Below are 144,179 nucleotides of genomic sequence, written 5' to 3' on the forward strand. Positions count from 1 at the left end.
GCCTAAGCTCTGGGTGCTGTTTCTTAGTCCACAGGACTTGTGGGGGTTTCCTGACAGGTAGGAAACGGTGGAGGGGTTGGGAGGGAAGATAGAAGGCCGGATGAGGGGAAGAAGAGAGGTGAGAAGCGAACTCAAGATTCCTTCCAAACTAGTTCACACATTCAGTCAAATTTTGAGATTTGTTTTTTCTGATAGCTCAGTGATATAGACCAGTGATTTTCAACTGTGTGCCGTGTCAGGCACACCGGTGCCCCGCAAGAATTTCTAAAACATGCAATACCCAACTATTCAGTCAGTGGCACTGACCTCTTTTCCTTTAAATTGTCAAATAAAAAAGTGACATAAGCCAACCCAACGATAGCTGTCTGGTGTGCATCAAAATTATACCCTTTTTTGTGGGGGGCAGATTGGCAAAAAAAATTTTGGGGGGTGTGCTGCAGAATTTTAGTAATGTCTCTGGGCGCCACGAGGTGAAAAAGGTTGACAATGGCTGATGCAGAATGTTTTGCCCACACGGTGGCGCTAGCTGTTTGAGAAACAGTCTCGCTCACACCGGAGAGCCTGCTGCGGCACTCCTCAGTTTGTGGGGAATGAGCTGCAGCTGACGTTTAGAGCAATTAATAACGCATTAGAAAATTTACTAACAGGGATAATCAACGTCGAGTTAATTAGAAAGCAATTTGAAGACTGTGGAAGTGGGGCAGGAATGAGCGTGTGGGGATCCTGGCTCTTTACCACCAAGGCGGTGGCAAGTTTGCACGCCGCTGAAGACGCTAATCTAGCAATGACCTGTTCAGGTTCTGCTTCGTGGCCAGCTTGAGTTTCTTTCCAGGCTAAGGGAAGCAAGCTGCTTGGGAAAGAAGGATGCTCTCTTCGCCGTGTGGTGGAAAGGATCTTGTCCTGGGACCAGGGAGGCTGGGTTTGTAACTCCTAATTCCCTCCTGTGACATTGAACAGGGGACTTTGTCCTTCCAGGAGACTGTTTCCTACGAATAAAACACATCCATTGGGTCAGATAACCCCAAAGTTCCCTTCTAGCTCTAGCATTCAATTCGATGTTAGAAGACGAGAGTTTTGCTAGCCGGAGATACAGATACAGGCTTACGTTTGTAATCACAATGTCAGTAAACAGCATCTGCTGGATTATGATAAGAGCACAAAATGCAGTGCTCACGCACTCAGACCACAGCGGCAGGAGTAGATTTTGATTGATATCAGCAACCGGAGCTCCTGGCTGTCTGGGAAGAAATTGAATTTGAAAAGGTCTCTTTACAAGGGTCTGCAGGGAGCCAAGGGGAATAAGGGTAGGCAGCCTGCTAAGGACGATGGAGAGGTGGGTGCAGGGAGGGAGGGTATGTTGGTTGGTGTATGTGCTCAGTGGGAGCTGGCCTGTGTAGGGCCTGCTGGCACTTCCAGGATTAACCACAGCTAAGCGCTCAGCAGGTGGGCTGCGCTCAAGGCTGGAACCTGGCCTTGAGTCGTCCAAACTCTCGTTTGCCCTTTTCATTCTTTCCTGCTTGCTAAATTGGCCAAGACCTGTCAGCAGTGCTTTATTTTTAATTTGCCTGGAGCAACGTGGAATTTCAGGCAGCTCCGACTTGGCCGTTTTCTGATGGAAGTGTAAGTGGGCTCCAGGTGGAATTCGTTACGTGGAAAAGATTTGAAACAAGAAGAGTGTGTGGAGTTTTAGTGGCCAGTGGAGGTCCCATCTCCCAGCAGAGGACAGGTGAGGGCAACAGGATTTCAACGTGGATGGGAGAGCGAGCCCCCAGGTGTCGTGGGGAAGAACAAGAAAGTCTGGCACACCTGCCCTTGCAGAATCTCATGTAAACAAACCCAGATGTTTCTGAAACAAAACAATGAGAAGAGTTTATCTTCACATGCACCCAATGCTTTTTGTCTTGTTTTACATTGTTAACACTTTATTTATTTGTAAATATTGTGCTTTTTATATTTATGAAAGTAATACACGGCTGCTAAAAATTTAAAATACAAAAAAATTCATGGTAAGTATGGTAAGAAAAAGAAAGATCTCCCATGATCTAGTCTGACCCTCATGCCCCTGCTCCCCACAGCCTGGATAATGTTCTTTGATGAGTCTCGTTGAACCATCTGACTTCTGCAAGAACAAGTTGAAGAAGATTCCATCTATGAAGTTTTTGAGCTCAGAACCTTTTCCCGTTCTGGTTTGGGACAGAAGGATGACTGACTGCCTGTGTGGCCTTGGCCTTCAGGGCTAAATATGGGAGAGTCCCGGGCAGGTCAGGCGGTTGGTCACGCTCGTTCCCCTTAACCTTCTAAGTCAGTCTATGACCTAAGTCTGGTCCTGGGAAGCTGGTTTTTGCTCCTTTTTTCCCTATTCTCTAAGATATTACTGTTTCCCTGTTTCCTTCAAGGTAAAGCAAGAGAACCTGCCCCTTCCTTTCTCTTTCTGAGAGGTTAGTGGAGATGGAGTGTTTTGGAGCCTGAGAGGACAGATGGGAAGGACATCTGTCATGTCAGCCACCTTGCAATCCTCTCTATTGACTGCAGTGTACGATATAAAGATGACATTGAGGTTCATCCCAAAGGCCCTACTTCCTGCTGACTCGAACATGTGCCCTGTATTCAGGAAAGAGTCTGTTCCCATCCGCCCAGCCCTACAACGTCATGGGAACCCCAGGCGGAAGTTTCATCCCCTTGGGCACAAAAACACCAAAGCTCCTAGGAGCCACAGGCCCGTTTCCCTCTTTCTCAATATTATTGCGGTGGCTTCTGCTCTGTCTTGAGTTTGCTGAGCAGAGCTGTGTCCCCAGAACTGTTGTGTGGTTGGACAGGCCCGAGTGCAGAGCAGTGGGGATGCAAGAGGAGTATCTAATAAAGGCAGCAGAGCACGGAGAAACCCTAGCCTCTGCCTCTTTGACCGTTCGTGCTGGGGCCCAAGTGAGAGCAGGGTGATCCCTCACATACTAGCTGAACACAGCGGTGCTTAGAGGGTAAAGCTGGTCTGAGAGCTATAAGGGGTTTTGGAACACAGACTGTGCTAGGCACTCGGATCACTAGGTTCATTACTGAGTCATCCTCACACCGTGGCTACGAGTGGCCTTAGGTGCTCCCCTTTTACAAGAGAGTGCAGTGGCGAAGGACACGGGCTCTGGGAGCCCACCCGCCTTCACCGTGTAGAGGCCATGTGACCACTGGCCAGCTCTTCATTGCTCCAAGCTGTTGCTGCTTCTCTTCGGAGAAAAGAATGTCAAATGAGCAGGACTGTTGTGACAAATGGTGTGTAAAGCACTCGGAAGCCCAGCTTTTTGCTCTCAATAATTAGGAGCTCATATTATTAGTCCTAGTTTGTAGATGAGGAAATTGAGGCATCCAAGTCTGTGGACTGGAAAACTGGAGCAGTGTTTAAAGTTAGTGTTGTCACAAGAAGCCCAGCCTCCCCTGAGAACTGACCGGGGCTGGGGAGGATGCTGGGGTGCTTTGGACAGCACTTCTAAATAATAATAAAAAATCATTGTGTAGTTAGTATTTGATGGGTAGCTATTGTACTAAGGGCAGGCACTTTCCTGTAACTCTCACTGTACAACCTCATAAACTCTTGGGAGTATATACTATTAGTATTTACATCATATGGAGGAGGGAACTGAGGCACGGAGCAATAGAATCTTTCCAGAAGCAGAGCTTATGCTGGCAAGACCATTTCCAAACAAACGGGGCTGAACTGGCAGCTTTGGCAATGCTCCAGCACACACCCGTGCGCAGTGCTGCGCTCAGGTCGCCCAGCAAAGCTTCCTGGAGAGCCAGGTGCCAGCTGGAGCTGGGGGCTCCTGGGCCGTGATTGGCTGCCATCGTCTGTGGTTAGCCCTCCGTGGTGGGGGAGGCTGGGAAGGACAGTGGAAGCCGATAAATAATGCAGCCATCTGTTCTGAGGGACAAGAGAGCAAAGAGGGAGAGGAGCGCACGCTTTGCTTTCTTGTTGGTACCCAATAACATCAACCAAATTACAGACATCCCAACACTTTGCCCAGGCAGCCTGCTGAGCAAGGTAACACTCGGACTTTCCCTGCCTTCAGCTATATATTTATGTCCATTTTTATGTTTCTAATCAGAAATACTTGAGCTTTTTTCCTTGCAGGGGATGAAGGGAGGGAGTGAAGGAAACTGACATCAATTTGATTTTGCTCTCTAATGTATGAACATTGGAAAGGAATAAGAAGCCAAGTTTAGGAAGACCCCGTAGGTTCATAGAGAAGGCACGAAATATCGGAGTTCCTACAAATGGATGCGGTTGGCAGGGGCATGGCTGAAGGGGTGCTCCTTGAAGGGATGAGTAAACAAATCAGCAGAAGGAAAGGTGTGAGGTCTCAGGGGGAAAAGCACTGTGCTGGTCCAGGAAAGCAAAAATTATGAGGAGCGAACAGATTCCGGGGGGAAGGGAATGTGTACGTTCTCGGCTATTAGCAGGCCGTGCCAGCAATTCCTTGGACTAAATAGGAGGCCAGTGTTTCCCACTGTGTGGCCAGTGGGCTGCTCATAGCAGGATCCCTGGAATGTTTGTTAAAAAGTACAGTTTCTGGACTGCATCTCAGATGAGCTGAATCAGAATCTCTGGGACCTGATCATTTGCATTGTTACTATTTTTTAAAGCACAAGCTCCCTGATGATTCTGATACATAATAATGTTGAGAATTGCCACTGTGGAAATCCTGCTTTGACGTTATGGCCTTGAGCCAGGATTCCTGTCCAGGGGTTGTGGCAATGAACTTCTCTTTCTGAAGTGGTTCAAGCAGTAAGTTGACTGGAGGAAAGGCAAGGCCCTTGGGGATATTTTGTGGCTGCCTCTAAGGCTTAGAAAAAAGCTTTTGATGCTGTCGGCTTTTGGATGTTGGTGCTGGGCAAATTGTAGAAATTAGTATTGGTGGAGTGAATGAATGCATGAGTGGAACAGGTGTGACAATCAGGGGTCACACCTCGGCATACATGAGTCACTTAGAAATTGTGTGTCGACCAACTGAAATATGTTAAGAGGGGAGACCGAGGGACAAGTACTAGGATGGATATGTGTATGTGTGCAGGGTGAGGAGCTGGACTAGGGTGGGGGGTGGTGCTGCTGCTGTGGCCCAACCTCCTGAAGTAACTGACAGCACTCCCCACCAATGACAGCTTCTGCCTCACCCAAGCCACCCAGACTGGTTTGTACAGATGGCTCTGTGCCCGGTACTGGGGACCGCAGTAGCTGTGTTGGCAGGTGATGGCAAGGCTGAGATGGCAGCATCCAATGGGGATGGCCCTGAGCCAGCGACAGCCACTCTGCATTTTAGATTCTGTGGTTGGTCCACCATGGGGAACTTCTGTTAGTAGAAAGGAGAGCAAGCATTTGCAGGATTCCTGAGTGTGAAAAAATGGCTATAAGATAACTTTTCTAACTTCGTTTTGTCTACAGCTCCATGTTTTAGTCCGCTCTCTACATGCTTACCAGAAAAGAAAGATAAGCTAAGGATGGTGGTCAGATTTGAGGTTTAGCCAGGTCTTAAACTTCTCTGGGGGAAAATGTAGAAAGAAATATGAAAAAGTGACCATGAATATACATGTAGATCTGGTCTTTAAAACATTTTCCCCTAAACTGAATTGATGACAAATTTTTAAAAATAATGTTTGTTGTGAAAAATTCCAGTGATACAAGAATGAACAAAATATAAAATAAAGAGATCTTCTTACCACTGCTAATTTTATTTCCTGGCGAGTAAACATAGTAAAGATTTTAGTGCACACCCTTCCAGAATCTCTGCACCTTCAGGTATATGGAAATATGAACAAATATGCATAAAAGGAGCCCTACTACATTGCTATTGTTGTTCTGTTCTCTGTTTTGACACATGGGCATCTTATTGTATTATCAATGCATATAGAAATTGCATATATACAACAGTGCATATAGAAATTTTAAATTTCTGCACTGTTTTCCATTCTATACTGGACCATAGTTTAATAATGCCCCATTGGTGATTATTTATGCTGCTTCCTATTTTAAAGTAGCAATTTTTAGAACAAATCTTTCTCTCTATCTCCAGATAAGAGGGGATATCCTGTGGAATGTTTATTCCTACAAGAATAACCTTTTGGACTGTTTCTTTTTATTTCTTTTAAGAACTTATTTATTTATTTTAGAGAGGGGAAGGGAGGGAGAAAGAGATGGAGAGAAACATCAATGTGCAGTTGCCTCTCATGCACCCCTTGTTGGGGACCTGGCCTGCAGCTCAGGCTTGTGCCCTGACTGGGAATCAAACTGGTGACCTTGCAGTTCATAGGCTGGTGCTCAATCCACTGAGCCACACCAGCAAGGGCTGGATTGTTTCTATAGAAAACATCCTAAAAGCAGATTTATCATACCAAAGATAAAATATATTTCAGCTTTTTAGAAACATTGCTAAGTTGTCCACTAGAGGTATTATACCAATGTACACTCCTTCCAAAATGTCTTCATTTCCTCATGCTATCATTAAAGCTGAGAAATAGCGATGTTTTTAATCTTTGCTATTTAGATATATTTAAAAAAAACCTCTTTAACTATAGCTCTTAAAAGTTCTGTCTTCTAAAAGTAATACATGGTAATTTGAGAAAAAGTGAAAATCGTAGGTAAGGATAAAAAACTTAAAACACCCCTAGCTTCCACTGATAACTATTATTAGCATTTTGGTGACTATTCCTCCAAAAACAAGAGTAACAGCGCCCCCTCCCGTGCTTCTTGCTTCTAGTTTGAATAAACTTTTAGGAGTTGAGTTGGAAAGCAATCTAACAAATACGTTTGCTTTGTATGTCAATCTTTAATGACCGCTTGGTGATGGCATTCTTGCCGTGAGAGCAGTTACATCAATGCATTTTGGTAGATTCTGATATAACATTACAGACCAGTGGGAGTCAGCGGAGGAGCGGGAGGGGAGGGGAGAGAGTTCTAGGGACCTTTGCAACACGTCTGGTGCTCACTGACTCATTGTGATTAGCTCTGGTGAGGATTGTTGTTATCGCTGAATTCCAGACAACAAGTGCATTCTAAAAGGACTGGAAAGGGAAAGGCTAAAGGAATGAAAAGGCATTTGGGGATGAGTTCAAGCTGGTAGGGCAGGGGAGACATGGAAAGCTTTCACCCCTGACACAGGACGGGATTTAGGAACCTAACTGAACTGTATGTGTCGCTGAGGTGTTTGTTGGGTTGAGCAGGAGGACTCTTGAGGTTAGTGGGACCTTTCAAAAAGTTTGGAATTGGCTTCGTTCTCACATGGTTCTGCATATAGAACAATTTAACAGGATTTTCCCTTTAACCGAGTCTTGGAAATTGGCTTTTCCTTTTTATGGAAAACAGCAATTTCTGAAGCAAAATGCGTGCAAGATGGAACAGACTTCAGGAGTTTGAGGGGATGCCCCCAAAAGAAACGTTGTGAGCCGCAGTCAGGATCAGCCCCTTCGCCCCGCCCCCATCCCATCTGCGGACTCAGTGCGTTCACCCGAGGGCTGGTCTCCCGGACCCCACGATCATTAAAAAAAAAAAGTCACCACTTTGGTTAGCTAATTAATTGATGGGGAAAAGTGTTGCTTGATGTAACTGGCGATTCAAGAGTGTTAGCTCAGGCTAATCTGGGAGAGAAGGCTGAAAACACAAATGCTGTTTTCCCACTCACGTGTGCCAAAGGATCTTGAGAGTAGTGGGCCAACTGGTTCTAGAAAGGACCCAAATGACATTTTCAGACTTTATCCTTCAACACTTACTGAGGTCCACACCACCCCCCAGAATTTTAGGTTTTCCTGGCATACCTAATAGCACTTCTTATTTTTTTGCCAGAAGATGAATATTACTCCCACCTCTTGCTACAAACACTAGAGCCATTGGCCATTGCCCAGGGATGAATTTCAGGATGGCAGCCCCACAAACACTGCAAAGCTGCTTAGGCTTATATGTGAAACGACTTGAATTTTTCATCTTATAAGTCCTTTGGAATCTTTGTATGTGCCCATTATGGTTTAATGCAGGTTTAGAGAGTAATGTATTTTTTGTTTCTAATGTAGACACAGCCTTGTAATTTATAGCAGTGTTCACTAATTAAAATTGCAAACAAAATTACTACCCATGATTCTTATTATTAGCTCGCATTCATAAACCTCAACATTCACTTTATCCTTCAAGTAGTGAGCAATTAGTTTCTTGGGTTAGTAGCTTTATCATCCTTTATGGCCTGTTTGGAAGAAGTAAACAACCTACTTCCCAGACGACTGCTTTAAACAGCTGGAAATATATTGTCCAGCTAGTGCAATGAGGCTAATGCAATGTGAACAATATGACTTTTCTTTGGTTTTAGTAGCTAGTTTTTCCTTGCAGGTACTCAGCGAATAACTACTGAGCACCTGAGTACTAGGAATCTGGGGGAGACAAAGATGACTTACTCAAAGATTCTGTTCTCAAAGACCTGAAGCTTTTGGTGGAAAGGAAATGAGATTGCACACATGTATATACAACAAACACACGTATATAAAGCAAAGCGAAGCACCTGGTGGTGCATGGACTTCCATACACGGTCCAGAGACCACAAGCAGTGCCAGAACAAGGAACTACTCTGTTCTCTGCTGGGTGATCAGCACCCACCATAGTCTATTACAATAGGAGGTTTAATAAGTAACTTTCTGGATGAATTAATGAGTAACTATTTGAACGTATTAATTTGTATCCCTTCCAAGATGCATCAGCGAGATGTTGAAGTCTTTTTCTAATCTGACTTGTTTTCATTGTTCCCAGGCAATTCAGCCAGCATGGCTGTCTCCTTGCCACCCACTCCGGGACTCAGTTCTACTCCGGATGAAATCCAGCACCCACATATTAAATTTTCAGAATGGAAATTTAAGCTGTTCCGGGTGAGATCCTTGGAAAAGGCGCCCGAAGGAGCTCCAATGGAAAAGAAAGATTTTTCTGAGGGGAAACTCTCTCTGGAGCAATCTCCTGCAGCCCTGGACAAGCCTGAGGCTGAGAAGCCGGCCTTGACACAACCAGCATTAAAGCCTCACCCTAAGTTTTTGAAGAAATCCTATGATGACGAAGGGAAGGCAAGAGAAAAAGCAATCCACCAAGCCAACCTTCGGCATCTCTGCCGCATCTGTGGGAATTCTTTTAAAAACATGGAGCACAGTAGGAGATACCCAGTCCACGGGCCCGTGGATGGTAAAACCCAAGTCCTTTTACGAAAGAAGGAAAAGAGAGCCACTTCCTGGCCAGACCTGATTGCCAAGGTTTTCCGGATCGATGTGAAGGCAGATGTTGACTCGATCCACCCCACTGAGTTCTGCCACAACTGCTGGAGGGTCATGCACAGGAAGTTCAGAAGTGCCCCAAGTGAGGTCTACTTCCCGAGGAATGCAGCCATGGAGTGGCAGCCCCACACAGCATCCTGTGACATCTGCCACCATGCCCGTCGGGGACTCAAGAGGAAGAGTCATCAGCCAAACGTGCAGCTCAGCAAAAAACTCAAAATGGTGCTTGACCGAGCAAGACAAGTGCGTCAGCGCAAGAAGAGAGCTCAGGCGAAGATCAGCAGCAAGGAAATGATGAAGCAGATTGCCACCTGCAGTAAGATTCATCTTAGCACCAAGCTCCTCGCAGTGGACTTCCCGGCACACTTTGTGAAATCTATCTCCTGCCAGATCTGTGAGCACATTCTGGCTGACCCAGTGGAGACCACCTGTAAGCATGTGTTTTGCAGGATCTGCATCCTCAGATGCCTCAAAGTCATGGGCAGCTATTGTCCCTCTTGCCGATATCCCTGCTTCCCTACTGACCTGGAGAGTCCGGTGAAGTCCTTTCTGAGCATCTTGAATTCCCTGATGGTGAAATGTCCAGCCAAAGAGTGCAACGAGGAGGTCAGCTTGGAAAAATATAATCACCACGTCTCAACCCACAAGAACTCAAAAGAGACTTTTGTGCATATTAATAAAGGAGGCCGGCCCCGCCAGCACCTCCTGTCACTGACCCGGAGGGCTCAGAAGCACCGTCTGAGGGAGCTCAAGCTGCAGGTGAAGGCCTTTGCTGACAAAGAAGAAGGTGGAGATGTCAAGTCCGTGTGCCTGACCCTGTTCCTGCTGGCACTGAGGGCAAGAAATGAGCACAGACAAGCCGATGAGCTGGAGGCCCTCATGCAGGGACGTGGCTCCGGCCTGCAGCCCGCCGTGTGCTTGGCCATCCGTGTCAACACCTTCCTCAGCTGTAGTCAGTACCACAAGATGTACAGGACAGTGAAAGCCATCACGGGGAGGCAGATTTTCCAGCCTTTGCACGCCCTTCGGAATGCCGAGAAAGTCCTTCTGCCGGGCTACCACCCCTTCGAGTGGCAGCCACCTCTGAAGAACGTGTCTTCTAGCACCGATGTGGGCATTATCGATGGACTGTCTGGACTGTCCTCCTCTGTGGACGATTACCCAGTGGACACCATTGCGAAGCGGTTTCGCTATGATGCAGCGCTGGTGTCTGCCCTGATGGACATGGAAGAAGACATCTTGGGAGGCATGAGAGCCCAAGACCTCGATGACTACCTGAACGGCCCCTTCACTGTGGTGGTGAAGGAGTCGTGTGACGGGATGGGAGATGTGAGTGAGAAGCATGGGAGCGGGCCAGCAGTTCCAGAGAAGGCGGTGCGGTTCTCCTTCACAGTCATGAAAATTACCATAGCACACGGCTCGCAGAGTGTGAAGGTGTTCGAGGAAGCCAAACCTAACTCTGAACTGTGTTGCAAGCCCCTGTGCCTTATGCTGGCAGACGAGTCCGACCATGAGACCCTCACAGCCATCCTCAGCCCTCTCATTGCCGAGAGGGAGGCCATGAAGAACAGCGAACTGATGCTTGAAATGGGAGGCATCCTCCGGACTTTCAAGTTCATCTTCAGGGGTACTGGCTATGATGAGAAACTTGTTCGTGAAGTGGAAGGCCTCGAGGCTTCTGGCTCGGTCTACATCTGCACCCTCTGTGATGCCACCCGCCTGGAAGCTTCTCAGAACCTTGTCCTGCACTCCATAACCAGAAGCCACACGGAGAACCTGGAGCGCTATGAGGTCTGGCGTTCCAACCCGTTCCACGAGTCCGTGGAAGAACTCCGGGATCGGGTGAAAGGGGTCTCAGCCAAGCCCTTCATTGAGACCGTCCCTTCCATAGATGCGCTCCACTGCGACATTGGCAATGCGGCCGAGTTCTACAAGATCTTCCAGCTAGAGATAGGGGAGGTGTATAAGAATCCCAGTGCCTCCAAAGAGGAAAGGAAAAGGTGGCAGGCTACCTTGGACAAGCATCTCCGGAAGAAGATGAACCTGAAACCAATCATGAGGATGAATGGCAACTTTGCCAGGAAGCTCATGACCAAAGAGACGGTGGAAGCCGTGTGTGAACTGATTCCCTCCGAGGAGAGGCACGAGGCCCTGAGGGAGCTGATGGACCTCTATCTGAAGATGAAACCCGTGTGGCGCTCGTCGTGCCCCGCTAAAGAGTGCCCCGAGTCTCTCTGCCAGTACAGTTTCAATTCGCAGCGGTTTGCAGAGCTCCTCTCTACCAAGTTCAAGTATAGATATGAGGGCAAAATCACCAATTACTTTCACAAAACCCTGGCACACGTCCCTGAAATTATTGAGAGGGACGGCTCCATCGGGGCCTGGGCTAGCGAGGGAAACGAGTCAGGCAACAAACTGTTCAGGCGCTTCAGGAAAATGAATGCCAGGCAGTCAAAGTGCTACGAAATGGAAGACGTCTTGAAGCATCACTGGCTGTATACTTCCAAATACCTTCAGAAGTTTATGAATGCTCATAATGCATTAAAAAACTCTGGGTTTTCCGTAAACTCCCAGGGATGTTTAGAAGAGGACCCGTTAGGCCTGGAGGACTCTCTGGAAACTCAAGATTCAATGGAATTTTAAGTAGGACAGCCGCTTATGAGGTGGTTTTGCAAATGAGTTTTCCTTTGGGTTGCATTGAGACCTTCTCCTAGCACCCTTCGCTCTTGTGTGCAGGGGGTCATCCACCAAGCGGTGGTCGGTGGGAGAGGCTGCAGATGCTGAAACCAGTCAGGAATGGATAATGGATGTGCTGATTGCTCGCACCATTTAGGGAGCTCAGAGAAGCAACAGGAGAAATGGGTTATCTGAAAAGCTCAGTAGCTCAGGATAGGAGTAACTGCAGGGGAGCAGAGATGAACACAGATACGTGCATGTGTGAATGAGGGACATGAAAGTCAAAGCCAAGGGTGTCAAAGAGGAATGACCAGAGAGGCCAGGGAAGGAACTTGTCTTGTGGTTTCCATTCCCTCCTCTCCATTTATTATAGTTTTCATTGAGATACAAGTGTTTTCTGTACCAATATTGTAGAATTCTTTGTGTTACAATTTTCACGTATCTCAGCTTACTTTATAAGATCTGCAGAGCTTTCCATAGTTCTCCAGTAATAATAATATCTTACATTTGTGTGGCACAATGGCCCTTACCGTGTTTTCAGCCTGTTTTCTCATTTGATACATTTATACAGGAATACCCTACATCCAAATGATTTTTTTTGGAAAATTAGACCTTTTCTAGGTTTCAATGATGTGTCTACCAAAACCTTAAAAGTTTAGGCAGTCATCTGCTGCCATGGATTTTTCAATAATGAAGCTGGAAGAATACAACCGTTAGCTCCAGTTAGTTACTAAATCATCTAGAGACACATGTTTACTTAGCTATCAGGAGACAGGTGTCATTTTTCTTTGTAACTTTTCATTTCAATTAATTTAGTCTCCAAATGTTTTGTCCTACAATCTCAAAGCCACAGAGACTTTTAAAATCTGGATTTGCTCACTGTATAAAAACAGATTTAATGTCTTGTTGAAAATTTCTGCCAGATTTTCTTTGCCTGATACCTGGGTCAGTTTTACTAAATCCAGGTTTCCTGGAGTATCTCCCTCTGCAGTGGGTTATTCTTTTATTGTGATCAGTTTACTTTCACTGATTTAATATTTTCGTAGCAGGGTTCTTTTTTACTTCTCCCACTTGCTGAGTTTAGGTAAGTCTGCTCATAGTACAGTGGAAGAGTTAAGATTTGTGGAGTGTTTTTATTTTTTGGAACTTTGGAATATTTTCATGTTCATTTTTGCCTCATTTTTCTGTGGGGTAGATGTAGACATTGTTATTAGCCCTATCTGATGGAGGGTTAAATGATTTGTTCAAAGTCACAATGATAATAAGTCTTGGCCTGGAATTTGAACATAGGTATTTAGTGTCTAAATTCCATGTTTTGTATAGTTTAACAGTTAACCTTTTTTTTTTTAATAAGGCAGGATTATATTTGTTTAGGATCCACAGTTAATCCCCACAGTTCATAACCCTGGGATTATGTGTCTTGGGGGCAGGGATGGGGGTATTTAAGTTATTGGCGTGCTTTAGGACTTGTGACATAAGAAAGCAATGCTAAAGCTCCCAAGAGCCCCCAAACTTCTGGTGGCTCCACTTATTTGGAAACTATTGTCTGCATCCTCAGAGATGTGGGAACTGCCAATTGCTGGCATCTTAGAGCAGGCATGGGATTTTATATGCTAGTGAGTCAAAACAATATGTTAGTGTTAATTAGTTTTTTCTTCCTTTGATTCTGTTGACCATAACTGTCATGTTTCATACACGGTATATCAAAGAGCTTTGCAGCTGTCAAACATGCATCAGTGACATTTTTTAAAATGATACGCATTTGGTGTTTTTTTATGGGGATTGAACCCAGTATTTTCCATTTAATAAATACAGCAGTTTTTTCTCTTTTTCTATATAAAATATATATAACTGACAAAGACACATGTAGTTTAGTTATCAAAAACATACGCATATTTCAATTTTATTTTTTCTTCAAAGTGAAAGTTTTGAGTTTTGTAAATGAATAGGCATTTGAATGACCCTTTTTCTTCATTCACCTAATCCTTATAGCGTGTGTCTGCACTAGTAAAACAGCTGACTTCATGTACCCACCCTAGTCCCCGAAGCGTGCTGGCACTGGTTTGTAAATGTTTTCCCATTTCCCCTCTGCTACTTAATTGGTGACACTGTAAATACTTTCCAGTGTTAAATTTCCCCTTTCTAGCATCGTAGGAACTATTTGGCGTGCATGTGACTAACAGCACAATTTACAGCACAGTCATCCCAATAATCCCTCAGTCAGATCACATTTTGATAAACCCCAGGAACATCTGGCCACAGGAATTTCAAAATGTAGAAATGTTGCCTGTGGTTGTTTTTGCCTTCATTGTTGAGATTGCAATATCCCCGACCCTGGTTTTATATTCAAGTTTGATATTTGACAATTGCCCATTGCAAATGCAGTCACTGACTCCAGGAAATTCACCGCAATGAGGGGAGCATTTTTTTTTGAAGCAGAGACAGGAACCTCACAAGTGCAATGCATTTTCCTCCTGTGAAATCTGATTCCACAAGTTTCCCTTACAACCCACCAAGGGGCACTGCAGGGACCAGTGATAATGGCTGATGAGAAGTGATGAATGGTCCGAGTGAGGTCAAAAAGCGCTCTGGGATTCATAAGCTTGCATGGAGAAGTAAGAGCGGGAGGAACAGATGTCTTTTCCTTACAGGCGAACTGGAATTTAGTTTTGCCCCAATTTGTTTTCACAAAATGTAGATGAAGTGAAAGATTTTTTTTTGGTTGTTGAGTGTGTGGGTCTTGCATTGTCAAACAGAGTTCAAACTCCATACAGCTAGGAGTTAGGATTTGTAAGCACCAGTGGTGGTTGGGAGGAACAAACCATCGTTTGGGTGCAAGTGACGTTTGACTGCAGATTTGCATGTGTCTTCAGTGACTGGGTGAGAGAGGGTCTATGCTTTCGATGTCAAGCAATTTTAAATGAGTGCATATTTTGGCCCTATGTTTTTTTTTTCATTTAACTACAGTAACATACCTCAGAGATCATTTTTGGTGAGGTTTTTTTTTGTGGCATTGTACTTCACTTTATTTCCTTACAAATAATCATAAAGTTTGTTTAATGACTACCAAGCATCTTTTATTTTCTTGTTTTAGGGAAAGTTCAGGTACGAGGGCGACGTGGATTTATCTGATGTGGGGAGCCTGGCATACTTCCATGTCAAATGTTTTCAAAGTCAATAAAGTATGTGTTTTAATACTTATTTTTATATTTTAATATTTCTACTCATTAATATTATGTTTACCATTAACGCCTTTCTGTTTAAGTATTTGAAATAAAAGTTTAGAATTTGGAAATTGTGGGTATTGTGATTTATATTCAAGTAGTAATGTTGAGTTCAACACTTAAAAAATGAAGTAACACCTTTTTTTCTTGAGGGAAACACAAAATAAATTTGTTGATCTTTAGAATAAAGGGCAACAGAATAGTGATAATGAGTATAATTTATCTTAATGTAGAAATGAGACAATTTGGTTCTGGATCCTTGAGGTAAATAGTAAGCCTTTGAAAATGTAGGATTTGCAAATCAGTGAGTTTTAACTCCTCTGAGAATCTGATAAAAATTTGGAGCTGTTCCCCAGAACATTCCCATATTCATTTACTCAAAGTTGTGGTCAGAGGGGCTGACGTGCCCAGGACTCTGCAGGTAAAAGCAGAACTGAGCTGGAGCCCAGGCCCCTTTGTTCAGTGCTTTTCCCAGTGATAATGATGACAATAGTAACAATAACAACAACAACAATAACAGTGGCTACCACTCAGCAACCAGCATGGCACGCACTCTGCATGCGGCTTTCCCACTGGGGCCCTTTGGCGTTGATACTACTAGTGTCTTCCTGTTACACACAGGGTCACTGAAGCTCATTTCAGCCAGAAAATGGCAAAGTCACATCTTCACAAGTTCCCCTCTAGTTCTGCCCACCTTCCCTGTGCACTTCCAGTCATCTCTCCATCATCCACAGATTTTCAAGCATCCTAACGCCCCCTTTGCTGGAGACCCCCTAGCTCCCTTCTACTCAGAACTGAATTTCAGCCTGGCCGCCTCTGCACAACCATATGGAATTTCAAAATGTAGAAATGTTGCCTGTGGTTAGGGCACATTTAGGGCACAATCAAAAATCAATTTTGATTTTTGTTGCCTGTGGTTAGGGGCACCATATGGTTTAAAGCATTGGAATATGTTTGTGCTTGTAGGTGAATAGCCTGGGCTCCGAGGCCCCAAGTCCCCTTCCCTATTCTGGCAGCCCTGCCCCATTCTCCAGAAATGCACAGTCCAGCCAGTAACAGGTTAACTCTCAGCATGGCAGGGGCCTTAGGGATCCGGCACTAGGCTGGCATCTTCTTTGACTAATGTTTGTACTAGTCTTATCATTGCCTTTGTTCATTTTTTTCCTTCTTTCTTTGAGGTATAATTGACAAACAAAATTATATGTGTTTAAGGGGTACAACATGATGATTCACTATACATATGCATTGTGAAGTATTTACCACCATCAAGTTAATTAACACATCCTTCACCTCACATAGTTATTGTGTGTGTGTGTGTGTGTGTGTAGAACACTTAAGATCTACTGTCTTAACAAATTTCAAGTTTACAATTCAATATTAGTAACTATAGTCCCCATGCTCTATACTAGTTCCTCAGAACTAAATCCCATGACTGAAAGTTTGTACTCTTTGACCAAGTATTTGAATATTACCTTTGCACTTAAGAATGAAGTTATCTCCTTACCCTTGAAGGCCCAGCTAAGTTCTGTATTGTTTCTGATACTTTTTCTAACTGCTTCAACCTATATTTTACACAAATATTTATAGAACATTTTCTACGAGCAAACAATGGGTGTTTGGCACAGGAGATACAGGAGTGAGCAACACAGATGAGTCCTGCTCATAAAGAGTCAGGGGGAGGTGACCTTAATCAATGATCAGCCTGTAACTGCATGACCACACACTGGAGCAGGCATCATGAAAGAAAAGTACTGGGTGCAGCTGAAATATAGTGATGTTTTCTTTATTTCTGCATATTTTATTGATTACTCTGGTAGAATTGTTCTGATTTTCCCCCCTTTGCCCCCCTCCAACCAGCACCTCCCTTAGTCCCCCAGGCAATTCCCCCACCATTGTTTGTGTTCATGGGTCGTGCGTGTAAGTTCTTTGGCTACTCCATCTCCTGTACTGTACTTTTCATTCCCATGGTTGTTCTGTAACTACGTATTTGTACTATTTGTAGTTCTTAATCCCCTCACCCCTCAACCAGTCCCCCACATCTGCATCCTATCTGGCAATCATCAAAATGTTCTCTGTATCCACGATTCTGTCTCTGTTCTTGTTTGCTTAGTTTGTTTTTAGATTCAATGGTTGATAGATATGTATTTTTGCCATTTTATTGTTCATAGTTTTAATTTTCTTCTTTTTCTTAAATAAGCCCCTTTAACATTTCATATAATAATTGTTTGGTGATGATAAATTCCTTTAGTCCTTTCTTGTCTGGGAAGCTCTTTTCTGCCCTTCCATTCTAAATGAGAGCTTCGCTGGGTAGAGCAGTCTTGGCTGTGGGTTTCTGCTTTTCATGACTTTGAATATTTCTTGCCAATCCCTTCTGGCCTGCAAAATTTCTTTTGAGAAATCAGCTGACAGTCTTATTGGAACTCCCCTGTAGGTAACTAACTTCTTTTCTCTTGTTGCTTTTAAGATTCTCTCTTTATCTCTAACCTTTGGCATTTTAATTATGATGTATCTTGAAGTGGGCCTTTTTGCACCTATCCTATTTGGGACTCTTTGTGCTTCCTGGGCTTGCATGTCTTTTTCCTTCACCAAATTTGGGAAGTTTTCTTTCATTATGTTTTCAAACAGATTTCAATTCCTTGCTCCTTATCTTCTCCTTCTGGCACCTGTATCATGTGAATGTTGGACCTCTTGAAGTTGTCTCAGAGGCTGCTTATACTATCTTCATTTTTTTAAAATTTAAACTGGGGAATCAAAGAAAGCACCTAGGAAGCAGGAACTGTTAGGTGTAGCCTGGTAGAATGACTGGATTGAGGGCAGGTGAGAGGCGATAGACTGGAGAAGACTTAGCCTGTGGGCAGACACTGAGGCAGGACTTTCAGGAACAGAAGAAAATTTCCTCTGGCTGGGGCCCACTGAGCAAAGGCGAGGGAGGGGCTGCACTGGTGTGGAGAATCAGGCAGAGGTCTCATCATGCAGGACCAGGTGGATGGGGTCGACAAACTTTCAGTCCTACCCAAGTGCAAGTGAAAACCATTGAAGTGTTTGAGGCAGGCAACTGATGCAGTCCACGCCCAGCCAGGCATGGGGCACGAATGGACTGTTTTGGAAAGTATTAAGTACACGGGGATTTGTCCCAGAGTGAGAAAGTTTAGGCACATGCATTTAAATGGCAGAGCAGCAGTTTCAAACAAACATTTTTGGCATCAGCTACACACATCCTACTGCACGCGTCTTACTCCCTCTGATGACTGTGTCCAACCAGGAGGAGGTGAAGGGAGGTTCTGCAGGAGCCGCAGTTTGGTGAAGGCAGCATTTCTTCCCTGACTTTTTCCCTTCTGTCTCATGGAAATTTCCTTCCCCCACCTGGCTTTTACATAATCGCCCCCCCCCCCACTCCTGATGGTGACAATGTATCTCTGCCTTCTCAAAATACGTACTGACTTACTTGGAGGCCGAGATCTGTGCATACACTTTTATGCTGAGGTCTGAACAAGGGCTAAGTAAATACCTCGTGCTCCCATAGCCATCTTTCCATTTTTGGCTTCCAGGTCATTGAGAGTTCTTTTTTTTACACCACAGCAACCAGTTCTCCAAAACCAACTGGGTATTCCACAATTAAATTTCTTTCTGACATAAACTATCTGAAGCTGGTCCAGGCTCTGCAGGTGAAGGGTTTAGTTCCATAAGACTGCCCCTACTTCATACACCAGCTGTAAATGGGGTGCACTGACTACCTATACTTCGGCCCGGTCGAATACAAATTTGGAGGGTTTCTATAAATAGAAACCTGCCCCCTAGATTTCAGAACTCACAGGAATGGCTCATAGAACTCAGGAAACCACTTTACTTACATTAACTGGCTCATAAATGATACAAATGAACAGCCAGATACAGAGGTACACAGGGTGAGGTCTGAAAGGGTCCTCAGTGCAGAAGCTTCTGGCCCTGAGGAACTGAGGCGTGCCACCCTAAAATACCTGCTCAGGGTTAGTTGAATGGAGGGCTTATTAAGTAAGCATGGCATTGAATCACTGGCCATTGGGGACTGAACTTGGTCTGTAGCCCTTTTCTTACCCAGAGTTGGGGTTTGGGGAGAGGGCTGAAAGTTCCAAGCTTCTAATCTAGGCTTGATCTTTTTTAGTGACCAGCTCCCATCCTGAAGCTATCTAGGGGCCTGTCAAGAGTCGCCTCATTGGAATAAAAGATACTCACTGCACCCTTATCACTCAGGAAATCCAAGCATTTTGGCAACTTTATGCCAGGAGCCAGGGACGAAGACCAAGTATCTTTCTGTCATGCCACGCTCATACTTTTTCATGGTTTGAAATGGATCATTTAGCCTTTTTTTTTTTTACCTGTATACACAAACCTCTGTTCTTCTGAGTTATCACTATATGTTTTGTATGACACTTCAAAGAGCATTTTCTGCATTTAACAATTACCTTGTCCATATCACTTTGGCAAAGGTCAATCTAACAAAGGAAACTTAGAGATATGTTAGCCCAATCTCTTAATTTTACCAATATATCCAGTTTTAAAAAGTACACTGTTATTGTATGGATACCCAATTTTAAATATGTCACCAGTTGCTTAAAGTATCTATTACTTTATTTTCTATAGCTTTCCTGTATGGGCCCTTTGCCTCATTCTACAGTGGGACTGTAAGTTCCCCAAGGATGGGGCTCATCTTTCATGTGTTTTTTCAGGCCCCATAATATTTTGGTTGATCTTGGATTTTCAATAAATGCTTACTGATGGATACTCCAAAGAGACCATTCAAGGGATCTTTATCCTTCAGCTATAAATAGTAATCTGCTTTTTGAAAGGAGCGTTATTGGTAACTTTCCCTTCTATTCTTACAAAATTATGATTTAAATACATGCACATTTACTAGATTGATATTTGGGGACAGAATGAGGTATTAGTCCTCTTGCATTATGAGTACTTCCTGACAGAATTAGGTCTGGGAAAAGGTGGTGTCATCTATGCTAAATTCCAAGTCAAAAAGCAATATTCTATGCTACAGAGGGATTTGGTGGCATACAAATAATTTGAAATTCTTGTCACTGTGAATTAGAATGGCTGCCTCTTCTATCTAAATTTACCATGATATCTATTCTAAACTCTTTTCTCTGGAAAAGAGAATAATTTAACCCAAGACCTCACCTCATCTCCTGTGCAGTACACTGTAATCTTTGTTTCCAAGTTCTGTGAGATGAGATATTTTGATTGGTAAAGATATTTAGAACACCAGGGATGTATTTCCATATCTCATCCTTCATGTATTAAAGAATCAGAAGGACAGTAAGACAACAACTACAGAAGTGAGTACATTTCAGTCCATATACAGAGAACTTAATTCAAGTCAATGAACATTTATCAAGCAATAACTATAATGTACCAGAAACAGTGTTTGTTAATAAAGATACTATTGTATTTATCATTTCTCAATATATAGGTATATCAAATTATTACATTGTACACCATAAACTTATGCAATGTTATATGTCAATTGTATCTTAGTAAATCTGGAAAAAATAATGTCAATTGTTAGGAGCCAGGAGCAGAAAGCATGTGGGTCTTACTTTCCTGATAGAGCCGGGAAGGCCAGTGACATCTAGAAGCAAGGTAGTGGTCAGCGACCACCTTTAGCCAGAGATAGTCAGGAAGAGGTTCTCTGACTCAGTAAGGTGCAAAGGAAGCTGGAAGTGCCCAAGAGTGGTATAGAAACACACAAGTCTGGGATGGTCTGGCAGAGAGAGCTGTGGCCACTCTGGGAGAGGAAGGGACAGGATAATCTCTGCATTATCATGCAATAATCTCTGCATTATCAGGTCCTGAGCCCACTGGGGACCTGAAAACAGGTGAGAGAGAGAGAGAGAGAGAGAGAGAGAGAGAGAGAGAGAGAGAGAGAGGGAGGGAGAGAGAGAGAGAGATATCTAAGGATGCCTTGTGGTTAAGGCTGTGTTGCAACTCGGAATCATCTTCAAAGCTGGTAACCCCAGGCCAGGTGGGAATTTGGATGCTGTAGCAGAAGCTAGTGAGGAGGGATGATGACCCCAAAGACCAGTGCTTCACCCTCCACTCCTCTCCACTTCTGACAACTTAGCAGTGTATTTTTTTTTGCTGGAAATTGGCTAAAAAATTAGGTGAAGAGGGAAAACCTAAATTTATTGAAATTAAAATTTTGTCATATAGTAAAATTTTGTCACACAACATAATGTGAATTGAGTGATAGAAAAAATAGTTTTGTCTCTTGTACTTCCGAGTATAGAAGCAGAGATTTGTAAGCACTACAGCTGTCAAGGAGGTGATGGAGGTGATGGGGTTCAGAGAAGGCTTCCTGGGGGAGCAGCTGCTCGGACTGGGGTGTGAAGACTAGATAGGAATGGGCCAGGTGGACTAGGGCATTACAGGAGGTATGAAATACAAGAGGGAAGGCATGTCCTGCAGAGGGAATCGGTTGTTCACAGACCCTGAGTAATGAAACAATGAGGAGTGCTCACTAGAAATGCTATCAGTTCAGTATTTCTGGAGACTGAGCCCCAAGTATGTAGGGAACAGTGAAACAGAGGTAAACAGGAGGAGACAGGTCAAAATGATGTGAGTGAAGTTGCACATGATTTTATTTTACCGTTGAAACACCCAGAGCCCTGGCCCCTGCTGATCTCTCCAGGCTCGTGCCGCTCTGCACTCTCCTTGTTTGCTGTGCTTTGGTCAGACTGGCCTCCTGATGACGCGCTTTCGATCCTCAGACATGACACTCTTCACCTCACCCCAGAACTTTTCGACCCAACGATTTCTTTTTAATTACGCTTTCTCTTCTCTTAATATGACAAACTTGAACTTGTAGATGAGTGTAGTCCCTTAAAATAGTCACCTTGGAAAGTCATACACTTTTTATTGATACTATTCTTATGTAAAAAGTTTGGGACTTACCTTAGAAGCTATTTATGAGCCAAATCAGAAAACCCATTTTGTTAGCTTGTACTCTGACTTCCTTTTGACCTGAAGCAGTAATGTAATACTGAGAATTACACCTGTGTTATCTTTGGAGTGACATTTGTCTGTTTCCAGGATCCAGCTCCATCTCCAATGTAGGAACGGCAACAACTGTTAAATATCTTCAAAGGAATGAACCATAGGCTCTGAAGGTGACTGAAATGTAAGCCTAGAAATGTGTTAGGTGAAAACAATTTAACCTTTGGAAGAAACAAGTACTGTTCTAATATGGTTCATTTACATATTTGTACATGCTTAGTAGAGAAGCCTCATTATCTTAAAGTTGTATGTGATGAACTCAATGTGACATTGAAGTGATATGAAAAGATCTATTTTTACTCAAATATATGGTAAGTAAAACCAAAGTACTTACTCCTAAAACACATACCCGTTCCCCCAACACTCACATGCATGCCAATGGTTGCTATGTTGGTAAGATCTCAGTTTAATATGGACCCCATGTCTTGATCTTGCTGGCTACATAACAAGTATGGTGATAGTAATTCTTTAGCCACTCAATCACTGTGGGCAAATTAATGTAGGAGTATGTCTCTACCTCTAGAGAGAATAATTCTTTGGAATTCTGTGAAGGATATTCCAGCTCTAACTTATAGCAGTTTCTACTAACAGCTAAAAAAGAAATTAAAGTGATCCTGAGAAAATTAAGTAGTATACCATTGGCTTAATTGGGTAACTGTAAATGTTAATAATTGGAGTAAATCAATCTGAACAGAAGGCATTTTAATATTTTATTCATTTCATGTAGGTGACAGAGACAACACAGAAAATAAAAACAATGGTACAGCAAATTGTTCTAAAGGAGTACTCATCAAATAACATTACTGAAACAAAGTGACCATGATTTAGTTTATTTAAGTTAATTTTAGTATCTAAGACATGGAACTGTTAGCAGAAGAACTTTCATTCCAGGGTTTTATCTTTTGTATTGTTCATGTTTTTCTAAATTTCGCTATAGTACCTTATACATTGTGGGTTCTCATTGAAGACAGATGAGTAAGAGGCTTAGGCTCTCAGGATAAGGTAAGACACTTTTCTAGAAAAATACTTCAGGAGGAAGATATTTGTTTCTAAGGTCACCTAATTACCAGTTGACGTCTCAGAGCCTCAAAAATTAATAGTCCTTTTAACTTTCACTCTAGAAAGTATTTAATTGAACCTTAGCAAGCTCACTGATTTCATAATTTTCACTGGTAGCAAACCCTATTTATTAACTAGACATATACAGAAATTTATTTTTCCCCATTTGAAATCTTCCACCTGTTAACTCTAGGAAATTTTTAAAACTTTATAAACAATACTATTGTTCTCCATGAGATTTATTAGACTTTTTTTTCAAGCACATGCTCTGACTCATCTTTTGTCAGAGTGGTAAGTATCACTTTTCATTAAACCTCTCCAAGAATTGGGTCAAGTGATTGGTTTTGGTTCATCATTTGTACACCATATGATGGGGAAACTTTGAAGAAAGTACATGCAGATAACTTGATAAAAATGTAATGAACTTGACACAGCTTCCTTTTTTATTTATTCATTTCAATGGAGTCCATCTATCTATGTATCTATCTATCTATCTATCTTATTACTGCTTCTGTATTTATGAATCCTTGGATGGAAAATTCAGGTCAGAAATTTTCATTAAAGACATATCAGTAAAGTATTTCCAAGTATTTACCACTGTATTATAAACACTTTTTACTGGTACTAAATTCATCTAACTAAAAGAAAAACACAGGCATTTTCAACAAATGAAAATAGGAATATAATTTTATCATTGCTATGATTCTTTAAGATAGGTTTAAAAATTTGATGCCCTGGAATCTGGAAGGCTTTTGTGAAACTAATCAAACAACCTTCTAAGAAAGGATTTCTTGGCAGGAGTAAGAACTCTCCCAGAACCTTTTTTGTGGAGGGATTTCAGTGGAGGCTTTTTTAAGGGTACAGCTCGTTTTGGGGTCTGCAATGCTCTTGCTATCTTCACATGCTCATTGCAGTAATACTTGCTGCTTCCTTCTGACAACTGGATGAGTGTGCGTTCTGCCAGATCCATGCACTGGGCGTGGACCCAGTGCCCATCCCCATGAGAGCAATAGATCATGGCAGGTTTGTTTAGCTCAGTTGAATAAAATGGTACCCATGTGTTGATATCCACATCACAGGTAGAGCAGCAAGTAATCCAGTAGCCAGTAACAGACTCATCTTCCTCATCATCTTCGTTATAGGTGTCAAATTCATCATCACCATCAAAATTATTTGCCTCTGCACTGAAGCAAAATTCTTCTGAGTCTTCAAAGGGAGTGGAATCCCCTGGGTCTTCTGTTGATGTCTGACTGTTTGTGAATGTTTTCTGTTCTTCATTCACTTCATCTTCAGCACATTTCAGCATGTAGAAATAGAATGTTTCTGAAGCAGCCTGTTTATTGTCTCCTGGTATGCCAAGGAAAACAGCTCCATTTCCCATGTTGCTTCCAAACCATATCTTGCTGTGCTTAATGTCTGGGGTCCAATCTGGGGTCTCCATCTCACGAATTTCTATCTTGTTGCCCTCAAGAGAGATGATGTTGCAGATCATTCTTTTCTGATTTTCAAGCTGATAGCCACCCACAATAACAAATTCATCACTGTTTGTTTGAGTCAGGATTGCACTGGAGACAGAGATCCCTCCTGGCAAAACCGTGCAATTCACAGCCGGGCTACCCAGCGGGAGATCAACCGTTATTCTGTACAGGTTGGCAGGGCGGATGTTATTGGCAAGTGAATGCCCTCCTAAAATGTAAACGGTATCATTTCTGGCAATGGAGACATGAAAAGATAGCCCATCCTGAAGCTCTGGGAGAATGTATGATGTAGAGCACCCAAATTCAAAATCCACCAAGAAAATGTGGGGCAGGCAGTCAGCCACACTATTCCATTTTTCCGTGGTTCTTTGGGCAGAAGGTATGTACGATCGCCCTCCAAAGACAACACCCATGCTCTTCCCTCGACTGTACACCACATCAATGGTATGACCATATCTGGCTTCAGGGACGTCTCCCACCAAGTCTTTCTCAGTACAGCAAAAAGTAACTTTCTTGTTGTTCTTGCACACAACAGACATGACATAAATCTTATCGGAAAGCTCATTGTTCGGTGTTTTCCCCCCATGGATAATGTACTGTTGCTTTTCAGACTCTAAACCACCTTTGAATGTGCAAGTGGCTGGGTAGCGAAGAGGAGGCAGGTAGCAGGAGTCCTTAGAGAAAACTGCAGGCTTCAGTTTGAGATGGTTATGCTTTACATCAAAGTGGAAAACTCCAGTGGGGCAGGACCTCTTGGGCCAGCCTTTTTGACCAAAGAAGAAAATTTGCCCATCAAAATTCATCAGTGAGAAGCCCGGCTGGATTAAGCCTATGTTATTACTGACTGTAATCATCTGTAGTGACATATTTTTTGATTGTGGGCAGATCTTTTATCTGAAAGAATTACCAAAAAATTAACCTATTATATCTTTAGATAAATCACTGTATTTAGATCCCCTCCCATGTAGAAGGCATGTTTAAAAAAGTTCTCCCACAAGATTGTAGTGGGACTGAATTTGCAAAATCCAGGTAATTAGGTAAGCAAGGAGCCACAGAACCTTCCTTTCTAATACAATTCAAGCAGCTGGGACATGTTTTAGACACGGACAGTCCTCCTTTGGATTTCTGGGAATTGCAGTCCTTTTTTTTTTTTCCCTTAAAGACTCACCACTTACCGTCAGAAAGAACTACATTTCCCAGGAATCAGTTCTCTATGGGCTGTGCGTTTGTTAGTTTTCTTTGCTCCAGGAGGGGAGACTCCTAGGATGTTTCTCTGAATAAGGACGTCAAAAGTGCCCAGTGACTAGATCGGAGCCAAGGCGAAAAACTAGGGAATGGGAGGTGAGATTGGCTAACGCAGACCCAACATCCGGATTATGGGAAGTCTGCGGCACCAGGGGGGCTTCAGGCAGCCCTCTGCTGAGGCGTTCCCGGGGACTTTTTTTTTTTAAAAATTTATTTTAATCATTGTTCAAGTACAGTTTTCGGACTCGTAAACTGGTGACTTAGTAGGACGCACAGTTTCTTCTGGCTTGCGTGGGGTTGCCTGGAAACCAGAGCCTGAAGGACGCCAGGCGGAGGTGTCCTTGCAGACTCCTGCCCGGAAGCTGTGGAGCTCTGCTCAGAACCGCCCCCTTGAGCAAAGTTGCTGGTGCGGGGACCTTGGGGCGGGGGAGGTCAGAAAAGCCGTGACTGTTTGCAGAACTGAAAGACGAGTCTCTGAATACCTGGACCACAGGGGAGAAATTACCTGATAGTGATTTTTACCAGCCCTATATTTAGAGACTTTCGAGTGCCGTGTCAAAGGCCCCATGTTTTAATAAAGTGCTCTCGCTCTGGTTTTCAGGCGTTTAGCGAAGCAGAGATGATTCCTAAGCAACTATCCCTCTTCCTCCCCCTCCCTCCCACGTCTTCCCACTCCCTCTCCCTTTAGGAAGATAGAGTTAGTGGCTGTTATTTCAGACCTCTCTTTGCGGCTCAAGAAATTTGAAGTAATTCTTTAGTAAGTCTGTAGTAAGCAGGCACTGAACATTAAAGAGGTGCCAGAATTTTTCAGGATTTAATAGTTATGTTATAATAATTTAAAAAAAGTCTTTGCTAGACGGAGTAAGCTTAATACATTTTTATTTTTATTATTATCACCTACCTTAGAGAGACGTGATGAGCTTTAATGAGAAACAGCCTTCCCGTTTGCAGAGGAAGTCCTAGGGACCAAAGGATAAAGGAAACAAAATAGTACAGATTCATTGCCTTTTAAGAGTAAATTGCTAACGTACTTCATAAAACAGTGGCTGTGAGTGTGGATTCTGAAAGCTGACTGACTGCGTTAAAATCCTGGCTCTGTCACTGTGTACATGAAGTTGGGCAAGTCGCTTAACCTCTCTCTGCCTCAGTTTCCTCATCTGTAAAATGAGATGACAATTTCACCTGCTTCACACGTTTGATTAAGTTATGATTAGTAAATTAGTACACATAAAGGACTTAGAACAGGGCTTTGCACAAGGTAAGTGATAGTTATTATGATTATGCTGAACTTATCAAAAGTAAGGTTGTCAGTACACAGTTACCTGCCGGGCATGGCAGATGATGTTCACAGTATTGGAGATGATTAGAGGGCTTTAGGATCTGGGAATCCGGTCAGTAGGGATAGACCCATACTTTTTTTTAGACTAATGAGAATTGGATGAGCATATACAATGGAAGTGCTGGTGGCGAGTTCAGTGTAGATACCAGGAAATATTTCATTCTTCTTGGTACCTTTTTCGTAACCTCTCATTGAATATGGAAACTGAAGTTGGACTGTCTTGAGTCCAAGTCTGGGTTTTAAAACTTAGTTGCTCTGTTACCATCTCAGACAAGTTATTTTCTCCTGTTTTTTTTTCTTATCTGTAAAATGGGGACAATACTAATAACTACTCCTTGGGTTGTTTTGAAAAATATGTGGGATAATGTGAATCCCTGTGTATGCAAATCTTATAGCACAGTGGCTGGCACATAATAAGTATTCAATAAATGCTAATACTATATTTTTATCCCCCCTGCAAAGGTTCCTTGGACCAGGTAGTCTCTATGGTCAGTCTAATGAGATGTTGGTGGGGCTTTTTGCCTCGAAACACTTCTGTAGACAGATGTAATTAATTGCTAAATATCTTTTCTACTTACTAATGTTAGTTGGGAGAGTCTTCAAGATAAGATATTTCAATAATCGTCTTATGGGTTATTAAACCAAGTGAGAAATGATTGACGAGTGAGAGGGTCTATTAGTCAAGTTATGAAAGCAAGCCTCTCTCTTCCTCAGACTGTACTGGTTTGTAGGTTTGGCAGCTTGCTCTGTTTTCGAAATACCGTGGGCAAGTGTTTGTATATTCTTTTTCTGTGGCTTGTCCAAGCATGCATAAGAAAAGGCATCTGTGCATCTGAGAAAATGCTTTCCATAGGAACTGAAAAGAAATGTTGTTGACTCTCAATTCAGTAAATGCACACCATAAGGGATATACTCAGCACGCTGTGTGGCGATTGTCAGAGAATCGCCCACTTTTGGGTGGAGGGACTGCCAAAGCCAAAGCCTGTTTGTTTTAGATACAAAGACCATTACTGGGATGTAGAGGAACCCATCCAGGGTGAACGTACACCAAGAACACTGGCTTTTTTCCTTTTTATTGAATTATTGGGGTGACACTGGTTAACAACATTGTGTAGGTTTCAGGTGCACAATCCCAAGGAACACTTGCTTTTAAACAGCAAGCGTTGAAAAAAAATGTTTTCATTGCAGCCTGTTGGCTTCATGGTTAAGGTTGTCACCGGGATATTGGCTTCTCATAAGTGAAAACACGATTATGGCCGATTAAACAGAGGCATGTTGACGGGCAGGGCGTAAGCAGCACTACCCGTGTTTTGTAGCTTAGCTTGGATCCCTAAGGATGTCTGACCTGTTCCCCCGGTGATGCCCTGCTGTTGGCACATCTCAGAATTTCAGGGACCTAAACCAGTGCTAAGGGTTATTACTGTTAAGATGAATTATCTCCTCTTGTAACACAGTTCAAATATTTGTGTACTGAGTTTTTAGGTGACCCGTATTAAACCAGATGACTTATGACTTGTACATTTAAAGAATAAACAGGAACACTGAAAGTGTTTTTACATTATTTTGCAGTGCTTATTTAGTTTTTGAAATGTTGCTCTATTAACTTAAATACGTTTTCACTAAAGGAGAAACTAAATTGTGTATTTTCCATGTTTTCATGATTACATGTCACACCTTTTTTTTTGTAAGAGTTTTTAAAAAGGTTATTCTAGAATTAATATGCTTTCTTTAAATAGGCTCAATAAAAACAGGCAGATTTTGAAAAAGAAGACAGTTCTTCAAGTGAAGGAAGTTTCAAAGTCAATGCATTAAAGATTCTTTTCAAAAGACAGAAATATAGGCTCAATAAATTTATACAATTTCTCCAACCCCATGCTAACATTTCTCAGCGGGAGATTTTCATTTATGCACACTGTGAAGGTAGGGTGTAGTTGAGAATCAAAAGAGCATTAATAGTGTGAGGTCTGGGCTTGTAGTTTCCTGTGTCTGAACTGACTCTTTTTCCTTCCCAGGGAGAGTACTGTACTCCGAAGCATGAAAACTACTGATCAGTGTCGCCTGTGTTTTCCTGACTGCTCCAAAATAGCAGGTAACCTCAGGTAACTGCAGTCATTTAGTGCATGAATTAACCATATCTTGCATGGTTAATCAGGTTTAAGGAATACATTATTTGATTTTTTTTTTTTCCTGGCAGTAAAACAAGACTTAGGTCTTTCCTGGGACACTTAGGCCAGAGAAGCATCCTTGAAGCAGCTTGAAACCAGAAAGCCCCAGCGTTTCCGAATTCTGCATCATCCCTTCCCCGTCTGGACATCTAGTCCTCCTGTTAATCAACACACTGCTGACTGGGTCTTTCCCTTAACGCTGACGAACATAGGCCCCCGTCTTTTAGCTTTGGTAGAAATGAAGGCGTTGGACCTACCTGAATGCCAGAAGGGCTGCTCACCCTCTCTGAATCTTTGCCGCTGAACCAGGTATTAAATGTCAGCAGCACTGGGGGAAGATTCACTGACTGCCCACTCTGACCGTGGCAAGCCGAGGGCCGACGGTAAACAGTGTGTGTGAGTGTGCCTGCAGATGTTCAAGTGAACGCGCGGATCTAACGGGAGTAACCGACTGTGACCTTTTTTTTTTCTTTAGATGGTTGAGGGAGATATCCACTAGGGTGAACCCTCAAGACTTAACTATTTCCTTACTGGCAAAGGATGGAAATGCAGTCCATGTTCATCTGTAAAGACAGAAGAAAAGCCTGGTTGAAACCTTATTTATAGTTTTGTTAATACAGTTTTATTTTAGAAAAGCAGAAGGAAATGAATGTAATTGCCATGATTTAGGGGCATACTATTATGAATCAAATGGGAAATTATTTTTCCTAAAGCAGAGACCACTAATACTGTTGGCAGTCATTTGACTTTGAATTGTTCCCTGACGGTCTCATTTTCTTTAACACAAGGCTCAGAAGGCGTGCTAGCACTTGGAGGTCAGTCACTCACTTGACGTCAGGGAGCTGCTGTGTAATGTTGTACCGTGGGATGATTAAGACAGTGGGCTTTGGAGTCAAGCTGACCTGGTTTTCTCTGACGGCTTGGCCATTTTCCAGGTGGATGCAACTTAATCCCTAAGCCTCATTCCCCTAGTTTCTGAAATAGGGCAAATAGTATATACCTCAAAAGATTGTTGCAAATGATTAAACAGGGCGACACTCTCTAGAGTGCTCAGCCAAGGGAGATACTCCCCAGTGGTGTCGATAACAAAAACTGTGTGGGTGGCCTCTCCTACTCCCACCCCAAAGCTTCATAATCAAAGGAAGAGAAAACCAAAGGTGGTAAGAGTTGACTTGATTTTGAATAGATTTTATTTTTTTAGAGCACTTTTAGATTCACAGCACAATCGAGTGGCAGTTGCAGAGATTTCTCACACCCCTCCTGCACAACTTGTGCACGGCCCCACCACTGTCAGCATCCCCCGCCAGGGCCACATTTGTTATGGTGACGAGCCTCCACCGACACCTCTCCGTCACCCAGAGTCCATAGCGTTTGTCAGGGTTCACTCTTGGTGTTGAATAGTCTCTGCGTTTGGACAACTGTGACATGACTCTTATCTACAATTATAGTATCATATAGAGTAGGTTCACTGCCCTAAAAATATTCCGTACTCCTCCTATGCATCCCTTTCTCCCTTCCCCCTGCCTCTTCTTACCTTTTCCATAGTTTCACCTTTCCCTGAGTGCTACACACAGGCACATCGCAGAGATATTGTGGTTTCAGTTCCAGACCACTGTAATAAGGTGAGTTTCACAATAAAGTCAGTCGTGATCATTTTGCTGGTGGAGGCTCTTGCCTTCAATTTGCAAAAAAAATGAAACATCTGTGAAGCACAATGAAGCGAAGTGCAATGAAACGAGGTATGCCTGTAGTTGAAATCACTCAGTAGGTGGCCTTTTCAGAATAGCTTCCTTCACTTAGTAATATGCATTTAAGGTTACTCTGTGTCTTTTCCTGGCTTGATAGCTCATTTCTTCTTAGTGCTGAGTAGTATTCCATTATCTGGATGGACCACAGTTTATTTATCCACTTTCCTACCGAAGGGCATCATGGTCGCTTCCAGGTTTGGGCAGTTATGAATAAAGCTGCTGCAAACATCCATGTGCAGGTTTTTGTGTGGCTATAAAGTTTTAGCTCCTTTGGGTAAATACCAAGGAGTGTGATTGATGGATCATGGTGAGTATATGTTTCATTTTGTATGAAAATGCCAAACTGTCTTCCAGAGCGGCTGCGTGATTTTGCGTTCCCACCAGCCGTGCATGAGAGTTACTGTTACTACCCGTCCCTGCCCACCATATTCGGTGTTGCCAGTGTTCCGGGCTTTGGCCATTCAAATTGTTGTATAGTGGTATCGCACTGCTGTTGTTTGTTAAGATTTTATTTATTTAATTTTAGAGAAAGGGGAAGGGAGGGACAAAGGGAGGGAGAGAAATATTGATGTGAGAGAGAAATATTGATCAGTAGCCTCTTGTATATCCTCCTACTGGGAACTGAACCCACAACTCACGCCTGTGCCCTGACCGGGAATCTAACTGTCGACCTTCTACTTTGTGGCATGGCGCCCAACCCACTGAGCCACACTGGTCAGGGCTGGTATCTCATTGTTTTCATCCGCCTTTCCCTGATGACATATGAGGTGGAGCATCTTTTCATGTGCTTATTGTCATCTGTTTATCTTCCTTGTTGAGGTGTCTGTTACAGTCTTTAGCCCATTTTTTAAATTGGGTTGTTTTCTTATTTTGAATTTTAAGTGTTCTTTGTATATTTTGGATAATAGTCCTTCATGAGATGTGTCTCTTACAAATATTTTTCCTTTGTGGCTTCTCTTCTCATTCTCTTCACAGTGCCTTTCAACAGAGCAGAAGTTTGTTTTTTTAAAGATTTTGTTTATTTATTTTTAGAGAGAGGGGGAGGGAGGGAGAAAGAGAAGGAAAGTAACATCAATGTATGGTTGCCTCCCACCTGTGCCTCCTACTGTGGACCTGGCCCACAACCCAGGCATGGGCCCTAACTGGGAATCGAACCAGCGACCCTTTGGTTCACAGGCCGGCACTCAATCCACTGAGCCACACCAACCAAGGTGAGAAGTTTTTAATTTTAATGAAGTCAGTCTTATCAGTTATTTCTTTCATGGATCATGTCTTCAGTGCTGTGTCTAAAAAGTTGTGTCACCATACCCAAGGACATCTAGGTTTTCTTCTGTGTTATCTCCTAGGAACTTCGTGGTTCGTGTTTTACGTTTGGCTCTGTGGTCCATTCAGATTTAGTTCTTGTGAAGGGTGTAAGGTCTGTGGTGAGATTAATTCTTTTGCATGTGGATGCCCAGTTCCAGAATTATTTGTTCAAAAGATTATCTATGCTACATTGGATATTGCTTTTGCTCCTTTGTCAAAGATCAATGAACTGTATTTGTGTCAGTCTGTTTCTGAGCTCTCTGTTTTGTTCCATTGACCCATTTGCCTATTCTTTCACCAGTAGCACAGTCTTGATTACTGTTGCTGACATAATTTAAAACCAACTTATTAAAAACAGTTACCTCAAGAAAAATATATACTAGCCCATTAAACCTATCACCTAACCATAAAATTTTTCATTTCTTTGTGCCATATTCTAATGTTTATCCAAATCTATATACATTTTTGCTTCATTATAATGAGAATGCATTTAAATTTTGTTTTAGTGTTTAATAGAACATTATTTTATATAGACAGTGAAGTATATACTTTATTTTTACTTCCATAATTTTAATAAAATTTCATTAAGTAAATGTAACATAATTTATCTGACCACCCACTATTGTTGGCCATTTAATCCGTTCCCACGTGGCTTAGGGGATGGAAGGCAGTGCTCAGAGGCAGACCGGTCTGGACTGGGGTCTCAGTTCTGCTGCTGGGTGACCTTTTTGAAGTTGTTTCCTTATCTCCCAAACAGGGATAGCACCTGCCTTATTGTGAGAATAAATGGATAGTAAGTATCTGGTATAAAGAGATAGTACTCAGATAATCCTGTCTAAATATGATGGTGCTGTAAATTTACTTGTATAAGTGACTATTTTCATTATTTTTGTAAAAATTTTAGGATATATTTTCAGGGTTGATTTTTTTTTTTAAAAATTGATGAGTAGCTCAATTGTTTGGCTGATTCTCATTTGAAATGTTTGTCCATCCTTTAAAAAAGCATCATCATCTTTTCTAATTACTTACAGAATGATTTTTTATGTCTGCAAAAGAATATTGGATTCTTTCCCTAACCTTTCTATGGTGTTATATAATGATTAGGGTAGTCGAATTTCCAGCATCACTGGCAGCTCTCCTAAAGTTGGCATACTGGATATCACCACAGTAAATATAAAATAAGAAATGCAACATAGACACCATGGTAGGTGGTGTGAGTGAGTGTTTTAGCCTTTGCATTTTACCCACATCAGAAGCAGGCACCTTGTGGCTGAACATGTTAGTTGTCTCCTGAAGAAGCTGGAAATTAGCAACACATTTGGCAATGTGTGTGCTAGCTGGTGGGCTGAGGGGAAGCAGGGGAGGACACCCTTCTGTGGATTCACGACAGTGTTTATGGGGAAGTCCCGTTTATACATGGAGAAACAACTTAAATTACATTGTTGCTCAGTGAGTTCATTAGTGTTTGAAGTAAGATCAGAGGCAAGTTTCATAGCATTTGGATAGGCTGACTTTTAAGAAAATAATATGAATAGTATAGGAAAGGGAGACGTTTGGCTGGTTGAGTGGATCCCACAATATAGGAGCCACAACGGACACTGGCAGAGAAGAGAAAGAGGAAGGAAAAGGAAATGTGTGGACAGGAACAATCTACGGTTAGAGTGATGGATTGTCAAGAGAACATGACAAGTGACTTGTCATTTTTTTATTTAAAGCAATTAATTAAATATGGCCACCTAGCCAGGATCACTGGTATTTTTCTGTGTTCTGTGCTCTCTGATTTAAGGTGCAGTCTTTGCTCTGGAGTTAAATGGGGGAAAATTTCAGAAGTGTTTTACAACGTTGTGATAGTAAAAAATTCACTTAAGATTTTTACTTTTAGTGAAGGGAATTTGTGTTTTTGATTTCTACCTTTGAGTATAGAAATCAGGTTAGTGAAAAAAGGTGTGTGTGTGTGTGTTGTGTACATTGAGGCAAAATTGCAAATAAAAATGCTGAGAGTAATTAGGAACTGGGAAACTACTGTATTACTTCTTAAAACCCATTTATAATTTCACATTCTTTTTTTAAAAGATTTTATTTATTTATTTTTTAGAGAGGGGAAGTGAGGGAGAAAGAGAGAGAGAGAAACATCAATGTGTGGTTGCCTCTCACATGGCCCCCACTGGGGACATGGCCTGCAACCCAGGCATGTGCCCTGACTGAGAATGGAACCTGCGATGCTTTGGTTCACAGCTTGCACTCAATCCACTGAGCTACGCCAGCTAGGGCATAATTTCACATTCTTAAGAATTTAGAATTAAAAGTAGTTGGGAAATATTTCTTTAAAATCTCATTTCTTTGAAGATAATGTCAAATGAAAAGGTCGATTTTATTTGCAAGTTATGGCATTTTGAAACACTTAGAAATGAATTCCTGCAAGCTGAGTTGATTTAGTTGGGTTGGTCTACACCTGCTTCTGACTAGCTGTACAGGTTTGCGTTAAGATAGGCTTTCTGGCGCTGTAAAAGTGCTGTGTACTGTGCAGGTGGCTGACAGGCTCAGCAAGCTGGAGGGAAGGGGATAACTTTAGTTAAGAGTGGATGCCTTTGTGTTACAGTTGCTACGCAGTACTGATAAAAGAAGCATTAATGGGACATTGCATCCCTTGTGGAGGTGTGATTATAATGAATTAATAAGCCTTTAATGATTGAAGTATTATTGCATGATTATAGAGCTATAAAGTGGACTCAGAAACTACTGTCTTGTGGATTCTCAGCTTTGTCAGGGGCTTTGAAAGAGTGTCCACTGAAACGTCCACTGTTACTTACTGTACATACCTAATTGATGTGGTTGATTACACTTCTGAAGGTAGGAGATCGGTTTGAATATGGTTGGTATTTGTGTATTGTAATGTCAAATGATGAAGGAGTTTTGTTAGGGGTTGAAGATAGGGTATTTACTTGTGATTACAACTCTATAAATTTTTCAAAAAAGCAAATAAGCGAAACAAAGATGGTGGTGAAAAGGTATTCTTCCTGATTTCAAAACCAATGGATTTTTTGAAGTTTGTCTTATGGGTTTATCCTTCAGTTTCCATGTCCACAGGTGATCTGTTTTTTACTGAATGGCAGGGAGTGAGCAGGGAGAGGAAGTTTGTTTGTGTGCTTAACATTTTGTGTTTTTCTTGTTTAATGGAATGAATAACTGTGTAATTGAAAACAGTCTGATACTCAGCTGACCCGCCTCAGTGAGTCAATGCAGATATTTCTGGATTGACTTAAACAGCTTGGGGGAAGAGTATTATTTTGGGGAAATAAAATTGATTTTATACAATCTGCTGATGAACAGCAAGGCTTAATGAGTGATAGCCTCAAGAAACCTCATTACAGTAGCTTGGATGAATGAGCAGGGAAGGGAAGCAAATTTTTCAAGAGGAAAGTTTCTGCTTAAACATGTAATTTTATAGATTAGTATTATTCCCACCCCCTAGAGCTTTCTGCAGGGGGAAAGCAATCAACATGCCTGAGTTCTAACATTCTGGGTAAAACTTTTAGTGATAATTTTTTCTTTCCCTACATCTCTTTTGCCTTAACTGGCTTGCACTTCTTCTGTGCCTCCTCCCTCTCTTTTTAAACTTTTAATTTTGAAATAATTATAGATTTACTGGATAGATTCACATGATGTTGCAAAGAAATGTGCAGGTTCCATGTACCCCTGGCCCAGTCTTTTGTGATGTTAACCTCTTGTGTACTTGTAGTATTAAAACTGGAAACTGTTACTGGTAGATCCCACAGAGGATATTAAGATTTCACCAGTTATATATTACACTCATTTGTATGTGTGAGTGGTCCAACTCTATCGCACAGAGCTTTGCATAACCACCACCATAATCAAGGTTCTCAGCTGTGACACCACTACAAGCCTCCACTGCATGTTACCCCATTTATATTCACACCCACCCCTCCCCTCCCCGGCAATCACTAATCTGTTCTTTGCCTCTATAGTTGTCATTTCATGAATGTTACCATGCAGTAAACATATAGCCTTTTGAGACTGGTGTTTTTTTCACTCCACATCATTTCTTTGAGTGTATTCAAGGTATTGAATAAATCAGTCATTTGTTCCTATTTATTGCCTAGTAATATTCCATGCATGGTAAGGATGTACCACAGTTTGTTTACTTATTCACTCATTCAAGGACATTTGGATAGTTTCCTCTTTTTGACTTTTACGAATATAGCTACTATGAACACTTGTGTACAGGTTCTTGCATGGGAATAATTCTTTATTTCTGTGGGATAAATGAAAAGAGTGCACTTGTTAGTTTGTATGGTAAGTCAGTTTCTAGTTTTGTTTGCAAGGAACTGGAAAACTGCTTTTCAGAGTGGCCGCATCACTCTGCATTGCCACCAGCAATGTATGAGTTTTCTAGTTTTTCTGCATCTTCACCAGCATTTGATGTTATCACAATTTTTCATTTTAGCCATTTCTAATACGTCTTTAATTGTGGTTTTAATTTGCATTTTTTCTAATGGCTAATGATATTGAGTATCTTCTCATGACATCATTTGCCATTTATATATCCTCTTTGGTGAAATGTCTGTGTGTGTCTTTTGTCCTTTTTAAATTGGGTTTTTCCTTAATGTTGAGTTTTGAGAGTTCTTTATATATTCCATATGCCACTGCTTTATTGAATGTGGGATTTATAAATATTTGCTTCTAGTCTTTAATTTTTCTTTTCATCTCAACAGGATCTTTCACAGAGCAAATTTTTTAATTGTGCTGAGGCTTCATTGATCAATTTTTCCTCTTATAGACCACACTTTGGTGTCAAGTCTGAGAACTTTTGGTCTAGTCCCATGTCCTAAAGATTGCCTATATATTTTCCCTGCTCCCTTCAGAAAGCCCACTGTTTTGCCTTGATATGTTTTTCTTCTTGTTATTACATCCTTTATTCAAAATGCTTTCACTCCATTCCCGGTTGCTCATCATGAAACAGGTCACCATAGTCATTCCTGTTACTAAAATGAAGTCCTGTATTGAATATGCAGATTATAATCTTTAGGAGAGGAAACTGGATCTGTTTCTGTTCAGGCAAACTTCACAATAGCATCTATGTTCATGCTATCATGAAGTTCAAGCATGTAGTGCGTCCCCGTTTTTTATTACGTGGCGTTTTTAGAATGGGTGTCTTCTTTTCTTTTCTGTAATATGAGATTTTTGTCAAGGAAAAACGCGTAGCTGAGACTCGCCTACCAGTGAGACCTCTGCAGGGATGACGACACACCTCCTCTCCGCCGAAGCGCCAGAGTCACCAGTAATCCCACGCCTCTCCCACCTCTCTCCGAATGCTCCCGTTAACGTTTGCTGCGGTGCGCCTCGGAGAATTTATGTGGAAGGATAGGAGCTTATGCCATCCACGCTTTTGGTGATGATGAAAAGCTCCGTGCCTTTTAAGTGTTAGCGTAGTTTGCTGGGAGAAGCTTATGACTTGAAGTACTGTGTATTCTTTCATGTTACAGTTGTAGGTGTGTGTTTTTTTAAATCTCATCCCTATTAAAAAAATAAAGGAGTTGAGATGCGTTTCTCTTTTGTTAAGATTTGTACTTATGCCTTTCTCTTTATTCTTTGTATCTTTTCCTTTGTCTGCTTGTTCGTATTGGTGAGTGTCTGAAACAAAACATCGTTGGGGCCCAGAATGCAGTGGGAGGCAGGGATGGACCCACCCAGGGGGAGATTGCTGTCTTTGTGGATGCCCTGCCGCCTTCACAGGCGCCCTGACACCCGCAATCACGAGCACGTGGTTAATGCGCGTGCTATGAAGGCCACCAAGGGCTCCTCATCAGTGGAGTCACTCGATGACAAAAACCACCTCAGGTTTCCCAGATTCACTCATTTATTCACTGTGGTTGGACTAGATGGTCTAGGTTTCTCCCAACTCTGAGCATTTGTGGCAACTTCTGTCATTGGACTTCTTTCTGTCTTCTTAGGTTATCTAAAAGCCGTGGAAAAATTAGAGGATGCAAAATAGGCATCGTTAAGCTCACACCGTGTCTCTTCTATCATGTAAATAAATCAGCACACTTACAATGCAACTTGGTCTTTCCGAGGTTTGTGCATTTTCCAGACTATCAAAGGAGACCCATTCTGTGAAGTAGCACGGTTGATGGTTTCATTTCCTTAGGCAAGGAGAATTATTTTGGTAATACCCCATCTCATGTTTTATTAGCACAGCAGGAGATTTCTTGTTGAGCAGAACTGTGAAGATTTGAGAAAGTGGGTTTTGATAGCCTTGCACAGCTCCTTAGAAATGTGTTATTTATTATTTTTAAGTACCATTGGTAAGCCTCCCAGTTTTTTTTAAACCTTTCTGTGGACACACAACTCTCTGTGCTGTCAAAGCGCAGGATTTGCACGTTGACAGGAGACTGGCTCATGGCATCTCGTTTCTTAAGGCTTCACATTCCCGTCTATGGAAGCGGCATTTTGTTGAGGTTAAGTTACATTAAGCAGGGATCTGAAGATAAACATTGAAGATGTGCTGAAACAGTGGTGATAATTCCCAGCACTGTCCTTTCGGAGAGCACCCAGCACTAAGTGGCTTGGGTGGGTGCAGAAAATAGGACTCCAGGGAGGTTAGGTGATTCCCTTGGTGTCTCTCAGTGACTCAGTAGCTGCAGAACCCCACTGCTAACCAAGCCTGTGGTTTTCGTGTCACGGTGAGTTGTCCAAGCAGAGCAGTGCACCCTGCCCACGTTTCCTACGGGGGCTCTGACGGTGAAGGTGTTTCTTGTGATTTGCCAGTAGGTATTTATGCACTCTTACTTTTCATCATGGTATGGCCTTTCACGTGGAGCCCTAAGTCTGAAAACATAAAAACTAAACCAAAGCAAAGAATCTTGTTATCCAGGCAAGTCTCTTTCTCTCTCTGTTTTCCTTTCTTTTAGAAAAAATCGCTTTATGATAAAAACACAAACACATATGAATAGTAACTGAAAAAGCATTGCTTCCTTTTAGAAAACCGCTAGGATTTGCATAAACCACTTGACTGTCTGGTAAAGGATGATCTGCTCTGTCAGACCCTGGGGACTTTTAACATTAGCTTATTTGTACTTTTATAGACAGTGAGAGTTCTAAATTTGAAGGTGAGTGTTTGTTAAATGCTTCAAATAGTGGCAGTCTGTGAAACTGGACTTCCCAAAAGTCTTAAAAAAAGTCAACGGAAACTTAACCTCATCTGTACTGTGATAATCGCAGGAATACAATTAAAGGTCTTGAAGGATTTAGAATTTGTGCTATGCACAGTCTGTTAATTATTTGCCTTTAGTAAATCTGACAGGTGTTATGGCTAAATACTCAAACTACTCCAATTTGAGAACTGGAAAGGAAGTTTAAAGGGATTTCTATGATCACTCTTAAAGGAGACATTTACAGCAAGACAAAACATAAGTGACTGCGTCTGTGTGGCATTTGCTCGCTGAAGTACGTTACCCAAGGCGGACTGAGGAAGAGATTACTATAATACAGGGTTTGAATTTTGTTGGGGTCCAATTCTGAAAATCAGATTGACATCTATGTTCTTGGAATTAAGTACTTGTCTTACTGATAGTGAAATAATAGCCACCTTTGAATTTATTTATCACTTTTTATCTAGCAACGTCAAGGATAATTGATTAAGCTTGGATTGCTAAAGCTTGGCAGTGTTACAGGCAAATCTGCATAAACCTTAACAAATGCTTTTTCCTATATCTAATTAATAGGTACAAATAGTCCGAAGCAGTCTCTTGCATTTTGAGGTAGTACAGAGCCACACATTTTATTTCCACTTGGTCTTTTACAACACTGTGTTTCATCTAGGGTTGAAATGCATGAGGGATTATCTTGATTTATCGGAAGGTAACAGCAGCACCTTCAAAGTCAGAGGAGTGACAGTCGAAACAGGTCTTTGTGTAGGCGGCGGGGGGTGGGAGGGGAGGTGGAATATCGAGGCTGAGCTATGGCCATCACCAGAACCATCACAGCTGACATTTCTCGAGGTGCCATGTGTACTCATCAAATCCTCATAGTGGTCCTGTCAGGCACATATGGCTTCCCAATTCCTTATTTAAAGCCCTTGGGGTCAGATGTATTTCAGATGTATTTCAGAATTCAGAATTTCTTGGAGTTGAGAAAGGCAGTCAGGGCAAATGCCACTTATTACACAAAATCTGCAGTGAGTCTGGGAAAGCATCTCAGAAGCAAGCCAGTTAGTATTTCTGCAGGGAAGTGTGTGACTAGTTACACTGAGTGAAATAAATCAAAGCCACAAATACTATGTTAATTCAGATTAGATCTTGCCTCCAAGTGAGGTTGGGTATCATCTTCTGAAAACATTTTTATTTTTATTTCTGAACTTTTTGGTAAGTACCAAATAAATACAGTTAATAACAGGTAACAGATTTGTATTCTTGTTTTACAAAAAGATTAGAATCTTGGTGCTTTCTGTGTCTGCTACACAGTAGTGGAGAACCTCTCTTTTTATCATCCCCCATGAATTACACTAGCTACTTAGGCAGTAATTGCTCTCCTGCTTTCTGTAGATAGGCAATTTTCTCAAAGCTATGTAAGGCTGACATTTCATGCAGAATGAATGGAATTTAACAAGGTGAAGTGTCATGAGTAAAAACAAAGTTCAAACTGTGCAAGGACTGAGGCTCCATGCCTCAGCCGACAGACGTTTAGTTAGCTGTGTGGTAAGTGCACTGACACTGTGGGGGGGCTTCCAGCAATGTGAACGCAGTCTTCAGCTCTGCAGCCGGAGAGCGGTATTTAGAACGTGAGAGTTAGCCATATCTCACTGTATTCAGACCGTATGTGGAGTCTCATTTTCCTTTCTGGATGGGCTCTTTTAAAGGAATGGAGGCAGTGTGAAACCTTTTCTGAGTATTTTGATCAGGAGGGTGAAAGGACTTGAAGCCATGCCTGTAGGGCAGAGGTAAAGTAGCTGGGCAAGTTTGTATGAATGTTATGCCAGTTTCCAGCCATGTTGGAATATAGTACCGACTCGAATGAGTACAGGTGCTCCTTGATTTATGATACGGTTGCATCCAGGTAAACCCATTGTAAGCTGAAAATACTATAAGTTGGAAATGCATTTGATACTATCAGGGGTGTCTAACCTGTGGTCAGTGGGCCCCATGCAGCCCAGAATGACTGTTAATGCAGCCCAACACAAAATCATAAATTTACTTACAACATTATGAGATTTTTTTTTTTTGCCCTGGCTGGTGTGGCTCAATGGATTGATTGATTGCTGGCCTGCAAACCAAAGGGTCACTGGTTCGATTCCCAGTCAGGGCACATGCCTGGGTTGCAGGCTGAGTCCACAGCGTAGGGTACGTGAGAGGTAACCACACACTGATGTTTCTTTTCCTTTCTTTCTCCCTCCCTTCCTCTCTCTCTAAAAATAAATAAATAAAACACGAGATTTTTTTTGTGATTAGTTGTCATAATGTATTTAACGTGTGGCCCAAGACAACTCTTCTTCCAGTGTGGCCCAGAGACACCAAAAGGCTGGACGCCCCTGCATCAGTTGTTTACTTTTGTGATGGAGTGGCTGGCTGGGGGCTGTGCTGTAGCAGCTTGTCACTGGCTAGTGCCACGGGAGAGATTGCGTATTGTTAGCCCAGGAAAAGGCTAAATTCAAAATTTTAAGTATGGTTTCTACTGAAAGCATATTGCTTTCACCGTAGCGGTCAAGTTGAAAAATCTTAAATCATCGTATATAATTTTAGCCTGATATTGATTGACTGCCAGCTCTGTGTCCTTTCCTGAGCTGTTAAACATTTAGGGTACAAAGATGAAAAGACATGAATTGAGAAGATGGAAATGAGGAAACTGAAGCAAAAATAAAATTGTGATAGTAGTTCAGAAGCCAAGATATCAATACATTCTGGTCTCTTGAACTGGAGCTTATTCCCGGAGTAACTGTGTTGATCTGTCCTTTGGGGGCCTTGGAATTCTTTCACCTACCCAGTAGAGTGTTTTCAGAGAGGCTGGTACTACCTGACTCTCTAGCTCACGTGTTTCTTTGTTTCATAGATAAAGTGCCCTTGTGAATAGGAATGCCTGCCCAGATATCAGCAGTGGAGATCATGGATGAAGATCAAATAATTGAAGAAGTCTTGGATAAGTTTGTTAATTGTCATGAGCAAACATATGAAGAATTTCTGAGCACTTTTACTCATCTTTCAAAAGGTAAAATGGAAAAGTCATTTCTATAGCAGTGGAGATAAAGAATTTTATTATAATTTTATGTTTGTGCTGCCTTTTCAGAAAGACTATTTAATGAGCATTCATTCATTCCTTTCCTTTGATCACACTGTTCTTATCAGGGCATTCACAGCTGATAACGTGTAACTACCCACATTGCTGTGCAACCAAAAGTTGTGTTACAGAGTCAGAACTATTGAATTTGAGAACTAAAAAAGGACCTGAGAAATCAGTTGGTACAATTCGTTCATTTTATCTTTGAAGAAATGCAAGTACAAACAGTGGAGGTTTTTAAAAACATAGAGGTTTTGGAACTTTTAAGAACTATAGCAGATGGTAGGCTATGGAGTTATACTGCACGCATTTGTACCCTGGCATGGCCCCTTTCTGGCCATGTGACCTGGGGGCTGGGTGGGGGGGTGGCTACCAAGGAGAGGGGGTGGTTACCAAGGGGACAGTTACCTAGGGAAGGGGGAATAATGATAGAACTTCAGAGGCTGGTGAAGGTGAATTGAGATAATCTGGGTAAAACTCTTAGCTTAGTGGCTAATGTGTAAGTACTTAATAGAAGCTAGGTTGTTGTTGTTACTGTTTTTGTTGTGATGATGACACTCTGAATTTTGTACAAGGGAAACAACCCGTCAGACCACAAGTGATTAACTGAAGTCTATAAAGGCCAAACCTGTGTTGTGTGTTTTATTATGTGTTTTGTTTGCCACCTACAGTATTGTTTTGTTTTTTTTTTAGTAAGTTGGGAAACCTTACATAAAAATCTTGATCTGTGTTTTTTCTGATGAAGTGAGCAGTTCCGTTACTGGCCATTTCCCTGAAGACAGGATCAGCTAGAGCTCCAGAGCTCTTGGCCTGTGAGCGCTCCCGTTTCTCACACTCTCTGGCACTTACACACCCTAAAGGTGTGTGTATACGTTGCCTGCTTCAGTCACTGAAGTGCTTCCTGTAGGCACTCAAGTTTGTGATCTATATTGTAAATTCTGCTTCAGGTTGCCATCCTCTTGATCTCGATCTCAGCCTTGGTCCTTTCTCAGTCATTGATCCCCATTTGTGAGACTGGGTTCTCCACTTAGCTGCGTGTTGGACTCGCCGGAGGAACTTTTAGAGCATGTTGATACCCAGGGGCATGCTGAGTCTTAGCTGGGGCTGGAAGTCAGTAGTCTGTAGAAGTTCCTCTGGTGATTCTAACAGGTACCCAAGATTGAGGACGGGGAGTTTCATAATCTTAGAGGTCATGACACTTTCAAGATACTAGACTCCATGATCTAAAGTGATGATTCATGCGTCCTTAGAAAATGTAAAAGAAGTGTAGTAATAAAGAAGAAAAGGACAAGTGATTCTAACATGTTCGTTTTGTTGTGCAAAATAGTTGGGGTGTCCATGTCTGTTTTGTTTTTGTTTAAAAACTGTGGACTCTGGTTTTGTTTATAATTAAGGGAAATGGAGAATTTAGTAAGTCTCTAGTAAACTTTAGGACTTTGAATGATGTGTTTTGACATGATAAGTGGATCAAAGCAATCATGAAAATGGCCAGTCACCTTAGTCTGTGGATTTGGGTTCAGGAAGGTGTTTGAGACTAATTATTTAATTGTTTAATTGTCTAGTTCCATATCTCCTGGACCAAACATGCCACCGTAAGGTGGCTGGTGTTGGGGGTGTGTGCGGAACAAGGGTAAAACCGGCAGAATTCATGCATTTTGGTATGCCAATGGCATTTTGATAATTCAAATTGTTTTGTAAATTATTTTAAAGATGAGTTTGAAATTATTATAAAGCTGAGTTTCTTTTTGTGCTATGGGAGAGTAAGAACTTGCAAGGACTTGGATATTTTAAGGCGATTATAATAGTTTTCGGGAGAAGGGGTCTATTTCCTTTTGAGATTTGTGTATGATCATTGTGTGCTGAAACAGAAATTGTTACACATCTGGTAACTTCATTTTGATTTTAGTTTTGGGCCCCAAATTGAGCTGAAATAAATGATGATGCAAATCACATAAACTGCATCTCTAAGCACACTCATTTTTTTTCCCCTTTCAAAATATCCTTAGGTGCCAGTTTGCATGATAAACGAATGAACTGAAAATTCCTCCTAAAGAACAAAGAGTTGTGAGTGCAAAAAGGTGTCTTAAATCAGGAAGTGTCCTTTCCCCCCTGAAACATTTAAATACCTTTTGAGAAACCGAACAGGACTTTGGGACAGGCATAGGGAGTTGAGTGAAACAGAATTGATCAAAGTGAATATGGTTTCTTCTGTTTTAAGGAAAACATGAAAGCTCTTTCTTCAAAGTTTTCTCCTTCTTTTCAGCCTTTCATTTGTCTTAGTGTGTTTGGTCATTTTGCTATGTAGTGGAATCTCTGTTAAGTTAAAGTGGTTATCACCATGCATACTCATGTACATTTCTTCAGTAAGTTTAGTTTCTCAAGTGCATTCCCATTCCCACTGATTGACTGTTCTATTTAATTTTATAGTAGTTATACGCCAGAGTGCTTGTGGGATTCATTTTCTTTGTAAAGTGTTAAAAGGGTCAGTAATCCTATTAAAAATAGTTCCCTAGAAAAAATTTAACTATAGCTTTATTGAAATATATTAACATTACTGCTTTAGGCTCTTGGAAAACAGCTGGAAACTGTTAATATTATAGCATAATTCTCACTACAGTACATTATATTGATCATATTTTGCAGTTTTTTTAGAGCAATTCTGGCTTTTAACACTATGGCACATATTTGATAATAAATACAATGTTCTGTGGAAATATTTAAAGAGACACATTAATTATATTAATTATTAATTTTTAAAAAAACAGTTATAATTGAATTCTCAATAGTGTCTTTGGTTCAAGAAAGTAAGACCAAATTGTAAGATATAGAAAATCAGAATGCAGATTTTGGTTTTGTTCATTATTGGTGAAGATATTACTATATTGTTGACATTATTGTGACTAGAGATAAGATGCTAAGTTTTAGGCATCTCAGTGTCTTTATGAATATAATGAATTTATATGTTTTTCTAGAATGTCCATCTGAAGGGAAAAATGCTTCCTCCTACTTGTCTGTCATATTGCTTTCATTTTTCTAGGTTATAAAAACCCAGATATGAAAACTTGTATTTGATTTTCTATTAATGACTGCATGTATTCATTCATTCATTCATCCATTCATTCATTCATCCTTTGAGTGTCTCTTTATGGCCTAGGTATTATTTTAAGTGCTGAGGATCCAAAAAGGAATCAGGTAAGTGTTCTCAAGTACTCATAGTCTAATGAGAGAGAAATAAGCAAACAGTGGAGAGAAGCATGGAATTCTGTGAAAACTTGTAAGAGGGCCATTCAGACCCCACTCTGTGGTAGAATAGTAAAGTCAACTTGCTGGAAAGGACACCAGGAGAGTTTGGGATAACCACTGAACCAAAACTTACATTGGGTTCTAAAACATTAAACACAGTGCAGGGATGTTTGATGGATACGAGATGAATTTGAAAGATGTTAAAATGCCTCAATTGGTGGTGGTCCTTCTGAATCATGGTGCCATTTGTTTTAGTGCTGATATAATTATATATATATGTAATTTTAATAATAGATTTAAATAGTAAATTTTCAAGATGGAGATGTACCTTTGCTTTAGTAAGGTTTAGTAAGGTTAATAAGGTTTAGTTATTTCTAAACTGCTGAAAAAAAAGGCAGGTTTCTAAAAGTTCCTTGCACACGGTTATCACCACATGGCCTGGTGTGGGAACAGTTGAGTGGTGGTCGCTGCTCATGTGGTGGACTTCGTCAGAAGTTACTGAAATGACACACGTGAGAAGCCAGTGACTTGGAAGCTGGCATTTAATCTTTTCAACTCCATTTGTCACATATACTAACCCTGGAGGGATTTAGTTGTTACATCCAATTCTGAATCTCTCTCTCTCTCTCTCTCTCTCTCACACACACACACACACACACACACACACACCCCTTGTTATGGTTCTGATTTTGTGCTTCAGGCTAAATGATTAATTTCCATTAAAGTTGCCCATTTGACCAACTAGTCAGCTTAATATAGTTTGGAAATTGCAATGAATCTACTGTGATTTTACAAATAACTCTTAAATAGTCTTGCTTTTCCTTCTCCCATGTCATTTTCAAAAAATTCTTAGCATCCAGTTTCCCAAGTGATTCTACCAGTTTCTATATCACCACTTTAGCCGCTTGCTGCTCACGGCCACATTTGCCCACTTTAACCTGTTTTTTCATGTCTCCATCAAAGATTCTCTTTCTGATTTTGAGGTGTGGGTTGGTTTTCAGTTTTCTTCATGCTAGTCTCATTTCAGTTGCAACACTTTGTGCTTTTAGCATTTTATTATTCTTTTCACATATGTTTGAAAAAATTCCTGTTGACTCTACCTATCGTTCTCCCTTCGTACCCGTTAATATTTGAACTAAACTCCCCCGGAAGCAGATCACTGTATGTCTGAGTATTCGGGACAAATGGCCGTGCCCGTGGCTTTCTTCACTGGTGCTGGTCAGATCTCTGTTTCACTAAAAATCTTTGAAATCCTTAGTTTCGAAACCTCTAAATAGGTTTCAGTTTTTCTTACATTTTAATAACCTTAGGAAATCTGCCCACAGTTAGTGTTTTAAGGAGCTGCATTCACCAGTATCCTGCCACCGTGGCAGATTTCAGGAATGTCCAGTTATCACGGGACCTGTCACCACGAGGTCTGCGCCGTCCAGTGCAGGAGCCACGAGCCACAGGAGACTCCTGGGCATTTGAATGTGGCTTGCGCTACCCCAGAACTGAGCTTTAAGTTTCATTTAATTTTTATTAATTTAAATTTAAATGATAAAACTAAGACTTAATTCAGTTATCGGAAAACTTTGAAATGTGTTTGGGACAACTAATCAATTTTTTAAAGTATAAATTTTATGAAATATAAATGCAGATCAGGTATTTCTGATGAAAATTTTGCATCTGAATTGAGATTTGTGATAAGCATAACATGTATGCAGGATTTTGAAGACGGTATAAAAATAGGGTGTAAAATTTCTCAATAATACTTTTTGACTACACTTGGAATTACAATATTGTTTTGGAAAATCGGCTTACACTGTATTAAAATTAACTTCATTTGAAAAATATTTTAAAATGTGGTGGTTTAGCGTTTTAAACTGCACCTGTGGCTCACTTACACTGTGCTTCCCCCGGGCAGCGCCCCTGGAGGCCAGTAGTTCTCCAACTCGGCTGCCCCTCGGAAAAGCTTTTCTGACGGCAAACTTTGTAAAAGCGCAGATACCCAGACACTCTCCTGGGCTTATTAAGTGAGAAACGCTATTGCTAGGAATTTTTATATTCATGAGTCTCCCCAGGGGATTCTGCTGCACCACTGGTTCCGAGCACACTGGTTTAGACTTCCAATTCTGATAACGCAGCCCCTTAGCAGCAGGCGGACCCGTACTCCTTTAAGACTCCAGCTTGGAAGAGACAGTTCAGTGCTCTTTACTTTAGGTTCTTGCATTGGTGTGTTCACTGAACATTTGTCTTCAGTAACTTACTTAATTGCCACAATGAATCAAACAAATATTATTCAATACTGTTCCTTTTTATAGCTCAGAGAAATGAAAGTCATTGTGTTGATTAGCAGTTTGCCTGAGGTTCCGTCAAGCATTCAAACTTCAAACTCCTGACCCTCCTCTGTACTACGGCACCCCTCCCACAGAAACATCTGGGATCATGAGATTGTAAGAAATGTGGCCTCATTTCATTACAGAGAAGCAGCGAACATTTATTAAGTACTTGGTAGTACGCTTAGGACTTTTCCTGGATCATCTCGATTAATCCTTATAATAACCTGGTAAATTTTGTTTACATTTTAATTTTTTGTATTATTCCCAATTTACAGATGAGGAAACCAAGACTTGAGGTTAAGTAACTTGCTGTAGGGACTGCACATGCCCCCTCAAAGTTTATTTATTGAAGCCTTAACCTCCAATGTGACTGTATTTGAAGTTAGGATCTTTAAAGGGGTACTTAAGGTTAAACAAGGTCATTAGGGTGGGTCCTAACCCAATATGATTGGGGTCCTTATAAGAAGAGAAGACGCACCCGGGAGGTCCACGCAGAGAGAACAGGCCACGGGAGGACAGAGCGAGGAAGCAGCCAAAGGGCGGGGGTCAGGTGGGGGTGGGGCTCAGGAGAAACCCAACCTGCCGATATCTTGAATCAGACTTTTAGCCTCCAGAATCGTGAGGAAAATACATTTCTGTTGTTTAAGTCACCAGTCTGCGGTATTTGTGACGGCAGCCCTAACAGACTTGCCCAAGGTTATGTAACCGGTTAGTGGTGGCATTGGATTATGGGCCTGGTGGGTGTGGCTCCAGAGCCCATGCCCTGACCCACCTGTCTGCCTGACTTAAAGCACTGGGCAGTTCTCAGTGACCGGGAGTCACCGGCATGCAGACAGTTTGAGTCATAGGCATGGATGCGAGACCTCGAAGGAGTTATTTTGTTTTTCTCGAGTGCAGGCTTCATAAGACCTGGTTGCTTGTGGGTCTGGTTCACCATTATCACTCTGGTGCCTGAAGCAGTGCTTGGTAATATAGAATAAGTAGATGCCTAGTAACTATTTGTTGAATAAATGGAACATAAGAGAATTCAGAGCGACAGAAAGACAGACGGGGGGGCCTCAGACTGAGCTCTAAAGAACATGCACATTTCATGGGCAGGCAGAGAGAGAAGGGCCTGCAAGTGGACTGTGTCAGGATGCCCCGAGTTTGGGTTTGATATACTAGCCAACTGGGAGCCCTGGTAGGATTTAAACACAGACTCATACACGCACACACACGATTTGCAAAGGTGGGATGCTGAGCAGAAATCCCTATGTGGCGATGTGGACTGGGGTGGTGGAGGAGGAAACGGAAAGCACACAGGGCCCTTGAGATGCTGCTGCCCTTGCTAACAGGTGGCTGGTGGAGCATGAGGAAGAAGAAGGAGGCAAAGACCAGTCATGGATGTTTTCCCTGGGAGAAACTGAGGCCCATAGAGGCCTGGGGTCTTGTTCAAAGTCTCAGAGTTCTCGTTATAGAAGTCTTTTATTTTTTTTCCTTATTACATGTATATTCTGTCAAGAGCTTAGAACCTTGGGCTGGGATTCGGTTTACACTTCTGCACTGATAAATTCTGAATAGTCATTTCAGCCAAAGGAATATCAGTACTCGTACTTGACAACTTCTAAAAAACGTAATTAAAAATGAAACTGGTGACAGCACATGAAACAATGCATTTCCAAAGCCGACCTATCATTTTGGTCCCCAAAGCCGTTTTGAATTTGAGCATTAGAAATGCATCTTTAAGCTTCCGTAGGGATACATACAAAGACTCTTTTCCAAATCTGAAGGATGAATTTAAAGTCTGCTGCAGAAAAACATCACAGAGAAAATTATAGAAAGCAGCTGGCCCTCTTACCAATTTCAGAGCAGGAAAAGAATGTCAGTGGAGCATAAAAAACGGCTCTCTTGCGAAAGAAAACATGACAACAGAATGTACTCCTTGCTGGGTCGCCTCTTGCAGTTGTTTTCTGTAGAGCACTGGGCAGAGACCCGCGGGCTCGGTGTTGTTTTGACACCCTCGCAAGTGGCTGGTCGTCTGCCAGAGGAAGTTGGAAACGAACTGACCAGCGTCACGCTTCCAGGTGGCACTGAAGCCACATTTTCTGCGCTGTTATCAGTCATTGAATTCCCTCCTGAATATTGAGTGGTGTTTTTAGTTCACAGGCCATTTGCAATGTCTTTCTGTTTCCTTTTTTTCTGTTAGCCACATTAAGAAAAAAAAGGTCGCTCTGGAAGCACTCTTGCCAAATGTGTGTTGAACGGTGAAGTGCACAATTGAAAATAACAGCAAATAGCAATAAACATATTTTAACTTAGGCTATAAATAAGACTTAGGCTATTGAGATGTTCACCTCAAGAGGAATTTGTAGAAGGCATCGTATGAGGGCTTGCCAATAAAAGCAATGAAGCGATTAAAAAACTCACCTAATTAATCTGGCATCCCAAGGGAGAGAATAAGGAAGTGGTGTTATTTTAAAGCTTTTTATTGATGGTTTCTTAAGTCTTTGGTATTGCTGCAAAGGACGAAAGGAAAAGAAAAAAAGCTTATGGTTTTATGTTGATCATAAATTCAGTAGCTACCTGTACGTGACTCCTGAATCACAACATAATGTCACATATCACACAGAACGCTGAAGGAGAGAAATGGTATTGAGTGAGGTGAACTAATTTACAGCACAGCCGTGTGGAAGAAACAGCATCAGCAGCATTAACCTGTTCTTTCTCTTTGGGAGCGCATCTGCAACCTGTAATTAAGCAATTTTCATTTGTTTCTCTATTTCTTTTGTCATCACTAAATCACTGCACTTAGGGAACAAATTGACAAATTATGAAACACAGAAAAATGCTGGTTCGGTTGCAGAAGGAAATTTCCTCCCTCAAATTATGATGGATTTTGAGCTGATGGAACCATTTTGTTTCAGATATATTAGCATAAATCTTCAGCTGCAGTTGCTACAGTTCATTTTTATTCTGCCCGTGAATGTTTGGCCCATAGATATTCATTTGTTTTCCGTGTCTGCTGTAGTTAGGTATAATTGGATAAGGAAATAAAATGTATTTAAGTATTTACAACATTTTGAATTATAATCATTACATTTATTTTGCACACTGTGTTTAATGCATAGTATTTTGTTACAATAAATAGCTTTCTACTAGTATTTTCAGTGAAGTAAGAAATTATGAGTTTTTAAATTTGATTTATGTACAAGTAAAAGGATCATTTTCTTTAATTCTCTATATCTATTAAACATATATATTATGCAGTATATTTTATGAGCACATATAAGTTACGGAGGTGAAGTTTCTTAGACAAATGGAATTTGAACTTTTATAAGACATAAGCGGAGAGCTTTATAGTAGCCAAATAAACTTTTAAGATGGTCATTATCAACGTTTAAGTAGCCAGTTTAAACAATGTCAAGTACATGCCCATTTGATTTTTGTGCATTTCTCTTTAACTGTCACATTATTTTTACTTATGTGGTTAAAGATATTGTTACACTTGATGGAAAGAGTAAATTACTCGACTTGAAACTGAGGTGATCATAAGTCTTCATCCTCCGATTCAGTTGAATGGGCATGTATTCACATCTGGATGGTTTCAGCAAAGTGTTCTTTCAGCCATGAAACAATAATATTTTCTTTGAAATGGTCAGCTAACCCCCAAGGATGCAAACAGGAAACTGTATCTTGACCAAAACCCATATCTCCCTTGTATGAAAAGCAATCCTTCTTGTAGGAGATTTGTGGTGTGTTTTTTTCCTTGCTTGGCCTCGTTCCAGATGAGACAGATGCATGTTGCAGCCTGTTGCTTGGTTCGCATAGGGAGGAATCATCACACCATTTTCATGTGTGTTCCGGACTTTATAGTCTATGAATTACTGATTAGAAAAAAGGGCTTGTGAATCAAGTACCATGTTTTCTTGTTGTCTTCCTTCTCCATAACTTACATTTTGTGTGACTGGTAGCCAGTCACCTAATCCCTGGGATTGAGTTTAGTCCGTAATTACAGTGTCAGTCCAGTTTTTCTGGCTTAGCTGAGGTCATCTCGGTATGGACTGTGTCCCTGATGTATTTTAGGGATTGGGCTGGACTCCGGGAGTCCAAGATGTAGCAGACAGGGTCCCCACTCTGATCTGTGTTGTTCTCATTTATTTCTGTGTGCTCTGCATTCCAAGTGCTCCACGCGTGTGAAGGCACAACAGCAGTGCACATGCTCGTGGACCGTGCGGTTAGAGGTAGATTGGCAGGGCAGCACCGAGGCTGCTCGGTACAGTGCTGATAAAACAGTAGCAGTCTACAGCGTTACCTTTGGTTTTTTGGTTGTCTGAGTTTTAGATTGACTAAACATGATTTATGAGTGAATAAAAGAGCCACAAGAATGGTAAGAATAGTGAATTTTTAGACTGTTTCCTCTTTTTTTTTCCTTCCCCGAGGGATGTCCTGGAGTGCCCTGAACACAACGAGGAAAAGTGAAAGACACGTGGCATTTAAGTCTGCCCTTGCACTGCCCGGGTGCCACGTGCCCGTGTGTGAGCCCTGGATTGTTACACTTTTGTGCGGAAACGGTTTTCCACCTCATGAAGCTTGACAACGCCTAAGAAGCGTTTATTTGTAAAGGGGCCAGGAAAAAGTGTACTTCCTCTAACTTTCTCCCACCTTTGTGGGTACGAGAGATCGCCCCCCAGTGGGTGCACCTTGGTGCAGGCGGGCAGAGGGGCACGGCTTCGGGGCGAAGGGCCGTTTTTTCATTGATGGGATGTAGTTTTATGAAGTTCTTTGTATTGCCCTAATGTTTCTCACTTGTTGTGGGCACGGCCAGTGTAACGGGAAAGGTGCCATTCTAGCTGAGGATTCAGAGGACTTTTTGGTAATTCTGTGAGACTCCAGGCCTGCCACTCACTGTCCCTGAGTCTGTAAATCAGGGATAATTCCACTTTCTTGGGATGTCTCCTATGGTTGAGGTGAGGAGCAGATGAAATATATGTGAAAGTACTTGGTGAGCTTTAAAGGTTTACTCAAGTGTAAAGTTTTATGATTATGGGGACTATTTATGACTTAAGAGGAGGACATGAAGGTTAAATATTAAAGAAATCTTGAATCTACAATATAAAAAATGCAAAATACTATCTACAGTGTTCGTTGTCCACACCGTATTTCTTGAAGTAGTTAAAACTAGCTCTGTATTGTCCCGTGTCTTGCATAGTGTGTATTGTACAGCGCAAGACTATACAGTTCAGGGAATGATCCCACACTGGCCTCTGGTGGATGGGCTACATAGTACGTCTGCACATGACCTGCAGGCAAGGGTGTTTCATATTCTTTGACAAAGGTACCAGATACTTGTATTTTATTCTCAATTTTAAGATTCTGCTCCATCCATGGATTCTTTACATGGGGCTTTTGCCTTAAGTGTCTGTCAAGTACAATCACCTGCTTAGTACAATGCAGATTCCTGGGCATCAAGCCACAAATGCTGGTTTCTTAGCTCTGGTGTGCAGCCCAGGGACCTTGACCCTTAGGCCAGCTTTGAGAAATGCGCCCTAAATGGGATCAAGGAAAAGTATGGGTAGATAGATGTAGGAATTCCTCAAAATCCTGTGCTACTGTATGTATTGCGTTTTTCTAAGAAGAAGGACCAGAGCTTTTGTGAAGTTCTTTATGCTCTCCACTCAGGGGATCACAACAGTTACTTTGCTAGAATTTTTCATCTCATGTCACCATTTTATATTATTTAAATGGCACTTTGACAGTGAAAAAATGTGATGGTTTACCGGAATAACTTGACTGGGATTTTGCTAACCTCACCTCTGATACAGAGGCTAGGATATGATAGTTGACGGAATTTGAGGGGGGGGGCTTTGGTTCAGCACCCATTCTCTCCCGAGCCCGAAGGAGCGCTGTGCCTGTGTCTGTAGCCCGGCTGCCTTAGCATGGGGAAGATCCTGCCTGCTGCTCCTGTTGCTGGGAGACATTTTCTCTTGTTTCTTTGTTGGGAGCATTTTGCCACTAGCAAGCACACAGGCAAGAGTCTTGGGAGGCCACCTGGCCTATGGAGGCATCTCATTGATGTGGTTCTAGGAAATGCCCCTCCAATAATTGTACAGCTTTTAGTGCTTTTTCTGCTGCTTATTTCACACATGAAGTTATTTTTATTCAAGTGTATAATTTTATGATTTCCATAACTATGATTTAAAAGAGAGGCATCAAAGTTAAATTTTAAAGGAATCTTGACTCTAAAATATAAAAAATGTGAATATAAAATGTTATATATGTGAACATATATATATATATTTTTTTTTTTAGTATTTCCAGAAAAGACTTCTTGGGAAAGAGGAGATACATGTAGGTATTCTCCCTAGGTTGAGGATTAGAAGGAAATGCTTTTTTACTTCTAAAAATAATTTTTTTTGGTCATGGTAGGAAAACTAGAAAATACCAGGAGGCACCAACACACACACACACAGAACAGCAAGACAAAAAACATGCTCTTTCTACAGCAATATAACTTTTAGCTACTGTGTGGCCACTGAATAAAGATCACATTTCCCAGTCTCCCTTGCAGTTAGGTATAGGCATTTGGCTAAGTTTTTACCAATAAGAAGTGAGGGGACTGATATGTATAACTAACTTCTGAACCATATTCTTTAAGAAACATGCCCCGGACTTTTCTTTAAAAAATTCTTTTCCCTTGCCTGGAAATAGGCAGTCATTCGAGCAGCTTCCCAGACCCAGAAATGGAAGCCATGTGCTGAGGATAGCAGAGCAGCCGGCCCACCAGCCTTGACCCCTGATCATCGCATGGAACAGAGCCTGCCCCCTGTCCTGAACTGTTCCATGAGAGATAAAATAATTCTTGTCTCAGCTGCTTTGTTTTGGCGCTTACTCGATAGAGTAGCTTAAAGCAGGCCTTCACTAGTAACAGAGGGGAAGAGATGTACACATTTTCCGCTTCTGTTTCTTCATCCTCCTGCTTGGAGTGAGGGAGTGGTGGTGCATCATGGGGAGGAGGGTGGTGCCCTAGGGACAGAAAGATCAAAGGAGCCTGGGTTCTAGGATGACTGGAGCAGAACAACCACATTAGCCCCAAATTAGCTATGTCTGTATTATTGCATGAGGGAGAAATAAACCTACATCTTATTCAAGCGATTATTATTTTGGGTATCTATTTCATGTAGGCAAACATATACCAAATTAATTTTTAAAGATTTTATTTATTTATTTTTTGATAGAGGGGAAGGGAGTGAGAAAGAGAGGGAGAGACATATCAATGTGTAGTTGCCTCTCGTGTGTCCCTACTGGGGACCTGGCCCGCAACCCAGGTGTGTGCCTTGACTGGGAATTGAACTGGTGACCTCTTGGTTCGCAGACCGGTGCTCAATCCACTGAGCCATACCAGCCAGGGCCAAATTAATTAATTAATAATACCATAATTTTGAGTTTTAGAGGTAAACTATTGATGAATTCATTCTTCATGAACTTTTCTGTTTATTATTTTGTATGCATATGTAATTATCAGTTAAGAACATGAGACTTGGTGACAATCAGGATTTGAATCTGAGCTCTGCTACTTCCCATCTAGGTGGTCTTAGGAAGGTTATTAACATCTCTGAGCTTCATGCCCTTACTGGTATGTCTCAGTTGGTTGGGTATTATCCCATAAAGCAAAAGGTTACCGGTTCAATTCCTGGTCAGGACCCATGCCTGGGTTGTGGGTTTGGTCCCTGCTTGGGGCATGTGCTGGAGGCAAGTGAATCAGTGTTTCTCTCTCACATCAATGTTTCTCTCCCTCTTGTCCTCCCTTCCTTCCCCTCTTTCTAAAAAAAATGAGCTATTTAAAACATTAAAAAAATCTCTGAGCTTCAGGTTTATCATCTGTAAGATGGCTGTAATCACCCCTACCTCATGGACTTGTTATTAGGATTAAGTAATTATATATACACATATGTATACATATACAGACATACATTTTTTACATTAACAGTATCTGAATTACATGAAGGGTTCAACTAAAGTTTTAAGATATAGTCAGCAAATTTATTATAATTATTTTATAAAAGTGGAAATATACTATACATACTCCTTTTATAACTTGCTTTTACACATGACATTATATCATGGACACATTCCCATGTGAATATATATGGGTATTTAACAATATTTTTAAAAACTACATTATATTTGCATGGATATGCCATCATTTATTTAACTATCCTTTTTTGGTTGAACACTTATTTCCAGTTTTTAGCTATTATTGATGATGCTACATTACATATCCTCATTTATTCAATAAATGTTTATTGAACACCTGCTATGTGCCAAATACTATTTACATAAGTGAACAGAAGAGACAAAAAATCATTACTCTCAGGGAATTTGTATCCTAGATGGGGGAAACATACAACACAATAAATATGGTAAATTAAAAAAAAATCTTTGTTAGACAATAGTGATTGTTCTGAGAAAGAAAAAATATATAGACACAGAAATGCTGGCTGAAAGCTATGCAAAATATGACACTTTTGTGGTTGTAAAAATTTTAGGGAATGGATCATGTTTCTTATAGGCAGAGGTCATGTCTTACTACTTGCTTAACTCTTCTGGCTCCAGCCTGGTGTGGTGTCAGGTGCACAGCGAACTCACTAGTTGAGGGTCGAGTGTTGTTCTACATCCCAGTCTTAACTGTTACATGTCCTTTGGAGTAGAGAATGAACATCTTCCCTTTCAGGGACAGTGAGTGAGTCCTGTTCTCCTAAGCTTACATTTTAGTGTGAAGAGATAATACAAAATTAAGAAGGGTGATTTGAGATAAATTTGAAGAAAACAGGACCATATAGAAGAAAGTGGTTGGATTCTAAAGCTGTGACCACACTGAGAAGATAAGGTGATCAGAGCTGTAGCTTTAGTCCAAATCTACATTTCTCCCATCACTTGGGTGTGGAAGGACGTAGGAACACTGGTTGTCCTTTGTTTTGATTTCGTCACGTGTGGTACTGTGTGGAACTGCATTGGTAATCGTGGTCCTTGGATCAGACTCAATATTAAAATCAAGGGGGTACGAAATGCGGAAACAATCTGGATGTCCATTACCTAGTGAATGGAAAAACAAAATGTGGTCTATTCATATAATGGAGTAAGTGTTGATAATAAAAAAGAGGGGAGTACTAATACACGCTACAGCATGGGTGACCCTCGAAGATGTTGTGCTAAGTAAACGGTCATGTACGAAAGACCACACATCATGACTCCACTTATGTGAATGTCTAGGAAAGGCAAACTCGAGCTGTGAAAACTAGGGTAGCAGTTCTGCCTGCGATTGGAGGTAGGGATGGGGAGTGACTGCAGATGAGCCCCAGGGGCTTTTGGGGGTAATGGAAATGACCTGAAAACTTCATTGTGGTGATGGTGGCACAACTCCACATATACTAAAAATCATAGACTTGTACCCTTGTTGCACCTCAGTGAAGCTGTGGCGTGGCAGAGGCATTGTTCATGGATTCTTCGGCCCTTCCCTTGAGTTCTTCACTGGATGAGCCTATGGCTTCGTGACTCTGGATTTGGCTCAAGATCGAGGAAGGTCCTGTTCATTGTAAATATTTCTTTTTTTTTCCAAAGATTTTTTTATTTATTTATATTTAGAGAGGGGAGGGAGGGAGGGAGGGTGGGAGGGGAGAGAGAGAGAGAGAGAGAGAGAGAGAGAGGGAGAGAGGGAGAGAGGGAGAAACACATCAATGTGCGGTTGCTGGGGGTCATGGCCTGCAACCCAGGCATGTACCCTGACTGGGAATCGAACCTGCGGCACTTTGGTTTGCAACCTGCACTCAATCCACTGAGCTACGCCAGCCAGGGCTTGTTGTAAATATTTCTTATTAAGAAAAGCAATCATTTGTGCACAGACTTGCACATGTTAAGTAGATGAGGGCTAGGGTACAAAAAGACATGAATGTGTTGGATGCAGCAAGGTCTCACTTTCCGTAGACAGTGTCACCAGCCCCTGCCACTCTTGTAAGGTTTCTGGGGGCCAAGGGGAGCTGTGCTGGACCTTGCTGCACCTGCTCCCACTCTGGGCCACCCCCCTTTTGTGGCCTTGACTGAATCCGTAGAGAAGGAGCTTGTCTTACAGGGTGATATGTGTGGTCTCTTTGCGCCAAACTGTAACCCACTTGACAGGTTGCAAACATACCATATCACCTACTTCCACCATCACAGAGATTGTGCAGGGAACAAAAAGTTACCTGAGGCATGCTGAATTAAGCCAAAAGAATAGCACAGACTGCAGTGGAAAGAAAAGGCTAATATTCAGAGGTATCTAGAGGGAGGGAACATAACCACCTGGCAATAATGTCTTCATTTCTGTTTCAGAAATGTAAAAAAAAAACTCCTTTTGTGAGCTCTTTTTATCTTAAATCCACTGCTGAGGCTCCCTTCACTTCTCACCCTGACTGCTACCATAGTTTCTGTACTTTCTCCCTCCAGTATCTGAACCACTCTGCCCCACTGTATCCACTTCATCCTAGAGCACAGCTCTGTGACTCCCAAGGACCTGGGTAAAGCCAGAGTTCTCGTCAGATCCTTCCATGTCAGCCCTGCCACATGTCACTAAATGTAACTCCTGTCTTCCTGGCAAAGTTGGCGCTTCTCCCCTGGGCTCTGTGCTTTCCCACGGTGGGGAGTGGTGGGGGGCAGGGCTTTGCTCGTGCAAGTTTCCCTTGCTGGGAGAACTCCTCGCTTTCTTCACCTGCTGAAACTGGAGCCTTTTGTGATTTCCCAAACCGATCATGATTTTACACCACCATTCTCTGACTTTGTACTTTGCTTACAGCACAGGTGGCAAACACACACCTGTGGGCTGAACCTGGCCCTCCACCTTGTTTTATCCGGCCCCACACCTTGTTTCTACCCTGTGGCAGCACCGAGCTCCCACTTAACTGTTAAGGAGTAGTTACATTTGCACAGCCCTAAAGTTACATTCGGCCCTTTGGAGGCAACCGTGAGGCTGATGTGGCCCCTGGTGAAATTGTGTTTGACAGCCGTCTTATATCATCTGCCATAGCTGTGTTCTGTTTTGGTGGTTGGCATACCTGGCTTCCCTTCTTATTTGTAATGCCTGGAAGGGTAGGACTGGCTCTTACCCATCTTTTCAACCTGCACATAGTTGATGCCCAGGATATACCTTTCAGATTGAATGAGTTGCCTAACTCAACTGCCATGCAGGTTTTCTTCCGGAATATAAACTTTCAGGAACTTTATACTATACATTTTTTTTTCTCTTTAAGTGCCTAACCCTGGACATTTAAAAATTTCAACTTAGTGCCATTGTGTCCCTTATCTCAGGCCTTTGACATGTGTTTCTCTGGACCTCGGTTGTGCATTTGTGTCTTGGCAGCTGGAGAGCTGTGCCTGTGAATAATGAGTCAATTATCGCCCAGCCTCGGGGAAGGCGCAATTATTCCTGATGGGCTGGCTGAGGTAATCCTCTCCTCCCTGCGCCCTCTCAGTGAAGAACATAAAACAGTTGGAATTCAGAGCACCACAAGGGGAATTTAGACAAAACATTTGTGTGCTCATTTGAGCTTCTTTGGATTTATTCCGATTTATGATTGATTGGTTTTTAAATTGCTTATTTAATCCTAATGACTGTCGCTCCAGGGGAGGCCAGATACCAACTAGCATGTGCTCAAGAAACAGCTGAGCGAAGTGGTTTGGATGGACAAATCAAGAGCAGGTATCATTGTCCAGAGGAGCAGCGCTCCGGGCCAGGAGTGGCATGTGAAAACAGCCCCACGACTTTCAAAGTACCCAGCCTCGTTAGAAGCATGATGGCTTATCCCCTCCCTGTTCTCTTTGCAGAAGGCGTTTTGCAACTGCCCGGTGTTGCACAGAATTTCCCCGTTAATTTTTTGTTCCTTCTGGCAACATAGTCAATATCACTTTGCAACTGAGAACATGCTCTTGATTTATATTGCTGTTGACCGTGATGCAGAAGAACAGACCCACTGAGGGGGCTGACAGGATTTGGTCGTGAACTCTGATGACGGCGGTGCTGATGGTCTATGAGAACTCTCCTGCGAGAGTGGCGCTGCTTCTCAGCGCGCGCACCCTGGTTGGGCTTATGCATGGGTGATTTGAATTTTTAGAAGTTTCCTTCGAAATAGACTTTCCCAAAAGTGATCATTTCCATCTGGAGGCTATATAATCAATATACGATTGGTACTAATTTGTCAAAACATCAGTAGTTTCTACCTTTTCAAGGAGAGTACCTTTTTCTTTGACCTGAAATTAGACGTTGTAGGTATAGCTGGTAGCCTTGTAAGGGAGAGCTGTTGGAAGCTCATCTGTTGGGTCTAAAAAAAAAAATTTGAAATTCCATTACTTCAGAATAATGAAACCTTTAAAAAAAACCTTTAGGAAAAAAGCCTTTGTTTTAGCTAAATCAAAGTTTTGACTAGAAATACCCAAAGTAATGCTCTTTCAGGTCTTAATAATCTATTTGTCCTCTGAAATATTGCTGTTAGATTTTTAAAGTGTATTATGTTTGACATGTATTTCAAGGCAAGGAACACGAGGGACAAGATCAAAGAGTGGAAGGGGCCTGGTGGGACGCAGAAATGGAAGGCGAGACGAACATTTGTGGGGGCACACCAGGACCAGGACGCGAGGTGACTCTTGCGGGAGCAGCGCCTGGCCCTCTAATCGGGCTTCAGGCCCCTTCGGATTCATTTTGACATCATCGTATTGAAAAAGAACTTCTTTCCTACCTCATTCTGCCAACAGAATGAGTATTTGTTTTTTTAATGAAAATGATAAAAGCCTTATAAGAAGCACTTCTGGGTCTTTAGAGTGATATGGTTTATATTGATGTGAGGTTTAGGACGGAAACTTAAATGTTAGGTTTAATCACAGAGAGAACAAGTTTCTTCCCCCGCCCCCCAACCTTCTGGTTGTTGGCCTAAGAACGTGCAAACCTGTAAAGAATTCTTATAAGAATTTATTTGAGCCAAACTGATGACAACTGCCATGGAGCAAGATCTCAGATGCTCAGGATAACAGGAATATAGCAGTTTGCAATTTCTTTTACGCATCTGAAATCGAGGGAACTTAAAGCAGATGCCAGGAAGGTGCGAGAAAGCAAGGCAGGGACCGGATCACAGGATAGTTAAGGTCATGTGCTCTCTTGAGGGTGGTTATGCCTTCGAGGGACATTACTTCTGGCATTTCAAAGGTGTGCTAACCTGGATGCACAAGAACAGTGGGCCGGGCTGGTTTAAACACCTTCCACCAAAGAAGTTACAGGCCTGGGCATGACTACCCACTGTGATCTGTCCAGTTAGGAATTTGCACTTGACTATGGCACCCCCTTTTTAAAAGGAGAGGTTTATGTTTCCAAAAGGAAGACAGTGTAAAAGTGTGAACCAGAAATTTTTATTAGATCTGAGTCCCTACCAGGAGTTCAACAGCAGCATCAGAAGCAGGGACATCATTATATTTTGCTCTTTTTTTCGAAAGACTTTCATCTGGTTGTCTTTTAAATAACCTGGTTATTTTCTAGGAAATGGTGGAGGAGTACATTGTGTGATAGGAGAACAAATAGAACTTGTCCTTAGGGAAAATCTATCTGACTACATGCTTTTCAAGTGTTTAAGTCAATAGAGTATTACAGTAGTGTGCTGGGTACATAGTATTTTCTCAGCAAACACTGGATTTAGGTTGTTCAGAACTTAAAGGATAAGCAGGGAGAGTGAAAACAATCTCACCTCTTATTAACAAAGAGCATCAAAGAATGGCAGGTGGCCACAGGAAGTCTCGCTTCTAACTTGGATGAGGTTTGAGGAGCCCTTTCATTTCTCAGACACTCCTCCTGTTGCCAAGCATTTTCAGGCCTATCGCGCTCCATCCTGCTACCACTGCTTATTATCTTTGCCCTAGGAGAGATTTAGGACACCTTTGTCGCTGTAAAACAGGAAGGAGTCAGGGAGGATCAGTCCTGAGACTGTTTCCCCCTCACTTCTCTGACCTTTCATCTGCTGGCTACCGCGGCAGTGGGCAGTGTTCTTGTTCCGGAATGGCCTCCTGGGGCGTCTGCTGCTCGCTGCCTGTAGGCAGAACTCTGCAATCAGAAGTTTGGTGGGAAAGGAAAGGGGCTGTTTATTTAAAGGCTATCCATTTTTGGAATAATGGCAGGTTTCTGCCTCAGAGCCCCACTCCCTTTAACACACCCAAAGACAAATAACCCTGCCACCCTCTGCCTGGCCAGACCTGTTTCAGGAAACACCCGGGAATCCCTTTTCCCACTTAAGAGTACTGTCCTTTGGGAAATGCAGGTGGCGATAGCATGCTCATCCAGGCTGCTAGGCAGGTTCCCGGTCACAGTGCAGCTCCAGGGGTCTCTCACTAGTCTGTGTGCGCCTGTGTGGGAGGGGGGGCCTGGAATGCTCCCCGATGCATGGCCTCCAGGGCCCACCCGCCCGTGACCTCATGTCTCCAGGGGCCCTAGCGAGGAGAGGGAAGAGAGTGCATGTTTCCCTGCGCGTTGTTTTTAAAGACCTGGCCTAGAAACCCATGCGTGACAGAGTGTCCAGTTTTTCGGCCATTGTATGCTAATGTCCACCATGTTTGCAGCCTTCCAAGTTGTTGTTGCCCGTCTTCTGGCCACCATTTTTTGGAAGGGACAGAAGTTTCCCAGCCCCGCACAGGGGCACATGCGTCTTGGCCCGAGGTGGGGCGTCCGGCCCCCACAGCTCAGGCAGGCTCTGCGCAGGCTGTCACCAGCCGCTGGGGCAACACACTCAGTTCTCGCAGTCCCCTTGGCTTTGTTTACAGTTGTCCAGGGGCCTTGGAGCCTATCAAACCCCACTCCAGTTTCAGCCCTGGGCTGGCCAGGGCAGTGCTTACAACCCCGTGCCTCCTGGGTCGGGGGAGGTATTGGCTCGTGGGGTTTCTGCCCCACTCCTTTAGCGGTCTGACCAGACCCGCCTGCCACTGCATTCCGAGCAACCCTCCGTGACCTTGCTCACTCGGCACTCCCAGCACCCCCTGCAGCCAAGGCTCGTTCTTCACCTCGAGTTTCACAGGATTTGTTCAGGCCAAAGGCAGGGGCCGCCTGTCCCAGGAGTAGCTGGTTGGGGGCCATGGGTGCTGGTGCAGGCGGCGCTGCAGAGTGCTGGCCTGAGCCTGTGTTGTTTGCTAATATAACCCCTTTACAGAGAAAGTGATAAATTCAGTATTTGTGTTTGCCCTCCTGGCTTATCGAGTTCATAATTGTAGACTGGGTTATCTTAGCTCTGCTCCCCAACAACGTGTCGGTGTTAACATCCTTTAGACACCCCTACAAGTTTCAGTTCTACCAGCGACGGACATTCAGAAGCAAACCAGGGATTCTGACCGGATGGCACCAGTCTAGGCTCTTTGGAACAATGCGGATCTCGCGGGCTTGGATGCCATGCCCTCCCAGCGCTGGAGCAAACACCATGGGGTGGGGCTGCGGTGGGGATGCGGTGGCTGTTTCCTAACGTTATATAACTTGTCTTTGCAGAGGGTGATGTGACCAAGAGGGGCACATTCGGAACTAAGTCTTCAGAAAACATGCCTGCTTCAACACAGCATTCTCATGGAAGTGAACCGAATAGTCACCGCCTCAGAAATAAAGCCGTCTCTCTTCATACTTCATCACAGAGTGCAGAGGAGGAGCAGGTGATACTGTCGCACACTTTCAGAAACAGTCTGAGAAAAGAACATTCTTTCGGGATTTAAACAAAAGTTACCCTAAGGGACCTTGGGCTGCTATCGAATCAATGACTGAGACTCCAAATTCTAGCTGGAGTACTACCGGGATACTTTAGTGAAAATCGTTGTTACATTTCATGATTTCAACAGCCAGTGTTTATGGTGGTAACTTGGTTATCCTCAATTGTTGTTAAAAACCTCTTAAGAATCTGCTGTCCACAGATTCTCCTTGAGAATTTATACCTTTTTGGTTGTCCTCTATTTAGAGTAAAAGAACTCCTTTTTAAGTTTTCTGTGTAAAATGGGAAGTATTTTTACCCGTTGAGGATGCATCTCTTTCAAGCTTGAAGTAGAAGCTGGTTATCTTGTTTTTTCCAGGATTTGGTTAATGAATATTATATGCTCTCTCCCTGGCCCTCAAGACTTAATAGACTATAGTCATAGTCTCCTTAGTTATGGTTTGTAACTGTCAAGGAATCTAAGTGAAAGTTATCCTACTTATTATTATTTTTATTTTATTTTATTTTTTAAAAGATTTTGTTTATTTATTTTTAGAGAGTTGGGAAGGGAGGGAGAAAAAGAGGGAAAGAAACTGTACAAGAGAAAGATCCATCATTTGCCTCTCACATGCCCCCAAGTGGGGACCTGGCCCACAACCCAGGCATGTGCCCTGACTGGGAATCCAACCGATGACCTTTGGGTTCACAGGCTGGTGCTCAATCCACTCAGCCACACCAGTCAGGGCCTTATTATTATTTTTAAAACAAAATTCACATTTTATTTAGGTTGAAATATAAACTACACAAAATTGATTTTCTTCATTAAATATAGCAGCACTGTTTTCTGTATTTTTCCTTGGTAAACCACAAAGCACATTTTTTTGTAGGTTTTCCAGGTTTTGCGTGTAAATCAAGATGAGGCAGTAGATATAGTCATGGAAAAAGGTGTATTTTTTAAGCCATTTAGGTTTCTGGTTTCTATTTCATTGTGTTTTTCTTGTGATATGGTGGACAGAATTGTGTTTGGGATTGTGGTTTTATACAAGGGAACCCAAATCTCTGCACCAGAAATGTATTTATATGTCGCAGAGGCTATATGTGGAGGTGGTTATGTGACAATCCCCAGCGAATGCACTGTCTACTGGCAGCCTTTGGCAGTTGGAATTATATTATGTACTGATGTATATTATGTACTGGGCGTGTCAGAGGCAAAGAATTGTTCAACTGCATTGTCTTCTAAAACTTTGAAAAAGTTGTATTAGCAATCTCAGATTTGCCCTCCAAAGGTTCACTGGGATAGGCTGGGAGGTGGGGTAATGAGGTGGGACATTTCTGTTTTACTTGTGAGAAAAGTGAGGTTAAATAATCTACTTAGGTTACACTTGGGGTAAGTCTAGAGGACAGAAGTACAAGTCAGACCGCTGGACACCTATCCCCTATCCCCTGCCATGATTTAGCGAATCTGGCTCATCCCGCACAGCTAGTTAACGCAAACTGGAAGGAGACTTCTATTGTCGGAAGGGCTGGAAGGTCAGCGCCTCCTCTTTCCAGGTGTTTCATTTTCCCATCCGTGTGCCCTCCCTCTGTGTTTCAGATAGTACTGGACGAAGGCCAGAGTGCTGGCAGCGCCTTTCGAGGTGATCTGAATCGGGCCGGAAAGGTGAAGGTAAGGTCTGATTTAATGTTTTTTTTTTTTTTTTCCCATGGCAAGAACCATAAAAACAAAAAAATCCCATAGGACTCATTTGCTGTCTCATAGAAGTCGGAGAATTTCAGGTTACTTTATCCTTATACTATTTTTTTTTAAAATGGGTGTTCGAGTATATTAAACTAGCCACAACTGGCTGGGTTCCAGATCTTTTTCCCTCAAAGTATAATAAATGTAGGGGTGCTCTGACAGAGAAACACGAGAAACCTGAATCTAGTCCCCGGCATATACCATTAAGAGAAAGGACAGTATAACCGACCCTCACGTTTTAGTGCTGAAACTGGCATATGGAAGGGACATTTTTGCCATCACGTGGATGCCAGGAAGGACCTGCAGTTATGTCCTTACGAGTGCTGGAAGCTACCCTTTTTAATTCCTGTGTGATAGCTGTGGCTTGGCAAATAGAGCTGAAAGAAGAAAGACCCAGGCTGTCTTTTGAATTCCAATTATGAGACCTAAATTTGCAATTTTAAGGTATTTTGTTATGCAGATATTTTAGGTCATAAGCATAAAAGGCATTTTGACATTATGCCTTTACTCCACTAGGTCTCCTTGGAACCAGCGGTGAAATCATTTTCTTATTTACACTCTTTGATATTCACCTGAGATGAATTAATTCCTGTCTGAAATGTTACCATTTTGTTAATCTAAAATGTCTCATTGTCATCTTGCAGTGGAAAGCAGTATTCCAGGTGGAATAGTTTTTCATTGAAATGTTGCTTTCGTGTCTGTAAAGGTCATTTTTGCTCTGCTTTTTACCTTTGAAGTGATTTTCAGTTTTATTTGTTTGAAAGAGAGAGCACTTGATTTTTTGGGCCCTGCTCACCTCTCTTGTGACTTACCTGGGTCAGGATGATTTTCTTTTGAACAAACTTTTCTCTCCCGCTTTCTTTATTTTTTTTTTAAAGATTTAAAAATTTATTTTATTATTTTTAGAGAGGGAAGGGAGGGAGATAGAGAGAGAGAGAGAAACATCAATGTGCAGTTGCTGGGGGTCATGGCCTGCAACCCAGGCATGTACCCTGACTGGGAATCGAACCTACGACACTTGGGTTCGCAGCCTGCGCTCAATCCACTGAGCTACGCCAGCTAGGTCTTTATGTTTTTTAAAAAATATTTTATTTATTTATTTTTAGAGAGAGGGGAAGGGAGGGAGAAATAGAGGGAAACATCAATTGGTTGCTTCTTCTATGTGCTCTGACCGGGGACCGAACCTGTAGTAGCCCAGGCGTGTGCTCTGACTGGGAATGGAATCAAGCCTGTGACTCCTTGCTTTGCAGGACTGTGTTCAGCCCACTGAGCCACCCTGGTCAGGGCTCTCCTGCTTCCTTCAGTTTTTTTTTCTCTCTGGATCTTCAGAGTGAAAGCATGCTGTCACGGGAGTAGCCAGACCACCATGATTCTTTGCTTGAGCATTGAAAGTAATAAAACAACAACAGTGACAACAACAACCGCCAGCAGAGACACTGTTTCAGGGACTGTCTCGGTGATTTTGTCTATTCTGGGATGGAATCTGGAACAAAGTCCCCTTTCAAAACCTCCCCAGATGGGTTTTTTTCCTTTTCAGTATAAAGATCATACTCTGGTGCCTACAAAATGCAGGCCAACTTCCAAACTGACTGCTTCTTTCAGCGTCTCCGGGAAAGCGACGTGAACGCAAAGACCTTCGGCGAGGACTCAGAAGTTAATGAGAAAATTGAATTCAGTGGCTCACTTGAGTGTTGTAGAAGTGGATTCATTGATTCTTAATTGCATTTTTTAGGTCTAATATGCATAAAAATAATATTAGTCCTTTCCTAGGTAGATAACTTCCTAGCAGTAGAAGAGCTGGATGTGGATGAAGAGATTGAGCCCCAGACGAGCAAGGGTATGCCTTTCTGCCTTCTTCTTTCTGCTCTGCGTGACCTCTTTCTACTCTGCGTGACCTCCTCCTACTCTGCTTGACCTCCTTCTACTCTGCGTGACCTCTTTCTAGAAGCTACAAATAAGACTTCAGGCAGCTTTACGCATTTTCTTTTCTGGCAATCCTACCTCCACCTTCCCCAAAACAGGGAAAACCGGAGTTCTGCCATTTCTTTTTCAAGAACACAGATTTCAGCTGAAAGGTCAAAGCCTGTTGAAGGTTGTAGAGTCTTAAGTCTTAAATGAAACAAAGATGTCCCTCCCTCCCCTGCACTGATTTATCATATGCTTGATATTTGCATAATTGTTTCAAGCAAAGTCATTTAAGTTAAACCCGATTTCTTAGAAGCACGATGATGTAAATTGAGATTATTTTGGAATGATAAATAAAACATCAATTGATCATAAAAATCATAGCAGTATCAAAATAGATCATAAAATAAAATTCAAATCTTTGCTTTTATAATTATTTATTAAATATGTAAACCAAACACTTAAGACTAAAGGTATATTGTAAATATTTCTTCTGGGGCATTTTCCCATGAGGCCTGGGCTGGGAGAGGCTTAATGCTAGATTGTTGATGTTTATGTAAATGAGGCCTTTTTTCCTTTGCTGGTGAACATTTCTGTGTAAGCATAGGTATCCATCCTTTTTTTTGCTCAAAGAACCTTTGAAATATGTTCAAAATTAGAGTTACTTGCTTCAAAAACTCTTATTCCTAATTTAATAAGCAAGAGTATTTCAAAGTCAACGTTGACTGTTAGGGAAGGGGCGGCTTCCACGGGGGTTTGGTGGTTGGCATCTAAGTGTTGCTTACCGTGTTTAGGTAGGCATAAACCCGGATCATGTCGTTGTTACTGTGTGGGGGCTGGTTTATCATCACACAGGAGTCAGAGGGGCTGTTTGTCTGGGGGGTGGCTCTCGGTAAATTAGACGTTCAAACCCCTGCCCCAGCTTCTCTGGTTGGCCAAACCGAGGCCTTCTGGCGGCTGGAAGCAACTGACATCTGTATTCTGCTTCCAAACACCACACTATTCTATTGAAGGGTTTGATTATCAAGCACTCTATTAACCAGCAGACTTGGGAGATTTTTTCCCTTACTTGCTTGGTTCAAGTGAGATCAGAGATCCATAGGCATCACGTGGCCCCAGGGGAGGTTCTCTTAACTGTAATCCCCTAGGTTGCTCTGAATTTCTGTGTGAGAGCAGTTTATGGGCTCTGATCGGATTAGAAAGGATCGCTGAGGACTTACCAAGAGCCAAGTGCATAGAGCAAGCACTTGGTTTTCGGGGTTTGGCTGACTCGGAGAAGGGGAGCTCGTGAAAAATGAACATTCCTGGGTCCTGTGCCCAAGGGAGAAGCCCTCTGGTGGCATCTAGCGATCCGTGCTTTGAGTCAGTCACTACCCCAGGCAGAGGTCATCCGTGGATGACACTGGAGACCAATAGCTCTGGTTTGCATGTAGTACAATTGCAACATAAGATTAATTTTATAGGAGGGCACAACATTACACGGGTCGGGCATTTTTCCCTGTGGTTTTAACTTCTTGCTTCCTGCCAGTGATGAGGTCTACATTCTGACATAAACCTACTTAGCCCATGAATGTGATTTTCATTATAGCCATCTCTTAAGTTAGACCTTTTACCTTTTTCCATTGTTCTTCCTTAAACACATTTACAAGTTTGTTTTTAATCAGATCTATTCCTTTGGTTTACAATTTTCATAAAAACCTCTCACTAGTACTTCTCCCCCAGAAATCAGGTCACAGGCAGTCTTGCATTCACGCACAACAGGCTGTGGAGGCCTGAGCCAGGTCTCAGTGGGCGGGAGTGAACTGGTCACGGCCTTCCCGTAGGTAACGTCATGTGAAAAGCCGAGGCTGAAAAGCAGCCTGGCCTCACTGATGTATCTCAGTCCCCCAAAAGACCGCCAGGGCTTCACAGTTTTCACAGTGCACAGTCTGGGTCAGAAGTGGTTGGTGCCAAGGTGAATTTTAGTTTGGGCCCAATTTTTTATTATACTCCAGGAATGTGAGCGGAAGGCAAATATTTATGTCAGATGGGAAATGTGACATTTTGAATAGGCAAGTTGCTTGCATAATTTTGGCAGCCTGAGAGGTTTACTGATTAGATCCTGTTGTTACTGTTTAAGTGACAGATTTGCCTAAGGAAGTGAGGTGCGCATTGTTTTTTCTACCACTGACCTCGTTTGCTCACCTCGTTTGCTTTCATAAACATTCTTCAAGACCCGGGCACACGACTCCTTCCCCGTCTTTGGCTTGTCATTTGGCAGCGCAGGTGGACCCAGTTTCTCAGAGAATCCTGCTCAGGGCGGTGCAGTCGAGCAGTCAGTCGAGCAGTCAGTCGTGGTTGCCACAAAGTTTGGGGCCCAGTGTTTGTTTCACATCAGGTTAACCACTTTTTCCTCCTTTGAATCTGAAAGAAGGGAATTAACCATCAGGGTAATTACCACCCTACCCTGGCTGTTATCCAGCAATATTGTTATTTGGAGTAGGGATCAGTTACGCTGAGGCCGTTAGAGTAGGAAGGCCCTTTTGTTTGTCTTTATTTATTTATTTTCCCCTCAGTTGGCCCACCCTGCTCTCTGGCTGAGAGCCGTTGGCTGAAGAGACTTTTTGGGGTCTAGTTCTGAGCATTATGAGTGGGGGCCCAGAAAAACCCAGAAGTTATTGATAAAAAATTGTATATTTACTCTTACATGTTTAAATTTCAGTCACCTTCAGAGTACTCTCCACTTGTTGCAATATACCTATCGAGGTGTTTTTTCCAGTGTTCAAAACAGTTTTTGAACTTGTTGATTTTGATGCCTTTTAGTGCTTCTGCCTTTTTTTGTTTCACCTCTTCCACACTGGCAAAACATTTCCCTTTGATGACTTTTTTCATCCAAGAAAACAACAAAAAATGTTGCTTGGGATAAGATCGGGTGAAGAGGGATGGGGGGGTACAGCAGCCATGCTATTTTTGGTCAAAAACTACAGAACACTCAGCATGGTGTGGGCAGGTACATTCGTAAATCACCATATGAAATGGTCAAACATGTTGAAAGAGTCTTCCCAAAAAGTTCAATGAAACCAAATGCAGTCTCTCACAACAACACCAGCTGGAACACTGATCCAGATGGTTTCCTAGAACACTCACCTAGCAGCGAAGCCTGTACTGCAAGGGGCCTGCCCTCCAGAAGATAATTCTGTTTTCTTGGGGTCCCCCCTTGTATACTGTCTTTACTGCTCTCTCAGCCAGTTAGTGTACTTATTCTGTGGTTGATGGTGTTGGACAAGAATGGGCAACTAATTCCTGCTCAAAGATTGGCAGTCTTATTTGATTTTCATTTTCCAGCTCTGGTATGCCCAGTTTCAATAAAGGCATCAGTCATCTCTCTTTTTAAAAAAATTCTTTCCTTATCTGTAACTTGAAGCAGCTTTGTGCAGCTTATCACTGACCTGGGACTCTGATTCCACAAATATTTAGCAACTGTGATCGGTTCCTGGAATATGAGAAAGAATAAAACAGATCTGGTGCCTGTTGTCATGAGATTCGTAGTTTGTTGGGAGAACCATCCGCTCACCAGATAATGACAAATGCATTACAAATTGTTCTAGATCTCATGAGAACATACATCTGGCAGGGGAACTTAAAACACCCTGAGAGCTTGTGATCTAAAGGGTGAGCACTTTAACTAGCTGAGGTGGGTGGAGTGAGGCTGAGGGGAGGGCGGGAGAGGAAGGAGCAGCACAAGGAACAGCGTGTGCAAAGGGCCTGAGCTAGGAGATGGCACAGTTCAGCCAACTTAGCAGTTTAGGCATTTCCTTTCTTTTACACTTGGTACTATTAAAGTCATTCTTTCATCGCCTTGAAGATCACTAAAAACACTAGGAGGGAAAATTCCTTGCTTCCAAATGTCCCCCTATCCCACGTTCCTCCATTTTTTAAATGTGCAAACGTGTCCATTAAGGTCCAGCTCGAAAACCACGTCACCTGCAAGAGCAAACCTGCTGCCCAGGCCCTGCGGTTCCACGAGGAAGCCTTCACTTTATTCCTGAGAAGATAACAGAACTGGGAAATAATTCTGCCCTTACACGGTGCCTATGTCTCTTGTTTCCCAAGGGAAGAGGAAGTCTTTGTCTAATTGGAGGGGTTGGCCCAGGAATGGATGTGTATGTGCATCAGCCCTTTCGTCTCCTCTTTTGGGTTCGTGCTGTTTGGAAGGCAGAGGCTCTCTCTTGCGTATCTGTGCCCCCTTTCTCACAACAGACACACTTCAGGCAGGGCCCAGGCCTGTCTTATGCACTAGGTTTTAACCTTCAAGACCAGTTAGAACCACTTGAGGAACTTTAAAAAAGATACCAATACCTGGAGATTCCTTTTCAGTGGTTTGGGCTGTGCCTTGTGCATCGTCCATTTTTGTGGCTCCCTGGAGGATTTTAACGTGCAGTCGAGGCTGAGAACCATCTCTAGACAGAAGTCTGGAGGTGCTGCTCTTGAGCCCCTGCTCTAAGAGCTCTGCGGACGTGAAGTAGTTCGCCTTGTGCACGGTTGCACGTATGTTAGCTCTGCAGAATTTCCCTAAGCAGGGACAGCTCGAGGTCTAGACTTGGGGGGAAGCTTGGCAAATAAGAAGCCCAATGATGACTGCGGGAAAAGCTCCATTTTTAGGTTCAGCTCCATCTGTTACGAAGTTCATATTTTGCTCCTCATCTTTCTGACTCCTGGTTTATTTATTTTCTATTTTTGTGCTCAGAGGGGTGGGCATATGATTTATTATCACTGTCAAATGCCAGCCTCATCCTTGAAGTGAGTCTTCCCTCATCTTCGCCACCTTCTCCTCGGGTAGCAGTTCTTTTCTTATTCTGTTCTTCCACTTGCATTTATTGTTTTGTGTTTTTTTCCCAAAGTAGGTTTATGTTTATGTGTCTCTTGAACACTGCCTATCATTTATACACATACCTCTGCACACATACACACACATACATTTTCTAAAACTGTGTCTTTTAATTGGAGTGTTTAGTCCATTTACATGTAATGTCGTTGCTGATACATTTGGTTTTAAAACTGTCCTCTTACTGTTTCGTTTCTGCTTGTCCTGCCAGTTGTATGTTCTTTTTTTTCTTGCCTGTTTTGTGTTATTATGTCACAGCCCTGTATTTTTGCTGGGTAGAGAATGATAGGTTTGTAATTTCTTTCTTTTTTTCTTTCAGCATTTTAAAGATGTTGCCCTACTCTTTTCTGGTCTTCATTGTTGAAAACTGGCAATCTGATTGTTGTTCCTTTGCAGACAGGGTGTGTATTTGTCTCTCATTTGACTGCTATTTTTGTTTTTGTATTTTTAGTAATTTCACTGTGCCTCAGTATTCTTTTATTTGTATTGCTTACTTTTTAATGCTGTAGGAGATTGTGATTATAGCTTTTGGCTTGCTGTTTATTAACTAAATACAGAAAGACAAATGGCATGAACACATCGTTTATAAATATTGCAGATTCTTACCATGTGGTTGAGAAAGAAGAGATTGAAATGTTTTCGGGCAGTCTTGCTGTTCAACATTCAGACTTATTTTTGGAGAGTTGCCTTGACTCCACAATGCACATCGGCCAAAATAGTGGCATTTAGGTGAGAGGAAAACAGGCCCTTGGTAGTTTCAGAAACAATGGCTAAGATACGAATAAGATTCTTAAAGCTCTTCAGTTTTAGAAAGTTTTAGAGACTTCAGAAATTCCATTCCCCACCGTTAATGAACGCCATCATTCCCCCTCCTGAGAGAATGGGCGTGTGTGTCAGTAACCCACCCGCGGGTGTAAAATGGCTGGAAGATGCGGTGGTTTTCTTCTGAACTGTCTTACTAGGCTGTTCTCCTCTGTGTTGGTTTTACTCTCCTTGTGAATCTGTCCTCTTTCGAGTTAAGGCTGTTCAATTTTGTTCCGATTATGCTCTGATTGATATTTTTGTGTGGAAATCTTATCCCTGTAACAAGGTTTAGTTTTTGAGGGGAAGGTAGACTCTTGATACTTGCTGTTCAGTTTAATAGTGGAGCTGCAGGGAATTCGTTTCCTGTCTGTAAGTGTTTGTTGAGAATATCCTGTGTATAAGATGCTGCGTTAGGCACCGATCGCGTGCGTTTGGGCCTTTTGCTTTTACACTGAAGAAACCAACGGCAAGGAAAGTGCGGAGGATTCTGAATCTGAAGGAATTGTTCCCATGGCATTAGAATTTTTATGAAAGAAAACATTCTTTGCAGAATATTAGAGAGGTGAGGAGGTTTAGCAAAGGAATTGCAGAGTTGTCCTCCTTGGTGCGTCATATCGTCAATCAGATCTTAAGTAGCTCTGAAGGAGGAATTGATTTTTATCTTACACGTGAACTCATGCTTGTACCGGCAATCAGCGGGTCTGGTAGGTGTCGGCTTTTACATTGAGATGCCTGGACCTTTCTCCTTTTGCCTTTGTTGTTGGCAGGCCCCTCACCAGGCTTGTACCAGTCCTGGGCAGTTACACCCAGTGTGGCTTTGAACTTGTAAATAGGTATATTAGAAAGCCAGTCTTTCCACCAATCTTAACTGAGTTTAAAAATATTTTCTCTGAGAATAATATGTTTAAGTGCCCTTAACACTGCCTAACCATGTTAATGTGCTATCGTAGTGACATTTCTTGGCCCTGAGTTTGGATGTATAATCCGACAGGTTTAAATAATATTTTGAACGAAAACACTTATTTAAAAGAAGTTTGTAACGTGACATCATGGGCTTTGCAGACAGACTGCCTGGTTCTGGTTCTTTCTCACTGTGGCGCCTTGAAGGAGGTCACTCTCAGTGCTATAGCTGCTTGCTTGTAAGGCGGGAAATAAGAGAGCTGCTGGATTAGCTGAGTTAATAATGCAGATAATGCGTCCGCTCATAAGAGTTGACTATTATTATTGTTTTTATGTCTGCTAGTTAATTAGGTCTTGTTTTATGGTTTCAATAATTAATTATAGTAAACTACCTTCTTCACCCCCCCCCCACACACACACACATACACTCAGCTTCTAGGCTCTCTCTCTGTATTCTCTGTTGCTGGAGTCTTAGGGATTTTTAATTATTTTATTTTTTTTTGTGAAGGTGATATCACAGTGGTGGTGAGAGATATATTGCAAATAAGTTTCAGTTTTTGAATATTGAATCGTGTTCTGTCATCTCCCTACATATGCTGCCACTGGCAACAGCCAAGGCATGCCTCTTGGTGATTAATCACTTCCTCCAAGAGCATAGCATCTTCATGAGGGTCATCGCTGAGTAGCAGGCAGCATCGTCCTGAGCCAGCTGCACGTTACTGGCTAGCTGCAGCAGCCCTTCTGGTCCTGTGGAAACTTAGGCTAAGGGGGAAACCTGTTGTGCTTCTGCTTGTTTTCTGTCCTCCTCAAAGAAAGCTGCGGAAGAGCACCGGATGTCTGTGGCGCTTCCACGGACTGGCCCACATGCAAAAACAAGGGAGCACGTCCCCTTTTAGTGGGTCGGTTGATCAGAGAGCCAAGACTGGCTATTGAACTCCTGTGATTGTGCCCAATGAGCCGGAAGCACGACACACTTCTGTTGTCTGCAGGTGTTGAAAATTAGACCATGCATTCTGAATGTGACAGAGCAGCTCGTTTTTCTGCTGAAAGTTAAAGTTCTTTCCTTTAGGCATCATTGTTTTTTAATATGTTTTTTTTGAAATATTGCCATATCATTATGGGATAAAATCAACACTCCGTTTCCTTTGTCTTCACCCCCCAGGAAAATGAGGAAAAAATAGCATCTCCTTGCTTCATTTTCCTGTAGAGGTAGAAATCGGGTTGGGAGGTGAGAGGCATGAACAAGTTACTCCCAAACAATATTTCTCCTAGACCTTTCAGATAGAAAGTAACTTTGCAACAGTGAGATAAAAATAGATGCACTAAGGACTTCTGATTTCTAGAAAGGGGAATCCCCTGAGTCAAGTTCCCCGAGGAAGACAGGTATTGTGGGATGGACTTACTCTATTTGAGCATATTTGCTTTATTCTTTTGACTGTGATAGGCTTTAAGATGATTTAGTTCAAATATGAACTCAGTGCAAGGATCAAGTGAAATGTTTTGTGTCCAACAGGTTTGCTGCTGCTGCCCGGAGAAGTGGAACAGGACGTAAGCACCCGTGTCCCTTCGTATGTTCCCTCCGTGGCCCAGCCCCTGACCCCTGGAGTCAAGCCAAGGCCCACGGTGAAAGGAATGGATGAGCAGGACAAGCACAGGGACGAGGTACTCCATGGGGAATGCAGTCCGTCTCGAAGCCGCCTGGCTGTGTAACTTGTTCTTGCATAGAAATGCTGCTAGACCTGTGTGCTTTTGTGTTTTTCTCAGATTTGGAAGAATTTAGAATTCAAGTTGCTTAATTGGGTCCTCACACTGTCGTCTGTCTCTAATGAGTATATTTCTTCTTAAACACAGAGAGCAATTATGTTTGTACGTGGAAACTATTTTTGTTTCGTGATGCATGCCACGCTGCAGGCCAGTGCTACCTGGGGACAGCGTGCCAGAAAGGACAGGCGGGTTTCTTATCTCGTTTTGTCCGAACCAGCCATTTCCCTCTCTGTTATTGCTTCTAAGGTCCTATAAACATCTTGCAGTAGTTAAAGGAAGGCCAGGCTGCTACAGTAATTCAGTGGCTGGAGGAGACAGAAGTTCATTTATTTCGTGCTACAGCCTACGGAGGGTCTTTAACGTTAGCCAGTGGCTCAGGGCTTGTCAAGGTTCCTTCTCTGGGTCTCCACTCTGCCTAGGGCATCATCCTCAGGTGCATGTTGCAGGTCTGGGCACCGTCCTCCCTGGAGGGGCAAGGGATGAGAGCATGGGGCAGCCCGTTTCCCCAGGGCTCAGGACTCAGAACTCTAGTTGTGCTCACATTCTATTGGCAGCCCCTCAGTTACGTGCACAAGGGAGCCTGGGAAATGTCATCCAGCCATTGGCTTCACCAGCAGGTAGAACGGAACCTCTGCGACATGTTTTCTCTCTGAAATGCACAACTTGGGAGTCGTCTTTTGCCACCATTTCCAACTCTTCTGCATATACTTGACAAATGAGCACCAGCTGTGGCTGCTGGTGGTGCTGGATGTGACCTTTGCACCCTGTGTACCCTGAGGGGGTCCTGCAGGCACAGAGGGTGTTCGGACTTGTTATTGTTGCTTCCTAATAAAGCCCTTAGTAAGTTTCTCGACTATTTCAGGACTCAGTAACTAGTCTGTACGCATCACTTGTTGTGGAAGCAGTTGTTCGGTCAAAAGCAGTGCACACTCTTCAATCTTAAATTACCCCTTTATCATAAGACTTTGCTCACTGATTCCACAAATATATGTCCAGGATGCTTGTAGGCATATGTTAAACCCCCAAACCGGTAACCGGATAAACTGGCAGGGATAGCCACTTTTCAGTGTGCTTTTTGAATTGTGGAATGCTTTTCTGAGTAGTAAGAAAGTACAGTTGTGAGGTTATTTCTAGCAGGAATCAGTTTCTTTCAAAAACTTCTGTTCTTGACTTCCATTGTGACCATACAAATTATTTGACCAATTAGTGGTTGTGGTACCTCATGCCATTATAGAACATTTTTATGAAGTGGTTTTACTCGATGGGTTAAAAAAACGCCTGAATGATTTCTGGAACCTATCAAATAGCCAGTAACATGAAGTTTAAAACCCTGTATATGATTGTATCTTCAAAAGGAATATGAATTTCTTCCCAGAAAATGTGAACATTTTAAAATATTGGAATCAAAATGATAGAAACTTTTTTTGTGTGTTAGCAAACTCATGAGACATAGATGAATAATTTTTACTGTTTTTTTAATTTTATTTATTTATTTTTAGAGACAGGAAGGGAGGAAGAAAGAGAGGGAGAGAAACATCAGTGTGCAGTTCCCTCCCATGTGCCCCCTACTGGGGACCTGGTCCGCACCCCAGCCATATACCCTGACTGGGAATTGAACTGGCAACTCTTTGGTTTGCAGGCTGTCACTCAGTCCACTAAGCCACACCAGCCAGTTCAACTTTTGCTGTTTTTTGAATATCCAGAGTAATATCTTGGTTTGGAATTTTATTTCTAACCACTGTTAGACAGACTTTTCAGAACTGTCGAGAATCACAGCACTGTGCCAAATCTGCTGTGGCTTACTGGTATTAATCTTATTTTAAAGCACCTAATGTCAGAGAAAGGATATCAGCATCAATTTTCAGAAAATATGTCCTGGAAGGGCTGACCAAGGGTTAGAGTTACAGATAGTCGTTTTCTGTGACTTCAGTCTCCAAAGATGAAAATGTGTCTTGGATATTCTGATTTCCTGTATTGCCTAATAAGGACCCATGCCTTGCCCTAGTCAGTGTGGCTCAGTTGGTTGGGGCATTGTCCTGTAAACTGAAGGGTCACAGGTTTGCTTCCAGATCAGGGCACATGCCTAGGTTTCGTGTTTGGTCCCTGACCAAGGCATCTGTGAGAGGCAGCCTATTGATGCTTCTCTCCCACGTTGATGTTTCTCTCCCTTTCTCTGTTCCTTCCTTCCACTCTTTCTAAAATCAGTGAGCATGCCCTCAGGTGAGGATAAAAAGAAAAATGAATCCATGACTTCCTGATATGCACTGGGAGAATTAAAAATTTTTTTTGTAATTTTATCATTGGTTATATACATGTGCATTTTCCAAGAACCTTCCACTTTCTATTTGTGAATAACTGCTTCCCTTAGTTAACCTATTTAAAAAAAATTTTTGCTTTCATTCTCACCTGAGGATATACTCACTGATTTTAAGGGAGAGAGGAGGGGAGAGAGGGGGGAGGGAGGGAGAGAGGGAGAGGGGGAGAGAGAGAGAGAGAGAGAGAGAGAGAGAGAGAGAGAGAGAGAGAGGGAGAGAGGGAGAGAGGGAGGGAGGGAGGGAGGGAGGGAGGGAGGGAGGGAGAGAGGGAGAGAGGGAGAGGGGAAGAAACATCGATGTGAGAGAGAAACATTGATTGATTGCCTCCTGTACATGCCCTCACCAGGGACTGAACCGACAACATTTTGGTGCACAGGACGATTCTCCAAACACAGCCACGCCGACCAGGGTAGTTTGTCTATTCTGATGAAAAGAATTCACATTAGGAAGATTGAAAAACGGTGGCTCCTCCTCCCCACCCTCAACCCATGGAAGACATCAGAGGAAATTGTATGTCAGTGAGGGTTCTGTTTTTCCAAGTCATTTGGGACTTTAAAATTTTTCACCTATATAGACAGTTTATTTACCATATTGCTCTGTAAGAGAGCCTATGGCTAAATGCTGCTGTCATTGATTTGAGCATTAGTTCCGTTTTCTTTAATTGGCCTGTGTGGTGCTGTGAATGAAAACGACTCCTCTTGTAGCGGTCTCTCTCAGAAAAGTCACATGAGCAATTTTAAGGAAACTAGCAGTTTTCTCCCATTGCACACATTCTACTCTCCGAGAGGCTACAGAAAGGTTTCAATTAGATTTGAAATTAGACACCTGAAACCCACATATTTCTCTCAGCTCCTTAGGCAAAAATAACAAGTTAATAGCTTAATTCGCAGTTGTTTCTGTTTAACGGTGGGGGATCTGGCGCTCCTGTTCACAAATGCTTCCCTTTGAAGTCAATGAGAGTTTGAGTTTGTCATCTAAAAACCCCGGAGTCTTTCAGCTAAGGACCCTGAAGTGAACCTACCTTCAAAGAAGGGAATTCGCCGAGTGTGCCACCCTAGCCAGCAGCTGAAATATGTTAAGTGGAATCGCTACATTACTGCATTTTAAAACCGGTCTTTCTAGGGTCCCAGTGGCATCTTCTGAGCTGCAGTGTGTGTCTGGTTTCATCTGAATTATGTAAGTTCCCCGTCAGTGAGTCTCTACACTCACTCATTCACGCGTGTCGTCATAAGCTAACTTAATTAAATAGCAAGACGTCGGAACTAGTGCCGAGGTCAGCGCTGTGGGTGCAGTGGACGTGCGGTGAACGTTGAAGGAACAAATAAAGAAACAAGAAGCCTCACCACCTACAGGGAGCGGTTTCCTGGGATAATCAAATGGTTAGGGCAGGGCCGTTCTTTTCTTCTCTGTCGGTTCATTTTGCTCAACATCTGAACATGTCCAAGTCTCTCTGATGCTTAAAACAAAACAAAACAAAACAAAACAACCACCACCTTCCCTTTACTTTGGATCCTTCTTTGGCTACTGTCTATTCTTTTGCCTCTCTTTTCATGGAGACTTAGGAAACCATTAGACTCGATTCTACTAATCTGCTTGTTTCTTCCCTCATTCCCATTCAGTATACTGAGAAATGTCCTTGGCTCCAACCACGGGTGGTCTCCCTTCACTGCGCTCCCCAGCCTCTTGGTGTGTTTCTGACTGTTCTTCCCTGCCTCTTCCTCCACCCATCCCGGGGGAGCTGCCCCTCAGGGATGCCTGCCGAGCCTCGGGCTCTTGCCCCCGACCCGCCGGGATCCATTTTCATCCACAGGACGACCTGTAATGCTCCTGTCCTCCCGTCTGTCTCTCTAGCTTCGGGCTTTCGTCAGAGCTGCAGGTTTGTGTGTCTGAGATACTTCTGTGTGGATCCTGTTAGGAACCTCCAGACCATCCCTGCCCCATCCAAATCAGTCATCAGGTGCTACCAGTTTCACTCTCTCACATTTTCGAATCTCTTCTAACAGAGCCTTGTTCTCACTACGTCTTGCCTGGACTGCTTCAGCTTGCTCCTGACTAGTATCCTGTCTCCAGAGCTGTCCTCTGGTTCGTCTTCAGAGTGTCCCGTCTAGGTGTAATCTCCAAGAGGGCAGGGCATCTCTCTCTTTTGTACAGGTCTGTCTCTCTAGCACCTGTCTCATTGGAGGTGCTCCGTTAGAATTTGAATGAAGAAATTTATCTGAAATGCGTAAGGTGACCAAGCACCTACCCTGCTTTCAAAGTATCTTTCAGTGACATTCACCATCTCCGGGACAAGCAGCGTGTGAGACCTGTCCCCACCCGGCGCCGTCTCCATTCCTCTCTGCTGCACCACGCCTTACCCTCGACGCCCTGGCAGCACGGCACCGCACCTTACCCTCGATGCCCTGGCGGCGCGGCACCGCTCAGAGCCACACGGGTGGTGTTGGGAACCGCCCTGACTGGTATCAGAAAACTGAAACCCCCGCCTAGGCTAGGCTAAGGGAACGCCCTTGGAACCGTGAGCCGGCAAGGAGACAAAAGCTTATCTTCCTGGCAGGAATGCTGTTTCTGCTGCTTTGTTCATAACTGAACCCCCAAAAAGCTTGGTCGGTTAGCCAAAGACGGGTAAGATTCCCCACGGGGGAACAACCCAAGCCAGGCACGATCATTTTTGGGAGGCCCCCCCCCCAAAAGAAGGACTTGGGGGGCTGCAGCAAAAGGGGGTGATGGACCCTCACTCCTCGGCTTTGACAAAGTCTGAGTTCTCAGCGTCCGGAAGAAAATCTCCTTATCTCTCGGTGGCTTTAGTTCCCGCGCTCCACCTAAGCCTGAAACAATGACGGGGAAGTACAGCCCGGTACTGGGAAGTGCGGATTTCCCGGGGTGATCAGGCCTAAGAAAGAACATGTAAATTACTGTGAAACCTTCTTTGTTCAAGAATGCTCTCAGTTGAATGAGGAGGGTCTTAGGAGGAAGCTAGTTTGTTCCTCAGCCTTACAGCTCTTTGACCCCCAACTCAATAGACCGGCAGAGTTCTTTGTTTTATATATTCCTTACTTCCCCTAATGAGTATTGTATTTTACCTGAATTATTATGCAAAATGAGCCTAATAAAAGCAGGTATGGACGGTAATCGGGCGCGCTCCCCACTAGGGGGGTGGCCATTCTGTCCCTACTTCCCCACAGAAACTGGTTTGTCTCTGTGCATGTGTGTTTTTTCTCGCGTATTGTCGAGCCATCCACAGTGTGCCGTGGTCACTGCTAGCCGGTGACCCACGCGCAACAGGGTGGAACGCAGCCTCCCGTTTCCTTTGGCCTGCTCACGAGAACTCCCCTTGTCTGCAAGTCCCTTCTTCCCTCAACCTTGTTCATTAACGTTACCATTTAAGATTCTGCTTAGAGATCACCTCTTCCAGGAAACAATGAGTCTTCATCTAGCGGGAGTGGCTGGGAGAAGTCTGGGCAGGTTTTAGATGTGTTAGGGCGGACTTCGAAGTCCTTGCAGCGGGCGCACGCGAGTATGGGAAGCCGGCAACTCGGCAGACATGCAGGTGCCAGTCCTTTTACCAGGGGTAAAAGGGCAGCGAGAATCCCACTAGACTGATGGCACTGGTAAAGGTGGGACTTCCCCTGTCCCCGACGGGGTCCCTTAGGATGGGGCCAGGCTTGCCCGCCTCAGTGCATATCGCTGAGCTGAGTTGGAGACTGTTGGGACGCGTATGTTCGGGAAATGAACATGCTGTGTCCTTGATTGACTGTGTATTTCTTCATTGGAGCTGCTCTCAGCAACTTCGCCCCATTGTTACTCTGTGGCGACTTGCTTCCTGTGTACAGCTGCTCTTTCATGCAGACAGTCATGGTATCGTGTGGAGCCTCGAGTACTTTTTCAACGATGTGCTATGGGGTTTATTGAGCTTATGCAGAAAAGGTCTTTTCTCCCAAACAGCTATGACTTGTCGTAGTGAACTCTTCCAGGCTGATTTTTGCTGGTGTTTTTGTGAGAAGATGAAGCTTTATCTGAAGCAGATTAGCTTGGATTCAGATCTTGCTTCCCTTCCTTACTAATTGTGTAGTCTTGGGCAAGGCACTTAACCTTTCCATTGTGAGTTGGGTAGTTTGAGGATTGCTGTGAATGCCCACATGGTTCCTGGTGCTGGGGCTGGGCCTGGGTGGGAGCCCGTTCAGTGACAGCGCCTGTTGTTACCTTTGCCAGGAAAGCACGCACTTTCTATTGTAATGAACAGGGCCCTCATGAGTCTCTGAAATCTGCTCTGTTGCTGGTTTTACCAAGAGAGGATGGAAGGTGACTGGGTGTTTGCTATGAACACTGTGCACCTAACTATGAGATTCAACTTGCTGAACAGACAGGAGAGACCTGCTTTCTATGGTTGTATTTTTTTCCCTACCTTTAGTAACAGCACAGTTTCTGAGCTATATGCTTCATTTTCAAGAACATTGCAAAAACCACTCAGTGGGATCATTTTGCAGGCAAGAATGTTTAAAGCTGATTATGGCTTCAGGGCATTTTTTTCATTCTTGCATAAACCATAGTTTTCAATTATTTCAACATCACCATTCATATTATAGAGCTCTGCAGAGGTCCTGGATGATTTCATCGTATCATACACCATGTGCTTTTTGAGAGGCTTTTTCAGGAATGATGCAATGGGACTTAAAGCATTCTCTTTTTGTTTATTGGAAAAACATGCTTTTAAAAATCTATGTTCTTTTAGGAAGTCTTTAAAACACAGATTATGAATAGATACAAGATTATTACATCTCTTTGCAGTTACTATGACTTATAGATAAATTCTGTAATATTTCACATATTCTTGGTAGTACAAAGGGATCCTAGACTTTTTAAGGTGATATTATATGTTTTAATTCCTACTGTTATTGGCCCTAGGAATTATAGGTATTATCTGAAGGAGCAATGTATTAAGTGTAGAGTATTTTTAACTTTGAAAATTGTTTTATTGATATGTCTTTTATAGTAAATGGTAAAAGTATATTCAAGGTTGATCAAAATCTTAAGATATGTTTTTCACACCTTAATGTGACTGTTAGTTTTTCCATGTGCCTCCAACCCTAACACTGCAAGTGGTAAAAATGTTACAAATGTGTGCAAGAGAGTCTTTCTGATTCTTGCCATGGGCAGAGTTAGTTAATGACATTCATTTAGAGTCAGATGGTGCCAATGGGAAACGTTAAGGCACTTAAATTAGGTCCAATCAAATAATTGGTTTTATTCCTTTACTTAAAAAGAGCTTAATCAGCTGAGAGAGCTAAAGTCTAAAAAAAGTTTAATGAAATACGAATAGGGAATTTATGTTTTCAACTTTACCTTCATGTATAATGGTGGTGAAACTTCATCTTCACGTACAATGGTGGCGAATGACTTCCCTCCTTTGTTACCTCTTGCAGATACTCGGGGATGAAGTTCAGCCCTTCCGTCTTGATGACGAATTTGACTACGACGCTGTGCTGCTCACCCCCAAGTTCACTCCTGCAGAGATAGATGCCATCAAAGAACTATCCGTGCGGAAGCGAGAGAACACCGACACCGACTTGGAGGAACCCTGTGACTGATGCACCAAGACGTCTTCCTGTTTTCTATTTTGTTCTTATTCAAGCAACGATAGAATAAAAGATAGATCTACTGTAATCCCCTTTGTGGGAACTTATGTGTGCACTGATTTATCGGAGTTATTTCTCTGTAAGGCCACAGAGGTCTGTACCCTCATGGAGCACCCCTCTGTCGTGTTGACGCCACAGCCCGTGGCCAGCAGGGGCTGATGGCAGTGGCAGGTGGGGACAGGAAGCAATACCTGCCGAAGGTCTGTTTTGATGAGATCACTGCATCTGGGTAACTCGGGGTATTGAAACAAAGATCGGAAACACCCGTCCTCCTTTTTGGGGGTGAAGGTCAGTGTCACACGCAGAACACGTTGTAGCACATAGAGAAGAGTCGATTACATGGGGAGGTCGCTGGCCCCAGCTATCCAGACATGTTGGGACGAATCTGAATGCTGAGAGGCTGGCCTTCTAGGATTGATTGGGAAAGGTTTCACTGAAAAAGGCCTCTGAGAATTGATTATATGTCACATATGAAATTCTTGTACTTTGCTATTACCATTGCGATGATAGTTATGAAGCACAAGTAATGATCTCTATCTGCAGAAGCTTAAAATATAATTTGAAAAGGCGAGACATGGGGAAACAATTAGAGAATGTAAAAACATATTATGAAGTGCTAATTGTGTAGAGGTCTCATAAATGCATTAAGAAAAGGAGAATAGATGGAGGAAGGCACAGGTGAGGGGGAATCGTATGTACACAGTAATTTTTGTTACTGAAGGAATCAGTAGCAAATCAAATATACTTAGTCTTAATGTGTTTGCATATAGTCCTGTGCTCATGTATGTGTGTATATATGTATTTATAAAAATGGCCATTTATATTCCTTACAAAAGAATGCTTTTGACTTAATGTTACAATGGAGTCAAATGGTTTCTACATCTATTTTTCTTTACCTAGTCAACAGACTTCCATCAAACACCCTGTATGTGCCAAGACAAAGCGGAGGATAGAAGTGAGTTAGACATGGTCTGATGTCACGGGGAAGAGAGATGAATATACACAAATAACTGCAGCAGACCTGCGTCATCCAATCGCATAGCCAAAAATAACTGCAGCAGACCTGCGCTGTCCAATAGCATAGCCACAAATACCTACAGCAGACCTGCGCTGTCCAATAGCATAGCCACAAATACCTACAGCAGACCTGCGCTGTCCAATAGCATAGCAACAAATAACTGCAGCAGACTTGCGCTGTCCAATAGCATAGCCACCGGCTGCATGTGGCTACTGAGCAATCAAAATGAGGCACGTGACAGAGGAACTGATTTTTAAATGCTGATTTTATTTTAATTTAAAATAAGTTGATATTAATGCAGTTATAAAACTTTCAAGTACATTTGGAGAACTTGGGTATGTGCATCTTCACTTTTTCAGCTGTAAATTTTATGACATCTAAATACAGATAAATTATTTTTGACGACAACTTACTGTCTAAATTTAAAATATGCTGCAAATGTGAAATGTACATTGCATTTCAAAGGATAAGTGTGAAGAACTGTAGAATATCTTGTTACATTTTTATATTAATTACATGTTGAAATGATAATATTTTGGGTATACCTGATTAAATAAATTGTATTATTAAAATTCACCAATTTTTTGGGTAGAAGAAAGGGAGGGAGATGGGTCTGGAGGGGGTGGGGGAGGGGTGGGGAGAAAATACAACTGTAATTGAACATCAATAAATAAACATTAAAAAATTCACCAACTTCTTTTTACCTTTTAAACAAGGTTCCTGGAACACTCACAGTTCTGCATGGGGCTTGCGTGCTCTTCCTCACGGCTCTGCAGGAGAGGGTGCTCTGTGTTGTGAGAGTCTTGTGTACCGAGAGCTCCTGGCGTGTGATTGAATCATCCTTGGAGATCTGGTGGCGGGGGGGTCTTCACAGAGGAGGTGGCATTTGAGCTTGGTCAGGAAGAAATCAGGAGTTTTTGATTGCAAATGATTAGAATAGCTTGTCTGAGGAGATGATAGGAGCCCGAATTAAAGCAGCGTACGTCTAAGTGGGGGCATGGATTTGATTAGAGATTTGGATGTAGAACTAGCAAGGACTGTTGACTGATGCAGAGTGGGAATGAGAGGGCAACTGGGTGGTGGAGAAGTTGTTAGAGTGCTGTCTGTATAACACTGACTCGAGACAACCACGTTGTGACATGGTTGTTCGCAGGACCAGAGACTCTCTTAGACTCAGTATACACACAGCATTTTGGTTTTTTAAATAAAGAAAAGACTTCACCATAAATACATCTCAATTTTATTGAACTTAAATAATTTTCTCGTAGAAGAAACAAAGCTATTTTTCTAAGTGTTCAGAAGGAATGATATTTTAGGGTCCCATTTCATTAACGAGGCTGGGTAGGTGGCTGGGGAATGCTACAATAGAGCATCCTGCCTGTAGAGTCGGCGCACTGTGTTTTGGTTTCATTCCTTTCGGCAATTTTTGATTCCTGCATTATTTGGGGCAATTGTGCATTACAGCAAAAGTGACACTGGAAAATGGGTCCCTGAAAGCCTTTCAATGAAATAGTTTTGTCTCCGTTGTACTGTTACTCTTGTCCTAACTAGCAGCTACTCCTCCATGACTTTCAGCTTTATGGATCCCTTGAATCGATGTAAATGGCTTGTTTTACGTTGGCTGGCAAACCCTAACCAAGTGCCTCTGGCAGAAGCCTGTGCTTACATTGATGGATGATGCTTCTGTGGATCCAGCAGCGCCCTCAGCGGCGAGACTGATGCAGAGTGGAAGGTAAGGAGACGCACCTGTATGTATGCACCAACATGGGAGGGAAGAACACGGAGAATTTTAAAGTATCTTGACATAATGTGGCATTTGGAACACAAACTAGCTGGAATGAAGATTTCGACCCTGCCCCACCAGTCCCAGCTTGTGCAGGGTGATGGCATGCTGAACAATCTTAGGCACAGAAAAAATACTGACCTGATGTTGAATCTCCTTAATTCCTTTCTCAAGAAATTTTCCCCCAGGAACGAGGTAGAACTGTATCCTCATTTGAAAAAAAAAAGTTTTTGTCTTATGTGTAGGTGACTGGTCAAGTGGAAAATATGAAAAAGATGAAAAAAATTTCATTTGCTTGTTTCTTGGAAGTTAACAGTAAATGTGTACAGTGGCACGGGAAATGGTATGAAAGAGGTGGTCTTACAGAGAGTTTTCTAGAAAAATACTGCTCATTATGAGGAAGAGAAGTCCATCCCTGACCGTGGCCTGACCAGCGCTTACATGAAATGGCCACCGCTGTCCTCTCCACTCTCATCCTACCTTCGTCCTCGTTTGTGTTACGTTCTGGCCAGTCTGTGTTTGTTTTCGGTTTTCACGCACTCCACCGTGTTTCTACCGCAGGGCCTTGACTCTCACTGTCCTTCGTGCCTGGTCTTCCTCCGTCTTCGATGGCCGGCTCCTTCTCGTTGTTCAGGTCTCAGGTGGAAAGCATCTCCCCAGAGTCTCCCTCTGACACCAGCCTAAGTCCTTTTTCACAAACCTTCTCCCTAGCCCCTGTGCGTGCCACCACCCTGCCTGTCTTGTTCGTGATCTCTCAGTAGCACGTACGTGGCAAGAGGGCATGCCCCGACGCTGTCCCTTCACTGCTGCCTACCCAACACCCAAATAAAGTGCCTGGGATGAAGTGAGCGTTCAATAAATATTTACTGAACAAATGGAACCAAAAGTGTAAGCTTATCATACTGTCTGAAGAAACTGGGGTTCCGTTTCATCAGTTCAGTTTGGTTGGATATATATTGTGCACTTTTTATATTATTCAGGGCATATATAATTCTTAATCCCTAAACTTGTGATAATCTGAGGGCCAATGCAGATTTGGGAAACCGAGGCTGATTGGATACAACTGTTCCATGTTCAAGGTGTTCTTTCTCTCCCTCGTAACACCCCCATGGAGAACTGAAGGAATCTTGTTTCCCATGGGAACTTTGGCCACTTCTCAATTGCTTTTTTGAAACCTTGCCACGACTTGTGGCATTAAAAATGCTGCTCCAGGAGCGGGTCACGTGGCGTGATGCTGGCACTGATAGTGCTGACGTTCTGCATTAAAAAGTATGGGCTGATGCCTAAGGGAAAACGGCAAAAGGAAGAGAAAACAAGACTTGAAGAGTGAGGTGGGAAGAAGAAAAATTCCACTTTGGTAGCTCTCTGTAAAGCAGAATCTTTTATCCATTCATTCAAAAATGTCAGTGCTCATAAGCATCATCAAACTTTAGAGGTGGTTTTAAAGTCTGATTCCCCTGTGTTCTTTACATTTTCATTTATTCTGAGAGCACTGTTAGCTACAAGAGGGTTTCAAACAGAGGAGGAACATGACCTGACTCACAGTGGACGGGAGGGTGGTGGGGAGGGGGCCGTGCTGTATTGTAGTGGGGGAGGCCCCACTGGGTGGAGGGGTGTGCAGGGCTGGGATGAGAAGGACCTTCTTACTGTTTTTTCTCTGGCAGTTTACACGGTCTTGTTATCCCTGGTGTTCTGAGAACGGATGATATGTGTCGGCGTAGGTCTATTTTCATCCTTTGTACTGGGCACTCAGTAGCCCTGTAGTCTGCAAACCTATGTCCTTCAATTCTAGGAAATTACCTTAAATTATTTTTTAAAGGATTTTCTTCCTTTTATTTTCTCTTTTCTTGCTTTCTAGAATGCTCACTTTTTGGATGTTGAACCTCTTAGATTGCTGCTCTGGTGTTTTTGTACTTTCTTCCTCTCCCATTTTTTCTCTTTTTGCTCTCTTTTCTGAGATTTTTTTTTTTGCAACTTTGTCTTCCACATTTTTATTGCAACGAATTATTTTCTTTTCTAAATTTAAATTTATTTTTGAAATTGCAAAACAGTGAAGCCGTTTTCATGGGCGAAAAAAAAATGCCAGAAGAAAAAACACCCTTCTCTGCCAGAGTTGCATCAGGACCAGCCTAAAAGTGAAGATAGAGTCTTATCCTTGATAATGCTCAGTGCAGTGCCTCTTGATGGGAATAAGCACTTGTGTTTACTATGTTGAATGAACAAACAAAGGAAGTGGAGTGAGATGTCAAGAGATTTGTGCATATTCTGTCATGTTGTAGAAAGCCTCGGATGTGCCCATGTGATAGCTAGGTGAGTTCTAGGACCCCTGACTCTCAGAGAGGGAAGAGTTGCATTAGGCTGCTGTGTCTCCGGGTGGGGTGCCTCAAAAGCGGATCCGTCTTTTCCTGATGTTCTTGTTGCTGTTCATGGCACCCCTCTGGTTGGCAGAGTCTGTTATCTTTACCTCTGCATTGTCTTTTGATCCTCGTATCTTCTCTGTGTCCCCCTTGCCATTCTCCAAACCTTCATTTTTACTCGTTTCCTCCTGGGAGACTTCTTAGTTCCCAGTTATTCCCTAGATGCCTCTCTTCTCTCAATTCTATGTTGTTTTATGCATTAATTTCATGTTAACCTTCACGATGCTATCTTGTTTCAAAACTACAACTAGCTGCTCACCATCCATTGAACTTTTGAAAAACTTCTCAATTCAGCATTCAAGGCTGTATTCTCATGGACCCCCACGATACAGACAAAGCTGACTACATGTGGCTCCTGAAGGTCACCTTCCACCATCATGCTTTTCTTCTTGTTGCTCCTTCTTTCCGGATGATCATCCTTCCTTTCTGTCCAGTCAGTGCGTGCTCATCCTTGAAGATGTCTGGGCTTCCCTCCTTTGTGAAACTTTTCCGATTCTCCCAACGGGCTGTAATTTCATCTTCCCTGGAACCTCGATATCATTGTGTAAGACTGTTGGTACTCACCACATTCTGCGTGTGTCACAGTTGTTCACGTATGTGTTTTCCCATCCAGCCCAGAGGGCAAACACCAAGTCTTGTTCATTCTTACAACTTTAGTTAAGTGCTGTCTCTTGCACATCGTAGTTCTCACCACTGACTTCATTTACTTACAAAATCCAGGTGGAGTGCCGCAAAAATAGATGACATGCACATTTTTGTATTCAACTACTATTTATCTAGTGTCAGGTTTCTTTGTTACAGTTTATTATAGAAACGAATCATGTCATGATTCATTAGCCCATTGAATTTATGGTAAAGAAAGTAATGCAAAAATGTCTTCACGAGTTGCACTGGAATGATTTATTTAGTTAACAATCAGAAAAAAGTAATTCCATCCAGCACAAGAGTGGGAGGTAAAAAGACCCAGCAATATAATTCTAATGGAAGTAAATTTTGCAGGAAAGAATATAGAAATACATTTTAGTACCAAAATAATGGCAAGTCAGTAATAAAACTTATGCCACATGATATATAATTATAATGTTTTTCATGTCTGTAAAAAAAATATACAGTTTTTCTAGAGACGAAGTCCAGACAGACACTTTCTAGAGAGGGGTTTGGTGGCGTTGGTTCCGCTTCGGATGGTGGTGGGTTGTCTCCATTGTGTGCACTTAGGATATTAAAAAAGTAAATCCATACCTCTCCAAGTTGTATTAACATTGGTTATATTCTCAGAAGAACTTAGCATCAATTTTAGGTTAGACTGAAAAGTAATTTCAACGGACAGCTCATGTGCAAGGGGCAGTAATGGCGTATGAAGTAAGTAGGGTGTTTAACAACCAGGCAGGTAAAAACCACTGATTATTCTCATTCTCATCTTTTTTTCCCTCTCAGAAGTATTTGAATTATGTACAGATTGGGACTTAAAAAACATGGCATCAGGTATTTTTTGCAAAAGTGATTTTCTCAATCCTTTGGGTTTAATTGCATTAGTGTCCCCGGCTTGGAAAGGATCTGGCTTTGGAAAACAAAGGTCGGCTGCTTCCTGAAGAGACTTCGGCTCCTGAAGAATAGTTTACACCTTTTTAAAAAGGTTTTGATTATAGTATCATTCTGTTATTGATGCATTGACTTTAATGATTTTTGATGAATATGTATGTATTTTTACATATATACAAGTATATTTATATTATTTTTCAGTGACTCTAACTTATTTTCCAGTTGAGTAAGTATCATAGATTAGTTAGTCTGTATTACCTTTTTGTTTTGTTGAAATTGAGTTTGCTAACATTTCTCAGGGGTAAAAAGGTACAGCATTTTTCTCTGTTCAACTCTCTTCCCTTTTTTGGTTCTGGCCTGTGGGCTTTGCCTGTAGCATCTGTGTTTGTCTCCCCAGTCCACGAGAGATGCATGCTGGGTGTTGTTTTGTGTTTAAACAGCTGAACACCTGGCTGCTCGTACGCAGGTGCACAGGAACCTGGAGAGTAGATTTTAATTTCAGACAGAGAAAAGAATACATGCATGTTGTTGCAGATGAGGGCTTGGGTGTCGGACCTGAGATTGTTCTGTGTTCAAAAACCAACAAGGACACGTGTATCCCTTACGTGTCGGAGGCTGTGTAAAATGTTGTCAGAGTGTTTCTGAAAAACTTTTTTACTTACATAATGTCTTCTGTATTTGTCAGTGTGAACGAGACCATTGTGTCTTATTTGATTATTGTTCTCAATTTGCAAAGATCATAGAGAGTGTCACAGAGTGGTACCCAAAGCAATCACTTCTCATTGTACTGAAATCAAGCTCTCATGTGCTTATGTCAATGACTAGCCAGCCCCATGCTATCAGAATAGTTCAAATGAGAAGTGAAAATGAGAAAGTACATTTTGTGCAAAGTGTGCTTACATGTTCATTTTCCCAAAATCTGACAGTCATGACATCTTAAACAATAACTGGCCAAAGTAGAAAGTATGAAGAGCATACTAAGTATCAATTCAGTGTTACATGTTCAGCATCATCTTAGGTGAGATGGGAGAGAAGGAAAAAAATACTTGATAACCTCACAGAAAGGCCAATTTGACACAGGAAAGAGAAGTCGATGCACAATCCCAGGGAGCCCAGTGGTGACTTAGTAATGCACTAGCTACATGCATTGCTTCAAAGAGAGCATCGACCTTCAATACCTAAGAAGAGAAGTCAATAAACTTTCTTTATACTTTGTAAAAGTTGAGCTCAATGTTCTTTTGGGGAGAGATGGCTCATCTCGATGAAGTAGTACCAATAAGAAATACCTGTATAAGTTTGCATTTCCTTGCTTATCCCACTCCGCTGTGAGACACTTTGCTACACCACAGATGGCACATGTTCAGCTTGTGGTGGCGAAGGGTTGACATCAAAGGCAAAGAAACCCTTGAAATCTATCCCTCTCAGCCCACGAGAGCAGCTTCTCTCTATCACAGCGATGAAAGGCGGAGATAACAGGGGCATTCCCACCACTGCACTGTCTGTTGTGGGCAGCTGACAGTTAACGCAGGTGGGCGTAAGGGGCTGCCCTTCTTTTGAAGGTTATCTCTTGAAGAGGAAGGCTGCTTCTCTGGGATCGGTGCCCTGCTTTGGTCCATGAAGCTGCTTCTGAGAAGTAACCAGGTGGTGAGTACCTGCCCAGGAAATCAGAAGTGGCTGTCGAAAGATCCCCCCTAACATTCAAAAGCTGCCAGGCAACATGGCGAGTCTTTGCGAAGGGTGGCTGTTCGAGGGGTCACCTTGATTTTTTTCCCAGAGGTCAAATTACATTGCTGAGCAGCTGGCTCATCTTCTTCCTCCCATCAGCTAGATGGATGGAGGCCGAGTCTGTTCAACTTGGGCTGTGCACAGCTGAAGTACACAGGAAGGAAAGCAAGTGTTAATTGGGTCTGCCATTCACTAAGCAAACATCATTTCGTTTAAATTACACTGTGTTATTTTATTTTGACCCATGACCAAATGGAACTCATTGTAATATATTTTCCTTTACAAGATAGTTGGCTCATTAATAAAACCCTAGGAAGGAGACAAGGGTAAACAATGAAACTCCCACACATTAACACCATAATGTACTACACTATTTTTTCCTTCTTTTCATCAAAATCCTCCATGTAATTAAATCCCAGATCGTCAGCAAACAGATCCCTCAGCTTCTTATAGTGCGCCTTGTTTGAACTGAATTGGTTATTTTTCATATTGCTAAGTAGCAGCGAAGCACACACTTCGGCACAGCATTGAAAGATGTCCTATAGAAAATAAATACTTGTTAAGTGCTTGTGATACGCAAGGCGCCAGCACTCTGGAGTTCCAGCACATCACTCGGGATGAAGTAAAGGAAAGTGTGTAGGTGGTAAGGGGGAAACTCATGAAGGACATTCATTACAGGTAATCTGAGACTGGAAGGGCAAGGTGGAGCCAGGCTTGCAATGATCTGGAGAAAGAGAGTTCCTGGGTGAGCCAAGAGTGGGGTTAGAGACCCAAGGTGCGCATGCGCTTGGTGACTGGAGGGACGTTCGGAAAGCCTGTGTGGCTGGAGTGCAGTGATGGAAAAGCAAAGGCTGACAATCAGGTGGAGGCATCGAGAGACTGTATGACGTTGTCGGCCATGGCCAAGACTTGGATTCTAATTGCAGTGCCATGGGAAGCCATTGGGATTTTTTTTTAAGCCTTTGATGTGCCTTATATTTAAAGAGATCCTCTCTGCTGGAGGTAGTTGGGTTGGGTCAAGAGAAGAAGCAGGGAGACCAGCCAAGGCTGGTGGCAGGAGGTGGTGGCTTGGCTTGGGTGTCAGCGGGGAGGTGGAGACAAGTGGATGGATTCAGAACCTTTCCTGGAGGTAAAGCTAACGAGACTTAATGAGGGCTTAGATATGGGGAAGGCTGGGGGATGAATGGAGAAGAGGCTGACTCCTAGGTGTTTACTTTCCAGCCTTTTCTTCCCATCTTTGCAGGTTAAAGCCAATGTAAAGAAAAAAAAATGTGTTGAAAGGTGGTGGAGATTTGTCAGGAACTTCCAAACTTAACACTCTGTGATATTATAGGAGGTTGGAGTCTCAATTAAATATCATGGTCTCTCACTCAGATATGATACTTCTCAACCCATGTTGCTATTTTCCCTCTTTTCAAGTAAAAAAACCTATGGATTGTCTAATAATACTATCACTTTGCAACAGCTCAGCCTCATGCCCATTCATCTCAGCATCTGAAAGAGGTTTGGAGCCCATCATCCCAATATCATGGGCGCCCACAGCACCTGACGGCGGACGTAGACCTTGCCCGATAAATGTCTGGAACTGACGTGGAGAGGGGTTCAGGGCAATGCCACTCAGCCTGGGCTGCGTGGCCGTGTGGTTCTGTGAGCTGTTTGGGAGTGAAGAGTAAACATTTAGTAGCTTTTGTAGCAATTTGAAATTGCCGTGACATCCAAGAAGCATTTCCTTTCCCTAGTAATTTACTTGTATTACATTTTAGTAAATAATTGTAAATTAAAGCAAACAAACAAACAAACAAACAAACCCCCCTGGTTTTTCACCCTGAGTAGTTTGAGAAACACTCGTTGAGCACAGAGATGATGCCCACCACCTTTCCAAGTGAGGAGAGCTGAGCGGTGACATATGCGACAGGTGCAAGGCAGTGAGGGGACAGCGGGTCTCGCTCTTTCCTTCTCTGGCTTCTTCCAATCACAGGTGGGTGGTGAGGAGCCCAGGACTCTCCTGATGTGTGGAACCTCTGTGGGTGCCTGGAAAGTGTAAACAAAAAGCTATTGGAGGAATTAAAAATTTACATTATGGGGAAACATGAAACTGAGATGGAATAGACGTTGCAAGTTTCTATGTAGAGAGGACCAATTTTATCTATGTCTCCTTCCAAGGAGTGTTCTATAAGCCACTCCCCAGGGGCGATTTGAAATTGGTTTGGCCACTTCAGAAAGCCATGCAATTTGGAGTTGGAAGACACTTCTGAGACTGTTTCGTTCCATCCCCTCCTTTTCCAGAGGAGGAAAGTGATATCCCAAGGATCTCCTTTGAGAAGAAAAAGTCCCGAGGGGTCCAGAAGCCAAAGAGAGAGGGCGCTTGCCCATCTTTCCCGCCACCACCTGAGCCGGCGTGGTGGGTGGTTTTTCACAGGGCTCCTTTTTCAGCGTTGCGATTTCGATGAACTTTCTTCATAAATCCACATCTCTGTGAAATCGGAGCTTGTGAATCCATTTTTTTGCCTCTCGTCTTGACATAGACCCAAGTTCTGTTTTGTTGCAAATTTGGGCTGGAAAAATACAACGGCGTGCTCTTGCAGCTCCGTGGGCACATCTGTCCTCGGAATTGTGTGCCAAGAAAATGTCACGGGGCGCCTTTCATGAGGAAGCCAAGCAACAAATACAACTTGTCTGCACTCTCTTGACTCTCCTCCCATAAGATTTTACAAACATTTCATTGTTCTGTTGAGGGTCTTCGGGGGTTAATGGTAAGATGAGTTTCGGGGTCCAGGAAGAGCAGGGTTTGAGTTCAGTATACATTAGCTGGGCGACTGTGTAAATAGCGTACCCTCAATGGGCTTCGCTTACTCTTTCACAAGGGGGATAATAGTGCTTCACAGTGTTGTGAGGGTTGAGAGGGGTGACATGGGTAAGCACCTAGCATGGTGCCTGGTGCAAAATATTGCACTGGCCAAAAAGTCCATTTAGTTTTTTTCTATACAATAAAAGACACATATTTCATTTTCACCAACACCTTTATTGATTTGGACATTTTGAGTGTGTCAGCTCTCTCCCAATGTGGTGTAACGTTGATTGTTCTCAGTTAATGTCTCATTTTGATCACTATCAACTTCAACTGGTGTCCTTGACTGTGGAGCATCGTCCAGTGAGAAATCTCCAGCTGAAACTTCGCAAACCACTTTGGATGTGTTTGATCAGTCATAGCACCTTCTCCATACACTGCCCAAATCATTTTTTTTTGGCATTTTTATCTTTCTTGAAATAATAAAGCACAATATGCTGAAAGTGTTGCATATTTTCTTCCATCTTCAATATTAAAATGGCTACACAAAAATTTACCAATTTTGATATGTTTTTTTAAAAAATGCACTCCCATACGACAGCTGTCACAATACAATCTAATGAAATTGTTTCAAATGAAGTTCAAGATAACTAAGCGCTACTAATCTTATGAAAAAAACCAAACGAACTTTTTGGCCAGCCCATAATTACTCATTCAGTGGTGGTTGTTGCAGGCAGATACTATATCTGATGAAGGGAGATGCTCTATAAGAACAAGCTTCTGTGGTTAAATATCCTCTTTTGGAATTTCAAATTCTACTTTAGAATATTGAAGGCTCTGAGAAATCCTGCAGTAAAGAAAAATCTTTTTGCTTAACCTCGTATGGAGCATTTCCCACACCTCACTGTCTCTTTTTCTTTTCTTTTTTCCCCGCTACCTCCTTTTCCTTTCCTCCTTCCTCCCTTCCGCCCTCCCTCCTCTCCCTTCACTTCACCCCTTTTTCCTTCTTTCCTTCTTCCCTTCCTTTCCTGTCTGTCCCATTTCTTCCCCTCCTCTTCCCTCCACTCCCTTCCCCCTTTCTTTTCTTCCTTCCCCATCTCTTCCTATTTCCCAGAACACCCATAAGATTTTGCCTGCTTCGACTGAAGAATAGGAAGGCCTACTTTGCACATCTGAAAAATCCAGCGTGGACTCATCTAATGAAATCCCTACAGTTCATCATATTTATATATTTATTTTTTTAAAAAGATTTATTTATTTTTAGAGAGACGGGAAGGGAGGGGCAAACATCAGTAGGTGGTTGCCTCTCACACACCCCTACCTGGGAGCCTGGCCCACAACCCAGGCATGTGCCTTGATGGGAAATCGAACCGGTGACCTTTTGGTTCGCAGACCGGTGCTCAATCCACTGAGCCAAACCAGCCAGGGCCGTCATATTTAAATGAAAAAAAAAATTGCCAAGAGAATAACATCTAGTCTTATACTTTAGTCAATACTTCTGAAAGATAACTTTCTCTTTTGTGAAGTAGTGTGAATCTGATTGGATTTTCTAGAGCAAAGTTTCTCAAACTTTCATGTGAATGCAATCCTCTAGGGAACTTGTTAACATACAGCTTTTGATCTAACGGGCCTGGGGTGGAGTCAGATTACTCTGAAAAGCTCCTTGGTGATGTCCCTTAAAAAAGCAGACTCTCAGGTCTCACCCTGGATGTACTAAGTGAAAATACACACTTTAGTAAGAATCACAGGTGATTCGTGTGCACTTAAAAGTTTGAGAAGCACTGGTCCGGATCGGGGTTACTCAAGTGTTAACCGCACATTTTGGACCCGATAGTCCTTCACTGGGGAGCTGCCCTGTGCATTGCAGGAGGCTTAGCAGCATCTCTGGCTTCTACTCACTAGATGGCAGTAGCATGCCCCTTCCCACTGTGACAAGCAAAAGCTTTTCCAGGAGTTGACAAGTGGCCCTGGGGGGCAAAATTGATGCCAGTTAAGAATGCTCCAGCAACCTGTCTCATATGTCAGTTCCTCGGCCATTCGGAGATATTTAAATAAGATACCCAAGTGACAGACTCATTTGAAGCAGATTGCCCACCCGGGTTCCCAAACCTGCTGCACATCAAAACCACTTGGGGGAGATTTGCCAATTCTGACTCACTGGCATTGGGGAGAAGCTTAGAACCCTGATTATGTTATTTTCTTATTTTAAATAAATGCTATAATTTAGTTTTATGTAACACTTAACCTGCGCTAGGCACTGTTCCAGGAGCTTTGCATACATTAACTCATTTAATCCTTATAAAGCACTACAAGGTAGGAGCAGGTGTTCTCTCTATTTTACAAACAAGGAAATCGAGGCGCTGAGTCGCTTTTCCAGATCAAAGAGTCAGCTATTGGAGACCAGTGGGGGTGGAGGGGAGGTGTCTGTCTGCAGGGTCAGCACTTGGGAACAGTGTCCCAGGCGCTGGTGGCCCCGAGGACGGCTGGCAGGTGGCGGAAAGCACGTGCAGCCCAACTCTCTCACCCCCTGGATAGTTATCCACTTCAGAACTTGAGAGACTGGCCCGCTGCCATCTCCTTTATGCCAAAATTTCCCGTGTTCTTCATTTCATGTGGGCGTAGCTTTCCATCGAGGGCATGCGGGCTGTTTCTCTCGGAAGTCCGACAGCAACCAGGGGCTTCTCTTGGCCCCCAGTCACCCACCGCCCCTCAAAGGGCCTGGCTGCTGTTGGACAAAAGCTCACATCTTGCATTTTCCAATGAAATGGGGGGAAATGGAAACAATGTGTACTTCCTAGTGACACTTTATGAGTGAAGAAACAGTAATTTGAAAAGATCTAGGGGTTGAAGTGATTAACATTAGTGTTATTGGCACTGTCCATTACGGATACTTTTTATTCTCACCTCACTTTGTGTGGAAGGATGGTACTGAAGCTAGGATTGATTATAGTGGTGAGAGCTGAGTTGTAGGCCATATGAAAACGAGAAGAAAGTTTTACAAAGGACTTAATGTAAAGTTCTTCGCTTAGGTCCAAACATCCAGGGATACAAGTTTCTAGGAATATTTCCTGGAGATATTTCTAGACATCAAGCTGTTTAAAAAATTAGAGCTATCATAAGGTAGCATTGACTATATTTTAGACATTACTATAAGCTCTTTAAATAAATTAACTTATTTCTTTTATGTCTCTCCAACCCTATTGGTAGGGGCTATTATTACTAGCATGTTACAGAGGAGAAAATGGAGGCTCAGAGAAGTTGTTTAACTTACCCAGAGTCACACAGCGGGCAACTGGCAGAGGTGAATTTCTAACCCAGGCACACTGACCATTGGTTTGGGAGTGTATCAACTCACTGTGGTGATGCTGTTGGTAGCCCTGTGCCAACCAGAGCTTGTCATTTTCTATGTCCCTCATTAATGAAAAAAGACGGGATAAAAGAATGGTTAATAAATGCCCTCAGTTTGATTGGCAAGATCTTCCAGCACATGGACCCATGGAGGTGTGGAGAAGTGTATGACAAAAAGGACCCTTCATCATGAAGATCCTGGGTAAATGGGGTGATCAGTGCTCGTGGTGCCGTAATGTTGCCCTTTCGTTGTATTTTCAGATCAGAGGGCGGGTGATTGGAGTGACTCAAGAGTCAGTTTCGGCTGGGAAATTCTAGTGCAGGGATTTGAGACCAAAGAAACCTCTTAGAACCCGACTTTGCCGTGGAGGCAGCTGTGTCTACTGTCTAAAGAAGGCTCTTATTTGGCTCTCCGCAGAGGGTACCGGTCCTCTTCGTGGACGTGAATGTTGCAGGCGGACAGTTCCCCTGCTTCCCAGAAAACTGGCGACGAGCAGACGCAGCGATCAGTGTCTCCTCCCCACCGCTCTCTCGCTCCAGGAGCTGCCCGCGCTCTCGTCCTCACCGGGACTGAAACACACAGCTCCAAGTTTTACTGAAAGAAAGAAGGACCATGTTTTTATCATTCCTTCTGACTTTCTTCTAAGTGTTCAGAAGTAGGCCCGGCCAGGGCTCCAGACCTTCTGCATGCGGCAGCAGCAGCCGCAGGCCCGTAAATTCACAGGGTGCCCCGTCGCGCCCCACAGCCTGGGAGCTGACTTTTGGTAGAAAGTGTGATCCCTTTTGAAGAAATATTTCAGAACTGTGCTGAGCTGAGATATTTTGGAAAACCTTGTCTTTTCGAATCCTCATTTAAAACATAATAAATATATGAAAATCAATTAACTTCACAGGTGAAAAAATTCCTCATATAGTTAATCTAAACTTGACATAATTTCTTGATTATGTTTGGAAGTAAATTGCCTTGATTATACCTTGGATGGAAAGGAATGTCTCTTAATTAATTTGAAACACACTGTAGTGGTGCTGGTTTGTCCCATGGAGTGATAAATTGTGTTGAAAGCAGTAAGTCTCTCTGGTAGGAATGAAGTGTGCTGGGTTCTGATTTTATTTTTGACTGAGTGAGGGACTCGGAGCTCTGCCTTTTAAAGGGACAAATGGAAGAATCTGTGCCTTATTTGGAAGCCAGACTTTTGTCTGATAATTAACGAGAGCACGTTGCGGACTTCTACTTTCTTTCTTAAAAAACAAAACAAAGCCCTGGCTGGTGTAGCTCAGTGGATTGAGTGCGGGCTGGGAACTAAAGTGTCCCAGGTTCGATTCCCAGCCAGGGTACATTCTTGGGTTGCAGGCCATAACCCCCAGCAACCGCACATTGATGTTTCTCTCTCTCTCTCTCTCTTCCCTCTCTAAAAATAAATAAATAAAATCTTTAAAAAAACCTTAAAAACAAAACAAAATAAAACAAAACAAAACAAATCACCAAGGTTGTAAACCGAGACTCACTGGCAGCTATAAAGCTTAAAGCCCAGATAACTTGCAATGACAGAGCTGGATAGAAAAATTACACAACAATATCTGATGGCTACTCTTTATTAAGAGAATCAGCTCAATTCATCTGAGGTCACTTTTAGCTGAGGAAACTTTGCAGAGGGGTTAAATAACCTTACTTAGTTTGCATTGTTGGTGAATGGTTAAACCTGGATTTAAAGCCAGGTCTGTCTGATCCTAGATCTATGTTGTTAATTGTTCAGGTGTTAGGATCTTAGGAATCGGGGGCTTTTTGTGTGATTAGTGGTAGATACTAAATTGCTAAAATTAACCTCAATGTAAGTGGTATACATGACAAAATATACCTTCTGAGGTGTATTAGGGGTGTCCAACCCAGGGCCCGTGGGCCGCCGTGTGTGGCCCAGGATGGCTATGAATGCGGCCCAATACAAAATCGTAAATTAACTCAAACATCATGAAATTTTTTGTGATTATGTGTTACAATGTATTTAATGTGTGGCCCAAGACAACAATTCTTCTTCCAGTGTGGCCTAGACTTGCCAGAAGTTTGGGCACCACTTCATGAGGTTTAGCTTAAAAGTGAGTTTTAATGGAGGAATTTAGATACCAAATAGCCTCTTACTTCTTTTGCTCATGGTTACCTTAGAAGGACCCTGTCTGAATTTAGGGTTGATGCAAAATGTCATGCAATGAAAAGTATTATTGATCTTTGTGATGGGGCCATTATTCATTGCTATTCTTCAAATGTAAGTGAAAGTATAGGAAATATTTGTTTCTATGATTTAGAGTACATTGTGTATAAAAAAATAAATTTAACATGCCCAATGAGCAAATCTGAGTATTTTGTGGATAGAAAGAAAACAGATAGTGTGGATAAGGTGGGGTGGTGCCTTCACACCAATGTCAAAGACACCCATTTCTTAGCTTTTTGTATTCTCGCTATTTGGAAATCACAGGAAAAGTCCTGAACTTTGTGTGTGGTCTTAACAGAGAGCCATGGATTCAACAGAAGAAGTCTTAGTAAAAGCTTTCTAGGTGGCAGGAGGGTGTGGAGATACAGGTGTATAATTAAGTGAGAGGTTTACTGTATTTTGAAAAGATGTTTGAACATTTTCCAAAACCTGTCATTGATTAACAGATGAGTTGCATAATCCTCAGATGGAGAAATCAAGGCCTGTAATAGTTAATTAACAGTGTTAGAGATTATCCAGGATATTCCAGAATTATCCCTCCTTCCTGATATTTAATTAATTTTTTAAAAAAATTCAAGACAACTAATAGCATTCAGGTAGATTTAATTCTAATATTAACTCCATGGTGAAATACCACAAATATAATAATTATTTAATATGGGAAACGTGGAGCACACAAAAACCACACCATAGAACACAACATCCTGCCAAGCCAGAAGTCCTCTCCACACGGCAGAAGAGCAAGAAAATAGTTTTATTATTGAATGGGCATTAAACCGGAGTGAGACTTGGGTCATAGGCAACCCACTAAAATTGCAGAGACAGAGAGATCTCTCACTTTCCTGTGGGCTAGCAGCACAACCCACTGCATGCGTGTTCCCATGGTAACCGATAACTCCCTCCTCAGGTAAGTGGACTTGACAGAACCATTTACCACGCAGCCCTTCCCAAATTCGCTGGTTAACGGGGATGGCATTCTGGGTTTGCTTAATTGCCTTTACCCAAAGAACAAGCCCTTCGAATAAACACATTTCTCATGTGTTTATGAAGGAGGTTGGTTTTTGAGAAGGATCCAGGGAGTTAGGCCCCATCTGCCAGGGACACCGGGAGATCGGAGCCCTGTCTTTCTTGATGACTGCACTTCAGAGAGACGGCTCCTAGGTCCTCGAGGAAACATTTCGGGATTATAAAACTGGCAAGAGCTTTATGTTAAATAAAAAAAACCCCACTTTTTTATACCCTCCATGGCTGAAAGTTGTTTTAAAAGAAAGGCTTTATTTGCTAGCACATACAGAAAACCGGTCTTGGGGTGTGGAGTCTACACCACCAGCAGCACGGGTGGGTAGAGGAGACAAGCCTGCCCATCGTCCTGGAGTGTGGCCAGCCAGGTAGTGGCAGGGGTGGGGAGGTGGGGTGTAAAGATGGGAGCCCCGGACAAATTTGCATCAGCTGTAGACAAAGGAGATGGGAGGTGAAGCCAGGCTAGTTTGGGGGTAGGTGTGGAGTCCAAGGAAGAAGTGTCTGCTGGCTTGGCTGGCTGTGGGCAAGTCCAGAAAGTTCATGGGTGAATGAGAAGCAGGGTTCACAGGTGCCTGGCTGTTCTCTGTGTAGGACGACTGTGGAAATAGCCACCTGGAAGTGAATCCCAAGTTCCAGCACCCACTAAGGAGTGTGAGCAGTCTTCTGCCTGAGCCAGCCTGCAGCAATTAATAGGTCTGTCTCTTACTCCCCCGCTGCTGTAATTTTAATTTAGAACATCTCAGAATTTCTTTCTCTTGTCACTAAGCTTTTAAAAAGATTTACATACATATCAAAGAGCTTAAAAGTGACTAGTTTTTGAAAGTAAATGCCCAAAGAAAAAAGGGAATAGTAGAAGGTCTCTTTTTATTTCTTTCACCGCAGGGAGAATTACACGCCCCCCGCCCTCCATTTCTGAACTTGTATTCACCCTTACATCAATGGTATCAACATCACCCGGGAACTTGAGGGATTTAAATTTCCAGACCCCAGCCCAGACCTACAGAACCGGAAACCCTGGGGGTGGGGCCCCGGGATCAGTTTCCTAGGTGGTGCTGACGGCCCTTAAAGCTGGAGAATCTTTGCAGAGGACTGTTGCCCGACCAGTCGACCAGCGGGCCCTAGGGAAGCCGGGGGCGGAGAGCAATCTGAGCTCACTGGAATAGTTATTTGCAGTTTGTGTGAGAGAGGCAGTCACCTGCTCTGCCAGCGTGTGACCCTCAATTAATTGGCAAGAAATTAAGGTACCTGATGTAAAGGTATTCGATAAACCTGAGTCAAAATTGTCAGATCTGAATGACTTGCATAGTCGAGGGGAACAAAAACAAAGCAAGAGATATGCAGGGGCCGGCAAAAGTAGGTTGACAGCTGTGAGTCCCACTGGGCCATGGTGACATTCTTTTGAGTTAGTCAAGTTATTGTGATCATCATAACCTTCATGTGTGTTTCCATATGAACAACTGTAAACCTATTTTTTTCCACCCCTGTATAGACCCCCCCCCCCACCCAACATTTATGTTCACTGGTCTCTATAGAGTGCATTCTCTAGTTTAATGTATGAAGAGTTGCCAGATTTTCTGGCAAATCACAGAATACCCCAATTCAGGAAAGCCATCAAAGACGCAAGGGGAATGACACAATTGTACAATTTTTTTCACATGCCTTTCAGATGACCTTTCTTAAGGTCATCTGGCTTTCTACTGGGGCCAAATCTATTCTTTATCCATGCATCTAAATTTTGCATGCAAGCTGGAATCATCTGAAGATTTATTTAGAGCCAGAATAGCATGGGAGGCTCTGAGAACCAGGGGTGAGGTGGGAACAGGGTGACTTCAGAGCGTGAGCTCATGGGAGCAGTCTGGGTAGGCCCCTGCCTTCCCAGCCAGCCAGTGGCCCGCAGGGAGCAGAGCTTCTGAGACCACGCTGCTGTTCTAGGTGCGGGAACAGAGGTGGGTTATCTGGAGTAGTTTGGGACTTCCACATTTAAGGAGGCTGCCCTGAGTAGACGGCTTTTATACCTCAAGTTTGACCCATTCCTGAAAGGCAGCCCTAACAAGTTGGTTCTTGTGGCCACCGAGACAGATGGTGCCATCATCCTCCCTGTGGAGCTCCTGGAGCTCCTGGAGCTCCTGTGGCGAGGTTGTCCCTGGTGTCTTGAGGCCAGGGCCCCCTCCGCCTACAGGATGTGCTGCAGCATAGCCTGGGGCACCTGGGTGCTGCCGTGCAAGTCCTGCAAAGAACCTGGGATGGAGAACCTAGAATAGAAAAGCAAGTATGAGCAGCTCCAGGTGAAAACCGGTGATGGGAAAGTAATGGATGAGTCCCACCTCCTAATACTATTACATTGCAGGGTAGGATTTCAGCTTATAAACTTTGAGGGGAGGGTCATAAACATTCAGTCCATAAGAGGACTCATTTGCTGGAGAAGCTCATCGAGCAGAAGACTAAAGGAAACCAAAGGAATCCATGATGAACTGATTTCTGAGGCGGGAAACATTGATGTGGACATCACTGGTGGAGACGTCCTCTTCCTCCTCTTGTCTGTCTGTCTGTCTGTCCGTGTGACCCCGTCTGTCAGCCGGTCTCATAGAGCTGGAGAACCTTTGCAGGGAGTCTGTGCTTCCCTCCCTTTTTTTTTTTAATCTTTTGGTAGAAATCTAAGTGATCTTCAAAAAAAACTATATAAAATTAAGTATAAGATGTTACACTGAGTGTTACACTTTTTCATGCTCTCTTTGGCTTTAAATGAAATGTTGATGCTAATCTTAAAAACAAACTCACAAAGCAAGAAGGACACATTCACACACACATGATCCACAGCAACTACTGGCAAAACTCAGTTCTGTCTTTTTGGGTCTTCTCCCTATGAAAGTTGACCTAAAAAAACCCAACATCTACCATTCTCGTAAGAAGTCGTACTGAAGTTACAGCAGATAGTACAAAGCACTTGATGGGAGATTTGCTTTCCTGTGGACTAGATTTCACATATAAGAAGACTGCACAGGAACAAGACATTTTGCATAATATTTAATTAGTGGCTGTTTGCTTGGCAAAGACTTAGGTGACCCGTGAAATAATCAAAATAATTACGGGCACACGTTGCATATGCAAAAGGGAGACCTGGTGGGTGTCCTCCCCCCCTCCCCCCTGGCCAGGCTTATCCCCCAGGGAACTGCTGGTTCCTGGCAACATGGGGGTCAAGTGTGCAGGTTGCTCGCTTTCTCTCTGCTTCAGTGCTTTTGTTACACGCAGCAGAGAGATTTAAAAAACGAAGCCCCTCACAACAGAGGAGGGGGGGGGAACTCAGGGGTCGGGAGGGCACCTTTTGAACTGCCAACCGGAGCATTTACTGCCTCACCACACAGGGGTGCAAGTCAGGTCTTACGTGCTGTTCCCGTGCCTGACCGTTCGACAGAAGGTTCCTTGAGGTTGTGCCCACGGCTCACGTCTCTCCCGTTCTTCCCGAGGTGCTGTCTGTGATGCTGAGCGTGCAGCAGCTACGCAGCCAAAGAGCTGTGGTGGGACAGTGGGTGATGCTTTGAATTATTTTTGTTTTGCATTTCTCCACATATCTCAGGATGGTTAACAGGGATGCGAAGAGAAAGAGTTGATATCCCAAGTTTTATTTTTATTTTTATATTTTTTAAATATTTTATTTATTTATTTTTAGAGAGGAAAGGGAGGGAGAAAGAGAGAGAGAGAGAGAAACATCAATGTGCAGTTGCTGGGGGCCATGGCCTGCAACCCAGGGATGTGCCCTGACTGGGAATTGAACCTGCGATGCTTTGGTTCGCAGCCCACGCTCAATCCACTGAGCTACGCCAGCCAGGGCCCAAGTTTGCTTTTTAAAGTAGTACATTTTCAGTCTCCTGTGAGATAGATCTGTGAGATAGAAGAGAGGAAAAAACATCCCAAACTTTTTTTATTGCCCCCACCTCACTCCACATATCAAGGGGTGCCTCTGTGAATTACAGCTTAAAGATTTTCTAGTTATAGAGGCTCCCCCTCTGCCCAGGACAGGTAGGACACAAGACTTGACATCCGGAGGAGAATCATTTGTTGAAAAAATGAAAAATCCACAAAATCCACCATCTACCTTTTCTGGCACGGGGGTGGGGAGGGGGGTGGGAGAAGAGAGGGAGAAGGAAATCGAGGAAACGGTGCGACTCAGGTTTTGATCTTTCTTCTGGGCCTGAGCCCTGGACATGGGGTGTGTGTGTGAGAGAGAGAGAGAGAGGGGGGAGAGAGAGAGAGAGAGAGAGAGGTGGAGAGATGCCAGCAGCGGCAGGTTTGGGACTCTGGGGGTAGATTTGCTCACAGAACCCCTTTGCAGCAACCTGGGGGCAGCGTCCTTAAAGGACTCAGGTTAGCACAGTCTGGTTAGGCCGCGAAGGACCTGGCGTTTCTGAACCCGCCTTCATGCTGAGGCGTCCTAAAGGGTCCTAGAGGGACCCCGTGTCCCCAGGGCTGACCACAGAACTTCGCAGAGCCTGACTGAGGATCTCGGCAGAAAGGGGTTGCTTCCGTGTGCAGGAGAGCCGGTGTTGCCGAGGACAGGGGGGCAAGGACCCCCGGCCAGGCCTCGGGGGCACGTCCATGTGTACCAGCAAGAACTGAGCTATGCCAGCCGCAGGTTTTGGAGACACCAGCAGAATGTCCCCACACGAGCTCGGGCCTCAGAAGTCCTCTGGGGGTCAGTGCTGCCTGGACCCCCCACCCCACCACAGATGCCAATGGACATCCAGGGGACCCTAGCCATTCCCCCTCGACCTGCTTGAGGTCACGTGAGCCACGTCCTTCCTGGAAGGTGTCCGCCTAAGGAGGAGCAGGACAAGAGAGATCAGCCTCTGAAACGCTCAGCGTTTATCCAAATGATCCAGGACGAGACGTGGTACCGAGAAAGACTAAATTACTAGGCTGGACAAACATTTCAATTTTTTCCCCTCCTGATATCGACTGGGTGAAGGCCTGTGAAGGAAACCAGATCAATTACAGAGGAATAAAAGGCTGTTTGTTCTTCTGTACATCTGAGTATAGCGTAAGTGAATATTGATCCGGCTACAGCGTCTGTCTTATGTTTCTTAAAATTCATTAGGAACGAACGTTCCCGGCATCCTCCGTGCGCCCCAGAGGGAGACCGGTGCTTGCAAAGGCGCCAGCGGGAGGCAGCGCCTCCCAAGGTGTGGGGAACGCGGGAGGACGCACACGCTTCCCGGTTGCTGCAGGTGCAGGTGAGCGGAGAGGAGCACGGGAGACCAGCAGGACGTCTGACGAAAGCCGCTGGCAAGCAGACTCGAGCAGTTACTCTCAGAAAAATCCCCTTCTCTGCCTTCACACAGCCATCACGGGAGTGGGCGTGCAATGCCAACTCCTCTCCAGGGATGAGGGGGAAAGCCATTTTGAATTTAACTTTTTAGGGTGGAAAACATCAAAACTCCCATAATGGGGGAGTGAATATGGAGGATGGAAAGAGATCCTCTATCCCCCACGCTAATAAGGAGCTTTTGCAGATACTAATAGTGCGTGTTTAGCTTTGAAAGTAGCATTTGTGAAAACGCAGTTTTGAGAACTAGAACTGGCACGGATATGAAGGACCTAGCGGGGCCCGGCAGGCAGAGGGGTCGTTAATCACATGGGGGCAGCTGTAAACACATGGGGTGACCAGATTGTTCCTGGGAGGAAGTGAAATCCAGCCTTCAGTCTTTAAGTAGCACCAACGACAAGGCCAAGGTGTGTGAGGAGAGCTACCCAGTGACCCTTGTCCTCAGAAGCTTGCTGGCTGGTGGGGGGGGGGGGAGGGGGAAGTGGCTGCCGTGTATTAGTCTGTGCCAAGAACCTCACATCTTTTCATGCTCAAATAATGAGCTTTTCCAGGTGCACCCTGAGTCCTCTTACCATCCCGGTGAAGTAGAGGTTTACCTACCCATTCTGTTGATAGGAAAGCCGAGGCTCCAAGTGCCCTGCCCGGGGCCCCAGACGGTGGGTGAGAAGGTTTGAGTTCAGACCCAGATCTGATTGCAGGCCCGTGCGTTTCCCGCGACTCCGCACCGGCCTCCTCTGGGGACCGGCGAGGACACCCCCCAGGAGGATCCGTCGCACTTCGGCGGACAGCTGTCATTCATAAATTCATTAAATATCCGCTTTCCCGCCAGCGTGGGGCGCAACAAGGGAGCTGGGACCGACCAGGTCTGTTTTGTTTATCACCTTCCCGATGACACGTGACCCAGGCACGGCACACACCCGAGTTTTTTAGTGGCGGGTTGCGAGCCGCCGTCTGACGTTGGGGCCCTGAGGGTACACCCGTGCAAGTGCCGGAGACTCTTCCTGGCAGATGAGTAAGCTCACTGGTGTGCCTTTGATTCATTTAGAAAATGAATTCTATTTTTCCTGAAGTTACAGATGGTTTGTAAGATTCTCTGATATTTATACTAACTAAAACCCCCTACATGATTCATAAAGGGGTAGGACATGCCAGAGAACAGGCAGGCCAACCGATGGAATGATCACTGTTAAGAGTTTTCTGAATTTACCACATTTCCCCACTTACTTTTCTTTTTCCCTTCTTTTAGACCAGGGTAAAACTTGGTTTGTAATGGTTGGACGTGGGCTTTGTGAAAGTTGGAGGGGCAGGACAGGAATGGGACCTGTGATTTGCACTCGGTGACACCCTTGCATGGCCAGCCGCCGAGATGCAGGAACGGCGTGGAAGCTGATTAAGCTGCAGTCACCTGCTAACTCTGAACAAGAAAGGGACAGAATGGGGAGAGAACGGACGAGGTATATTGAATGAGAGGTGAAAACGGAGTTTCTAAGAGTAACCTCATTACCCAGTTGCTACCGTGCTATCTGACTAATGCCTCACTTCCACCTGGAGACAGGTCTCCTCTCTCCTCTTCCTCCGACTTGTAAGCTGAAAATGCAAAGGTTAAGCGTGTAGGGAAGCCTGGGCAGCAGTGCATCTATTTTAATGGGGTGGATATTAGCTCTGTCTCAGCCATTTTCACCTGGGAACCACACGGTGGCAGTGTTGCATCATTCCTTGTGAAAACGCAACCCACAGCCAGACTCGAGGTTACTAAAATTCAATTGCTAAGCAGTAAGTGGGGAGATGCAGGATGGTGCTGGTTTAACCAGCGAACATTATACTTGTATTTGGTACCATGGACTGTGTTTTCCTTGATAAAATATAGCATGCTCCAGGAAAGGTAATACATTTTCATCCCTTGTTAGCACACTATTGTAATCCAGGCAAGTGATAACTGTGGACACAGTCTGAATTCATCTTTGAGGGTTGGTTTTCCCCAAGATCAGACTAATTCATTTTAATTCATTTTATTCCACCCAGACAACACCTGCATGAGAAGGACATTTAGTGGCACGAAACAAACTGCCCACCAACAGATAAGGAGCCCGTGGGAGGCCCCCACACCCCCTTGCCCAGCTCAGCTTGGACTTGCCACTTGTGCCCGATGGATTCTCCCGGAGAAAACTATTTTTCATATCAGCATCCCCATAAAAATTTGCGTTCAGAGTCACAAAATGTTCCTAAGCAAATGATTTCGTTGGAGATCTTCCTCTTCTTCGTTAGGAAACAATCTCTGAGAAGAGATTGTTCAGGGTTGAGTTTTTTTCAGCAGATGTTTGAGCCCTCTGATTTCTCACTGTGTTTGGGGAAAAGAGACTAAAATGAAATTGCAGGGCGATCAAGGCCACTGGGTTTGGGACCTTGAGAAGTATGATGGACTTAGATTAAACACTGAACTGCTTGAGCAGGATGACAGCTAAGGGCGGGGGCCGGTGGGGGTGGAGGGATTGAGCAAAAAGGAGATAGACTCATGGACATGGGCAACAGTGTGGTTATTTGGTGGGGGAGGGAGTATAAAAGGAGTAAAAGGTATGGAAAAATACAATAAAGATTAAGTAAAATACAAAAAAAATACTGAATTCCTTTAGATGATTTTTAAGATGATGTTATAGGTGTTTGAACAGGTTGCTCCAGAAAAGACTCAGGTGTAAATGAGTTGCTTTGATGGAGAGGGTTAAGGAAAAGCAGGCCACTAGGTTAGTGGTCCTCAGATCACCTGGAGGACTGTTTAAGCAGTGCTGCCCCGCCGCCCCACCTCCCAAGTTTCTGATTCAGTAGGTCTAGGATAGGGTCTGAGAACTCTCACTTCTAACAAGTTCCCAGGTGTCGTAAATGCTGTTGGTCCAAGGACCACACTTGGAAAACCTCTACTCAAATGAGAACTGGATGGTTCTCATTTAGGCGCTTTGCGTAGAATGTTGAGAAACAACCACTCAGTGGGATGAGTCACTTGTTTTAGGGTCTAAGGATGCAAGTTCAAATACTAGGAGCTGCATGAATGAGGGCAGTGACGTAACCTCCTAGACCTTACTTTTTCATCTGAGGGTTTTTAATCAAGATTCAAATCCTGGATCTGTGCATTACTCTGGGACCTTGTGCAAATTACTTAGCCACTCTGAGTCTCCTCATGGGTTGAAAAGAGTTCTTCATTTCAGAGTGGTTTTAGAAGTAAAACATTTCACGTTAAGGGTTTGCTGCTTTTCTCCTTTTATTTTTTCCCTCCTTGGTACGCTTGGTTTGCGTACCTGCAAGCACTTTATGAAATATAAAACATCATAGACATGTTAGTTTAATATTTTAGAGAAAAATTCCTTTGGGAGAAACCTTCTGGGGTCCCTTAGATGGTCTGTTTCCATTGACCTCGTTAGTCCAGATATATTGGCTGCTTTTCTTTCCATAATCTCCCATTTCTTTTATTGAAATCACTGGACAAACCCCAAGTTGCATAGTGTAGTTCGGGCTGCAGGGGAAGCACTGAGGTGATTCCTGGGATCTTCTCCAGATCGGGTTGGTCAACGCTGCTTCCCTCTCTCACCTCCTGTTTTTAAAGATCTGAATAAAGACTCAAGACCCGGATGAGGAAATGCAGCTTGGTTTAGAGAAGGGGGGGTCAGCTGGGTGGGGAGACCTTTCCAGATCCCCTGCTGGGTCCCAGGAGAGGCTGGTGCCCAGGCAGAATGTCCTGACTGGTTTCCACATCACGGCTGCATCCATTTGATGTCACTATGCCTCGTTATAAAGTGAAAAATAATTGGTCATATAAATGTTGATTTGAAGATGTTGAAGACCTAATTCTGTTTCTGCCTATAATTGGTTGCATCATCTTGGGTTAGTTATTTCCCTTCATTGAGCCTCAGTTTCTCCATCTACAAAAGAGGGGTTTGCGTGAGGTTGGCTTCTTAAATAGCAGTCTGTTGATGGAATTCATGGACCACCCCGAATTCCAAATTTTGTGATTGTGAATTTTAATGGAGAGAAGGCACACAGGTTTTTGCGGTGTGGGGGGGGTGCTAAAAAGTTTAACCTTAGGTGTTATTGAAAATCATACTCAAGTCTGGTCTTGCATCTCTGCCTGTGCTGCCACATAATCTTTTTGACTAGGTTTTCCATTATGCAAGTGAGACATTGACTAGCCCTGTTGGTAAGGTGTCCAACCTGCTTATGAGTCATACCATTGTAGACAATCAACCTTTTAAGCAGTGGCGAAAGAGTAGAAAGAGATCAATGGCAAAGGAAAGAGAAAAAGGCATAGAAAGGCTTCTTGGTGAAACGCAGCAGCAGCTTTGTGAATGCACCACCCTCTGTGGGCTACAGAAACTGGGCTTTATCAGAATACTTAGAATTGATCAGATTTAAAGCGATGGATACTGACTAAATCAATTCACAGGAGACTGATGGATAAACTAGAGTGCCAATGGGATTGTTTACCACCAGAGAGTCCTCCTGCCCCTGCCTGGGTGGTACTGAGCTGCATTGTTAATCAGTAGGCAGTTGAGTAAGGATTTAAAGCAAAAGGGTGCCAATCGTTTTGGCGAGTTTTTCTTTTGGGTCAGGGTGAGGCCCCAGTGGGCCAGAATCTTCGATTGTGTTTCAGAAAAGAACCCAGTAGACCTTTGGCTTCCTCCTCCTATTCAGGGTTGATGTATTTGGTTTCTCGGTAGGGGGACACACTTAATTCCAAGTTGTCTGGGGGCACGCTTCACTTTGTTCCCAGGAACTTCCTACAAAGCCAATTATTTCTGTTATTGAAAACATTCTTAAGGATCATCGTGTACAAACACAGTGAAGTTGATGAGACAGAGGGCATGCTTTTCTATTAGTAACAGCCTTTAGATTGTCTAATCTCATATAACACAGTGATACGTACCATTATTCTTGAGTTTCTATGAACTATTTCAATGAAACTGAGGCTTTTGCTCAGAAACACTTTTTATCAGTTGTTTTCACTACTGGAGGCTGTAGTTGTAAGAAGTCTCTCTCCTCGTTGCTGGCATCCTGTTTCCCAAGAAAGAAGGCTGCTCATTCCTTTACTGACTTGTGAGATGGGCAAATCTCTCACTAGTGTGGGGATGATCATGTTTACCCTCTGCATCCCGTACAGGCGTATTGAAGCCATCAGGATGCTCCTGCAGAGACTTGCCCACCCGAGCAGGCTTTTGTAAATTAAATCAGCAGTTGTGAGAGGATTATAAATATTCTGCCTTCCAGGGAGAGGTGCGGCAAACACAGTAAATGCACTTCTTAGCAAGCCAGTCCCGTGTAGAAAAGCATGCATTTATACAAAATAGTCAAGATGTTTTCACTGTTTGAGATGAGCTCACCAGTTTTCTTCTGGTATCTACTATGATTTGCTCTACCAAAAATTATTTACACGGAGCATGTCAGAAATATATACTGGGGCACACTGAGTTGGAATTCACACTACCTCAGGCTTGGGAGCGCAGAGATGCAAAATCAGAGACAGAACGTTTTGGTAACTCAATTCTGCAGAACAGGATGTTAGCTACAGTCAGACTCCTCAACCTCTTATTTCCATGCTGTTGTCCATGATTTTATTCATGCCAAGCAGGTGGTAAAGACATGAAGCAGGTGAGGCTTGCTTGCTTGGACCCTCACTCCTCTTTTGCCTTATTTCCCCCCCTTGTTAATGGACTGGCTCCAATTACTGAGGCCTCCAGGTACTCTCAACTCTCTGTAAATACCAGTGCCCAAGGAAGATGGTTACATTCATTTAGCCTTATCTAAGGCATCAATGATTGACCATGGTTTGATATGTAATTTATGGCACTTGCCTATATGGCACTTGCATTTTAATAGGAAAAAAATCCCAAAGGAATACAGGCTGTGTTGGGAGTGTGGTGATGGGGGCCAGGGATGTGCTTCTTGGGTCCTGTGAGAGCATATCCCATTAAATCAGACTTTGTGTCGTATATCTAAGCCTGTTTCTCTGCTTGTTTCTAACTGTGCAATTGATATAAATAATATAAAGGTTACTGCCACTCCTTTGAGATCAAGCATGCATTAATCTGTGGGGTTGTTTTATAGTAATTAAGTGATGAAACCTCTCTGAGGTTGGTGTGTATTTTGAAGACTTTTGCAGTTGATTAGCAGGGGAGTGAAGCTGAAGAGTTTAATCAGCCACTGAAATTGTTGGGTTTGTTTATACTGGCATCATATTTGCTGTTATTAAAGGAAGAAAGGGGGGAGGGAAGGGAACGGAAGGGAAGGAGAAGGGAAGGGAAGGGAAGAGAAAGGGAAGGGAAGGGAAAGGAGGAAGTAAGGAAGACTTCTATTCATTGACATGTAGCAATGCGCTTTTTCAGTTTCATTGCAGATTGGAGAAGATGAGTCCTTGTTTTTCTCAGTCCCACTGCCAGGCTATGCTGCAAACATGCAAAGGCCTCTGCTCATCTGGGGAGTGGGTGATGCTGATGAGTAGGCCAAAAGCAGAATTTCCATTAAGGGTAGAGCCGATTGGCTTTGTCCCTAACCAGAACCTGCCGAATGCTCTCACTCAGCCATACTGCAATCATTGATTCCCCAGTAACAAGGATGAAAGAATATGGATGCATCCACGTGATCCATCCTAACGGTGGGAAGTATATCCAAGGTTAAGTCTGTGGATAGGATTGTAGTGCTGTCATTTTTGTGTATGAAGAATAGCACCTTCTTCCCCCTCCCTCATTCGCTCACTCATCAAATGTTTATTTTAGCGCAGACTCTTTAGTGGGTGGGCTTGGGGCTGAGGGAAGTACTAGAATTTATGAAACATGATTCCTGACCTCAAAAAGCTTACAGTAAAGTGGGATAGAAAACTCCATGCTGTTTTCCACAGTGGCCGCACCAATTTACATTCCCGCAACAGTGCACCAGGGTTCCCTTTTCCCCACATCCTTTGCCAGCACTGGTTACCTCTGTCTCTCTGTCTCTCTCTGTCTATCTCTTTCTCTTTTATCCTGGGAGATGTGAAGTAATATCTCATTGTGGTTTTGGTTTGCATTTTTCTGATAACTTAGTGATGTTGAACACTTATTTATATACCTGTTGAGCATTTTTATGTCTTCTTTGAAGAAATGTCTATTTAGGTCCTTCGCTCCTTCGCTCATCTATTTAATTGGGTTATTTGCTTTTGGCTTTTGGGTCATAGGCTTTCCTTGTACTTTTCATATGTCAAGCATACCTTAATAAGGTGATTTATTTTTATTTTTTTTTAAAAAAGTAGGAGAAGGTCTAGAACACTGGCTGTCAGAGCACTTTGTGATATACATTGTATTAAGTGAGCTCTGGGTGGGAACTTGTGGGAGAAGTTTGCTTGGCTGCTGAGAGGATGCACTGAAAGGTGGCAGGACAGCAGAGTGCTCTAGAAGGGAGACAAACTTGTTTAAATAAAGGATGTGAGCCCTGGCTGGCGTAGCTCAGTGGAATGAGCACGGGCTCTGAATCAAAGTGTCATAGGTTCGATTCCCAGTCAGGGTACATGCCTGGGTTGCAGGCCATGACCCCCAGCAACCGCACATTGATGTTTCTCTCTCTCTCTCTTTCTTCCTCCCTTCCCTCTCTAAAAAATAAATAAAATATTTTAAAAAAGGATGTGTATTAAGAGTTCTAGATTGGTTTCCCATCTCTAAATTCCTGCAATACTTTGATGTGGAATGATACAACTTAGCAATGAATTACAACTTATGCTGTAGTGAACAGTGGGAATGCAAAGATGAGTAAGAAGGGGTTCTTGTTCTCAAGGAGCTTGCAGGCTTTTAGGAGACACAGATAACTAAACAAATAAGCGAAACTGCCAGTGTGGCCTGCTGTCCCCCAGCTGCATGTAAAAGCCACAGGGCTGTGTTCAGGACATTGCATGAAGGGTCTGGTGTAGAGGAATGATATGATTAGGTCTGGATTTTGGGAAGATCACAGCAGGCTGAAATTACATGCTGAACGATCACAAGAGGATGGCATGGAGTGAAGCCAGCCTAGAATTGGAAAACCAGTGAGAAGGCAAACGTTCATTTGGAAAGGCAGCCGAGATTGAGCTACAAGTCTGACTCTGTGGCATTGTGGGAAGCAACTGTGCCCTCTGAGTTCTGGAAATCTTGCTAAATCCTAGCACTGCCTCGGGCAACAGCCCCATCATTTAACCTCTGCTTTCCCTTTGGTCACTGAGGAGTCCTCAGAAGTTCTGTTTTCTTCTCACTGCTATTCTAACCAGAGCATGGGCAATAAGGGCTAGACACTGGCACTGCTGTGAGAAAACAGAATAGGAATGGGGCGAGGGGTAGGTGGAAGACAAGAGCCAGGGAGTGAGTGAACTGTGGGTGGGTACTGATGGAAGATGTTTCCACGAGGCTCCCAGATGCTAGGGTGCTGGGAAGGATGCAATGAAACGAGAGCGTGGAATGTCTGAATGGGAAACCGAGAGGAGAGTCCGTACGTTTTATTACAGACCAGTTCCTGCTGGCCCTTCAGGCTGGATTTTACATGAGCACAGTAGTAGTATTAATTACAGTAAATTATACAGCTCTCAGCACTTTAGGCATGTTAGTTCATTTAATGATCATTACTTCATGAGGAAAGTGAAGCTCAAAGAGGTTAGTAACTTGTCTATGGTAGAGCTAGTAAATAGTAGAGCTGGGCTTTGAACCTAGGTAGGCCGGCTCCAGGATCTGTGTGCTTATTAGTGACCTGTCTCCCAAAGTACTGGTAAGAGAGGATGCGTTTGTAAAACCCTGAATTATGTCTGTTTCTTATCCCAGCAATTTAATGTGAGTCATTCCAATTCTGCAAAAAGGTCTGTCCAGAAAGTATCTAGCCACACAAGATGAAAAATATAGACATTTATTGAAGAAGATACAAGATATAAGACATGTTGTACACAAGACAATGCAGTCCCCTTCAAAGTAGGCACCTTGGGACCTCACACAGTTCTCTAAATCACCATCAGCTGCCCCACCATATTGTCCTGAAATCTCTTCCCTTTCAAAGGTGATTTTCATTTTGGGAAAAGCCTGAAGTCCAGGGCACCAAATCTGGGCTGTAGGGGGTGCTAAGTTGCCTGGGTGATTTGATGTCTTGCCAAGAAAACTCTGTACAATATGTGAGGCATGAGTGGGTATGCTATCATGATGAAGCTGACAATGACCAGGTACCCATAGCTGTGGCCCTCTGAATCATCTGAATAGTTTCCATGGAGGAATATTCAAGCTTAACACAAAATTTGATGCAGATTCATTGCTTTACTTGTTCAGTCCTTTTGAAAGTGACAGCCACACAGTACACATTCTCACTCAACAGTGCCTACTGCCCCCACTGACTAGTACAGTGAAGTCATCATTGTTCATGCATGCGCATTCCAGTCCACTCTCCTTGGCTGCCAGGTTACATCGATGCTGCACAAGCTGTTTTCATTATATTAACAATGGCTTGATTTTTTCCAGACAGACCTTTAGTTTAAAGTAGGGAAAGAGAGGGAAGGACATCGTCCTTGAGTCTGTGAATTGCAGGAGACAGCAAATGAGTGAGAATGGGGATCACCAGGAGCCAGAGGGTTCTGGGATGCCTACCATGCTGGCTGAAGCCTTGGGGGCTGAACTGACTGCACCTGAGGCAGCTGCCTCATTAGATCTGAAGGTGTTGTCATTGACCCCGTGCCTTTCGGCATCAGCCTGCTCTTGCAAATGGCGGGCAGCTGAAGCCCAGATGACCCAAGGAAAAGATCAGAGGCGACTGAGACCTCACCAAGGCATGGACCTGGAAGATGAAAAGGTGAGTGTTGTTTGAAATTGCATCTCCTGGGGCCACTTCAATGCCTGAGCTTTCAGACAGAATTGCGGCACACACTCTTTTCTTTATTTTTAAAAGGTAAGACATTGATTGTTCTGGAGACAAGAAACTCACCTTAGCTGTGAACTCATGCTCCAGTCGAATGGAGGGGTCAGGGTCTCCGAGGCTTCCTAACCCCTGGGCGATATTTTATAGCAATTACCTGTACAACAAGTTGCTATAGTTACCTATTGTCTATGCTTCAAGGGGAGAACTATCTGGGTAGGCTAGTTAGCAGGAGAGAAACAGGTGCGGTGCTGAGGCCTAGCAAAAAAAAAAAGAAGAAGAGTGGGACAGGCAGGAAAATATTTTCACTCACATATCAACAAGTTTTAGAGCATCAAACACATTCACAGGCTAGGGAACAGGCATCTATCTGCACTCCCCCTTTTTATGGGCATCACCTCAGTTCACAGGGGCACCCCAGGCAGTCATATTTGATTTAGGTGATCACATCGCCATGGTCATAACTTACTGGACCACAATGACCCAAGATGGGACAGATTCTCTCTCCCAGAAGTTGGTGCTGACACAATAGTTGCCTTCTTTCTTTGGATGATGGTGATGATTGTTGTTATTATTAGTGCTCACTGGCATGTTCCTGTTACTTGTCACTAAAAACTTATACTCTGCTCTAATATAGGTTATCTTCAGTACCCCCATTACAAACTGAGTTGTGTCCCCACCCCTCAATTCACATGTTGAATTGCTAACACTCAGGACCTCAGAATGTGACCGTATTTGAATTTAGGGTCTTCAAGAGGTAATGAGGTTAAAGTGAGATCTTTAGGGTGGGCTCTACCCCAATATGACTAATCCAGTAAGAAGAGATTAGAACACAGACACACACACAGAGAAGACCCTGTGAAGACACAGGGAGAAGGGAGCCATCTAATAAGCCAAAGACAGTCCTCAGGAGAAGCGACATTTTCTGATACTTGGATCTTGAACTCTTAGCCTGCAGAATTGTGAGAACATAAACTTCTGCTCTTTACGACACCCTGTCTGTGGCCCTTTGTAATGGCAGCCCTGGCAGACGAATACGAGCGCTTTCCAAGGTGTGAAGCTATGATTCCTCCTCCCTCTGCCCCTGACAAAGAGAACTCAATAATGGAGTAACTGCTGGTTCTTTTCTTAATGGTGATCCTTAAAGACAGCAGCAAGGGGATCTTTCACCTTGGCTGAAAGGTAAGCCAATACCTGGCATTCAAGAACCATGAAGGGGGACAGCTCTAGAGAAATACGTCTTCTTAATGCTCTTGTGTGGCTTCAATTAAAAGTGTTCAGCTTCATGCCTTCCCAAGGAAAGGTGTCTAAGCTTTAATTTTATGTGGCAAAATGATTGTGTTTCACTAATTGGAATGAATGGGAACTCATAATTTCATTCCTTTAAACTTGGGTGAAAACAAAGCTACTACTGCAGGAAGTGCCAGGGCTTACAGATTCTTCTCATTGCCCTTGAGGTCTGAGGTCAGTGTATGCAAAGGCTTTTTCATCAATTATTATCAGATTAGAAAATTATGCAGAGAAAAATGTCCAGGACTTGCTTTTAATCAGGACAAGATGTTTAGGGAAATGCTATGGAGATTTAAAAAAAGTTGAGAGGAAAGGTGAAGGCCAAGAGCAACTAGAAAAAGAAAAAGATGTTGATTTAATTGAACTAGCATGGTGTTTAAAAGGTCACTGAGCAGAGACGGACGGGAGTAGTTGGTGGACTCAGATAACACAAAACGTGCAACTAGCACTAGGCACCGAAAGAATTCTGGCCTTTGAGGCAGTTTTCCTGGAAGGGAGGAGAGGAGAGGAACTTTGATGCATTTTGTGATGCCCTGGTTTCTGTGGAACAGCATCAGTCAGCCCTGGAACAGACCTGGCAAAGATGTGTCGACTCTTTTGCAGCTCAGAATATTTGCTACCTTACCTCCCTGGAGGATTGTGTTGAGATAGATTCTGAGTTGCATTCAGATTCAGTTGGAAAAGGTATCAATCAGGGATTATCAATGGATGCCATCGATGACACCAAAAGTCACAAACTGATGGCCCATGGGACCAATGAGACCTGGGATAGGTTTTTTTTTGGCCCAAGTGTATTTCTTCCTCTTCTTTTTAAAAAGATTTTATTTATTTATTTTTAGAGGAAGGGAGAAAGAGAGGGAGAGAGACATCAATGTGTGGTTGCCTGTTGCATGTCCCCAACTGGGGACCTGGCCCCCAACCCGCTCATGTGCCCTGATTGGGAATTGAACCAGTGACCCTTTTGTTCACAGACTAGCGCTCAATCCACTGAGTCACACCAGCCAGGGCGCAGGTATACTTCTTAAAAAAGGAAAGAAAAGAAAAGAAATCTGAGTTAGGCATTTAAAAACATATAAATTTTATTATTACTAATTTTTGTATTCATATTTTCAGCTCCTCTTAAGAAGTCATAAACCTCCGCAATACTGGTTTTGTCCTACATGACAGAAGTATGGAGTTAGGTAGTGGCTCATTTCAAGACAGGCCTCTGTGGACACCAGAGCCTCTGGACTCAGGGATCACGCGGCTGTAGGTTGAGGAAGTGTCCAGCAGGTGGTGTCACAAGTCAGAAAAGATGGAAACTTCAAGACCATTGCAGCCTAAGAGGCTGGATCCGGGGCAGGCAGGCCAAGAGGGGCAAAGGCAGGCAAGAGACAGAACAAGTGTGAGAACAGGACCACATTCCGCAGCATCTCCAAAGGAAGCAGCGAGTGCAGACTCTTCTAAAGAGGCTGGGGGCCTGGGGTTCTGTGACGATGGAGCTGCGACCTGTAAGGGCTGAAATCTGGGGACGTGCTTGCTCCTTGCTCTACTTAACGATACTTCTGGGCATCACCTTTCATGGTTTGAAAAATGAGACATTTCACCAAACTACTAGTTGAACTTTTAAATTTTGTAAATGGCATAAGCAGTATAGACCAAACCATGCCTCTGAACTCCAGAGGTACATGTCCAATTGCCTACTCACAATCTTATCGGATCAAAGATAATTCAAACATAAGTGTCAACCATGAAACTGATTCCTCCCCCAGACCTGGTCCTTTCTGGCGTCTTCATCTCAGGGAACAGCATCTTACTCCATTCAGCTATGAACCAGGCAGGGCCTTCTCTTCCTCAGCCCTTCTCCAATCATTAGGAAGCTCGTGTAATTTTCCCTCCAAACACCTGTCGACTCCACTCTATTCTCTTTGGCTCTACTGCTCTCAGAGTCCCCCCTTTCATCCCGTTTTGCCAAGACAATGGCAAAGGCCTCCTAAATGGCCCCTTACACCCCAAAGGGGTGTGACATCTTAAAACCTGCACTGGTCATGTCTCCTCTCTGCTTCAAAAAGCCCAACGCTCGCATTGTTCCTGAGACAGCCCCATGTTCCTTTGTGCACTCCTGCATCCTCACAGAAGCTTGGCATTTGCTCTTCACGAGCCTTGCATAGCTTGTCATCTGCCCCTCCTCCTTAGCAAGTTGATCCTCGTAAGACAGTAAATCACTCCAGTTCCCAGCCTAAGGCACGACAGGGGACATGTTTCTCTAAGGGAAGAAGAGATAAATTGTTTGTTTTGCTTCAGGTGATACTGGAGTTTTAGTTTCTTCTGTCAGTCCTTGCTGCAATGGTAGCCGTCCATCCCAGAGTTTCGCTGCCCCTTACAAGTCAGCGGTCCACTTTTACTGACAAGTAACAGAGGAGGAATTGGTCCATATGTTGGAGGAGTGATAAAGGAGCCCAGGGCCAATTTGAGAGTCGGTTCTTCCGGGAGCCAATTTTGGAAACATCTGGGTTTGGTCATCTCTATAAGTCTTCCCACTTTCAGAGGACTGGCTTACTCCGAGTTTACTTTTTTGGCTGTCTTGGGAGCTCCGACGGTGAACCCCAGTAGCCAATTCCCATTCACCAGCAGAAGTGAATGGGCGTCTATGAAGGTGCTCTGGCCTATATGGTAGTCACTCCCTATATGTGGCTGTTCAAAGTCATTAACATTAAATGGCACAAAGCCATTACTCCCTCAATTGTAGTAGACATATTTCAAAAGCCCAAAGCGCACATATGGCTAGTGGCTGCTGTACTAGACTGTGAAGATGTGGGTCATCGTTGCGGAAAGTTCTATCAGACGGAGCTGCCCACAGACAGGAGCTTCATCTGACGTGTGCTATATGATATGCCTGTAGTGACATGCTTTTTTTCAATTAAAAATAATCAATCTGCTACTTTAAGCAAGAGTCCCTGTCATTTTGCTTTCAGTAAAACCGTAAGGAAGGAAAATGAATCCATGTGGTCTGGAGGGGAAAAAACGAGTCAAATGGGAAAATATGGGAAGCAGGTGATTTGCAGAGAAAACCCCCTCTAAGAGTCCCAGGGGACAGAATGAGGGAGAATGGGTTTGGAGGGCTTTTTCAATTCTATATCATGCCGGCTCCCATGTGGACCCAGACAAAGTTGTCATGTGATTTGTGTCCACAGGAAAACCCAGTCTAGGGCCCTTTTCTTTTTTCTTTTCTTTTCTTTTCTTTTCTCTTTTCTTTTCTTTCCTTTCCTTTCCTTTCCTTTCCTTTCCTTTCCTTTCCCTTTCCCTTTCCCTTTCCTTTTCCCTTTCCCTCCCTTCCCTTCCCTTTCCTTCCCTTCCTTTCCTTTCCTTTCTCTTTTTTCTTTCTTTCTTCCTTCCTTTTGTACCTTTTATTATCCTATATCCTTGTGAAAGAAAACAGACATTTGATATAAAGTGGGCATGTGACTACTGCAGAATTTACTATAAACTTCAGAGTATAAGCCAGCACTCAGTCCTCTATTTGACCTAGTAATTAACACATCACCTTCTGGTCTTCATCAGTGAGATGTCAGAGAGACATGTAAATTAGTAGAGAATTATCTCAGGGTAGGGCCCTTTCCCTCCACAGGCTCAGGCTGATTGTTAAGGAGAAAAATGAGCAGTCGTTATGCTAGGAATCGGACAATTACATGCAGGTGATGCAGTGTTCTCCAGAAAATTCCTGCCTGTCACAACGCCTTCATTCATTTCCTAAAGTACCTTTACCTGTAAGTTGCCTCTGTGTCTACTCTCTCATTTTGTTGTCCCCACTCTTTGGTTTCCTTCTGAGGCTGCAGAAAAGTGAACAATTCTATTTTGGTGCTTGGTGCAGGCAGGTGATTAGATAACAGGATAGTTCAGCTGAATATTTGCTATTGTCCTCCTAATTGGTAGTGATGAGAGTAGTTTAAGGATTTACTAGGTTGCAGGCTTTGTGCTGAGGGCTGACCTTGCTTGGTCTCATCTGGTGTTTGAAGAAATCTCAGAGGTGACCTCCATGGTGGTCCCTATCCTGGCCTTACTGTTTACTAGCTATGCCTCAGTTTCCTAATGAAGGGCAGTTCATGGTATTTACTTCACTCAATAGAGGATTAAATGAATTATATGGAAACCACTTAGAATAGTGTTTCTATAACATAAGAAATAATACTTATTCTTACTATTATTCTCCCTATTTTTTTTCACTGATGAGGAAACATGGGTTTAAGGAGGCTTAAGGAGGATGAATAATGTTCCCAATGCTAAATATTTAGCAAATGCAGGAGCTGGGGCTGGAGTCCTTGGCCTTCTGCTGCCAGCATCCAAATGACTCCCTGCAATGCATTTGACTATTTCCAGCTCTGTCTATAGGTCATCAAGTAAGATGAGGTATATGAATGCAGTTCAAAATGAGGATGAGATTATCATAATTATCTTCAACGAGAAGGACTATCTGCTAGCTTTGTCTCCGATTCATAACACCAGCAGCTTTTTTCTCCCCAAAGAAGTAAATTCACTTTTTTTTTTAGCTGCTTGGAAAGGGATGTTATCAAGTCGGTGACTTTGAGCAGAGAGCACCGGAGAGTTTCCCGTTTGTACTGAAATAAACACACATGGGGAGTCATCCTGAAAAGAGCAGGAATCTGCCTTTGTAGCAGTGGAGGTGCCAGTTCGGATTTCAGAACTCCAAAGAATTCTAGGTATACTGATCAGCAATTATTCTTAACAAAGATTTTTTGGATGCTTTTTGTATCAGAAACTGAATTCGGCACCAGGCAAAAAGGATAATTGAGATGCAGTCCCTACCCTTGAGGGTCATAAAATTTAGTGTAAGAGGAAGATCTATAAGCAAATATTTGGAGAATTTGGCTTGGTACAAGTCATACTTTAACTTAGGCATAGATGGATGAGGAGGTGTTTTCTGAGGAGAGTGGAAAAGGCATTTTAAATGGAAGAAGGAGAGAGAATGAATCAAAGAATCTTTTTCTGAAACTAAAGGCACATATCTCGATTGATTGATCATTTGTTTGAAATGGCTAGAGCTCAGGACACACGGTGATAAGTTTCTGGAGATGAACTTGGGCAGGTAGGCTGGGTTGAGAATCATGCTGAGAAACTTGTACTCTATTCCAGATGCCAGGGAGCTATTGAAGGCATTAGACAAAGGGGGAACTTGATTAGACTTGTGTTTTACGATGGTAACTCGGCCATATGGAGGGCAGTGGAGCGGTTGTGAGCCTGAGTCAGAGAGAACAGTCAATGGAAGATTCTGGATAGTCCAAATGAGAGTCACAAGGGTCCGAATGTTGAGGGAGAGGATAGATTCAAGAGACATTTTTTAGAGAAAAAAATAGGCAGGACCTGGTGACAAAAGGAAATTTCGATCTAGGGAACAGAAAGAGTTCAAATTCATTGATTTAGTGCTTGCTTTCTGTCAGCACTATGCTGAGCACTAGAGAAACAAAAAAATAACCACAGAATGGCTTCTGTGTTTAAGTAGCTGGAAGGAAAGGCAAGAATAATAATAAATACACAATGCAATATCACGCATGCAATGATAGGCATTTGTACAGAAACAGTACACAGGTGGCTGCCAAGAATGATTCTGCATTTTCTAGCCCCAGTGACGTGTTGGGTGTTACTGTGTCTTTGAATGAGAGAGGAAAGATGGAAGGGGAGCAGGTTTCCAGAGGTCTTTAATGTATTGATTTTTATATTCACGAGCCCTTTGGAATTTAAGATTTTCTAGCCATAGTCAGTCACAGGCAAGCTCATCCTGGACTTGTAAAAGTTACAGAAAAAGCAGAAAAAGCAGTGGTCTCTAAAAAACTCTGCTGGCATGATGTTTCTTCTTTTATTTTTTTTCTGTTGGTATAAATATACTTAGAGAGAGACTATTAATTGCCTCTTTACCTCCCACAGTCCTGACTTGGGTTTAAAAAATTCTTCCTGCACTAATTACAAGGGTTCTGCCTATTCACCCTGAAAACTTCTGGTTTAATTATTTTTAAAAATAAAATAGAAATAGCACTGAAATCTAAACTTGTTTTTATTCTGTAGGCAATGGGAGATAGTATCCTAAGAATGTCTCATAATCAGCATTGCCTTCTAAAGGTCAGATGACTTATACCTTTACAGTGACCTTACCTAGTATGAATTCAAAAGTGATTTATGGGTAGGTGGAGATTTATGCAAAACATTTCACAGGTTGCAAAGATTAATGAAAGAGCCAAGTGTAAATACATTAACTCAAGCAACTATCTGGAAAGCAAGTTTTACAAAAGGCAGAAATCAGTATGTCAAAACGAATACGGAGACTATTTTAATCTCTGTTTTTGTCTTTTTTTTTTAAGTAGAAAGTTTCTTCTATGGAGATCAAAGGATTTGGGCAATGCTGTCCCAGTTTCAACAGTCATTTACAGCGTCTCCTATGCTCGCTTACTAGAGAACAATTATGACTCTGATGTTAGGAATCAAGGATGACATACACTTATAGGTTTTCTATACAATAGTGGGAGAGGAGTTTTATGCATCGCCGCGCTCAGGAGGAAAGAGGGTTAACTCGGCAAGGAGCATGAGCAGATTCAGGACATGGCTTTATGTCGGCCTAAATAAGGCATCTGGGTGCGCTGCGTTAGCACAAACGATGGTCCTCAGCCTTTTGGATTTAGTGAAATCCAAGAGCCCTGGCGTTTTGGGGACAAAAACCTATCATTAGTTCTCTAATCACTAGAGGACCTATCACTAGTCCTGTAATTTATGAAAGGACGTCCTGACACCTAAGTGTAGGAAGTACGTTGTGGCAATGATTGCCTTGCTAGTAACAAAAGCCACAGCCGGACTACAGTTCCCAGGCTCCCTTGCCTTTAAATAGACAGGAAGCGGCAGAAGTAAAGTTCAGCATGTGCTCCTGGTCCTTAAATACCTCCCACAATCCTCCTTTCTCTTAATTCCCCACGTGTGGGACAGAAGCTAAAGATCCTGCTGAGGACCTGAGGCCCCTGATAATGGCTGAGCTTTCTCACTGGATTGCAAGTGAGCAGGTGCAGAACTGAAACCCCCACCTCTGAGGAGGGGCATTGCAACCCTGAGGGGCCCAAATCTCTGGGAACTCGAGGCACATTCTGGAACAGAGGAAAAAACTGTAGGGTGAAACCAACTTCTTCCAGAACCAGCTGCTGCTGCTGCCAGGTAAGAAAGCCGTGCTAAGGTGACATTGCTAGGTATAGCAGGTCAAAACAGTACCCCCCAAAACACAAACAAACTCAAAACAAGCCCAGGAAGGGCCACATCCCTTATCCCTCCTCCAGCCTTGCAGTCTCCTTCTAGCACCCCCTACTGGCAGAAACGGCGATCAAAGCCCTATGACCTATGTGGTTTGCTCAGTTCCAGCCGGAGATCCTAAGACACAGTATGGAAAGGTGGGTTTCGAGAAGAGAGACAACAGCTTAATTACCATCATGGTAGAAGATATAGTATTATTGTATTAAATCACCAAGATATTTGGTATTTGTTACAGTAGCTACTCAAAAGAGACCCCACAATTGAATTTAAATTGAACAAACGGAATTTCATGAAAACCTGCTCTACGTAGTTTTTTCTTGTTTCATGAAGGATTTGGTGAAAAATTCACCTCCTGGCACTGTTCGTGGGGAAGCGTGTGGACGACACTGGTGCAGATAACCCCACCCATGCTCTCGCTACTTGTCTGTGTTCTCACACGTTCACAGAACGGTGGGTGAGGGTATGGGAAAGGCAGGAAGAATCAGACGGGGGCAGGGACACGGGGAGAGTGGCAGATGAAGCGATGGCAGGGAAACGGGGAATCTGGTTCTCTTGTACCAGATATTTTGTTTCAAGGGTACTTGGTTCGGTAATGGGGGATGAGAGGGGAAGTTCAGCTGGGAAGGGCCCAGGGCTGCTGTGTGTTCAGGGTTGCAAGGGCGCTCCCGGGCACTTGTGGGTGCAGGAGCTCAGGAAGAAGCAAGGGAGCCCGGCGGCTCTGCCGGATCCCTGGATCCCGGCCCCGGAAACCTTGCTCAGGGCCTCCTGTGATTCCTGTGTCCCCAGGAACGTGCTTCCTCATAGTCATGGCCTGCCGGAGTTTCCAGAGTGACCTGCAAAAACATGAAAGAAAAGCCACTTTATAATTTTCTTATCTCAGGCTGTCAAGAGCCTTCAGGACAGGCAGCAGTGCAGTGTCTCTAGCTTTGCACCCAGGTTCATGACAATCGCGGAAGTGTCTTCTCCCCAGGAGAGTCCCCTCTTCCCTAATAGGAGGGATGACTTTTGAAGTCAGAACTCATGACAACCAAGGCAAATAGTACCCCCAGATGCCTACTGCCGCAGGCCTTCTGCAGTCGAGACCTGCATCAGGCTTCTGAACATCCGGACCGTCTGACTCCTGCATGCCATTGGGGGAGGAGTTAATGCAACAGAGCTCTCTCTCCTGACAGAAGGAAGCAAGCATTTATATTCAGATTTGTGGGCAGCGAAATCATTCTGCCTCATAGCTACCCAATCCCAAGCAGTAGAAAGGCTGTGGATAGGATTTCAAGATGGTCCCAAATCACTTTATGGTTTAAATTGGTCCTGCTTACTTTATGACTTCTGCCATTCTGATGTACTCTTCAGCCTTCACACCCCAGGTGCTTGGAGGTCATGACCAGCTTACATTATCCTGCAGGAAGCGGGATAGCCCATAGGTTAGGCGTCCTGGGTTTGCGACATTTAGGCTTAGGCTCTTAAAGCCGGCCTCCGCTTTCTTGTTTGGGGAATGAGTTTAATGAGTCTGTCTCTTATAGGGGTGTTAATGGAATGATGCATGGAGAATGCCACATAGTAAGTGTCTAGTGAATGTGAGATGTTATGATCACATTCACATCTCCCAAGTTAGAGGACACACCCCACAAGGAAGGACAAGAGATGCTCTTTCTGTCTTCACGTCATCACACAGACTGTAGCACAGAACAAGTGGTCAGGGGCAGCACAGGGAATAAGGGAATAAGCCAATACACCTATCCAGACCACCGCAGGCCATACACCTGTGCCTTAGCTCTCTACCGAGAGTTGAGGGTGCTCTGCTGACCTCTGGAGTTTGAGGGTGCTGTGCTGACCTCGAGTTTCAACGTTGACTAAGATTGTGCAGTTAAGATTCAGCTTAAATGTCGCGGTGAGGCAAGTACCATGTGAGGCTGTAGAAAGCACCCTGTGATGGAACGGCCTTGTTCACAAATTCTTTGAGGGGACGTGTCTGTGTCCCTTCCCCTTGAATCTGGTGTGGTTCTGAGGCTGTGTTGAGCAGTTGAATATGTCAGGCATGGCCTCACCCAGGCTTTAAAGAAGTAGCAGCATCTTCTCTTGGAATGCTTGCTCTACGGGACGCCAGCTGTCATGTAACGATGTGACTGTTCTGAGGCGGCCAGCTGCGAGGAAGCCCAAGCTAGCTGTGTGGAGAGGCTGTGGGGAGAGAGAAGCCCAGTGAGCTCTGGTTATTCAGCAGTTCCAGGCAGGTGCCAGCATCTGAGTGAAGAAGCCATCTTAGCATTTCAACGCCAGCCTGTTTAATGTAGAGAAGAACCTAGGAATTCGACTGGAATCCAAAACGAAGGCCTCAGACAGGTGGCCCCAGGCAGGTGGTCCCAGCCAAATCTAGTTATTCAAACCATCCCATGAACATTTCCCTTCTGAGTGTGCACAAAGTCCTAACTTGCAAAATCGTGAGCTTCATAATACAATGACTGTCTTACTAGTTAGTTTTGGGGTGGTATGTTATATAGCAATAGGTAACGGGACCAGGACCCCAGTCTAGGCTTGGAAGACCATTAATAAATTCTGTATTTCACAAATGCAACATGAAAGCACAGAATGCATGTAGACACAGAAGTCTTGAACAATGCTTGCTGCAAAATTATCCTCTTCTTTCGTGTGTGGAGGCTGGAGGTGAGGGCCTCTTCAGGCCTCAGGTGTTGCAGTCTGTTGATGAACTTGATGGAAATTGCTGAGTTTGAGTCTTCAAACTGCTACCTGTGTGGGGCCTGCTAGTCTCCTGGGGGCTGGCAGCGCAGTTTGCTACCGTGGCCACCCTCCAATGGCTCTGCGGGTCATTACTGCAGGCTGCTTATTCAGCCTTCCCTCAGCCCATGGTGCTGTGCCACGGAGTGCTGTCTAATTCTGCTGCCTAATCTGCTCTGCTAGAGGTCCTGCCCTTCTCTGGTCTCACTAATTATATTTTTCTGCCCAAAGTTACGTTTTTTGCACGGCTGGGCCCAAAGATCCTTTGACCCTTTCTTCCTCCAACTCGCCTTCATGTTACATTGCAGAAAAGCAGTATGATAGGGAGACCCAGGGTGCAGGCCCTGGAGTTAGACTGCCTGAGTTTGGGTTTGAGGTCTGTTTCTGCCTCTCACAGTGTGCTCTTTCATGCTCTGCGCTTCCATTTCCTCAACTACGAAGTGAGGGGAAGGGAAGTGCCTGCCTCATCTGGTCGGTGTGAGGATAAGTGGACCATTCACTTATCCTCAATGTATAATGTATAATGCACAGAATAGTGCCTGGCATGTAGCAAGTATCCAATAAATGTTGTTGACCTTTATTATTCATAACATGCACCTTGCAGGATGGTAATAGCCTGCCAATTTATGGGTCTGCTCACTAGATTCTAAATTCCTCGAGGACAGATCGTGTCTTGAGTATCATTGCCTATCACCCCCCCAATGTGTGTGACATATATTAGCCACTCAGTAATTGCTTCTTGAATGAGTGAATGCCACAGAAACCATGGAAAGACTGTGTTCTATCAGTGGCAGGTCAGTAATATTATTATAATAGAAAGGCAGCAAAAATTGGACAGCAGCTGGAATGTGGAATGTGTTCTGTATCATTCCAAGAATCCAAAGGACAGAAAGTTGAATGGCAAGGTAAGTGTCAAACCACTATGTTCTTATGTATGTTTCTCATGTGGTTTACTATAATTGCTGCGTGCTAATGTGCTCGAGCATGTTAAACAGTAATGATCAGGTTCCTGAAGTGGTTGGGTGTGGGGATCTCGAACCTGAAACACCCTGACTATTCATAGAGAGGCTGCATAAATGAATGGAGAACTACTTCTTCATACATAAGGTCCACCTGGTTCCAGAAAGGATTTAAAGTGGCATTCAGAGAATCACATGATGATTCCATAAGAAATAGAAGGGAAGTAAGGGAATTGAGTGCTAAGAAAAATATAGATTACAATGCTAGATGAGGCTGGGAGTGAGGTTTGTTCCCGAATGCTTTCAATCCGATACATTTTTCCAGAGGTGGGTCACAAAGTTGAAGCTAAACTTCCTCCCAGTTTTTATGTGAAAACCATAAAATAACCAATTACATGAGTCACACTTTGGAATGGTAATGGTAACAGCTCGCATTTATCAAGTGCTTACTTGGTGTCAGGTGTGGCTCTAGGTGCTTTCAGTGTATTAACTCTTACTCTTCATACTGGTCCTAGGACATTGGTACTTGGCCCAGGCAATGCAGTTGGTACACAGTGTTGAAACCAGGCACCGTGGCTCCATGCTTTTAAAACCTACCAGATATTAAGCCCTGGCTGGCGTAGCTCAGTGGATTGAGTGTGGGCTGCAAACCAAAGTGTCGCAGGTTCCATTCCCAGTCAGGGCACATCCCTGGGTTGCAGGCCATGGCCCCCAGCAACTGCACATTGATGTTTCTCTCTCTTTCTCTCTTTCTCCCTCCCTTCCTTCTCTAAAAATAAATAAATAAAATCTTAAAAAAAAACCCCTACCAGATATTTAAAACAAGAAAATTACATCTCATGTTAAGTACCTGGAGGAAATTTTTTTTTCTTGTTCTTGAATTTTCTGGGGAATGTCCTCTGACAAGTATAGAAATTCCTCTCCCCCCAAATCAGAAAGTAAATTGAGTGCATGCTTATCCAAGACAATTCTCAAACTTGACCTCAAATGAGCAGCATCAGCCTCACCTGGGCGCTTGTTAGAAATGCAAACCGATGCTTGGAGGGTGGGGCTCAGCAGCCTGCATTTTAACAAGCCTTCCAGGAACTAATGGTGTGTGCTCAAGTTTGAGAACTGCTGCTCTAAAGGCAAAGGGGCTTCTGGTGCAGAAGGAGGCATCCGGCTTCTCATGACTTCGGTGCGGAGCTTCAGGAAGTAGAATGGCTCATGAAATCATGGTGTCAGCCTCGGAGGGATTGAACACCTGTACTCACTCCCCTAGAACTCTAGGAGATGCTATAAAATCCAGTGGCTATATTTCTCACTCACCCATCAGGCCATCGGGAAAGAATGCACTAACAGCAGTAATGCCTCCTCACATCAGTCAGCAACACACAATTTGACAGAGTGCTTTCCTTCTATTTTCTCATGAGATTCACATGCCACCAATATGAATTAGAGATTTTTTATATTGAGAAGATCTTACAGGGGAAGCATTAGAGGCTTAGGAAGTTTGATTTGCTCAAGGTCATACATTGATACACCTGAGAAACAGAACTTGAATCTGTCTCTTCTACCTCTGGCGATTTCTCAACACATGGCTCTTCTTTCCACCTCCAGCCACATCCACTGTCTTCCACCTGGATTATTGCAATGGCTTCCTTACTGGTTTCCCTTCCTTTATTCTTATCCCTCTCCAGTCCGTTCTCAAGCCACTCATTTAACCTTGTTCCTTGAGCACTCTCTCTGTGCCAGGTGTTATTCTCAGTGACAAATCATGGCAGTGAGCAAAGTCACAGAGCAGGGACCAAAGTGCTCACAGAGCTGGCATAGCAGCAATAGGGATCTCTTAGGATTTTGATACAAATCATGTTTCTTTTGTGTTTAAAATTGTTCAAAGGCTTCCGACTGTACTTAGAACACAATTTAAATACCTTGCCGTGGCGAACAAGGCCTTCTCGATCTCTCCCTGTCCCCCTGCCAGTCTAATCTTCAGGTCCCCTCTCTGCTCCCCCTATTCCTGCCACACTGATTCAGTCTCAGCTCCTTGAACAACCCCAGAGCGCCCCCAACTCTGGGTCTTTGGGCATCCCTTTCTACTGCCTGCAGAGCTCTTCTCCTGGGTCCGTGCATGTCAGGATCCTTTTCATCATTTGGGTCTCAAACTAAATGGCACCTTTTCAGAGAGGCCTTCTCACTCTTGGTCCATGTGGGATGCTGCAACAAAATGCTGTAGACTGAGTAACTTACAGACAGAGCATTATTTCTCACAGTTCTGGAGGCTGGAAGTGCCAGCCTGGTCCAGAGAGGGTCCTCTACCTGGTTCCTAGCCAGTGCCTTTTTGCTGTATCCTGACTTGGTCAGAGATCACTGTGCAGTCACTTTAAAAAAAATACTAATTCCATACTTGGGGGCTTTATCCTCATGACCCAAGCCTTTGCCAAAGGCCCCATCTCCTGATACCATCATATTGGGCATTAGGATTTCAATATACGGATTTTAGGGAGATACAAACACTCATACAGAAGCACCACCCAAAGTGTTATATCCAAAATGGCTTCTTCACCTGTGTTGTCACCTGGCTGGCACGGTAGAATGACCAGAACTCAGCGGGCCTCTCTCCCTGCATATCTTCTCAACACTGCTAGGCTGAGCCTCCTCACAGTATGGCTGTCTCAGGATATGCAGACCCAATTCACGGCAACTGGCTTCCCCTAGAGCAAGCATTCCAAGACAGGATGATGCTACTTCTTCAAAGCCTGGGTAAAGCACTACTTTGCCATAATCTACTGGTCAACACACTCTGAGAACCAGGCCAGATTCAAGGACTAGGGACATAGATAGCTCCTCTCAGTGGGGTAGGGGTGGGAGGCCATTCCAAAGAATTTGGGGATGAGCTTAATCTATCACAGAGCTTTTTCTGTAGCTTCTATCAGCCTACTACTGTTTTTGCCTCACCATGGCATTTCAACTGAATTGTAACTGTCCAGTTTTAGTCAGTATTGGTAACCCTAGGGCCCAGTACAGCACCCTCAGTAATTCTTTGTTGAATGGATGCATGAAAATTAAAAAGGTTTTCCCTATGTTTTGGACAATCCCAAGGAACCTGAGAAACAGCAAAAGAGATTTGAAACTGCAGGAGGGACCACGTCTCTGTCTTGTTCACGGTTGCTTCCCCTGCGGGCAACACAGTTCCTGGCACATGTTTTAGGTGCTCAGCAGCTATGTGTGGAATGACTAACTGAGTGTATGCACGTATGCATCTATGAGTGCAGATCCACTGCCCTTCCAGTGGTGCCAGAGCTGTTGTTCGTACGGGAACCTCAGGATTTTTTTCTGCACCAGCTTCAGAGCCACCTCCTCTCTGCTCTTCGTGGTCCTCTTGAACCTCTGGTCCCAGGGAACCAGGTACAGTCACGTTCCCCAGCACGTTCCCCAGCACGTTCCCCAGCACGTTCCCCAGCACATACCATAGTTCACACAGGTATTCTCAGATTCTCAGTAGGAGTGGGAGAGGAGTATCGTGAGTTTTAAAATTCATTCAGCCGAGGACAAAAAGTACCCTCAAAGCTGAAGGTCTCTCCGCTGTAATATTTAGACCTTTGAAGCTTTTTCAGCTTTCTCATGTAGGGGTACATTGGAAAATAGGAGATTGGAGAAGGTCTTGGATGAGAATATAGAAAAAGTCTCATGTTGAAGCTCTTTTCTCTGTGCTCAGGAGAGATATAAAGGGGGATTTTGGGAACATTTGTAGGAATTAGTGAGAAGCTCAGAATTAGGGTCAATTTCTGTAATGGAGTTTTACAGAATTTAAAATATATTCTATTGATTATGCTATTACAGTTGTCCCAACTTTTCCCCCTTTGCCCCCCTCTGCCTGGTAACCCTCTTCCCTCCAGCAATCCCTCCCACTTTAGTTCATGTCCATGGATTGTACATTTAAGTTCTTTGGCTTCTCTATTTCCTATACTATTCTTGACATCCCCCTGTCTATTTTGTACCTACTAATTATGCTTATTAATCCTTGTACCATTTCCCCACCCTCCCCTTTCCCCCTCCCAGCTGATAACCTTCCAGATGATCTCCATACTATGGTTCTGTTCCTGTTTTGGTTGTTTGCTTAGTTTGGTTTTTTAGATTCAGTTGCTGATAGTTGTGAGTTTGTTTCCTTTTAATGTTCATAGATTTGATCTTCTCTTTCTTAACTAAGTCCCTTTAACATTTCATGTAATAATGGCTTGGTGTTGATGAATTCCTTTAGCTTTACCTTGTCTGGGAAGCACTTTATCTACCCTTCAATTTAAGTGATAGCTTTGCTGGATAGAGTAATATGGTTTCTTTTTACTCCAGTAAGTTTACTTTGCATAATTTGAATTCAGAGTTTGCTTACAAGGGACCAGGATGATTGTTTGTCAAGTAAGAGAGCCTTCTGAATCTTCATCTTTGGTTTAAACTTCCTTTCTGATCTTTAGACCTTTATACCAGACTGCCTACCACGTATCTCTCCTGGACATCCTACAGTTATTTCAGACTGCACTTGCCCAAAATAGAATTTATTCTCTGTTCCCAGAAATGAGTTCTTTCTTCTATAGATTCTATCAGGGTCAAAGGTACCACCCTCCAGGCAGTCAGTCACTTGGGCAGAAGTGTAGCCATCATCCTTTAAGCTTCTCTAATATTGATGGTAATGGATAATATTTCCTGATAGCTTCCTATTGCCAAGTACCATGTTAAGTGTTTTGTATTCATTAACTCCCTTAGCCATCACATCAGCCTATGGCTAAGTACCAAGATGTTGTTATGTCCATTTTACAGGTGAGGAAACTGAGGGGATTGCGAAAGTATCCTAGCACTTTGCTTGCAGTCCCTTTCCGCCATGTCTACTACTTGGCAGCCCAACTCATCTGAATATGCAGATCTGATTGTGTGGTTTCTTTCCTTAACAAGCTTCACTGTCTCCCCATTGTCCTCAGATTACAGCCTAACTCTTAGCCAGTAGTACAGGGTTCTTCAGGAGCCAGCTGGTCATTGAGAACCTGTCCATTTCTAGCTCCTCCAACCTGCCTCCCATGTCCTTATGTTACAGGGTGCAGCCAAGAGGGGGGGACCCCAAATAGGCATTTGAAATGGGGTCCAGAACTCAAGGTGTCCAGGAGATTTTAAGGTGTCTTCACCCCTTCCCCTACAGGTGTGAGTTGGGGGAAGGGGCACACAGAGCAAGAACATGCAGGGCAGCTTTGCAGCTAATCCATGGCATGGTCATTTAGCATACCTATAGCCTTTGGCTGGTCACTTAGATATGCTAAATAGCTATGGCCATGCTCAAGGCCAGGGGGATGGAAAGGGATCTCCCCCCCAAGATGTGACTGGGGGGCAGGTCCCCTGAGTTACAGCGCCTGCGTGGGAGCTGGGAGAAGATTGGCTCCATGACATGGGGTGACACCTGCCCAGACCCACGATGGCGACCAGAAAAGCTGGAGAAGACAGCAGATTGAGGGCAAGTGTGCCCAAGTGGAGGAGGAGTCGGAAATGGGGCTGCAGAAGAAGATTGGCGCGGGGGATTTAAACCCAGACACGGCAGCCATTGAGGGGGGAGAACCACGCGGCTTTGGACAGAGTGGGGACTCTCCCTTCCTGCAGCCCTGAGGAGGGAGAACCACGTGGCTTTGGCAGAGTGGAGACTCCCGTGGCTCTGGGAGAGAGGACCACGTGCCTGTGCCAGAGTGGGGACCCCCACAGCTTTAGAAGGGGGAACCACCACCTGGTTTTAGCAGAGATCCCGGCGACTCAGCAGAGGGTGCTGGGAACCCAGGGAGGTCTCCCAGTCGAGACGGAGGACTAACTAAGAACCAGAGGACTGCCTGAGCCATGGACTTCTATTTCCTTTCCTGAGATATGGTACTCTGGACTGGGCAAAGGGGGAAGGAAGGAAAGACTGTGTGTTTGTGGGTGTTTTTAGGGACTTTAGGATTTTTGATAAAGATATTAGGTCACTACTTTAAGTTAGTATAGCATTAAATAAACATTTCCTTTCCTTTTCATGAATCTCTGGCATTGAGAGACGTTTTTCCTAGGGCGGCGGACATAACGGACCCGGGGCCTTCTTTCAATAATAGTATATGGTCCCAGGCCCCCCTTGTTGTGTTCTGTAACACTTACACTAGCCATACTGGATACTTACAGCCCTTTGAAGTATGCATGTTTTCCCAAGCCTTATTCAATTCTTTATTCATTCTATACATCCTTCTGGGGAGCCCACCTTGTGCCAGGACTGTTCCAGGCTCTGGTGGTGTAGTGGTGGACAGAACAAATCAAGGCCCTGCCCACATGATGCTTATAATGGAGAAGTCAGAGGGTGCACAGGTGAATAGTTACATACATAGTGTGATGCCATGGTCTTGAGTGCTGTGTGGAGACATAAAGCTGGGCAAGGGGATGGAGAGTGATGGAAGAGTTCTTTCTGTTTCATGTAGGACTGTCAGACAAGGCACTTTGCAAAGGCCCTCAGGTGGGAGCATTCCTACAGTGTTTGAAGAATACCAAGGAGGCCAGTGTGGCTGAAAGCGTGAGCCAGGGGGACTGTGGAAGGGAGGGAGGTCTCTAATACAGCAAGGATCTGTCATGTAAGGTCCCTTAGACCATGGTGGGAACTTTGAATTTTATTCCCAGTGGGAGAGGAGGCTATTGGAAGTTTGAGATTGGGAAGTAATAGAATCTTTTGGATATTTCAGAGGGATCATGCTGACAGCGGTGTGACTGCACAGCAGAGCACAGTGGGGCCAGAGTGGAAGCAAGGAGACCGTATGGGAAGCTCTTGTATATCTCTGTACTCATTGCAGGAATGGGCGTTCCCCACCTCCCTCTTCACTTTTGTCAGTGACAACTCTCCAGCTTTCTACACTCATCACAATGAAAAAAAAAAAAGCCCTCAATTCTCTCCTCCTGCAAACTCCAGACACAGAATTGTATCTCATGTACACAATACTGAATCTCAATACTTTGCAGTTATTTATGTGAGTGTCTGATTTTCCTGGCTGTGAGTTCCTTATGGGCAGGATCTATTCTCATTTTTCCATGTGTTCCTAGCTCCCTGGTGTGGCACCTGATACTTGATAGCACTCAAGCAGAGTTTAATGAGTGAATGAACGAGCGAATGAACAAACGAACAGCTTGTGTGGCTAACACTAAACCTTCAAAGGCTTGTTTGATTGAACAGAGGGAGGCTTTAAATAATTCAATTCAGTCAAAATGGGCTCTGTGCATATAGGCCAGCTTTAGAATATAATGGGCAGATGTAGGAGCATCAGATTTCAGAACTCATGGAAACTTGATTTTTGGAGGCTCGGAGCAGTCCTTTTGATTACAGTGCCATCTGTTGGAAAGAGCTCAAGGCGGTTAGCTCACTCACCCACCTTTGTGCATGATTTCCATCACTGCTCACAGTGGGCCATCCTGCGTGCTTCCTTGCAGCCGGTAGCAGCCAAACAGAAGCAGAAATCACACCTTTTTGCTTCCTATTATCAAGCGCTTCTGCAAAACCCACCTTGGCTTCATCAACTCACCTTGGCTTCATCAGGGTGGAGGATGTGACTTAAGCTTCTCAGGTTTGCTCATTTGTCGAATAGCCTTCAGTTGGTTTTCTGTGCATCTCTGCCTTGCTTAAAATAAAGCTGATATAAAAAAAATCATTTTTTTTTACCCAAATGACTGAAAAGTGATTGATTTGATAGAGTTCAATCATTACAGGGTTCCTTTAATGAACAGGTTCCTGATATGCATTTAAAGCGATGTTAAAGAAAAACATTTATGTGCAACTCCTAAGGGTCCTTGAGCAATTACGTTTGAGCAGTTGTAACTTAGTTTCCACCAACAATACTTCCGGGGTGTCCCCAGTGGGCAGCTCTCTGCTGCTGTGTGGGAGACGCACAGAGGGGAGGAGAGCCGGGGAGTGCTCTCAGGCGACACCTGCTGTGTCTGAAATGCAGCCCCTGGTCACACGTGGCTTCCGAGCACTTGAAATGTGGCTAATGCAGCTGAAGGACTGGAGTTTTAACCTCATTTAATTTGGTTATCATTAATTAAAATTTGAAAACTGACATTTGATTCGGCTGCTGGAAAAGTTCTACATTTGTTTGAAACAACCTGGGTACATGGATTTGCATTTTCACCTATACATTTTATGAACTCTTAATGCAGATCAAATATTTCTGATGAAAATTTAGTACACTAATTAACATATATTTTATATACACTGATTTGAAAACTTTTTTTACAGAAGGATGTAAAGTTTCTCATGATCGCCTTTTTATATTAATTGCATGTTGAAGGAATATTTTGGATCTGTTGGGTTAAAATATGTTAACATTAATTCCACTAGCTTATTTTTACTTTTTAACTGACTATAAAAAAACATAAGTTATATACTTGGCCCACATTATATTTCTACTGAATGGAGCTGGCAGTCTGCCCTAGGAATGCCCATTCCTTCTTTACCACACACATCTGGTTGTATGTGAAACCACAGAGCCTGAATAGGACCTCCTACTGCACCAATAACTGGCTTATGATGCCATCTAATTACGCCAGGACTGAACAACCAGGGTTGAGAGCCGACATGATAATATTTGGTTTCTTGTGTGGCCCTTGATGTCTCTATGGATACCAATAAACCATTGGGAAAACCCCACCGCCCCTGCCAAAACCTTCTTTGTGCTGGGCCAACCAAATTTTCTCACCGAGGAATTTAGAATCAAAACTTGCTGGTGACAAATTGTAGGATATGGAAGTCGAAGGTGATATATCATGGTAGCGTCATGGTAACCCAGAGGCCCCCTTGGGAGAGCAAGAGCCTTACAGGGGACCCGAGTTTGCAGAGCGGAGGGTGGGCCCAAGTTCGGAGCCCCAAGTTTGGAAGGAAACATGGTGGGACCTAGTGCACCCCCTACCGGGAGTTTTGTGAGATTCCCCTTGTGTCCTGACCACAAACCTCTCTTGGTTTGACCTAGTTTGAGTGGATTTCTGTTTCTTAAAGCTGATGATCTTTACACACACACCTGTGCACATGCATACCACAATTGAGAAACGAGCAGAACATTTGTAAAAATAAGAAAGGCATCGGAATATACACACAGTGAAATCAGAGGAATGAGCAAGTCTGCGAGGGTGAAGAGAAAGTAGTAAGAGGGATGGACTAGAACAGGGTCCTCAAAGTGTGGCCTGGGGTTTATGGGGAGACCCTGAAGACCTTTTTGAAGGGTCCTCTGTAATACTAGGTCAAAGTTATTTCCCTAGTATTACTAAGACATTATTTGCTTTTCTTGCTCTCATTCTCTTGTGAGTGTCTGGTAGAATTTTCTGGAGACCAGTATGATATGTTATATAGCCACTGATTAAATGCAAAAGCTAATACGAGAACCCAGTTTTCTTCTTCTTTCTTCTATTAAACCATATATTAAAGAGATTTATATAAATGTCAATGCCACTTTTCTCACCATTTTTTGATTCTGGAAAATAGCATTATTTTTTATAAAACTACATTATGTTAACATGTAAAGAGTTTATTAAATATATTAATGTTTCTCCATTTTACTTGCTCATATAACCTATGTAAACAAAAGCTGGTCATTCAGGTCAGCAGAAAACAGTGAGATAAATCAGCAGAGTTCATGCAGGGAGACCTGGTTTAGAGTTGCTCTGAGATTTTATTTTCCGTTCATAATGCCTGAGTCTCAAACAGGGATCAACCAGGAGAAGGTGTGGTTACAGTGCTTCTCATCCTTGACACCAAAATCAACTTAGGGGACTCAAAATAAACACAGATTTCCAGGCCTCTGTCCCTAGATACTTGTATCATAAAGCCTGAGAGGAGATTCAGGAATCTGCATTTAAAAAAGTGCTTTGGGTGTTTCTTTGCAGAACGTGCCAAGAGGAGCAGAGAAAAGGCGCCATTTAATTACAAAGAGATGGGCTGTGCGGAGGATGAAAAGCCAGCGAAGGTGCTTTCCCCCACCTGGCTGCAGACCTTTTCCGGCAGCTCTGTGGGAGAACCGGAGGTGGGTCAGAGAGTGTTGCAGGCCCCCGCCGGCAGCCCCTGCTAGCCTTGCTACCTTCCGGATGGGCTGCCAAGGCAGCCACAGGAGCTGATGGCATCGGTTCATTCACAGGTTCCCCAGGGCACATCCTGAAACCCAGGAACCCACCTGAGTTGAGAATTGGAAGAGACGAGGTGCTAGAAATGTGAGCTGGTTCTTGTGCTTTATTTGTACAGCTTTAGCATTAAAAAAGATATTCTCAGGACTGAAAGTGGCTTCTGAAGCTGGATTTCAAGAAGTGTGCTGGACTTTGTCATTTGAATAGCAAAGAGGCAGAAGTTTTTCCTGGTGTGTGTGTGTGTGTTCTTGTCGCCACCGAACAAAAAGGGAGACCCCAAGCTCTCTCCTCACTGCGATGTCCTGCAGACACAAACTGATTCCTTCTGAGGATTTAAAGATTGCTGTGTTTACCTCCCCCCACCCTGTACACAAGACAGGCATAGGGAGCATAGGGAGGGCTGATGTGGAATTTTCATTTCTTCTCACTCTGGGGTCATACATTGGGGTGGATTATGGGTTTATTTCTGTGGAATGTTCTCCCTTCATTTGCTTTTTTCTAGAAATAGACACTGCCCTCATGGACATAGCGCTACTGTATGATACAGATCTGTGTATTCATAATAGCTTGTACTCAGGAACTGGGTCACTGGGTCGCCATGTAGCACAACTCTGGTCACCCCCAGTGCCACCACTGACATAGACTTGGTGTGCATGGTGCCCCTGGTGTTGTCTGACAGGACAGCCTTGCCTGGGAATTGAGTGGCCTCAGCAGTGGGCACCAGAGATAGGACCGATTACACTCTACTTTTAGGATTAATCTAAGGAGGGTAGGAGAGAAAACTCTTCCCTTCTGCTGGGATTGCTAAACAGGGACGTGGGAAAGGGCCTTGGGGATCACCCTCCTGACCGCATGCAGGAAAGTCGTCATCGGAGAAAGTGGTGCCACTAGACACAGCGGGAGACACATGAAAGGCTGGGAAAGAAGAGGCTTCTCCCTGAAACAGAAGAACATCCCCACACGGGGGCTGGTGCACGTATTTTGGGGTCAGAGGGGTTGGGCGTCAGAGCTGGTTTCACTAGGAGTTGGAGTCGTGGGGTCACAAATTCACCTCCCACGGTTTGTCGTCCAAACACCCTGTTGTACTTTTATTTTTCTGTGGTTTAACCATCAACTTCCTAGTTCGTAGATTAGAGGGATGCCGAAACGCATTTGTCTGGTGCAGTCCTTTCCCTCTGCTGCTATAAGGCAAACAGATCCTTAATGGGTCCTCTGCTGGGGAACGCCCTGGGTGGCCACCGGGACGGTGACTGTTGAAGTGGACCTGGATGATGTGCCTTAGTGAGGAGATGGGAGGTGACTTCCCTATTCCTAGTGTCATCAGGACCATCAGAACTCTTGATTTGTAACATATTATCATATTAAAGTCTCAAAAAAACTGTGAGATAAGCTGTGACGTTATGATATGAATTTTGTTATTTTTCATATGAGCAAAATGGGTCCTACAAACCACATAAGGGAGTGAGGGCAGGAGCTGAGCCTGGGAACTTGCTCCACTGACCTCAGCACCCACTGTGGCGTGGCTGATTCCCCACCATGTCACATGGCAACCAGCTGTGCCACCAATCCTACCTCCTTGCTGAGGCTCCTCTAAAACGTGTGTGTGTGTGTGTGTGTGTGTGTGTGTGTGTGTGAGTGAATTTGGGGAGAAGGATAAACAGTGGATGAAGTGTGGGTTTGGAGCTATAAAATGAGAGAAGGTCATAAATATAATAAGTGAAATTGGGATTATGACATATAAACCTTTTCCATCAATTTAGCCTAGATCAGTGTAATAGCTGATTACCTCAGTGAAATACTCAAGACCACTTTAGTGCTAAGTGGTCAAAACAATCATTTCATCAGATTCTAAACCTCGGACACTGGTTGCTGCTCTTGGGCTCTGATTTCCCCATTAGCACCAGGCTGGGAGAGAAACAATGACACCCTCCTGCGAAGGGATTGGTGTGTCTATTCGGCAATCACAGAAGCTCAAAGCAGGCATGCGGTGAGTTTTCATTTTAATTACCAACTCAAATTGATTGGCAGTGGCTCTCTGGAGAACTGGGCTGCATTGAGAAGGACTTGAAGGGGCTTTGGAGCTCAGTGGGAAAGTATGTCGTTCATTGATTAGTCACGTCTGCCGTGAATATTAGATTATAGAGTCTATTATGGCAGGGATTGGTTTCTGCCTGTTCTATTTACCACCAGGTCTCCGCTCCTCCATGTGCCCTGTGCATAGTGCATAAATATTTGTTGAAGGAATGAGCACTGGAGGACAGGAAATGATGTACGAAAGTCAAGCATTTGCTGTCCTGGTAAAGAAATCAAAGCAGAATGAGAAACCCGAGGAAGCCCTCAGAACAGGCTCAGAGAGGCACTGGGTCTCCTTCCTGTCTTTAGCCATTTGCTTCCAGATCCTTACCTTGTCCTTTCAATGTGAGGGAGAAATGACAGGCGTGGGTGGTATTGCAAAGCACCTCGAGTGCTTCGAATATTGATGCTACAGGTTTGTTGCTGCTCAGACACGCCTCCTGGTTCCTGGTCCTCTCTGCAATTTTGGATTCCTCTGCCTCTCTGGGTCTTTAATGTTACGCTCCCCCCACTCATGTCTGATTACCTTGCTCCAGGTCTCAGCCAGGCCTGGCCATATGGCTAGAAATAATAATAATAACAATTTCTTTAATGCATGCTCACTATTTTCTAGGCATTCCACTTTATATGTGATATATCATTTAATCCTCACAATAGCCTCATGGAATAAATACTTAGTGTTTGTTGGGGAGGAAATTGAAGCTCAGAGATAGTAACTTGGTTAAGGTGCCAGTAAGTGGCAGAATTGAGATTGAGATTCAGGATACCTGATCTCAAAGCCTATGTGCTTGGCTGTTATGCTGTTTACAGGCTCACACTGGACTGTTTGCTCTTGACACATGGAGAGACTTGGCCCTTTGAGGAAGTTATTGTTGTCCCTCCAAACCATCCTGAAGTCCCCAGGTCCTGTTAGGTGGTACATTTACCTGTAGCTGATGCTTCTCCTCCTATGTGCATGCAGAAGCAGCCAGGTGAGCTCTATCCAAACCCCTGGATTCCATGCCTGTGCTAGAAACACACTGACTCAAACCGATTCCAACACAGGCGTTCCTGGCTCCCCAGCCCTCCTACACAGATGTCCCATACTTGTAGCCACTTCTGACTGCACAGTGTGTCCAAGGGCATCATTTTGCTTTTCAGCAAATCTAATTAAATTCACATCTAATAGTTGCCAGAGGTCTCCTGTAGGAGGCTGATTAAGGGATTTTTGCACAAGTGCCATTGGAAATACATTCTCGTTCTTACCAACTTTGGTAGCAAGCTCCTTTTTATATCTCATCAAGGTTTCTCTGGATTCTCTTGGGCCCATTTCCTCCCTATGTCACTTTGCTAAGAGAAGGAAAACTGCTGACCTTTACTCCCTTTTCACCCTTTACAGAATTGAAGAGCTCAGTCTTCTCTACTGAGTTTGGAAAATAATGTGTCTCCTTTTGGGGGGTTAGTCTTGTCTTCTAGAGTGGTGTATTCGTGTTCTATGGCTGCCATAACAAACTCTACCACAAACTTGGTGGATTAAATAACACTAGTTTAAAATAATCATTTATTTTAGACTAGAACTTACTGTGTCACACTTCTGGAAGTCCAAAGTCCAGATTCGGTTTCACTGGGCTAAAGTCAAAGGGGATCTTTCTGGAGGCTCTGAGGAGGAGAATGTGTTTTCAAGCCCTTTTCGGCTTCTCATAGCCACTTGCAACCCTTGGCTTGTGGCCCCTTCTGCCGGCCTCAAAGCGCATCCCTCCAACACCTGCTTCCACCATCACATCGCCCTTTTCCCCTACTCTGACTCCTTCTGTGTCCCACGTAGGAGGGCTCTTGTGGTTACTGTGGGCCTGTCCAAATTATCCAGGAAAACCTTTCCCTCTCAAGATGTGAAATCACTTCAATGAAATTCCTTTTGCTATATAGGGTCACATGTACAGGTTCCAAAGATCCAGATGTGGGCATATTTGTATGTAGGGAAGTCATTATTCAACCTAGCACCCACCAATTGACATGTTCAGACTGGAAGAATCTGTTTTTGGGCTGACTATCTCATGGTACTTTTATTTTGCTAGGCTTGTCATTTTTTAGTGATTAGTCTTCACAAAATTATGTTCCTGCAAAAGGAATGCATAGTCAACATTGAAAGGTTAGAAAGTGGAGATAATTAAGAAGAGAAAACCAAATCTGTGTTTAATACTAACACCCAAAGGCTACTTAAGGTTTTGGAGGAATGCGTGCACCCACATGAGGGAAAGTCGGTAAGTCACTGATGGAAAATGGCATCCTCATTCTTGGATCCTATAAAGGTGATCTCATCCCATTATTCTATAAAACATGAGGAGCAGAGGGGTCAGAAATAGTAAGTGGCGTGTTCAAAGTCTCATAATCAGTAAGTGAAGAAGTTGGTTAGAAGTTCGAGTCCCTAGTTCCCAGTTCTTAGTGAGTCAGAAGGTGGGAAGGCTAAGAGTGAGGCGTCCAGGTGGGGTGGGATGTCACCTGTCTGGAACAGTTACCAGGACAGTGGAGTGGGAGCTGGGTGGTGTTTGATGTCACTGTTGAATAGCCAACTGCGATCAAAGTGACGGGTAGGTTTCTTGTTGTGAAAGTGCTGACAACTCATTTCAGTTGGGGTTTGAGGTGACGATTCTAAGTCTACTCCTGAAATAAAAAAGTTGC

General features: G+C 43.4%; 3 protein-coding genes across 6 annotated transcripts; 2 read left to right on the forward strand and 1 right to left on the reverse strand.

Moving 5' to 3' along the window:
• Positions 1-3,929: 3,929 nt before the first annotated feature.
• On the forward strand, positions 3,930-13,014 carry RAG1 (recombination activating 1). Its single transcript, XM_045825446.1, has 2 exons — positions 3,930-4,027; positions 8,768-13,014. Exon 2 carries the CDS (start codon positions 8,782-8,784, stop codon positions 11,917-11,919), a length of 3,138 nt encoding a protein of 1,045 aa, XP_045681402.1. The 5' UTR covers positions 3,930-4,027; positions 8,768-8,781; the 3' UTR covers positions 11,920-13,014.
• Positions 13,015-24,023: 11,009 nt separating this feature from the next.
• Positions 24,024-29,876, reverse strand: RAG2 (recombination activating 2). The gene is made up of 3 exons (XM_045825819.1): positions 29,761-29,876; positions 26,901-26,958; positions 24,024-25,648 (listed from the first exon to the last, which is right to left on the reverse strand). Exon 3 carries the CDS (start codon positions 25,618-25,620, stop codon positions 24,037-24,039), a length of 1,584 nt encoding a protein of 527 aa, XP_045681775.1. The 5' UTR covers positions 25,621-25,648; positions 26,901-26,958; positions 29,761-29,876; the 3' UTR covers positions 24,024-24,036.
• On the forward strand, positions 25,961-85,624 carry LOC123810226 (intraflagellar transport associated protein). 4 transcript variants are annotated; one of them, XM_045825823.1, is made up of 9 exons: positions 25,981-26,095; positions 29,351-29,437; positions 29,533-29,812; positions 42,619-42,774; positions 63,922-64,079; positions 65,706-65,777; positions 67,620-67,686; positions 75,836-75,984; positions 83,822-85,624. In XM_045825823.1, the coding sequence occupies exons 4-9, from the start codon at positions 42,642-42,644 to the stop codon at positions 83,984-83,986; spliced, it is 744 nt and encodes a 247-aa protein (XP_045681779.1). In that variant the 5' UTR covers positions 25,981-26,095; positions 29,351-29,437; positions 29,533-29,812; positions 42,619-42,641; the 3' UTR covers positions 83,987-85,624. The 4 variants fall into 4 exon arrangements, with proteins under 4 accessions (XP_045681776.1, XP_045681779.1, XP_045681778.1 ...); XM_045825820.1 differs by lacking the exon at positions 29,533-29,812 and having other exon boundaries at positions 25,961-26,095; XM_045825822.1 differs by lacking the exon at positions 29,533-29,812 and having other exon boundaries at positions 25,982-26,095; positions 29,351-29,427.
• The last annotated feature ends 58,555 nt before the right edge of the window (positions 85,625-144,179 follow it).

This window comes from Phyllostomus hastatus, unplaced genomic scaffold (genome assembly GCF_019186645.2).
Source record: "Phyllostomus hastatus isolate PE091 unplaced genomic scaffold, TTU_PhHast_1.1 phas_scaffold_585, whole genome shotgun sequence".
Classification (NCBI taxonomy): domain Eukaryota; kingdom Metazoa; phylum Chordata; class Mammalia; order Chiroptera; family Phyllostomidae; genus Phyllostomus; species Phyllostomus hastatus.

Coding starts and splice junctions, on each gene's coding strand:
- RAG1 (XM_045825446.1), top strand. CDS start 8,782: ATGGCTGTCTCCTTGCCACCCACTCCGGGACTCAGTTCTACTCCGGAT.
- RAG2 (XM_045825819.1), bottom strand. CDS start 25,620: ATGTCACTACAGATGATTACAGTCAGTAATAACATAGGCTTAATCCAG.
- LOC123810226 (XM_045825820.1), top strand. CDS start 42,642: ATGCCTGCCCAGATATCAGCAGTGGAGATCATGGATGAAGATCAAATA. Junction 42,775..63,921: donor TTTTACTCATCTTTCAAAAG/GTAAAATGGAAA, acceptor TTGTCTTTGCAG/AGGGTGATGTGACCAAGAGG. Junction 75,985..83,821: donor AGGACAAGCACAGGGACGAG/GTACTCCATGGG, acceptor TACCTCTTGCAG/ATACTCGGGGATGAAGTTCA.